General features: G+C 38.8%; 1 protein-coding gene across 10 annotated transcripts; it reads right to left on the bottom strand.

Annotated features, from left to right (window-relative positions):
* Positions 1-44046: 44046 nt before the first annotated feature.
* Tank (TRAF family member associated NFKB activator) lies at positions 44047-116029 on the bottom strand. Of its 10 annotated transcripts, none has more exons than XM_021226583.2 (9): positions 115897-116029; positions 83686-83833; positions 70838-70946; positions 69071-69189; positions 67552-67635; positions 54163-54233; positions 53498-53613; positions 47964-48517; positions 44047-44862 (listed from the first exon to the last, which is right to left on the bottom strand). In XM_021226583.2, the coding sequence occupies exons 2-9, from the start codon at positions 83782-83784 to the stop codon at positions 44686-44688; spliced, it is 1329 nt and encodes a 442-aa protein (XP_021082242.1). In that variant the 5' UTR covers positions 83785-83833; positions 115897-116029; the 3' UTR covers positions 44047-44685. The 10 variants fall into 10 exon arrangements, with proteins under 10 accessions (XP_021082242.1, XP_021082241.1, XP_040601376.1 ...); XM_021226582.2 differs by lacking the exon at positions 115897-116029 and adding an exon at positions 103170-103320; XM_040745442.1 differs by lacking the exon at positions 115897-116029 and adding an exon at positions 101298-101468.
* Between the last annotated feature and the right edge of the window lie 28150 nt (positions 116030-144179).

Raw genomic sequence — 144179 nt, 5'->3', positions numbered from 1 at the left:
ACCAAAGAAGTCAGTACAGAGGAGAGGTAACCACAAGGCAGAATGTAGATTAATAAAAACAGGTTAACTTAAGTTTTAAGAGCTAACTTGGAAAGAGCGTAAGCTAAGGGCAACCTTTCATAATTAATAATAAGTCTCCATGTCATTATTCGCAGGCTGGTGGTCTCACAAAGGAGAATTTGATTACAACTTATCAGCATGAGGGTTACATAACAATGTGCTAAGTGTCTGAAAATGGTGCTCTAGCAAAACTCCAAAGGCATTCTTAGCCTTTAACGAGGTATTTTAAACAAAATTGTCTCTGTTAGGTAATATTAATTGGGTCTTAAAATGAGAGTACAGTTGCTTCTACTTCTTTGATATTTAGACTAAATTCACCATAGATCTTTTCTAATCTTTACATTAGTTTCCTCTATTTGTGTTTTTAAATATAATTGTCGTGAATTTTATAAACAAAGCAGTAACCTTAACTGTAACAAGTCTTTCTCTGTCCCACAAGCCAGATCCCAAATAATGACATGGAGACTTGTTAATTATGGAAGCCCAGCCTTAGCTTAGGCTTGTCCCACTACTCCTCACAATTTAAATTAACCTGTTGCTATTAATCTACATTTCATCATGATTACCTTTTTACCTTTCCTTCTTTATCATGTTCGATTGCTTCCATGTCTCATCAGCACCTTGATGGTGTAATTTGTCCACCCAGATTCCTCATCTTCTTCCTCCCTCTGCCTGGAAGTCCCACCTATTTCTCCTACCTAGTTATTGGACATTCAGCCTTTTATTATACCTATCACAGCAACACATCTTCACACAGTGTGCAAATATTTCACAACACAACATTTTAAAATATTAGTGTTACATATAGATGTCCTAAGAGTTGGACGAATATGGGTGCATTTCTGGAGAGTTAATTTTTGCTCACAGAAATGACAAAAATCCATTGCAGATCAATGGTATCTCTTAAATGTCAGCAATTCACTGAAATGGTTTGAAAGTAGTAATTCTGAGACTACAAAAACAATCAACAAGGAACTTAATGAAAGAGAGATCACTTTTTCTTACAGATAACTTGTCACTTTGTTTTAAAGCATAATAGAGTCATTAAAGCTTAACAAGAGCGATCATGTTGTTTATCATTCTAACTAAAATATTTAAAAATAGTGTTAACATACAACTCAAAATGAAACATGCATATTTGCATGAATTTTTTTTTTTTGGTCAGGATTTCTCTTTGTAGACCTGGCTGTCCTAGAACTCTCTGTATAGACCAGGCTGGGCAGGACTTGACCTGTTTCTGTTTCCTGAATGCTGGGATTGAAGATGTACACCACCATGCCTGGCTATGAAGTAAGCTTGTGAGATGAGAATACAAAGGTCTTGCTGGCATTTTGATGCTAACCATGATGTGTGTGTGGTTGCATGTGTGTGTGCATATTATTAGTAATAGATACTGTGCGGTTGCTTCTCTAGTGACACCATGTGAAAAGATACTTTGGAATTTATATGAAATCAATGCATTGTGATAAAGCATATAAGTAAAAAATAAATAAAAATAAAAATAAGACAGAAAGACCAAAACAAACATTATGAAGCAAGGAACCTCCAAAGACGCTATTGAGGTCATTTACTTTGGCCATCTACTGGTGGGCATGTAGCCCATCCTTAAGAGTAGTTTGTTTCCCAGTGAGACTTCTTTGGAGGAAACCAAATTTTCATTTGCTAGTGGTTACCAACTGGAGCTAGTTTCTGTGTTAGGGATGGGGCCATGTGTCCACTTCTTTCAGCTCTAGGACCCCATGCAGACTCATGAAGGCTCTGTAGCAACTCCTTAATCTCCATCGTGGATTTCCATCCTTCTAATTTTTAAAATATTTCATTTACTTTTATGCATATGGGTGTTTTACTTGCAGTGCCCACATGGGCTTAAAGAGAGTGGTGTATCTTCTAGAGCTGAAGTTACAGATAGTTGTAAACTGTCATTTGGGTGCTGAACCCAGGTCCTCTGGAAGAGCAGCCAGTGCTGTTAATCACCGAGCCATCTCTCCAGACCCTAAAATTCTTAATCTTATCATAACTATCTTTTGGTTCACCAATTTTCCCTTTGGATTATAATCTTACATTTCTGCAAACTCCTTCTCTTCATGGTGTCTGCCCCATTTTACTTGTGAAAATTCATATTGTGTAAATATGCATGGTTCAGATTCACTGTCTTAAGGCATGGCTTCAGTTCCTGCTCCCATCTTTGGAGGAGTTTGGTTCAGGTCTCTTATTTCCACAAGGGAATTAGAAATCTATTTCCTATCCTGGTTGGTTTACATTCTAGCCTTGGCATTGGTACCAGTTTCTCATTGGTGTTTTAACAAATTTCCACAAACAGTAACTAAAAGCCTCCAACATGTATTCTCTTAATAAGAGTGACAATGTCAAAAATGAGCTCTTTGGGCTAAAATCAAGGTACTGGAAGAATGAATCCCCTCTAGATGCCCCCAGAGACAGTCTATTCCTTAACTGCTTCATCCCCTGGGGTAGCCAGACATTTTTGGCTATAGTCACATGACTCCAATATGCTTTTTTGTCACATTGCATTCTTTCCAGTCTCCTTCCTCCCACATAATCCAGGATGCTTTTATCTCAAGAACTCAAACTCAGTCATGTCTGGAAAGTCCATTTGCAATAAGAGGTAATTTGTTCAGATTCTTGGGATTAGAACATGAACTTCTTCTGGAAGGGAGGAATGCTTTGACCTTACAGTCTTACCGCTATGGCTGGAAATTCCCTCTTCTCTTATAGCATCTCAACCTTTCTCCACCTTCCTCTTCAAGCACAGCTTTATATTCAATCTAATTTTTAACTAGAAACTTTCATGATTTTACATTATAGGTGAGAAGAGAGGCAAATGGAAGGTTTTTACTCACTTTAATAGCATGTCATCAGCCTAACAATTTTATAAGAAACTATCATGAAAAAAACTGTAAACAGACCTAGAGTCCCAGCTATGAGGAAGTTGAGACAAGAGGATCATTTGAGTACAGATGTTTGAGGCCATCTTGATTAACATGGGGAAATCTTGTTTCATGAAAATAAAAGCTATAAATTTATTTTCATTTCAAATAGAGGAATTTGAACACTTCAAAGTTGTGAAAAGTAAAATATATAATATAATTTTGCATAAGTAATACATTTATTCTCATTTGTTTAGGATAGCTTCCCTTTTTATAAAATTCTTCCTAGAACTCTGACTAAGGGCAGTTAGAATTGTAGCAGGAAACACACATATTCAAAAGATACCATTAGGAGACAGTTTAATGAGGACTTTGTCAAGATGTGTGGGCAGACTTAAGGCCATTCAGCAAGATAAGAAGCTAACAGGAAGCCCTCAAGTTAACAAAAAATCTTATGCAAAAATAGGGTTTTCTCTGTCTTGTTATTTCTTATGCCTAGTGTCATATTCAGGTAAAATGATTAATGAATTTGGAGACGTGTATCATTTTATATAGAAATTTTAATTAGAAGGAATGAATGGAATGAAGAAAAACACTGTGAACATATATTGAGCCATTTTGTCTAGAAAAAAACAATCTCCTGAATTCTCCTTCAGGTTCTCTGGTCACATACACGAAGAACTAAAGCCTTTAACTTTTATTTTCTTCCTTGGAAAGATTCATGTCACTGCATTTAAAAGTCAGTTTAATGACAAAATAAAGTAGGAAGCTAGCTTTCCTGGGTAGTTCTTTCTTTCCTCAAGAAAATTCTGTGGTTCCCTGTTATCTATCATATAAAACACATCTTTCAGAGATGCTTTCTTACATAACCTTAATGCCATTCTCGTGTTATTTTTTTCTTTCTCTCTACCTTGACTTCTCCATCAATATTGCATGCTAATTCCAGTTTCATGCTCCTAGCTGGTATGTCTCCTTGCTTTCTCTTTGTCATTTTATATCTGTCACTCTCCTCTTCGATCTTGTTCAAAACATCTTAAATCCTCCCTTGTCTAATCATATCCCATCTAAGATATTTGCCTCAAGTAGTGATTTTTTTAACTAGCCCTTTGATCTGGTGAAGAGGTCAAAAGATGAAGGAACTAGAGCTAAGAAAACACCTACTACAGCCATGCAGTGCACTGTGTGGTTTCATACTGTTGACATGTGTTCATTATAGTACACAAGGTTATGGGCCAGAGAGTTTGCAGATACTCTCAAAACTAAAAGTTGGCAAAACTGGGCTTCAACCCAAAGCCCACCTGCATACTCTCTGAGTCATGTATTGCCTCATGTACATCCACAAAGATGGCTGCTGCGGGAAGAATTTCTATTTAACTCTGGAAAAAAATTTATTTATGTTTGAGTCAACAGTGTCAGAAATTGAATAAATATGTGCCAGTTGTAGAAATCTGAGTATTCTATAAATGATTGAGATGCTTTGCCAGGTTGTGGTGGCGCACGCCTTTAATCCCAGCACTCAGGAGGTAGAGGCAAGTGGCTCTCTGTGAATTCGAAGCCAGCCTGGTCTACAAATTGAGTTCCAGGACAAGCTTCAAACCTACACAGAGAAACTCTGTCTCAGAAAACAAAACAAACAAAAGATGTTTGCTTTTTAGTAAGACAGCACAAAGCACCACAAAAAGCAAGGAAACCCTGTTTTGAATTTTGATGAAATAGTGGCTATAGGTGTAGGATGCCTTTTCCAACTCAGTAACTAAATGCAAATCACTTAGAATATAAACAAATACTACTTTTTCCTTTCAACCCATTAATTTCCTGGGACATGTACTTAATACTGTTAGTTAACTGTAATTAATCAGAAAAATCATTTTGCCTCATGAAGGACTAACTTTTGGGTAAATAGTGTCTCATGAGTTAGGATTGGAGATGGGTGCCCAACCCTTGCTATATGGAAGCAGGGGGATCAGAAAGTCAAGGTCAAGGCCTTGGGCATGTACCAAGTTTGAGGTCAGTGTGGGCCACCTATTGAGCTTCAGGCCAGTCTAAGCTGTAGTGAAGGACCTTATCTGGAAAGAAAAAGGCTGGGAATTCCACTCAGTGGTAGAATGCTTGCCTAGCATGGGTGAAACCTTGGTTTGAACACACACACACACACACACACAAATCCAATAACACCTCATGTAATCACCCTTATCAAAGAATTCCATCCCATATTAATAAAATGTAAAGAAAAGTAATAAAATTTGAGAAAATTGGTTCCCATAAAATATCTATATTTAATAAAGATTATATTCATAATAAACATTCAGTTAAGCTTTTCCTTAAACTAGACTGGTATTGATCATTTCGCTTGTCTTACGTTATGACTGTGTCAACAGTACCTTTACTATATCTAGCCTCTTTATCGTCTTCCTTATTCCGTAGTTTCAATTTGCGTGAACGGTTTTCAGAGTCTTCTGTGCAGTTGAAGCTTTTGGCAGAACCTTTGGATTTAGCCCAGTTCCTTATCATCCTAGTCTAGGTGATAAAAGAATTACCTGGGAATTGGCATATGACTCCTATGTTTAACCTAATCCATTCTTGAGTTAAACTACATTGTCTTCCTTTGAGGTAAACCTGACTGGCGTTTCTTTTTTTTTTTTTTTTTTTTTTTTTTTTGGTTTTTCGAGACAGGGTTTCTCTGTGGCTTTGGAGGCTATCCTGGAACTCGCTCTGTAGACCAGGCTGTGGAGTTTCTCTTAAAAGTAAGAATTGGGGCTGGCCAAATGGCTCAAGAGTTCAAAGTGCACACCCCTTTTTCGGAGGACTGGGATTTGTCTCCAGAGTCCCAGGCCTGGCAGCTTGTTACCTGTAACTCCAGCTCCAGAGACTCCAGTGCGGCCTTCTGAACCCCTCAGGCACATACACGCACAAGTGCACTCCCATACACACAGTCAAATACAAAAACATAGAGAGTTAGTAGTTCTTTAAACTCTTTGTAAAACGGGCTATGTAAATTCCCTTTCTTAAACTAGGCAAATGAACCTCTTGTTTTTTTGTTTTTTTTTAAATAAACAGCCCAACAGAATTTAACCTTTTACTTCTGAACTCTTAACTGGCACTGTAAAACAAATTCTCAGTTGAGTCGGGTAGAGTTGAATGCATTAGCTTGAGTCCAGAATTAAAGTGTGTTACGTAACCACAGTTTACAAGAGAAAATGTAGTCTTCCACATCAAAGATCTTTCCAAAGCAGAGCAATACTTAAAGTACCATTTCATATTTATTTTCTCAATAAATAATGTGCTGCGGACTGTCTTCATAGACCAAGTCATATCTTCTGAGGGTAATAAACTAAAATTGCTTCAAATTATCATTTATTAGTAAGGTTTGCTAATATACAACTAGAAAAATTAATTAAAATCAAGGAGGCTATTGTAGGCAGTTTTTTTTTTATACCATTCCTTTGGTAAAATCTAACTCTTTCTAAACATCGACTTTTGCCCTCCGTACCTGGTAGTAACGCTTTGCCATGCCTTTTAAGTGCCCCTGTTTTGAACAGTGCTATCACGTCGGGAAAATCTGCAAGTGCGTGCTGTGCATCTTTTAGTCTGCTTTACTAATAACAAAAAAAGAGCCTCCTTGATATCCTCACTCCCTCACCAATGCACATCTTTGCCCCCATGTTTACGCAGTGAGTTCATTAGTGGTTTTTACTTGTCTAGTCTTTGGGGCCATAAAACTAGAGTTTATTATTCTCCAGGTGATGAATTTTCTTATTTACAAATTGCTTGCAGATCATGTGTGGGCAGCATGATTGCTGATCCTGCCTAACGAATACATTTAGTGTTTGATTTTTTTTCTGTTGCTATTTCTAATTTGAAGTGGGTAGACCAAAACCAATTAATTCTATTCCAGTTTTTCAGTATTTTGCTGCATGCCTCTTCTGTCACTACAGATGCTTATGACTCTTAATATATGCCTTTAAATAACATCGATATTAGAAATGTGCTGATATTAAGTTACCCACTCCTGATAACTGTATCTTTCAGGTAAACCAGAACTGCTAATTACTAAAAAAATTTAGGTCACATATTCATAAACTGAATTAATATATCTTCAACAAAACTGCTTATAGCCAGATTTCTGTAATGATAATCACAACCATAGAATGAGGATTTTTTTTCTTTTGGTTTTTTGAGACAGGGTTTCTCTGTATTGATTTGGAGGCTGTCCTGGAACTCTCTCTCTGTAGACCAGGCCGCTCTCGAACTCACAGAGATCTGCCTGCTTCTGCCTCCCGAGTGCTAGGATTAAAAGCGTGCACCACCAACGCCCGGCTAGAATGAGGAATTTTTAAGAACTTTTGAAATCATAGTCCCAAAGATTGCAAATCTAGTAGAATGAAACTTTACCAGAGAAAAGTGAAGTTTTTCTATCTATACATGAAATTATGAAATACGTGGGATAATTTAGATGTCAGTGTTTACAGTTTTTCCTTCTCAGTGTGTAGTCAGTCAAGAGGCGTAAATGGAATTAAAGAAACTTGGATTTGAAAAGGTAATTTATTGAGACTATCATAAGACTCTAGAATTTCTTCCTTTTTTTTCTTCTTGTTTTTTTTTTTTTCTGAGACAGGGTTTTTCTGTGACTTTGAAGGCTGTCCTGGAACTAGCTCTTGTAGACCACACTGGTCTTGAACTCACAGAAACCTGCCTGCTTCTGCCTCCTAAATGCTGGGATTAAAGGCATGTGCCACCACTGCCTGACTAGAATTTCTTGTTATGTTTGTAGATTGGGACTGAGTATTGAGCAACAGAATGAGTAGGAATGAAATGATCAGGTAAATATTTATGCACGTTCATCTTTCCATAGCCAACGTCCTATCACCATAGTATTCTAGTATATGAAAGAAGTAGCACCATTTTTCCTTCATTTAAGAAGTTGTGAAATTGGTTCTACATGATAATATTAGACCAATGGCACTTCAGCAATCCCGTCTTTAACATAAGGACAACAAAGAACCAAAAATGCTGTGACAGAAAATAGGATCAGATACTTGAATAACAGTGTAATGCAAATGATTTAAATATAACTATTTTGAGTGCTCTTTTTCTGGCACCTTGCTAGGCATGTTTCTATACGTTAATCCATTTAACTCCCAGGTCTATGAGTCTTTCACAGATAAAGAAGAAGTAATTTATTCCTGGCTTTTTGGTTTGCTTATTCCTACTACCTATGCTCTAGCAATAACCACAACAATGACTGACACTGAGGATACACATGTTCTCAAAAGAATTCAGGCATCAGATGGGTGCTTGAACTCAAAACTCACTTAGTTCTGACGTTTCTTCACTTTGTCCAACATTGCTGTAACAGGTAATGGAGAGCCTTAAGACTCAGAAAGATGGGACACAAAGCCAGTACAGTAAGCAGAGGAAGCCATGTCCTGATGAAACAGGTAGGCCACATCCATGTCACTCTGTAGAGGGAGATGTGGATGCTATTATGAGTGTAACATTAATTGTACATCCTTACTGTTCCACAACATCTGCGTCATAGTAGAATAATCACCTAGTAACTGAAACACGATAAAGAGCTGACTTTCCCAGGTTTTTTTCAAACAGTTAGTTTAATATTCTCACCTACAGAACGAGCAGAGGTTAGAACATTCTGATTCTATTTCTCTGCAGGACACCAAAAATAGAAGCAGCTTGCATTGAAATAGTTCTGTGACTAAGCCTAGCCTCACTGTTGCATGTTTCTAATTGCATGCATTTCAAGGTTGGAGTTTTTTTAGAAAGCTATTAAAAAGTGGGAAAGTAGGCCCCAAAGTATGACTTAGAGTTTACTTTTAAAAATTCAACTGCTTAAAAATTCATTACTGTTTAAGGCAGTGTTGTTTTCGCTTCTTTTTCATTCCCATTTTTTACCAATACTCATACAGATAAATTACACGCTCATGCGTATGTACTTTAAAATAATGCAACCTGGAGAAAAAGATGCTTAATTAGAGGAAAGAAAGAAAAGAAAAGAAGGAAGAGAGACAGAGACAGAGAGACAGAGGGAGGGAGGAAGGAAGGAAGGAAGGAAGGAAGGAAGGAAGGAAGGAAGGAAGGAAGGAGGGAAGAAAGAGAAAGGAAGGGAGAAAGCTGGGGTGTGATGGGAAAAGAACAGCTGATTGATTATATCTAACTTTACTGTTGTCTTCAGTGACTTCCTTTGATAATTGGTGCTTGAATAAATTCCAGCAGCAAGTTAACACTTAAGCATTTGCTCCAAGGAAATGGGAAGCATGCTTGGTTTTCCTGCTTGTTCAACTGTACATACTTGCACCTTTTCTGTGCTAAGCTTGCTCTCATTGTGGGGTTAAGTAGTGTCTCAAATCAGGTCCCAGATTTCTTACTTAAACCAATCTTTATATTTAATGTGGTAAAATATACATTGCTTACAAGATTTATTATTTTATCTATTTTCAGTATTGCCCATTCTCTATAACCACCCAACTGTAGACTTTTAAAACACCCCTGTTAGAGATGTAGAATTGGGCCATTGCTGCAACTTTTAAAACTTCCACACATCTTTAGTCTTGGTACTCAGGAGGCAGAGGCAGGCTGATCTCTGGTGAGTTCAAGGCCATTCTAGTCCACATAGCAAGTTCCAGGACAGCCAGGACTACACCGTAAGTCCTTGTCTAAAAATATATATATATAACATTAAAAAAAATACTACTTCCATTCTACATTTCTTCGGTGCTTTCCAGGAAAAAAATGCCAAAGGCCTTTGATTTTTAAAAGGCAAACCTTATATTTATCTGCTACCAACAAAAAAATATAGGAAGATGAAGTTAAGAAAAGTGATGAAATTAGGAAACAGATAAGGAGAATTCTAAGGTTGAATAGGATGTATATAGACTCATGGATATTCCAAAGCAGTTGTGTATTGACAAAAAAGTACGTTTAAAACAACCTTTAAAACTAAAAGCCGCCGGGCAGTGGTGGCCCACACCTTTAATCCCAGCATTCGGGAGGCAGAGGCAGGCGGATCTCTGTGAGTTCGAGGCTGGGCTGGACCGACAGCTTCCAGAACAATACAGAGAAACCCTGTCTCGTAAAACCAAAAAAAAAAAAAAAAAAAAAAAAAACCCCTAAAAGCCAGTGCTTACAGCTATGAATTCCTCCAACCTCAAGACGTGAAATAGAGCATGGAGATGAGTTTAGATGATACAGGGGGCTGAAATTTGTGAAAATGTCAATTCTTTGTACATTAATTATTTGTATAGCCAAATATTACCATAGATACTGAGTTTCTGAAACAGCTTTCATATATCTATTCTCATAACATATGTGTAAAATAAAGCCATTCTTTAATTTACTTTTTTTTTTTGGAGGCTGTCGGTCCAGCCCGGCCTCGAAGTCACAGAGATCCACCTGCCTCTGCCTCCCAAGTGCTGTTAATTTACTTTTCAATTGGGCCTGAGAATATCTCAGGTGAAAATGAGAAGATCAGAATCTGTCAGTATTGATGTACATGGAGGTGCCTCCTTTATTATAAGTTGTGAAATGCTCATGAGCTATCTTGGTAAGAGATCTCACATGGGAAGAGAGAACTAAGATACAAGATGGCCAGGGCCATCAGGTTGTATGGGTTCATAAAGTGATCAAGTATAGTTCACTTTAAACAAAGGAAATTGTCAGCCTGTTCAAAGGCAAGTTACTCAAGTGTAGCATTTTACTGCAAATTATTTGATATCTTAAAAGCTATTTCTGGTTATTTCTTTTCAGTCTAAAGTGACTGACAACACTTCTGAATCACTTGTTTCAGGTTGAGTGGCATTTCATTAAAACATCCCAAGCTAAGATCTCTTATTCTTTTATTAAGTTTACATAAAAACTGTTTATAACCATGACCACAGCTTGATTGTATTTAGGTCTTTACATTAACTACTTTTCAAATGTATTGAGAAATCACTTTTATTTTTCAATTACTTATTCAATTCTAAGAGAAATAGTTGTCAGAAATAGGTTTACAGTGGCGAATGGTTGTTTCAATAGGTGTAAAATCAATTTGTAACTTTTATTTAAGAAAAGAGTTCTGCCAAACTATCCACTGTTCCTTTAGTTACTGACTTTTGGAACCAATGGCATACTTAATTCCAAAGGGAAATTTTTGTTCTTAAAAAGCATGACAATGCCTTTTATCACCAAGTCAAACATATTGTGCTGTGCTGACATTTTTCAGAAAATATTTCTTTAAACTTCTTTCTTTATGTCTTATTTTTACCCTGAAATGATTTGGTCATCACTTCAACACAGAATAAATCAATTTCAGGATCAAAGTTCACCGTGGTGAGGCCAATGATCAAGCTTATTTATTGTTGGGGTTAAGAAATAGCAAAAGCTACTGAGGAAACAGATGGGCCAACTAGGCAACTTCATACTGTGGTAAAATAAAGCTCGTGGTTTGGTTTTTTAATTCTTCGCATTTCTCTTCTACACTTCAAAATAAACACTGAAACAGCATTAGCAAGAAGTATGATGGGTAGATATGTGGTTATGTTGGTGTCAACACTCTTTGACTGCAAGAATTAAAAAAAAAGCAAATCAGGTGTTTGAGTTCTTACTTACATCAAACATCGGGATGAACTCGGAGCATGGAAGATTCTGATGTAAATAAGAATCAGAGAGGTATAGTGCTGGAGGGTACTCAGAGCATCACTTAAAGCTACCAACCGCACGGTACAAACGGCCTGAATTTGAAAACAAAACTGTTGCATTGAAGTGTAGCCAACTAGTCAAAAACACATGGTTCCCAGGACCCCGTGAAACGGATATGTTACTTTGGGTCTACCTGAGTAGGGACAAAGATGAGAGAAGCCATTTGAGAGCGGTTCTGCTTTCTGCCTCTTTTGTTCTTGCCAGGGTGCCCATTTTTTAAGTATTCAAACAAAGAACCACAAACCGCCAGTCACACCATAATACCAGCTTGTGTTTACATTTTCAGCTCTCCGGATCGTGATCCTATTGAGTGCACACACAGCGAGTGCTCGTGTACACGCGCCCGTCCGCCATCAGGAGGATTGCAACTGTAAACACAAGCTGGTATTTTGGTGTGATCACGCTAATATGGCGGTTTGTGAGGTCAAGGGGTGGAAGGTGAATTATGGATCCAGAATTTCCTTGCTTTTGTCAGTTTAAGTCAGGCTGCTTACACAGTAGCTGCTTTTCAAACTTGAATAACAGCTATTTTAAAGAAATGAAGATCCGTCTTAAATAATTAGGAGGGCTACAGCGGAGAATTGTCTTCCTGGAATGAGGTAGACGCACCTGCCCTCACAACCTGAAAAATCAGATCATGAAAGACGTGTAGCATACGAGTTTAGAACATAGCCATGAGTTGGTCATAATAAAAAGTCGTGAAAAAAATAACCCACAGTCTCTATGTCTCATCTTTGGTGGCTTGTTATATAAAACCGACCATCATACCCTTAAGGAAGAAAAGTCGGCAAGGTTCAGATGGAACACAGAGTATGTTTTCTCCTTTGCTGTTTGAAAAAGCGATAGTCCGCATCCTTTAGTCACAGGTACATAATATATCCTTAGCCAAGTTGTGCTAGATGAAGTCTTCAAGGTATGCAACTTGAATTTTGAAGCACAGTGGGGGAGCATCTTTAGTGGAGGCAATGTCAGAAATGGTGCCACAACCCATCTACCAAACACCAGAACTGAATCATTGGTACGGAGTTATTGGAGATCAGTTCTGCAAGAACAAAGAACTGCTATCAATTATAGATTGATTGACTTCATGGTCTTAGATCTCCATCCAGATAAGTCAAGTATATATAAGTTATTTTATTCTGTTAGTTTTTGAAAAGGTATATGCTATTTTTTAAACCACCAACTTTAGAAAGACAAATGGAGGCGTCAGAAATGGAGGCACATTTACTGTATTTGTCTCATGGAGACCACCCATGCCTCTTGTGACAACACTAAAATTTCCAGAAGTCCAGATGTTCTAAAAAGTTCAGGTGGCCGTTTAGTCTGTTCTAATTCTAAAGGTATCTGTAAGTATGGAATTTCCAGCTATATACTTCCTCTGATTAGCCACATCTATTTAACAAGATATGATCAACAGCTGACAAATTCCTCCCAATCATGTACTCAAGTTCCTAGGTACTAATACAACAGATACATATCATCCATACAGTGAGGAGAACCCACAAATAAATACTAAGGTAACCAAATAATCCATAATGCAGAAATATTAAGCTATACAAAATAGGGATGTCCCATGATATTTTATTGTGAGAGAAATCACTTATGTGAGAAGCCAAGAAAGCCAAGAACCAAAAGTCTGCACGCTGTTCTCCAGGCTGCAACCAGAACCCAAAGAGAAAGAGTCTCCTCCCCCTATCTCTCTCTCTCTCTCTCTCTCTTTTTTTTTTTTTTTGTTTTTTGTTTTTTGTTTTTACGAGACAGGGTTTCTCTGTATTGTTTTGGAGGCTATCGGTCCAGCCCAGCCTGGAACTCACAGAGATCCGCCTGCCTCTGCCTCCCGAGTGCTGGGATTAAAGGCATGTGCCACCACCGCTGGGCTCCCCCTATCTCTTTTATCCCCCAGATGTTCTCTGTACCTGTGAACACACCCAAACGGGCATGGCCAGTGCTACCAGTATGTAGATCTCTCTCTACAATTCCATAGTAGTTTATTTTAAGCGAAGTCATTTCAAAGCTGTGCTTAAAATTCTTAGCTACATTTACATGAAAGTTGTAGTTCCGACAGCATCACTTCCCTTCTTGGTACTTGATAAAGATGGCAGCCTGACAACATGGGAATGGTGAGGGATGAGGGGGAAAAGTAAGGAGAGGACTATGTTCCAAAGGAATATTAAGACCAAAGTCAGAATTTTCAACTTTCATATGTTGAAACTTCTAACTATTTGGTCTGTAACAGTATCTCTGTTTCCCACTGATTACTGGAATGTAACTTTTTTCTTTAAGAATAAGAAGGGAATTAAGCTTAAAGAATAAAAAATATCACATGAATGAGTAAAAGCAAACCAACCTGGGGCTGGAGAGATGACTCAGCTGTTAAGATCACTGGCTGCTGAACTGTCTCCTTGGAGGCAGTCCCTATGGTGGGACCCCTTACTCAGCCTTGACACAGTGGGGAGGGGCTTGGTCCTACCTCAACTTGGTATGCCAGACTTTGTGGACTCCCCAAGGAAGGCCTTACCCCCTCTGAGGAGTGAATGAGAGATGGGAAGTGAGGAGATGAGGGGGGGAGGCAGGGAGGGAGAGGGAGCTGGGGTTGGTATGTGAAATGAAAAATAATATTTTTAATTAAAAAAAAGATTACTTGCTGCTCATGCAGAGAACCCCAGTTCCTTTCCCATATGATACCTCACAACCATCAGTATCTCCAGTTGCATTGGATCCTGTGTCTTCAGACGTCTGCCAGCCCCAGACATGAACACTGTGCATATACATACATGCAGGCAAACACTTACATACATAAAATTAAATTTAAATCTTTAAAAACTCCTCACTGGATTCTGGTGTTTTTCTGCTTTGAGATTTTTATCTGCCTAGTATTTTCCTTGGAATGTTTTTATACATTAATGTGTGAAATCTGGTCTTATTTTCTATGTGTTTTATTGTAAGATATCTTTTAAATAAAAAATAGAAAATATATAATGTATGTGTATGGGTGTTTTCCCTAAATGTGTGTCTGTGCATCATGTGTGTGAATTTGCCTGAGGAGGCCAGAAGAGGGTGGCAGGTTCCCTGGGACTGGAATTAAAGGATGGTTGTGAGCTACCAAGTGAGTGTCTCAACTCAAACCCAGGTCCTCTGTAGGAGTAGCCAGGGCTCTCAGATACTGAGCTATTTCTTCAAGGCCCCAAAATGTCTTATAGAGAAGATTTGGTTAATTGGCCTGGCTGCTGTTACAGAGGATCTGAGTTCCTTTCCCAGCAGCAGCTCGCAGCTGCCTCCAGCTCCAAGGGATTCAACGCTTTCTTTTGATTTACACACACAGAGAGAGAGAGAGAGAGAGAGAGAGAGAGAGAGAGAGAGAGAGAGAGAGAGAGAGAGAGAGAGAGAGAGAGAGAGAATATTTGAGACTGACATGGTTGAGTGGTGGTAGCACACACCTTTAATCCCAGTGCTCAAGAGGCAGAGTCAGGCAGATCTCTGTGAGTTTGGTCTACAGAGTGAGTTTCAGGATAGCCAGGGCTGTGTAGAGAGATCCTTTGAGATCAGAGAGAGGAAAGAAGAGGGGAGAGGAGAGGGTAGGAGAAAAGAGAAAGGAGAGGAAAGCAGTGGCTGGGAAGACCAGATGAGGGTGTCATGGGTTACAGGCAGTTGTGAACCACCCGATGCCAGTGGTGGGACCTGAACTAGGGTCCCCTGTACTACCAAGAAGTAAGTACTCAGCCCCTGAACCATTTCTCCATCCCCATAAAACTTCTCTGTGGGGGAAATGAATGGCTATCTCTGAGTTTGAATAATTAGAGCTATCGTTAGGTTTTATTCCAGATTACTAGTTACACTTTTCATTTAGAACATAGCAATTTGCTTTACGAATTGATTAATTGCACTTCTTCTGTTGAGAACTTCAGTTTTGGTGGAGTTATACAGTACAAGAGATGCTTACCTTTTTTCTTTGCAGTCTTCATTAGAAGTCAGTTAAGGGAGTTGGGGATTTAACTCAGGAAGGATTGAAGTTCAGTGCCCTGGGTTTCATCCTCAGACCATCTCAAAACAAAACAAAAAAATAGAAGTCAGCTTAAAATGGTCTTTAAAACATATACTGTTTTATACACACACTCTCACACACACATCTATATCTATATAGATATCTATGTCAATATGGATATATGTGTGTGTGTTGGGGGGTGTGCCCATGCATGTAAGAGTCAGGACATAAGTATGGTTATGTGAGGATGACTTGTGGGAGGGAGCCGGTTCCCTCCTTCTCAGATACAACTTCCACAGGTCCTCATGTTTGGCAGTAAGCATTCTTACTCTCTGAGCCATTTTGCTGGCCTTGAACAGTATACATTAGTTGTACAGAAGGTAGGTTACTTTATACATGCACATGGTATATTCCAATGACACTCAACCACCTATGGCTCCGATCTAGTACCCAACTGGTGATCCCCATCTGTCAAGCTGTCTCCCCTTTTCCCAAGTCTTTTTGAAACAGCCTTGAATAAAGCTCCTCACTCAGTCATACAAAATATTTAACAAGAACAGAATAGCACTCTCTTCAAGGAAGACCTCTGTTAAGAGCAGGTTGAGCTTCAGAAAAACCATAGTGGACTTTTTCTTAGGTCTTCGGAATGTCTGCATTGGAGACCAAAACCGTACCTGAAATACAATGAGGGTTTACAAGGAACAAGCAAGTTTAAGCCTGCACAACACTGTGATGGTTTTCTTTGTTTGGAAGGCAATTTCTCTTGACATACTGTTATTTCTTCTTCATAATTTAAAATATTTCTCACGATAAAATACAGGTAAGAAATAATATAGCTAAGTTGTATTCTGTAGACAAGTATACATGAAAGCAAAGCATGGGAAGACATCAGTGATGTCACTTGTAGTAGTTCTCATACTGGAATTAAAAATATGAACAAGGCCGGGCGGTGGTGGTGCACGCCTTTAATCCCAGAACTCGGGAGGCAGAGGCAGGCGGATCTCTGTGAGTTCGAGGCCAGGCTGGACCGATAGTCTCCAAAACAATACAGGGAAACCCTGTCTCGTAAAGGCGTGAGCCACCACCACCCGGTGCCAGTAGTTTTAATAACACAATAAAATTCAAATGAGGAACCTACTGGAAGTCTTTAAAGATGAGAAAGCCACTTACTCAGGTAGAGATGAGTAAAGCTGGTTTTGCAGCTGGCTTTCTCTTGAGTGGATGCAGAAGCACAGCAAATAGCACATGCAGTTCAGGAAAGTCACTTTTAAAAATCCTGACAGTATTAATTGATCTGTTACTAATCTACAAATACACCACCTTCTTACACAGAAGTTACCTGGTAGACTAAGAATTGGGAAAAGGCTAATTTTGGTGAACTTATTACATATATACAAACATTTTACTGAACCAGAGGCAGGCGATTAAATAAAAACAAAGCCACATTACATCATTCTTCATTTCTACCAAAACAGTACAAATTAGTCAGTTTTATTATGTTATGTCTTTGAAAATAGACATTATGTCTTAAACCCCTGCCCCCCACAATGCACACCTTAGCTTTTAAAACTGAATAGTATGGAGTTTGATTAACTGCTTCAGGGGTTGAGATTAGATATTTTAGTTTTTTTGTTTTTTTGTTTTTTGAGACAGGGTTTCTCTGTGGCTTTGGAGGCTGTCCCGGAACTAGCTCTTGTAGACCAGGCTGGCCTCGAACTCACAGAGATCCGCCTGCCTCTGCCTCCCAAGTGCTGGGATTAAAGGCGTGCGCCACCAACGCCCGGCTAGATATTTTAGTTTTTTAAAATTCTTTCAGCTATCACAGATTTTCCCCATTCTTTAAAAAGGTATATAAGAAATAATTTTCAAATGAATATGTGAATAATAAATGTGAAAATAAACCACTCCTTGCCTATTTAAGGTTACTCACAAAATAATAAAAATTATTTGTTTTAAGGTTACGTTGACTTCTTGATAGACCCTCAAGTGCCCCTGTCCCCTGTTCCTTTCCTCCTTCTAGGTTTTTTGGGACTTGAATTCATATCTCTATTTCATTACCTCTAGCACTGAGAATACAGGCACATGCCCTTCTGTCTGTCTTCCTCAAGCCATTTCTGTTGTTGTTTGTTCTTGTTTTTCAAGACAGGGTTTCCCCTCCGTCCTGCCTGGAACTCACAGAGATCTGCCTGCATCCGCCTCCCCAGTGCTGGGATTAAAGGCGTGCGCCACTAAACCCTCTCAGCCTCCAGCCATTTTTAATGATCCTTTAGGCATTTTCTTCTGATCCTTTTGCTTCCTCATCCCCCCCACACGGATGTTTCTCAGCTTACAATAGAGTTGCGTCCCAGTTTACCCACTGTGAGATAATGATACAGGAAGCTGAAAGCACATCCATACGTCTAGTCTACCAGACACAGCTTACCCACAGAGCACACCAGAATTTCAGTTCTCTCTCTTCGCGATCGTGAGACTAACAAGAGCTGCCGCTGGCAGCTGCTGCCCAACACTGCAAGCAGCAATCATGCTGCATGTTGCTAGCCAGAAAAAGCATTCAAATTCAAAATTCAAAGTAGTTTCTACTGAATGTGTAAATAAAAAAATGCAGGTGAAGCCACTGTGAGCTGGGGAACATCTGTATTGCATTGGGCAACTTCACATGCAACTTCCTCTCTGGCAAGCATTGCTTTTTATGTGATATTAGTCTGTTTCTAGGACATCAACCACTCCGACTACATTTACACAATTTGGAAGTTAATGTAGTGTAGCTTTGACTGTTGTGAATTCACAGAACGCACGCTGATTATTTATTATGGTTTCTAAGAGTCACTCTTCAGCCTCCTCACAGAAGGCTGTGGACAAGTTACTCATCAGACTGAAAATATGACTAGATGGTATTTTCCTCAGTTAATAAAGAGGTGCATACATGTTACATAATAAAGCCAGATTTGTTGCATATTCAAAAATCATCTGGAGAAAAATGGTATGGAATAGGAAAAGTTGTTTACATAGGAAGGGGGTAGGAGTGAATCTGTCTTTTCACATAGCAGTACCTTGCAAATTATAGTAATGTGGCTTTGTTAGGAAGCAGAAACACATTTCTAAATTACTAAAGGCCAAGTGCAATGCCTTTGGCATTTGTTATCTATGGTAGTGAAATTCCACAGTCATCTCATCTTGACACATAGGATGCTGAGGTTTGGAAAGCATAACTAGCTGGGTGTGGTAGATAGGGTTATCTGTTTAGTTTTCTGTTCTAAGTCCTTGATGCGTCTTCTGTGCTGTGTGTGTGTGTGTGTGTGTGTGTGTTTTAGTTAGGGTTTCAATTGCAGCAATGAAATACCATGACCAAAAACAAAGTTGGGGAGGAAAGGGTTAATTTGGCTTACACATCCAGATCACAGTCCATCACTGGAAGAAGTCAGGAGAACAACTCAAGCAGGGCTAGAAACTGGAGGCAGGAACTAATTAATGAAGAAGCCATGGAGAGATGCTGCTTACTGACTTGCTTCCCATGGGCTTGCTCAGCCTGCTTTTGTATACAACCCAGGACCTCCAGGCTAGGGCTGGCCCCACCCACAGTGGGCTGGGCCCTCCCCGCACCAATCACTAATTTAAGCAATACCTTACAGCATTTTGCCTTACTTACAGTTATGGAGGCAGTTTCTCAATTAAGGTTCCCTCCTTTCAGACAACTCCAGCTTGTGTCAAGTTGACAAAAACAAAAACCCAGCCACTATATGGAGGATAAATGCATTTTCCATTCTCATTCTTTTAGGGGGGTTCACAAGATTTTCTCAGACCAATATAATGTGGAAGCAAGGAGTATGTGTTCAGTTGAGGCTTAAGAAGTGTATCAAAGCCGGGCATTGATGACATATACCTTTAATCCCAGCACTCGGGAGGCAGAGGCAGGAGGATCTCTGTGAGTTCGAGGCCAGCCTGGTCTACAGAGCGAGTTCCAGGGGAAAAAAAAAAGTGTACCAAGTTGGAGGTCAGGGAGGAAGGGTGATGAAAATACTTTGTATTTGGGGCAGTAGGAAGATTGCCATGAGTTCCTGACTAGCCTGGGCTACAATGTGAGACCATGTATCAGAAAATTAAGGAAGAGAAAGAGGGAGGGAAAGAGGAGGAGGAGGGGAAAGAGGGAGGGAAGAGAAGGAGAGGGCCATGGGGAGAGTCATCTAGTCTCTCCCATCTTCCTGTTCTCCTGATATCCAACGGAACACACAGAAGTGGCTGTCAGCCTGAGAAAAAGAGGTGTAGTCATCCTAACACTGACCTGGAGCTGCAATGGAAGTTCCGTTCTCCTACCAGGACGCTGAAGTCTCTCCGCTGACCCAGAAGTGCATACCACAGGAATAGACGCTTGCCGCTGTGAGCTGGTGAAATGTTGGTAGTTTTTGTTTGGCACTATCACAGCAGTGAGAGTCGAATTAAACACCAGAGTCACATGGCTAAAAAAGATGTGAGACAGGAGATAAAAACCAGGAAGCTGAGTACAATGTAGCCAAGAACTTAGCAGAAAAAAGGAGGGAGTGTTCAGATATGGTTCAGGGATATTAACTAGCAAATTGGGGGAAGGAGGAATATGATTGAATCTCTAGTTTATACTTTAAAAGAGAAACCTAAACAGAGTAAAGGTATGATGAGAATGTGACAACATAAATATACTTAGAATAGATAATTTTTTCTGATCAATCTCCCTTTAGAAATGCTTTTCTGAAGATGGTATAAATGACATTAAGCATAGAAACCTCATAAATTTGATTACGTTAAAAACTTTGTATGACAAAACAGGCATACCAAGGCATAAAAGCTAAGGACATTCTGGAAGGTGCATGTCACAAACAAAATTGACTTTTGTTTTTCCTTTTAAGGAATGCCTAGAGGCTAATAACAAAATATTTGCTCCAAATGAATCAGTAGAGTAAGATAGAAGAGCTACTTCCCAAATGCAGAAAGCCATGGCAGGTCTTAATATGAAGACTTGGTAAACTTCATTAGTAATAAACTTCTACAAATTAAGAGAGCAATGAAATATCATTTCTCACTTAGAATGCAAAAGAATTTTTAAAATATAGTACCAAGTGTATAGGAAATAGTTGAGAGTAAAATTACTATGATCTTCAAAAATTATATTACATTTATTTATTTTAGGGAGCGTGTTGATGCGTGGGTGCATGCGTGCCATGGCATGTGTGTGGAGCGCGAAGACAGCTTGTGGAAACTGGTTCTCCTCTTCCACCAAACTCAAGTCTCAAGGCTTGGTGGTAGGGACCTTTAACATGGCTGTTGAGTCATTTCACTGGCCCAGGATCTTTTTTGATAATACATATTTTAATTTTGAATTAGAAGTAGCATTTCTGGGGCCTGGAGAGATGGCTTAGTGGTTAAGAGCACTGACTGTTCTTCCAGACGTCCTGAGTTCAATTCCCAGCAACCACATGGTGGCTCACAACCACCTTGAATGAGATCTGGTACCCTCTGCTGGCCTGTAGGCAGAAAGATGTATACACAATAAATAAATAAATAAAAAATATTAAAAAAAGAAGTAGCATTTCTGTTTCTTTCCCCTACTCTTCTCCCTATCTATACTTATCTTTTCTTTCTTCCTTTCTCCCTTCCTTCCTTCCTCCCTCCTTCCCTCCTTTCCTCTCTCCCTTACTCTCTCCCTCCCTTCCTTCCTCCTTCCTCCCTCTCTCTCTCTGGTGTTATGAAACATAGTTTTTCTGTGTGGTCCAGGACACTCTTGAATTTCTGGTCCTCTTGCTTCAGTCTTCTGAGTGCTAGGATTATCAGTGTGCACAATCCTAGTCCATGATTGAGATTACAGACATCCTCTAGCACAGAACATAACACTTCAATTTATTAAGGAAGTAATAATGTACCAGATGTAAAATATTCATTGTAAATTCAGTGTAAACAATATTCATTGTAAAAATTGGAAATAACTTAAGTGTTAATCAACAGGAGATTGATCAGTTGGTATGGTGGCATACATTTGAAATTCCAGTTTTTTGGAGGCTGATGTAGGAGCATAATCCAATTTGAGAGCAGCCTTGAGTATATAATAAGTACCTGGACAGTTTGGGCTATAGCAAAATCTTGTTTCAAAACATGACAATGGCAACAACAAAGGGAAAAAATCAACAAAAATCAAACCATTATAGAACATCCATAAAACAAACAAATAAACATCACATTTTTAGTACTATCCATAAAGAATTGTGAAGATTAGGGGCTGTTAAGTGAAAACCTTAATGGATTTGCGGGGAATAGAGTAGGCCTCCTTCCTGTAAGTTGTTGGTTAGGGGGAAGCCACTTAGTTAGGGTTTCTATTGTAGTGATAAGATGCCATGGACAAGGCAATTTATAAAAGAAAGCATTTAATTTGAGGCTTACAGTTCCAGGGGCCTAGAGTCACAGTAGGGAGTACAGAAGCAGGCAGGCAGGCATGGTGCTGAAGTAATGACCGAGAGTTTACTTCTTGATCTACCAGCGTGAGGTGACTGGAAATGGTGAGACTTTTTGAAATGTCAAAGCTTGTTTCTGATGACACAACTCTTCCAACAAGGCCACACTTCCCAAACAGTTTTGCCAAATAGGGACAGAGTATTCAAATATATGATCCTACAGGGGCCATTCTCATTCAAACCACACCCCTCTAAACAAGAAGGTAATTGCAAGGGCTGTTGTCCACTAGAACTAAATGATAAGACTATTGCTAAAGACACTACATGCTATGGTAACAAAACTTAAGGAAATCAGTTGGAACTGGCATAGAAACCCCATATTTGCTGGCTAGCTCTTGTAGTGCTAGAGGATGCTATGCAGACTGCAGGGGGAGAATTATTGTCAAGTTTTACTCACTTTTATACCCTGTATGCTATTCTACCATCTGGCCAGTGAGGAATTGCCCCTTGGTCAGTCAGTCAGTATTGGGGGTAACCAACTACCCTTAACAGGTTTGAGTCCCACTGCAGAGGAGGTAGTTCATGTCTGATACTGTAAATCTGACCCAAACCCTGTGGCTGGGACACTCATAGTCCCTAGTAGGAAAGCAACCATGATCGTTTTGCTAAGTGTACATGATATGCCCATCAAATTTCCATTTAACTAATTATATTTATACCTATAAATTAAAGCTACTATCAGTTTTGGCCAGAAAAAGCTGCTTGGGCAGTGGACAGCAGTAACTGCAAAGACCAATAATTGTTTAAGGTGCTGAAAATAAGGAACTATTGAATGTTCAACCATAGATGGAACTTCTTCATCACTCTCTCAGAGACTCAAGGAACAGTGCAGAAGACAAAGCAGTAAGGATGTAAGGGCTGAAGGAAGGAATGGAATTAGGTTAGAACTCTGTCTTTAAAACACAACATTGTTGTTGAGCTCTTAATCTCACAGTTCTGATTACTGGTACAAGACCTATAAAAAACGAGGCCTGTCAATATCTTGCCATAGGGGAGTAGCTCAAACACTCACCCTCCATCAAGGCAAATAATGGTGTCTAGGAGCAAATAATGGTGAAAGGAGCTCATGAGGCTTAACCCCTCCATGATATTCTCTATGCAGCTAATGGTCACTGAAAAGTGGGAGAGACAATGATTTCAGGGTTGTCTTAGTTGAGATTTCAATGGCCGTGAAGAGACACCAGGACCATAGCAACTCTCATAAAAGAAAACATTTAACTGGGGCCGGCTTACAGTTCAGAGGTTCAGTCCATTATCATCATGACTGGGAACACGATGGCACACAGACTGACATGGGGCTGGCAAAAGTAGCTCAGAGTCCTACACCCTGCAGGCATCAGAAAACCATCTCAGTGTCGAACTGAGGGAAGCTTGATCAAAAGAGACCTCAAAACCCGCCCCCCCCAACAGCGACGCACTTCCTCCAACAAGGCCACACCTACTCCAACAAAGCCACACCTGCCAATTTCGTCACTCCCTTTGGGGGCCATTTCCTTTCAAACCATCATAAGGATGTAATCACTGGTAAAGAGGAAGCCTGTGCTCCTGTAAACAGTTCCTCACCCAGGACTCTGTAGTCAATCTTCATGAAATCACAGGGCCATCAAAAATAAAAGATAAGAAAAGGGAAAGAGAGAAAGGAAGGAAGGAAAATTAAAAGAAAGAAAGGAAAGGAGAAAGAAAGAAAGTGGAGAAAGAAAGAAAGAAAGCAAGCAAGCAAGCTAGATGATGCAGACGAGGGACTAGAGGCAGGAAGAGGAGGTGGTCAGTGGAAGTGTGGTACAGACAGTGAAAGAGTAAGAGTAGTTCCATATCAAGAGACAAAGGAATCTACAAAACTGTGTATTGTTTCATTTTTCCAAGTATGTGAAGTGTCTATTAACAGTTTTGCTAATTAATCTATATTATGTGTACGGGTGTTTTGCCTCCATGTATGTATGTCTCTGTACCACTGTTGTGCTGGTGCCTGCTGGTCCCCTGGGACTGGAGTTATAAACAACTGTGCACTGCTATACGGGTGCGGGGAACTGAACCGAGGTCCTCTGGTGGAAGAGACAGTGTGTTTGCCCTTGAGCCATTTCTCCAGCCCCATGGGTAATTTTTGAAGAATAGGCCACATGTCACCTGTAGTGGTTCATTGCTATTTATGCTAAAAAGGAAAAGATACATGATTGATTTTCATATAACAGAGAGTGGTGTTATCTAGAACTTGGGAGGCTGAGGAAGAACAGTGAGAAGTTCTAGGCCAGGCCAGACCACATAGTCACATAGTGAGGTATTTCCTTTAAAAAAAAAATGGACTGGAGAGATGGCCCAGAGGTTAACAGCACTGGCTGAACCTAGAGGTCCTGAGTTCAATTCCTAGCAACCACATGGTGGCTCACAACCATCTATAATGAGATCTGGTGCCCTCTTCTTCGCAGGCATACATGGAGGCAGAATGTTGTATACATAATAAATAAATAAAAATCTAAAAAAAAGGAAAGAAAGAAAAAGTTTGTTGAGGGGCCAGAGAGATGGCTCAGTGGTTAAGAGCATTGACAGCTGCTTTTCCAGAGGACCTGGGTTTGATTCCTGACACCCACATGGAGGCTCATCACCATCTGTAACTCCCATCCTCCAGGCTCTGATGTCCTCTTCTACCCTCCACAGGCACTGAATACATTTGATGCATGTACATGCAGGAAAAATACCCCTCCACACACAAAATAAAGGTAAAAAATATTTGAATGTTTTTTGTGATTAGGACACATTTATAATCAGAGATAGTAGTAATAAAATACTTGTTTTTGAAAATAAAAATAACTATATAAAAGAAATATCATCCATAAATATGAGAAAAGTCTACAGGCTTCAAAATAGGTCATATCTGTTATTTTCTTTTCTAGGTTCTCATAAATTATTCATGGGAATCCCATATATACTAATTTTTTTGTTCTTTTCTCCTTTTAGAAAATAACAGGTATTATTTATTCACCCAGAATATTCCTTGTAATACCTATTTTCTCAAGTCACATTTCCACAATTAAAAGTTTACTTCTAAAGGAAAATTTATATTGACTAAACAGAATATTTCTATAGCAATAAATCATTTTACCCTAAACTTGAACCGAGTGATTACTTTCAGATTATTTTTAAAAATTAAAGTTCAAAACATGTAAACATAGTTCACTTTAAGTATTTGGAGGTTAAGAAATGGGGAAATTGTTTTTCTTTAAGCAAGGTAGCTCACAAAGGAGTATACTCTGAGTCTTCTATTTCTATATACCAAACTGTAGCTGCAGATACAGAACCAGAGATAAACTTATAACCTACAGAACTCATATAGGAGCTACATGAAGAAAGCCCCATAGCTTTACTTAAGATGATACTTTTTTTTTTTTTTTTTTGGTTTTACGAGACAGGGTTTCTCTGTTTTGGAGGCTGTCAGTCCAGCCTGGCCTCGAACTCACAGAGATCCGCCTGCCTCTGCCTCCCGAGTGCTGGGATTAAAGGCGTGCACCACCAACGCCCGGCTAAGATGATACATTTTTTAAAGTAAATTTTTTTCAAAACAATTTTGCTTGTTTATATGTGTGGAAGTTTTGTCTGCATGTAAGTTGGTGCACCACCTGTGTGCAGTGCCCATGGAAGCCAGAAGAGGGCATTGAAACCCAGGGATTGGAGTTACAGATGGTCGTGAACTGTCCATGGTGCTAGGAATTGAACCCAGACTGCTGAGCCATCTCTCCACCCCTACAACCACATATATGTGTGAGTATGTGCGTGTGTGTTTTATTGCACTGAGGCAGTCATCTTTACTGAAATGGAAACACTGGGTGGTGTGGTGGAGGTGGGTTCTCAGGATCCACCTCTCTCTTCCTCCCTTGTGCTGGGGTTTGCAGGCATGCATAGCCGTGTTCAGTTTTACATGGGTGATAGAGATCCCTTCTCAGGTCTTCATGCCTGCACTGTAAGCTTTCTCACCCACTGAGTCATTCCCCCTTTCTCCCAAGACATGAAATGGGTTCATTATGAAGAGAATATAAACTCTTATGAAAACTTCAGGCCACGAAGAAATTAAATGAGAAACATAATCCTAACCTATATCCTTCCTCTTCAGCCCACCTCCTCCCCAGAGAGATACGTAATTAGAGATATGTAATTAATTGTGGTAAATTACGTAGAATTTACCACTTTAGTCATTTTAATTACACAGTTCAATGCTATTCACACCGTGCGTTTCCAGAACATTTTCATTTCTACAGCTGAGATTTGGCACCTACCGGACAAAGCCTTCCATTCTCCTCTCACCCCCGACCCCTAGAAACTGGCTTATTCTAGATTACTCAGATGAGTCAGAGTGTACAGTATTTATTCTTTTGTGTAAACAGTGTCTCATGTGACCCAGGCTGGCTTCGAGCTCTCTGGGTGGTGAAGGACAACCTTGAATGTCAGATCCTTCTGCCTCCGTGTGCTGAGCATTGGGATCACGCATGTGTGTGTGTGTGTGCCACTCTGCTGACTTTGTGTGGTCCTGGGAATTGAGCTCAAGGCTTCTTATACACAAAGGAAGCATTTTACCAACAAAGCTACATTCTCAACTCCGGATTTATTTATTTGATTTGCTTGTTTTTGAGGCAGTGTCACTATATAGCCCTGGCTGTCCTAGAACTGGCTAGGTAGACCAGGCCAATCTCAAACCCAAGGAGAAGTCCCTGCCCCTGCCCCTGCCCCTGCCCCTGCTGGGATTAAAGGCAAGCGCCACCATAAATGGCCCTCAGTTCCAGCTAATTTTGTTTTTGATTTTTAGAGACAAGGTTTCTCTGTGTAGCTTTGGCTGTTCCGGAACTCTCTCCAGGTAGACCAGGCTGGCCTCCAACTCAGAGATTTGCCCTACTTCCCAAGTGTTGGGACTAAAGGCATGCACCACAATACCCAGCAAGCATAGGCTTTTCAAATATCTGTTAAAGCTTGTAAAAACAATGCTTTATCATGGCAGAAAATTTAAAGTGTGTAAAGATACTTTGTAGTAAAAACACAAGTTCCTCTTCATATAATATTCATTCCCATTGACCATGGGTAAACATTGCTATTATAATTTTGGCCATTTCCCTAAAACTTCTGTAGGCATCCATAAGGCACACACTCACATGCACACGGACACGAACACTCTCTGCTTTTTCTGCCTATTTTACATTATGAGAGATGATGTTATACATACTGTTCTTCACTTAATATATCTTGGGCATTTTTCCATACCAAAACATATGTTCTCAAGTGAATCTTTTTAACTTAGTAAAGCAATTCTGCAATGCAAGAAAGAATAGTCAAGAGTGACAAATTCTGAAAAGCTGCCTAAGAAGACTCTCAGTATTAGATGGAGGAGTGGGTAATTAAAAGATCGTGACAGCGGTAGAAGGAGAGAGAACTTGGTGGGACAGGAATTAATCTCAGGAGCAGACCCTGAACCATAAAAGCATTCAATTGGATTGCGAAGTCTTTTTAAATCAGTTGGCAAAAAATATACCGTTCAAAAACCCCACACAGAAACAATCGATTAACAACTGAAAAGATAATCAAATTCTCACTTGATGTAATAAACCAAAATTAGTGTCAGATTTGTTAAAACATCACTATTACCAATCTTCTCTCTCTCTCTCTCTCTGTGTATGTGTATATATATATGTGTGTGTGTATGTAAATACATAATCACATATATATGGTATTAAAGGCAAGCACCACCACACCTGGCCTTCACACACACACACACACACACACACACACACACACACACACGTAGAGAGGAGAAAATATAAAGTGAATAACCTTTCATGAGGACATTTTCTAAATGTAGAATTCAGGTAGAAATGAAAACTATTGAGAAATTTAAAAATGAAAGAGTTAATAACAAAATATTATAGAATTAGCTTCGAAACATACTTGTTAAATGCATTTCACTACGCTGAATAATGCATAGTGTGATGTGGTTTTCTTACTGTTCTCATATAATAGTTCTCATAATTAAAAATAATAATACCCAGTAGAAAAATGGACGTTGTACAGGAATAATTAAGTTATAGAACAGGGAAGGAAATGATCAAGTTACTTGAAACACTTGGGTTTTCTATTTTAGTTTTTTTTACATAAAGCAGCAAAATGCAAAAGAACATCCTTTTTCCAACTATCAGTTTGCAGAAGGTTAACCCTATGACATCCAGCACTGTTGAAGATATGAATGCATGGACATTCACACATGTATCTGTTTTTGGAAGACTCTTTGGTTTATGTACTGAAGCAGGCAAAATAGAAAAACAATTTAAAAATTTTTTAGAAAATTATATAAGAGAGTTAAATTACAGATATATCTAAATATTTGCTTACAAACAGCTTAGCATAGCCCTATTTACAGCATAGAAAATTCAGATGGGCTGTGTGTATGACAGTGATGGCAGGCCACTTGCCTAGCATGTTCAGGTCCTAGGTCCTCAACACACAGATACATGCACACAACGAAAAGAAAGATAACGTACAACATGGATGAACTTTACTAACCATAGTTTAAAAAAGATATGGTGTGTTTTATTTTATTTCTTTATTTTAAAATTTGTAACTTACATGTAAATATCATACATATTTACGAGGTACCCAAGTAACATTTTGGTATATTTTAAAGCTTTTGTTATTTCTATTAATTTCCGCAATGAATATGTACGACTTTTCTAATAAAAATGTTATAAGAATAAAAAATTTAAACCATGTGACATAGCGATTATGATGTATGCTTTTCCCTCTAGTGACTGGTAGCTTTGTCGGATGTTGGCAGAGCCCCAGCTGAGCATCTAGGCACTTTATTTTTAAAAATGAAACAAATAAAACATCAGATTGATAAGTATAGTTGATTTTGCAAAAAAATTAGCAATCCATCATTTGAAAAAAGTTACAAATATGAAATAAATGGTATTTTAACTTAAGAAATAATGCAAATGGCTGTTATAATGAAAACAATCAAGTAGCTTTAAATTCCTTTATGTAAAGATTAATTAACCCATACCTACCAGGTTATAATTAATAATCTATTTTCATTTTAAACAAAACCTACAAATAAGTAGAATTTTATAATTTAACACTGAACAACAGATTACTTACATATTTATTTAATCTTTTGAGACAATGGCTTATGTAACCTAGGTTGGGCTTGAACCTGATATGAAGGAAGGATGAACCTGAACTCCTGAGTGCTGGGATTACAGATATGTGCTCTTGTGCCAGATTTTGTTTCTTTAAAATGAAAACATCTAAATCTTTTCCTACATTATTATGCTATGGATAGGAAATACAGTGCATGATAAGTAATGACGAATAATCTTATAGGAAATGTTTTATCTGTAATTTCTAAAAAATGCTGACTTGATAATTTAAAACATATACATGTTAAATGTAATACAACGATTGATTCTGTGAACTTAACAAAATATTGAAGTTGTCAAATGCAAAACCTGTAGCAAAAATTACTCACTCTTGGTTATACATCTTCATTTCCCACTTACATTAACAAAATCAATTTTACACAGTTCTCACATGATTAATTAATGGCTTTAAAAATCTCTTAAATAGCAAATATTGTACAGGCTCTCCTGTTGGAGCCTGGTCTTAGACACAAATGGTTTGGCTGTCAGTGTAGTGTCAGCAATAACTTCCATGCCATGTAAACAGAGGTGGTAAATCCCAAACAGTCTGAATTACAAGTGTAACTAGCTCATCAGTCTCCTATGAGCCCGCCTTTCAATCACAGGAAAGCCAGCTCAAAGACCAGGTGCTGTTCCCAGAGGAGAAAACACTGCCCTCCAGTGGCCTCTGTTGGGGAGATGGAGAGAGTCAGGTACCATGACGGCAGGCATTTGTGTGAAATGTGGTGCATTAATCTAGCCTCACTTCTGGCTATATTTCTTTTCTGCAACCAAGCCTAAGGACAAACTCTCCTAAATGAATTCAAATATGCATGTAGTTTCTCCAGTCCTGTAGCTGCATTCACTACCGCTAAGTAAACGCATTGCAGGCTTTTTGACCCCAAAGCTGACCACATAGCTGACTATCACAATTAGATTGTGCTAGCCCCCTATAGTTTCTCACTTCCCAGCTAAGTAAGAAGAGATTTCATCTCGATGTTTCCCTTGTTGGCCAATTTTTTAGCTAAAAGACATTTAAAATTGTACAGCAGGCAGAACCCCAGGGGACTGAACAGTGTTCCAACATCCTTAAAGGCTTCCCATCACTTGAAAAACCAAATTCTCCCTCCTGTTTCTTAAACTAACCAAAGTAGGCAAAAGCAATCGTAAAAGTCTTTGTGTCTAGCATTGGAGCTTTCTCATATTTCACACCATTATATAAATGTCACTCTAACCTATATGTATCACAAATGCTACGCTAAATTAGGGCCAAATTTGCAACCTAGTTTAACTGGGTTTCCTCTTTTTGCAAATGCAGTTTTTGTGTCTGCATTTAGCAATGCATACAAAACTGTCCGCGCAGCTAACTGCTTCGAATTGCTAAATCTGAGGATGGATGTGTAGATCGCTTGTCTTCATGCATGTGCCAAAGCTGTGCTGTTTCTCATCATAGGAATAGTTCCTAATCAAACGGACCTCCACTGTGGTGCAAAATTCATGGACCAGGAAAAGAGTTTTCAAGCCTCCTCCATCCTCTGCACTTCAGTGACCACAGTGGAACTGTAGCACAAGGGTCTTAGGGGCTCATTCCTCACTAACCATGTGATTTAAGCTTGCCCTCCCCCCCCCCCCCGCCGCACAACAAAACAAAGGTGATAATGCTGGTCTCCTAAGGTGGCTATTAAAACGGAATTAGGGAATGTAGGTGAAGTGTCTACCACAGAGAAAGACTTAACCGGGACATTATTTTTGTTCTTCTACTGTCACCTCTTAGGCTAATGGTCTACTATTAAGTTTCCTAGGGGCATGATTTCTCCAAGCTAATCCCCCTTTGTCATATTAAGTAGTGGATCTTCATTTCCTTTACCGTCTGGCAGTGTCATGAGCCCTGCAGATATATTCTTTAAAACAGAAAATCGTGCAGAAGAAAATATTTTTAACACCATATTGTTCAACAATAGCGCCTTTAAATAGGAACTGGTTTTTTTTCTCCCTTTCACTCACACAGAAGGTCGCATCCATTATATATTCACCTGCATTCACAGAGCCCGCAGAAGTTTTGTAGTGGCAAACAGAAGAATTATAACTACCGTGAAGGTAGTATAACAATTAGACATATTTGGTACAGTGCAATGGGTCATATAGTTTCTGTACTTGAGGGTACAGAATGCCAATACCACACCTTTTCTGGTTACTTCTTCTTACAGAATATATTATACTTCAGAAAGGAAACTGGATTGTTGTAGATTAATTCGCTATTCTTTGAGATGATGAAGAACTTGTACATTCTGAAAAGAGACATCTTCTTTTCGCTAGCTGTGAGAATGGCTGTTTACTGAGCCATGGTCCCGTACCAGTACCTCCTCCGTCTTCAGCATCAGAAAGTGATGGCATCTTTCTTTTTTGGATAAAGTCACTGAATGTTGTCTTCATCAATTGTGACATCTCACCAACAATGTCACCGTGATGCTTGATGTTAAACAACATAGACCCTTTTCTATTCAAAATGACCTTTTTTTTTTTTGTGGCAGGGCCTCGCTATGTAGCCCAGGCTGGCCTGGAGCTTTGGTTCCTCTGGCCTCTGTCTCTCCAGTAATGGCATCATGGGTGCATGCTGCCACAGCCATCCCCAAACGGGTTTTTATAACTTAGAGTCAAAAGGTTTATCATTTGCAACACCAAGATATACTGGTGAACTGCCTGAGATAATGATCTGAATTCTTTCAGCTGAAGCATGTTAAGTATGATTTGAGACAAGCCAATGGAAGTACAAGTAGACGGTGCTACACTGAAGTCTATGTACAGACATGTTTACATGTCCTTAAACGTGAAGGATACCAGGTAACAGCTCAGTGGCAGACACAGGGCATGTGTGAAGCCATAATTTCAATCCCCAACACCTGCCCCCCCCAAAAGGGAGGGAGAGAGGGAGTAACTTCACTATGGCTAATCTAAATTACTGCCAAAATCTGATAATTAAGCCTATGAATTTATGATAAACATTCTGAATTTTAAAAAGTGTAACATAATTGCAACATCAAAACAATCTAAAGTCAGACACTTTTTCTGTATATAATTATATTATCATAATTCTCTACCTTGACAGATGACAATTTTAGAACATTCTAAATACAACTTCTAGTATATGCACTAAAATAAAATGTAACAGATAGACAACTCACCATAATATAAGTAACACATTCAAATTTAGTAATTTATTTTCCAGGTGGAAACCAGGCTTCTTGGAAGACTTCACACTATGCCAAATGGTCTGATTTCACCATAGAGGTAGGCACAAGGGGACTAAATTTACCTCTGTGTAATTTTTGTTAACTACATTTTACATGCAAATGTATATACAGCCATGCTAATGAAGTTATAGAGAAAGTTGGCAATCCCATTTTTCTGTTTTATTCAAAAGCAACTTTTCAATGACTTTCTCGCTTTTTAAACCTTTCTTCATTTAATCGCAAGAAAACTGAAAAGCCTAACAATGCCTTCAAATTGGATCACAAGTTAAGAAAACCATTATCTATGCATAAAATTTAAGCTTGGTAATATCATTTTCTTCCTATACATTTTAGTTTTCTGGACATACAATGCTTCAGCTGAGATCAGAGAAAGGTAATCAGATCTAAAACCCTGCAATGGACGGGTTCAGAGACTGATTCCCTTCAGAGGGGAAAAAAAAGGTCTGGGTCCCACATTGCTTTCAACACTTAGTTCATCATCATCCCAAATAATTTTCTAGAAAACGTAAACAAGTGTATTTAAATTTTACATGAGTATTCCTATTAAAACATTAGCATCTAAGCTCAAAGCCTATATTAGCAATGAAAGTGTACAGTATCCTTTCGGTCGGATAACCCAAAAATTTGTCTCAGAATAGAAGTGTCCATAGAATGTAAGAAGGAAAATCTTTGTGAACTAAAGACACAGTTCATTTGCAACAAAATAGAGCGCGGAAGCACAGGTGCTCAAAGGAGAGAAAGGAACGATGGTCTCAAGGCTGCTTTGCATGCTACAGTCAGGTAAGGACACAATCTCACCCTTTCACAGCCAGAAAAACGGAGAAAGATAAAACTTTCTCTCCTATCAACCTAAGGGCAATCAGGATTTTGACCTGAGTTCTAAACTTCCAGAACTTTGGTAACACCAAAGACCCAGAACCTTCCAGCAACAAGAAGACCTTCAGCCATGGAAGTGTTAGAAGCCACAAGATACTGGCGTGTGGTTCTGGGGTGTAGTTCTTGGCTCGCATACCTGAGACCCTGGGTGCAATTGCTAGTAGTGGGGACACAGTCACAGAGACATCTGTTGGTCATTCCACTCTCACACCAGGAGAGACAGTCAGAATGAAGAAAGAGCATGAAGTGAAGACTAAGTAATGGGGGAAGCCTGCTGAGGGGCTTAGGTTGCAGACCTACTTCTAGTAGTAACTACTGATTCATTTCATCAGGGAAAACAATGTACTGTGTGTGTGTGTGTGTGTGTGTGTGAGAGAGAGAGAGAGAGAGAGAGAGAGAGAGAGAGAGAGAGAGAGAGAGAGAGAGAGAGAGAGAGAGGAGGAGGAGGAGAGAATTGCATTGGGGTGGAGTGGGGGAACAGGGGTGATACAAAATTTAACAAATTGGATTTTTAAGAAACATTGAGTGTTATGTTTATACTTGCTGGGCAACATAACCCGGAAACCTTGCTGAATTGCTGCAAACTGCTGTGAGAAGCATTCAAACGGCACTGCTGTCAATGGGAGGAAGAGACAGACAGAAATCAAGGGAGGCAAGCAGTCCCCCGGACGTGAAGTTTGTTCCCACTGCAAGCTGTAGGGGAAGAAGCTAACACCAGGAACAAAATGTCACTTCACACCGGTGCAGAAAGCCCTTGCTTTGGGGTCACTGTGTATGCGAAGAACGGTCAGTGGGAAGGACTTAATGTCCCTCCTTCCCTCAGATCAAAGGTATAAGGTCTTTTTCAAAGTTATTTTTAAACTTCTGGCTTTAGAGCCCATTGTGTTCCACGAAGCAGGCAAAACTCGAGCGACAACAAAGACTTGATATTGAGCAGAGAAGGCAATAAAGAGACGGCCCTCTCCAGAGGGTAATTAATCCTTAGTCATTCATCTTAGAAGTCCCAGTTACAGGGAAGGTTAATGTGCAGGTAACTCTCTCTATTTTCTTTAAAATTTTTAAACATTTTTTTTGCAGAATGTTATACTATTAATTGCCAATTTGCATATGTGTGCAGCTGCTGTTTTGGCTCTGAACTCAATCCGATAAGCTAGCTGGAGGTATCGCAGAGCACTTGGCAGCTTTCCTATTTGAAAAGAAAGCCTCTCCCACTGCAGAACAGCTGATCGTCTATCAGCGATAGACCCTGATGGCGTGAATTACAATTACACTACTTTTCACACTAAATCTGGGTGATAGCTACTTGGAAAGAAGTTTCATCATTTTTTACCACAAACTGGAAAAAGAATTACATGGTCATGCTGTGCTTTTAAAGGCAGTTTGGTTCACTTTTGTCTGTTTAACACCTAATTCCAAGAAGTCCATAGGCATCCAGAGATCTCAATGGCGCGTAATGAATTCACTGTTTAGATAGGAGATTTAAAAAATCTACCTCAAATTACATTTATTAACAAGGCGACCAGGAAGTGTTAAAGTTGTTAGACGCTTCATTTATTAAATAATTTGTGGGTATTTTCAGTTGTCATATCTAGAGTCATGGGGTTTGCTTAATTTTTTTTTAATTAGCAATCCAAAACAATGCTTCCGCGATTTAACAATTCATCACACAATCTCGGGCTCATCAGTTCAGCTGTTAATATTAGATAATTCGGATAGTTATTTTGATCTGTTTATAAATGACTTGGGTTGCATTGTGCTGTGAGGAACACTGTGGCGGCCCAGGCAGATCCTGGGCTTTCCTGTCTTGCCAAAGACAGCTGAGCGCCTCCCAGACAATGATTTGGTGTGCTCAGTTTGGTGAACCAGGGCGAGGGGCAGGGATGCAGTGATAACTTGGTTTCCCATGGTTTAGTTTACTTCATTATCAATGTACATTTCCTTCTCTTTGGAAAGCTACGGGAGGCTCTCGCTCTAAGAGTGTATTTTATTAGACCCCGACATCTCTCTCATTTTCTGGGACTTTAGAAAAAAAAACTGACTTTTCCTCCTGCAAAAACTCACTAACCTCAGAATCCGTGACAGTCCCGAGGCCCCCTTGCCTCACCCCCCTTGGCTCTCTCCCTCCCATCTTGACATTCAAATGAAAATTAAAAGTTAAACCCACCTCAAGCGGCGGGCGGAAGTGGAGCACACTGATCCTGACGTAGTTAACCTAAGAGGAAAATAGATCTGGTTTTTCTTTTTTTAGTCGCTAGCTTTATTAGGTTTCTCACTCTCACAGATTATCCGAAGACTACCCATTGATTGATCGCCCGTAGAGCTGCATTTGGTGTAAAGAAAAAACTCACAGCTTTATTGGCTCCCAGGAGACAAAACAAACAGAACAAGATATTCATATTAATGCAAACAATGCAACAAATGAGGGAAAGAATCGCCGTGCAGAAAGAAGCCTGGCGTCGGCCAGGCTATAAGGGCCCGGGCACCTCGGCTCCAGCCCAGGTCCTTGGCCTCTTGAGTTTCACCCACTGAAGGGTGGCAGGCCTAGAAGCAGTCCCCAGGTCAGGCCTCAGGAAGGCCTACCGGGCCCTCAACCCTGCAGTGACAGACTGCATAGGACCTTGGGCCTCCTTCTTGGCTTCCTGCTTTCTTCTTCACAGCCCAGTTCCTCAGCCTCAGCCTTGCTTTCCAGCAGGGTCAGAAGTGAGAATCAAGGAGGTTCCGGGTGTTCCTCCCAACCACCTGAAGCCCAGGAAAGAGCAGGGAAGATGCCAAGAGCTCTGGAAGGCTGTGTTGGGGGTACACCCTTCTCAAGGCTCGCTTTCCTGTGGGGGAGAGTATTTAAAGTCGTACGGAAACAACTCTGGAGCTTTGTCTGATCAAAAGGACTAGTGTGTACAGCACATCTGTATGGGAGAGGTCTGGGCTGTCTGGTGAAGATGCAGATTGAACACCGATTTCCCCAGACCCTCAGGGAAGACTATCTTTTCTTTTTTCTTTTCTGTTTTTTCGAGACAGGGTTTCTCTGTATTGTTTTGGAGGCTGTCCTGGAACTCGCTCTGTAGACCAGGCTGGCCGAGAACTCACAAAGATCCGCCTGCCTCTGCCTCCCGAGTGCTGGGATTAAATGCCTGTGCCACCAATGCCCGGCTAGGGAAGACTATCTTAAGACCTGGTTGAAGGTCTTTATAACCCATGTGATGTTAAAAACAAAACAAAAAACAGAGTTGCCAAATAGTGTGGAGCATACTTGCCCTAAAAAAAAATTCAAATTTCATTGAGCAGCCTGTATTTTTATTGACTAAATCTGCACAACTCCTTGGCTGAAGAAGCCATCCTGGTAGGCATCAAGGGTTGTTCTCGGATGCAATCCTGACACTGTTTTTTTTTTTTTTTTTCCAGCTCTTTCCTTTGAAAAGTAGTGGCCTCTATGGCATAGCTGTCCAAGTAGAGAGGATGATGGCAGCTCTGATGGACAGCTTGGAGAGAGCAGAGTCATTGGCGCCTCTTTATAAAGAAAGGGACCAGGATCCCTTGCCCTTCCGGGGTTGTGGGTTCTCACCACATCTGTGGCCATCACAACAGAGCCCTGGCTGGCATTGTGTGTGATTTTCTAACCCTTTGCATGGAGCACTATTGTCTTTTAGTGTTTGTTGTGAAGGAACACAAAGTTGGGGCTTGGAAACCTTAAAAGAAGAGCAGCAGAGGAAAACCTGTTTTGAAAGTTATCAAAGGTTCTAATCTAGAAATAAACCTCATTTAGAAAGGCTTTCAAAATGCCCTTAGTAAATCTTCATGGAAAAGGATGTCAAACGCAGTGAGGCTCCTGTGTGTGTGAGTGTGTGTGTGTGTGAGTGTGTGTGTGTGTGTGTGTGTGTGTGTGTGTGTGTTGCTGTAGGGAGGAAGGGAGGAAGCCTTCTGCTTGCTACTTACATTTCTTTCCCAGCCCTTGGTTACAGAGAGCTTTCTCAAGCAAGCTTTGTCACCCTTCTGGCTTCTTTGGATTCCCAGTGAGCTAGCCTGCCTTTTAAGCCAATTGCTTGAAGTTGTATGAATACACCCACACAGGATGCCCCTTTCTCACTGACACTTAATGCTATTTAACAACTCCAAATGGAGAAACTATTTGTCTAATGAGATCTGTTTTCAGAGATTATTCGCCAACACCCAGGGAAGATAATGTAAGGCAGAGACCTCCCCCTGAGCTGCAGGGCCATCACAGACAAGGAGGGCCAACTGGAGCCAAGTGCAACCTTTAGCTGGAGAGCACATTTGGATTCAGAATGTGCCTACTTCGAGCTCATACTGCTTTGCTTCCTTGTTCTTCCTTAAGTTTCCGAGTTCAGAAGTTAGCACTGTGGCTTCGGAGTTATGGTGTGGGTTAGCTGAGCGTTTTAGAGGCATACATTTAGAAGACACCCAAGCCTTTGTATGTTCTGTTCTTCCTGAAGCATCTCGAATGGCAAAAGTTCCTTCCAATACTTTCTCTTTTCTCATCCGAGCCAGCCTGAGAAATACTCAGTGCTCAGCAATGAAGGTGCCTCTTCTTCCCACAGAGATGTCCTGAGGTACTTGTAGGGTGGTGGCTAACTCGCAATACCTGGCCAGCCAACTTCACTCTTCTGCCAGGCTCCCCACCCTGCTCTGTACACTTAGCTTAATTGCTAGTGTCTTTGAAACAGAAGCCTTTGGGATAGATTTAACTTCTTTATGAAGCCCAGAATGAAGTCCGGAGGGAAAGTACACTTTGTGCATGTTTGTGTGAGTACACATGAGAGGGATTTTATAGAAAAGGCACAGCTTGATGGTCTAGAGAGCCTTGGTTGAGTTCTAGCTGATTCAAGTGCTTAGAGAGACTCCTTTATTCTCTTTGGGTATAGTGTTGTCCCCCACCCCCAACCCAACACCAAGAAAATCGAATTGGGCCATCTTATAGGTGTTGTTAATGTGAAAACAGCTGTACTTTGAATTGAGTAATAACATCTTTTAGATACTCTTTCCAAACAAAACATATCAGTATACCAGTAAGTTAGTTTTTCAGTGTATTTATTATAGAGCCCTAAATAAGAAAGGACACACAATCCAGGTTATCTAGGTTTTCTAGATGGCAAGGGGGCATATTCAAATGGAGGTGTGTGTGTGTGTCTGTGTGTGTGTGTGTGTGTGTGTGTGTGTGTGTGTGTGTGTTCTTGAGCGCACAGGGTACTGGTTACCTATGAAGGGTGAAGTGCCAAGTCTCTGCAGAGGTGTGATTGACTTAAAGACTTCTGCCTTTCACAGATAGACATGTCCCAGATCTCACCTCCATCCTAGTTTTGATCTGAGGCCAGTGGAAGAAGACTATAATGCAACAAGAGCTAAAGCTAGGTAGTAAATGGACATGGCACCATTATTCTGAACATTTGGGCATCTTGAAGTGTATGAATCCATCTAAGAGGTATTTTGAGGCTGGAGGCAGTAGGCAGTAAGTACTGTTTGTTGCAGGTAGTCGCAGATGTGAGCTGGAATGCCAGCCCTTGCACACAACGGTATCAGTGGTGTTAGGTGATGTCTCTTGATTTGAGGCCTTTCTTGAACAATAATCTCCAACAGTCTTTCCCTAAACAGACTTCATTCACATTCTGAATCTGGTTTTTGTCTCACACATACTAAATTTTACAAAACAGAAAGAAACAATAGAGCTTATTAGGAAAAACTTGTCTTGAATAGTAAATGAAGCATAATGGAAATAGGCACATGTTTTAGCACAGTTCCCCCCTTTCTTACCAATCGAACATTTACATCTTTTTCAGTGCTGTGATTTTCCCCTTAAGTCTTAAGCTGGCACCACACACTTGCAGCAAATGAGACTTAACATCATTTGTATCTACAGAGAGAAAAATCTTTGTAAGACTGCATCCCAAGTACAGGGCCTTCCAAAAAGAGTTTTCTGCACTCACCCCTACCCTGTATTAGTCATTCTGGCTGTAGCATTCTAAGAACCTACAGGACAAACTCTCTTTGAAGACTGCAAATCAGCTGTCAGTGATAAGTGGTTTTAAAGTATGGCTTGCTCGCTAAGACCTGTAAATTCCAAGATACACCTGACTATATGCTTTGTTATTAAAAGATATGCCCCAGGTGGAGGCATCTTCGAAACCAATATATTCTCTTTATAACTGGTGTCAAATTGATGTATATATTAAAAAAATCTTGGAAAATGATCTCAAAAAGGAAGTAACAGCCCAATGAGCCATATGTTCAGGGAAGCTATCGGGTTTCCATTGGGACCAAATTTCACTTCACCTTTTTGTCCTTATGTGCAAATAAAAACTTATCTGTAAATATGCCATTCAAACAGCCATACAAATTTGTGAGATCTGGGGGCTGAGAGGAAACTACCCTAGGTCCATAAAACCCAAGCCCATGGAAGGTAAATAATTTTGTTGGCTATTTGATATGCATAAGGCAACAGGGAAATTGAACTACATACATTTACACTTTCAAATGCAATGCTTCTATAGAACTAGTTAACGAAGAAAAGGCTGATAAATAGTTAATAAATAAATTTTGATGTCGATCGAACCGCTGAGCCTAGTTTTACATTAATGAATGTAATTTTTCCCCTTGCTGTTAGATGGATTGCTATTTTAACAGATTCACGGATTTTTCCAAATGCAGGCTAACAGTATAGCACTGAAAAGTCTGTGATGGGCTAAGGGCAGAGGTCTGTTTCATGGTTTTCCAGAGGAGAAACCAAAAGTATTTTTACTTACTAACACTTTATAACACTGTATAACTCTTTTTTTAAAGGATTTTCAATTTTAAAACTTTTCAACATTTTAGTTGATCCTAATAGTTTTGCATTCATTAATTCTTTGGTATGCCTCGGCGTACTCTAAAGGGAAAAATGACTTACATTAAGCACTTGTGTAGCTTTCCATATACTAGAAAAACACCAAGATTCACTCAAACCACTTGATTTTATATTTATGTACTTTTATTATAAGACGTTCCAACTGAAGGGGAAAGGCAATAATATAAACGAAACCTTGTGTATGCAATAAACCTCTGCGCAATTATTTGCATCAGGATATGTCAGGGTAAAAGTTAGTAGAAAAATAAAGTTATACTGCGTGGATTATCTTGTAGCGGCTTTACTTTCACTTACCATCTATGGTTAGAGGAAAGTTTTATCATGTTAATTTAGGCACCTGGTTTGCAAACCAGCAAGGTGTCTTAGGAGACTGCCTTCCAGTTCAGCTCTTTGTTTCTGGGTTCCGCCTAAGCCACTTGAGCCACAGGGACGTCAATGTGTTTATTCTAAGACCAGTTGATGAAAAGGTAGTTTAAGTGTTTTTCTGCTCAACCATCAGTTCTGCGGGTCAAGGGGACCGTTATGAAACCTCCGCGGGGTTCCCAGCTGGCCTCAACAGGTATGGCTGATTTCAGCCTGGACTCAGTTTATGGTGGATTCTAAGAGCTGCTATTTATGCCCAGATTCTCACAGGCCAGAATACGGGGCCAACCGATCAAGGAAGGATTTCATGTCCAGGCCCCCGTCAGCTGGTGCCAGGGGTCGATGGGGGTGGGGGTTGCCGCCTTTGAAAGGTTGCATCATACCCACTACGGTTCTAGGTGGTTCTCTCCGGGGTATATGGCGCAGAAACCCCTTTAGCCTAGTCTTGGGGTCAGGAGGTCAGGTCTTGGAGGTACAACTAATCGCAAGGCTCTCTCCGGCTTATTAAAGCGCACGCTCTCAGGGCTGGGATGCGAGGGTCACAGCCTGCAGCCTTTGGGGGCCTTGACCTAGCCAACAGCTCAGGCGAGCGGGACGCGGCAGCTCGCACCAGGGTTGGAAGCCTATAGGGTGAAGGTTCAGCTCCGGCTGGGGAACCGGAGGGGAAGGAGGCGGGAGGGGTGCGGCCGCCCTGGGTCTGGCTTAGCTTTTCTGGCTCTTTCTTGCGCCCAGGGGTGTCCCTGGGTCGCGGGCCTTACTCCGGCCCCCTCGCCATCCCGCGCGTCCGCTCCCCCGCAGGCCGGCCCTGCAGGAGCGCACCGCGAACTTGGGTCCCCGGCGCCCCATGCGGGCTGCGCTCGGCCGTCCAACCCGGGTGAGGCTCGCCAGCGGCGGGGAGGACGCGCGGGAAAGCCAGGGAGCGGGAAGCAGGCGGCGGCGGGCCCGCTGGAAAGGAGGGAGCGCCGCAGGCGGGAGGACGACGCGCGGAGGAGGGAGCGGGAGGAAGGAGGGAGCGCGGCAGGCAGGCGGAGGGAGGGCTGATTAGCATGCAGCAGCGCTCGCGCGCCCGGCTCCATTGTTTTAACACCTCCCCTCTCCTCCGCGCCAATCTGTCACCGTTCAGCAGGCGAACGCTGCTGCCTCAAATGCTGCTCTTCTCAAATGAGACGGATAATTAGTTGCCCCGCACGAATGCCGCACTCTTCTCACCCCTGATTGCTATCACCTTCTTGCTCCTGGCAGTTTTGACACCTCGTAATCAGCCTGCTGCTTTTCTCTTTTCTTCCCGACTTCTGCTTCCCTCCCCCCTTCCTTCCTAGTTGATTTATTTATTTATTATTATCATTTTAAATGCAATCTCAGTGCCTATTTGGACGAGTGTTCCGCCGAGTTAACCTTGCGTATACGTGTGTGCCTATATATGCATATGTAAACTAGGGTGTGTGTGTGTGTGTGTGTGTGTGTGTGTGTGTGTGTGTGTGAGCGCGCGCTCGTGAGCAGGGGGCGGGCTGGCAGTTTTGCGGGAAACACTGCTTCCACGCGGAGAGAATTTTCTCCTAAAGATATTTTTGGGACGGGAGGAGTTGGGGAGAGGGACGGGAGGGAAGAGTTGGGGAGACCTCAATTAATGCTTTAAAGATCTCTTAGAAATTAACAAACTGGGGAGTCTCGGAATCTGCTGTCAGAAGCGTGTTTTCCCCTCTCTCCTCTAACAAGCACTGACAGTCTAATTACTGTAGCTACAAGCAGCTGTCGAGGCAGCAGCCCGGGAGAGAAGGCGCCACGGGATGAGCGCTCACCGCCGGCCCCTGCGTCCAGCCGAACCCGCCGAACCGCGGCCCGACTCCGGAGGATGCAGAGAAGAGCGAGGCGGGCACCCGGCAGCCCCGCCAGTGCCGCCAGCCCAAGGCAGGCCTGCGAGCCAGCCAGCAGACTCCCTTATTGTTTCATATTTATAAAGTCTTTACCTTGAAGGTTAAAAGATGTGAAGAAGAAAGGAGGGGACTGGTGGGGGGGAGTGGGAAGAAAAATCTTTTAAGCTTCCATCCATCCCTTTCTACCTCCTCAAGCTCTCCCTCCCCCGGTGTTGGTAAAATAACCACGCAACCCGGGGCTGAGGGGGCGGGGTGAACCAGGCTGGAGTGTAAGAAAGCAGATGTCCCCGCTGGCAGCAGCCTCAGCCTCCGGGGAAAGCTGCACCGGGGGGGCCATCCCGAGGACGTTCACCTCCCACTTCTCAGGCTTCCCGCTCACAACTGCCTCGCCTCGGCAGGGGTGGTTTTTTTTTTTTTCTTTCTTCTTCTCTTTTTTTCAGACTCAGCGTTTTGAGCACGTAGCTTTCTTACCTGGGAGCTGTTCTTACCCGGCCAGGCTTAGCAGAAGCCTAGTGGCATCCCGGGCACCAGCTCCGTGATAAGACTGAGGCACAGACCTGGCCGGTGTCCATTCTACCTTCCAAGCTGCGGCTCCTGCCAACCTCTGCAGAGCAGGGCAGAAGCCCCCTCTCTGGCGGCCCAATAGGGTCTCCGCCTTAATAAACTGTAGCTTAGGTTCAGCTGGAATCTTAAATTCCCATCTCTTACTAAAGTGGTGTCGAAAGGATTGCCAGAGAAGGGGTAGTGGACCACTCTGAATCACTTTCTGGGCGCTAAGAACCACTTACAGAGGTTCTTTTGGTTGTCAGCAAGCCAGGGAGATGTCAACTGTGTGAGAGGAGAGGAAAAAGAAAAGAATTCCTTCCTGAGAGGCAGTGGGGCAGTGGGGTATATCCTGACTGGGAAGTTTTGATGAGGTGTGTGTGTGTGTGTGTGTGTGTGTGTGTGTATGTGTGTGTGTGGTGAGGCTAGGACTGAGGGTAGAGGGAAGAGAGGAAAGTCTTTGGATAATTGTCTAGGCATTTCTATTCAGCCCGGTGGCAATAGAAAAGATGTACATGCCTCAGAACCCTTCACAGTGAATACCTAATAACCACTATGTCACCTTCGTGAGGAAGATGTCAATGTGATGTGCTTGGCACCTTGAGAAGTCGAGGTACCACTCTCATTCTTCCACTGGGTACAGAGGCCTGCTCAAATTCCCCCACGCTAAATCCTCCAGTATGACACATTGCTCAAGGACAGTACATGGAAGCCGTGTCTCTCTCAACCATTTTTAAAAATTGGGAATGGTGGGTGGTAGGAGAAGCCCAAATGGCAAGAATCATGAAGAAAGAAGGGAAATCTCATTTTGAACAGCTTTGCAGCACTGCATACTTGGTACTTTCTGACGTCCTGAGACCAGCGGCCATCAATCAGGATACTAACAAATTTGAACATTTCTAATCTAAATTAATAAATATGGATTCTCCTCTCAGGCTTTTGCATTTGTTCTCAATAAAAGGAAAAAATTAGAATGCTTAGTTTGAAAGATGATTTTAAAATTTAAAGTGACCTATTAATGTGTAATAAATGATGAGACATGAATTTTATGAACATTCCCCAAATGTCACATATTTATTTACCTCAGAAAAGAGAACACTTTTAATGATCACAACATAAATTTTAATATCTAACTCATTTAATCATGCATCTATACACATAGTAAAAATTGAAACCATGTGTATTATTTAAAAAAAAGACCTAAAATGTTTAAATAATTTTCATCGGGCAACTAATGTCTGATTTTGAATTTACTTAGGTGATTATATTGTCTGCAAATTATATTAGGTATTTTAAAAGAACATTATAGCATAAATAATTTAAAAATTCAAGTGAAATCTTATACACAATACCCTATAAACATTTGGCATTACCAAATTTAATAGATCTCATGAGTCAAACAATAATCATAGATATCTGAGACATAAATTATGATTATGTAACTCTAAGTCACATCCATAATTTTCAATTATTATAATAACAGTGTAAACATGAATATAATGAATTAATTTTACAGAAAATGATCTCAAAAGCTAAAGTAACAAGTTTAGAAAAAAATTCAAATAGTTGTGACACTGAATTTCTTTTATAAACCATCTTAAATTTAGCTTACAAGCAAGCATTCTCTGGCATTACAAATCCAGAATCATCAGAGAACGTGATATGTCTGTTTTCAAATGTGACTCAAGTCTCCCCATTAAAGTGTGAATTAAGATGCCGGAGGAAATCCTCCCTGGATGTAATGGACGGTGGGAAAAGCTCTTGACAGAATTCACACACTTGAGCTTTAAGGCATTCCGAGTCTGTGCCAGTTAGTACCACTAAGTCAGTGTCTTGGTTAAGAAAGGGCTTCCAAAAGGGCTGCAGGAAACAAACAAAAACATCTTTAGTTATTTGTATTTAAAATCAACTTGCATCGAATTTCAAATCCAAATATTTGAATGATTTTTCTATTAGCGTATATCTGAAATTGTCTATCTAATGTTAAGGCAGATTTCTTTTTCAGAGTGGGCACAACTGAATCTTGTACTCCTGAATTTTATCTTTACGTGTTTAAAAATACTGTAGTTTAACACCAACAGTCATTAATATTCAGTTATCTCAATGGCAATAATTTTGAAACAATGGCCAGTACTTTAGACTTTATGAAGCTCTGTATTTCCTACTTCACAACAGGAACCTTAAATTGTAATAATACATGTACGAGCACACTTTTATTAAAGGCAACCCAAAACACAAGTAAACAAATCACACAGAATCAGCATTCTGATTGTTTCAGAAAAGTTTCCTTTAAACTACTATACAAATTTCATTTGTCAGTTTAAAAAGAATTCAAATATTAAATCACTCAACAATATTTAACCTGAGATATGTTCTCTTGATTGCTTTCTTTGCCTGTTTTATAGTTTGGCCTCATTCTTTCTTGCAGATGAATAAAATCAATAGCTGCTCAATGAAAGAACTATGGAAAGTTGCAATTAAATAGAATCAGCTCCAGTGTACTTATTAGCAAATAAAAACTTGCAAATACCCTTTTAAGAAGTCTAGAATAATACTACATAAGAACTAATTTAACAGTAGCTACTTAAAAATGATGTTGACAAAATATCTAACTTTTCTGAACTGTATAAGCCAGATTATTAAAAACTTATTCTTACCCTGACACAGGTAAATTACCCCGATATAGCTAAGTTAAGAGTCTCCTCATAAAACCATTTAAAGAGATTCCTTTGTGCTCCAATTACTAATGTTTTTAATGAAACACAGCTTAGTTTGGTGCCTGACAGTGTTTATGCCTTTAACTTCATTTTAGTTAGCTAAGTATTTACATAAACAGTATTGTTAATTGAAGTATCTGGGTTTCAAGGCATCACTGTCTAATAGTGAGCACTGCAGGACAGCTGTGTACAACAGTTTTAATATATAAATTCTGTTTAGGTAGCAGACGAGACACATTAAAGAGTTCTTACAGACACCTTAAAATGTAGACTCAATTTATTTTCATGGGAAGTGATTGTTGCCACAAAACCAAAAATATTTAAAATAAATGTCATAAAATTTGGGGCAAAGTACTTTTTTGTTGAAAAATTTCCCTGATGACAGAAAAGCAGTAATAATTATAAATGGAAATTAGTTAAGAGTTAATTATATTCAAATGTTACTGGCTGTAGCTTAATGAAAAAGTAAAAAACACTCTAATGCAAAACTTTCGTGGCTAGTAATGAAATGATTACTTTAAAGGTATTTTTTAATTAAGATTTATAAAACAGAAAGAAATAAGCTTAAAAGTGAACCAATCCCTAAATTTGGTAAGCCAATCTTCCACTGACAATTTACTTTTCAAATCTGACAGTAGCTTTTGGTTCAGATTTGATCTGTTCTTGGAATTTAATTGGAACCTCGATTACTGACTCAGCAAAAGTAAAAAAAGAAAATCACACAGAACAAAAATAAGCTGATATAGATTTTAGTCTCTGCTATGAAAGCTGAAGTGAAAAATATATAATTGGTAGTGATGTCTAATATAAAGTAAAAACAAAGTATGCAACCAAAGCTCCCTTTCTTACTATCTGTGGACCACTCAAGAATTGTACCCATGAGCTTCGTCAATACCAAAGAGTAATGTTCAAAATGACTCATTTAACTAAATATTTTTGCAAACTACAACTGTAACGTGGCCTTTAAACCGGACCAATTTCTTTGCTTTTTCTGGCACAATATCAATTATCTAACCTTATGCCCCATGCCTTGTGACAGCTCAACACCAATTCTCTTGCATTTTTAAAGCTGAATACTTTTCTATCAAGTTGTAATCACATACCAGCTGTTTCCCTTGCTGCAATATAGAGAGCAAATGTACAATGCAGGGTGCCATCTACTGAAACATGAATGCACAGACTGCCTAGGAAAAGAACAAGCCAGAGATCTAATGGAGGGAGAGTAACAAGCATTAGAACTGATGCAGTTCACAGCTCCACAGGGACTCCCCCAGCAATAAATGAAATTGTTTAATTGTTTCATTTGGTAACAACTATAGCTGAGTCCATGATGTGAAATAAGGTACAGGTTAGAACACAGAGAGTTAATAATTAAGACCTGTCAGAACCCCTAGTTTTACCTACTACTGAAATGTACTCCAGTCTGACTGTTCCTTACTTACACACTATTTAAAGGCCTTTAGCTGCTAAGAACACTTAAAGCCAAAGGAATTTTTCTATATGAAAGAATATCAAATGTTTCAAAGTTCTAATGAGGATTTTTACCCCACAAGCTTCTATTTATTTTCATTTGTCTTCAGGAAGTAAACAAAATTTATTTTTCTCCCTAACAAAAAAATCTTTCTGTGAAAAAACCGTGAATCTGAAAGACAGGAGGGTAGGATTAGACTCATGGGTTATGAAGTCTTCATGCTTCTCAAACAGTAAATAGACATTGATTAACTAATAATGTGAATCATTTCAAATTAACTCATTATTTGAAAAAAATGTGTAAGAGGTCTGTTTAGCGTCAGGTTAGCAACCACATAAACCTTAAAGAACTACGTATTACCGTAACTGAGAATGTAACAAGTAGGCTGAATGACAGTTTATTTTTAATATTTGGTGCAATTATCTACTTATAGAAAATTACACATTGTTATGTGTACATGTACAAGTTTTTAATGTTTGTTTCACATTATCAAATTTAATAAACCATCCACTAGAACACTGATATAAACAAGCTGTGACTGAAGGACTAAGCATGTAAAGCCATGCCATAATCACAACAGATCTTTATCATACTCATATTCAAAATTCATGTCCTTTATAACAGAACTTATATATTTTACTGAAAGCCTCAACTATGGATAGTCATTAATTTAAAGTGGATGTCTGGTAACTTAAAAGAGATTCGTATCTGTGCATGTATGATAAAATGTGTGTTCACACATAATAAAATATTTGTTAATGCAAAACAGTTACCTGCTGTGGTCCTCGGACAGCTTTTCCTGGGGAATCCAGTGAGGGAAGAGGGGCATCAGGCGGGTCCTGAAGTGGGAATGTATTTACATAGAACACATTATGGTCTCCAGCTGGCAAACACGGAGCTCTAAGATTTGAGGGTTTTGTTTTGTCAGTTATTTTAAGGTTTTGTGTAGCTGAAGCTATGGGGTCAATTCCCCGAATTTCAAATAAAGTTTCTTCTGTTTTACCAAAGTTTCCTGGGTTTTCTCTGACTTCCATATTAAATTTGTCCTGGCACACTGCCTCAGATGTGGCAGGGGTACGGATGTTCGGGGTCTCTGGAGTACTATGTAAGAAAGTAGAGTCACTGTCCATAGGTGGAAACTTGACATTGAACTTAGAAAGTGATTCCAAAGAGGTGTCTTCCTCATCTCGGCCCAGTCCTCTTGGTGTAACAACAGATGCGATACACGACGAACCTCTGTTTATATCATCATTAGCCTGGGGCTTAAACAGCGCCTCTTGTTTTTCTGGTTTATCAGTACACTGTATAGGCACAGAGCACTGTGTGTCTGCAGGGAAAAGGATACAAAAGGGAAACAGTCACACTCAAATCATTGAAAAAAATAGTTGAAACAGTTTTAGACAGAGGATTATTGTTTTTCTATTGGTTTATATACCAACAGAAGACAACTGGTATTTTATGCTTGCTCCCATCTTCCACGAGGATAATAGCAGTCTTCTGCAGGTGAACCAAACAGCAAACAGACTGCAAGTTAATTGCTTTGTCTTCTCCTAGGTTTTCTACTATAAGCTTTGCATATTGTTCTCGGTTACACTGCTTTACACTTAGAAAAATGCTAGTAGCTTATATGTTTACTTTGTAACAGAAGCCACAATTGTAAGTTTAAATATATATGTACATGAATATGAATAACTAGAGCAGTTATTATTTACCACCCGAATTAAGTTAATTCATCTCCCCTAATGTGTCATTAGGTATAACTCTAGTCAGTTTAGTCACTGTCTACACTCAGTGGTGTCAGAATCAGGAAAAAAGAAAACAGTGTAGGCAAAAGAGGTTGACATCTTGGAATGCACTTTAAGGAATTACATGTGAATATGGCTGGATGTGGTATTGCACACCTTTAGTCCCAGCACTTGGAAGGCAGAGGCAAGTGGATCTCTGAATTCCAGGCCAGCCTGATCTACATAGCAAGTTCAAGGACAGCCAGGGCTATATGGTAAGACCCTGCCTCAAAAAAAAAAAAGAAAGAAAACTAAAAGGATGTGCATGTGTGTATGTATCATTTTTGCATGTTTAGAAAGGCTCTTTTAACTGACAAGCAGATGTGAGGCGGGCACCAGAGCTCATTCATCATGAAGCTGTTAGAGAACAAGATCTCTAGGCTATAGTCAGACGCTGGCAAGGAGAACTTCTGAGGAGTCAGTTAGAGTGACAGGGATCACAGCAAATTAAATGGAGTTATGAGCTGTTAAGGAAAGACAAGAAGTCAGCAAATGTTGGCAGTATAGGAGGAGGCTAGTAAAACAAAAAATGCAGACTTATGGATTCAGAAAACACTAGAGTATAGAGCTGAAGAGATGGCTCAGGGCTAAGAGGACACAGGCCCTTCCAGAATACCAGAGTCCAGTTCCCAGAACTCACACTGGTGGCCCACAACCACCTATAGCTCGTTCCAGGGGATCCTATATCTCTGGCCTTCACAGGTACCCACATTCATGCACATACCCACACACCCATGGTTAAAATTAGGTCTTAAAAAAAGCCAACCAAAGCTACGGTGTAACAAAGGGCTAGAAAGAGCTATATTTCACAGTACCAAAGCAAACCAAAACACACCCAACAATTATCAAAGCACAGTCCTTGTTTATGATCCTGAGATACTAGAAAAAACAAAATTAGGTTCCACAATGCCACTTCAAGAAGTCAGTATGTTTGCAGTGTATTTGGTGGCTTATTTTTGTTTTTGGGATGGGGTCTCATGAAGCTCAGGCTGGCCTGTAATTTCCAAAGTAGGTGAGGTTAGCAACGGACTCCTGACCCTCCTGATTCCACCACCCAAGGACTAGAATTACAAGTGTGCAGTACTAGGCGTGCAGCAATGCATTTTATTCAATGGATTAATAGTCATTAGTGAGGTCATAAGAGTACAGGGTATATACAGCACTTTCCATAGTCTGTTTATGTTAGTAGCATTCAACAAATGCCAATTTCTTTATATTCTTTTGATCTTTAGGGTCTTATGACACTTAACTGTTGCCACAGCACATTCCAACACAAAAAGCCTTCTGTTTGGATATGGGGTGTAGTACAAGGCCTTCACCTTCTTTAGTTCATTCTGTAGCATTACATACACACCTCCATATCTCCCCCTTCCTCTCCCTCAAGCTGCCTCATTATGGCACCAGGTTCACCCCGAAACTCTCAGTCTCCAGCCTCGGTCTTGCTAGTGCTGTGGCTCCAGGCTTTACCACATGTAGCTCTTTGCTACTCTTACTTGTCCTTTCCACCTTGACCTAGACACTGACTCTGGATGGCTCTCCCATGATGGTTAGGTGCTCTCAGGACTGAATACCCTTATATTTACAAATAGACTTTCCTTCCCCCATCAAAGTGGATTCTATCACACCTGAAACCATGTTCTGCTCCCTGTTCACCCAGACATCCCACCTACTGCCTGGCACACATATGATAATGTATTCTTTTCCTCCCAGGCTCTAGAATTATAGTCCACACTTACTAGATATTCTGGCTGTGACTAGAAACAGTACAGTAACTGGGACCAAACTCAATTGTTTTGCAGGATTTCTTTGACCTCTGAGATTGACAAAGTCCATTTACTCTCAAGTTGTCACTTTCTTGGTAGTAGACTTGAGGATGGCAGGAAATGCTAGGAAACAGGACTAAAGCTCTGCAATACCTGAGAAGGAATAGCTTCTCAACTCATTTTCAGGAGAACAAGGTAAATGCTTTAGAATCTGCAGCTGCTGCTAATGGCAACGACTATTAACACTGATAGCACTTCCATGTGCCATGCACTAACTGTGGTATGTACATTAATTCACTTAATACTCAAAGTAATGCCAACTCAGGCACTATTATTATCTCTAATTTACATGTGAAGGAATGGATATGGAGAGGTTAACTCCATGGCTACTTCTAAGGCTGTGCATCTAGGGAAGCTAAATCTGGCACTAAAGCCCAGGTAGTCAACTCCAGAGTGTTGTCAGAGCCATTATGTTAAACTGAACGCACTGCCTTCTACACGGAGGGGATCGAGCTGGCAGAACTGTGGTTGGAGTGACTTTCTTAACAGTTGACCTAATCCCCCTTCAAGCAAACAGGGAAACATCAGTCAGCTGTAAGAAGTAGTTCAGTATCTTCTTTTGGAATAGCTAGCGGGTATAGGGCTTAGCTACATTAATGTAATTTGAGTTAATCTGTACATGTGGTAAGAGTAAGAATCTAAGATTCCGACAACTACTAGAAGTCTGAGCTTAGATAAAACCAAAGTCCATGAAACACTTGTCACCCCAGTACCTCACTGAGACACAAGCCAGAGAGCATGCAGCTTTTACAATTTGTTTCAATAACACTTAGTTTTCTAAGGAAATTGAGTAAAATGAAAAACAATTAGATTTCCAAATTTACATATAGGCTGTTTAGACTGCTTTGCCAAATTATCATGAATACTGACAAAAGAGCTGATGGTTGTCTATATGCTAACCCTATATTCTTCTTGTCTAATAGCCAATGAAAGAGAACCCTGCTTTTAGACTAGTAACTCTCCCCTAGGAAATGTTTGCTTAAACATACAGTTCTACCTTTATCCTTTCTCAGGGCTCCTGCCCCGAGTGAATGACCAGAAGAGACATGGTAACGACACATGTATCTGGAAACCCTGCACAGGTGTAAGTTTCTAAACTGTGTCTTCATTCTTTCCCCTAATATATAGTAGTAGATAGTATAGAGCTGTACTGTCAGGGCATAATATTTAACATCTTGTGTTTTGTTTGGACCAAGCAAAGCTTTACTCAATTTAATACAGATCTAAAACATCTCAAGAGTAATGTTCTACCTATTTGTGACACAGTTAATATAAGACATAAGAATAATGTTAAGCAGCTTCCGTGAGGAAGAAATTGAAGTTAAACACTCAGTGTTCAGGTTGACAGATACATACTAAGAGTTAGACTTATGCAATTTAAAAATGGTCAAAGTATTAAATAATTGATAATGGGTTATGTTCTCTGCATAACAAAGAGTGTATCACTATTACAATGTTTTGATAAGATGCTGATGTTCAAAGAGCATGCTTCTGAATTCTAGACACACACAGCTAGCCTATTTTAAGTGAAACTGCTTATTTCTACTATCTTCAGTCTCTGTGGAAGAACAATTGCTCATGAACATTACAAAAATTAAGATGGAGAAATTAAGAGTTCTTTATGAGAAAATTGGAAAATAGGAAGTGGGGACATAAAAATTATAACTATATACAAAGGTTGCTTTTCTTCCCCCTCACCATTTATTGGAAATAAATGCTGGTAGTGGCAAAAAGAGAACTTACATTATCAATGACTTTAAATGCTATGATGTGAGGACCATAGAAAAATCAGGATCTTCAATTAAGGATATGCTAGTCATCATTGTTGCAACATCTCCCAGAGTGTAAACTGTAAGTCATATTGCTAGAGAACTGCCTGTAGAATATCCCAAATCATAGATAAAAAGAAACTCTATCATTCTAAATGATCATTTGACTATCCTTTTGTTTATTGAAGTGTCTGGATGCTAGACTTAATTTCTGTACACACCACACACACACACACACACACACACACACACACACACACACACACACGGGGGGGCATGTGGCTCAGGTTTACAGTTCTAACTCACTGTTAGGTGGATTGCTGCAAGTTTAAGGACAGCCCACTTGACATGGCAAGTTCCATGCCAGCCAGACAGCAGGCTGAGACCCTACCATAATAAAAACAAAAACTTAACATGTGTGCAAAACAGATGTTCCTATGTGGTATTTTATACTCAATTTTTATTTTGTGCTGCCAAGAGAACTGGTTCTAAGTAAATGTGCACTCCACATTTTTATTCTTGAACCAGCTTATCAGAAACTATAACTAGTGTTTAATGACATATCAGGCAGAATTTATTATAAACAAATGTGATGTTATAATTTTAGTTAGCTCATATATAGTAGTGTTGCTTTAAGGTTACTTACTGACAAGTGAGTTAATGTTTAATATGAACCCCAATAAAAATATAGAGATGTATCCTATATTTTCAAGATGGTACTTCTCACTAATGTGATTGGTAGATTATTCAATTAAATCTATATAGCACCATATACAATGAAAACAGTGAAAAAGCAAGAATTCTATAATGTACAGCATAGAATTAATATATTTGGTCAACCATAAGGGGCAAAATGCATAGGCATTTGGAAGTATTTTTACATTAAAAATTAAATCAATTTCAACCAGTATAAAGATAAATTAAATCTTACCAATTGCAATATCTGGTATATTAAGTTTGCTTAAGTGGTCTTTCTGTGCCTTTGCTAGTAAGCATATCCTATGAAATTCTTCCTTAAGGTCCCAGAAAGTCTTCTCTATATTATCCCTAAAAACAAATCAATATTTTTAAATGTAAGGTTATAACTTCAAATGATTTTTTTATTGTAATTAAATATATACAGCATACTTTTTATGGACCACAGAAATATAGAGAAGCTAAATGTTAAAAATAAAATTTAAATTTGTAGAAAATGTCATAAGATAATCCTAATATTTAAAAAAGTAAACACAAAGCAAATGATAAAAGGTCTAGTTCATAAATGCACTGTGTGTTAGTGTATCTACTTATCCATATGTCATACTGATATTCTTTGTAAACATCACAAATAGAGTATTAATTACTCTTCACTCTGGTTCATATCAGGATTCATGCATGTCATTGTATGGCCACAATACAGGGCTTGTTGAAACAGGGGACTCTTGGAGAATTTGGCTTTTTAGATCTAGTTTAGTTTGTAATTACGTGATTTTCACAAGCAGGTCCACTCCAGTGATTAAAAGTCAACTATTCTTTTACAACTGTTAAAAAATTTAAAATATACAAAATACTGCATATTTGTAAGTCTCAAGTTGGCACAGAAAGATCTAGAACCACCTTTCGTGATGTATAGGGAGGCTGAGGTCCTTTGAGGGATCTTTTCCAGAAGAGACTTCTTGTCTTCTCACCTGAAGATGAAAAGAAATGACCACACTGTACATGCTTCCAAATTAAAAGGAGAAACACAGTACAACGTCCACCTAATGAAAACCAATCACATCAATGAGTGTGTGCTCTCTCTCACACACACTACAAGCAATTTCATACACCTAAAAATACAGTAGATCTTTTTTTTCTCTGAGATCAAGGAAAATGAAAATAAAAAATATTTTCAGTAATTTTCTTGATTACTGTCTCTAGTAATGGTAATTAAATAATTTTTTCACATTCAGATAATCAAAATGATTACTCTGATCACCAAGCACCTCTATACCTAGAAATTTAGGAGCAAAATGTTTCTGACACTTTTGTCCTTTGATATTCACTAATAATGGCCTATATATGTAAATCAATGCCTTTGCCTTTTGTTGTAGTTTTTAATTTTTTTTATAAATTTAAATTAGAAACAAGCTTGCTTCACATGTCAATCCCAGGTCCCTCTCACTGGCCTCCTCCCCTCCTCCCCACCAGGCCCCCCAGTCCCCTACTCAATCCCTACTCCGTTCCCCAGAGAGGGTGAGGCCCTCCACGGGGGATCTCCAGAGTCTCTCATTTCATCCAAGCCAGGGCCAAGGTCCTCCCCCAAGAGTTCAGGCTGAGAAAGCATCCCTCATTGTGGGATAAAGTCCATTTGTGTTCCAGGGATAAATACTGATCTACTACCCAAGACCCCACAGATTGCCTAGGCCTCCTGACTGACACCCACATTCAGGGGGTCTGGATTAATTCCATGCTGTCCACCCAGTCATCAGTCTGGGGTCCAAGAGCTCTCCCTTGTTCAGGTCAACTGTTTTCTGTGAGTTTCACCAGTATGGTCTTGACCCCTTTGCTCATCAGTCCTCCCTCTCTGTCACTGGATTCTAGGAGTTTAGTTCAGTTGGTATAGATTTTTTAAAATAAGAAATGAAACTGTAACATGAGAAGTAACCAAACTACAGTTCCTGCTTGTTTAATAAGCATCTAAAAGGCTTATAGAGATAATGTATTATGTATTTGGGCTGCTTGGATACAAGTCCTTGCCTTTCACTCCCACCTTGTGGCCTATACTGGAATTACACATATTCTGACACTGAAAATTGATATCCACAGAACATATTATGGTCATGTATTCTATAGCTCAGTTAAAAATACACAAAACCTCATATATGGTAAGCTCTTTGTGCTTTCTGAAGCCATAAGGCAACAAGTTCTGAAATATGAATAAGTCCTAATATTATATACTCATAAATTATAATTTAGCCCAAACTGTATAATTCTTAAATTCAAATTCAAGCCATTTTTAGACTTTTGGGTGCATGCAGGAACAACTGGCAGGGGTCTGTTCCCTCTCTGCCATCTGGGTCCTGGGAAATGGATGCATGTTTAGCAGTGAGTGCGTGTGCTCACTGGGCCATCTTGCCAGCCCAATCTTGAGTACCTTTTGGTTTTATTCAATTAGTGTCACTGCTAGCTATTAGGGATATATTCACTTTTATTATTTTTGGTTATGTGTATCCGTGGACATAAGTGCAGGTGTCCGTGGAGGCCAGGTGCCCCAGAGCCCCTGAAGAGGAGTTAGTGCTTGTAACAGCTGAGCCATCTCTTCAGCCCTCATACCAAAACTTGCATGGTATTATCAAATGTACAATAACAAAGTCAAAGGAGACATACACTATAACAAAATGCTTGATCATTTAATATTAAATTATAAAAAGGGACTATAATGAATGGAACAACTTCCTTTTAAAAATTGCCATTACAAAGTACAGTAGTTATTTTACTAGGAACTAAAAAGAACCCAAAATGGCCAGGCATTAGTGGCATACACGTTTAATCCCAGCTCTCGGGAGGCAGAGGCAGGTGGATCTATGTGAGTTCAAGGCCAGCCTGGTCTACAGAGTGAGTTCCGGGACAGGCTCCAAAGCTACACAGAGAAACCCTGTCTCAAAAAAACCAAAACCAAAAAACAAACAAACAAACAAACAAAAAACAAAACAAAACCAAAAAAAAAATAAAACCAAAAACAATATGTAACCTAAAACCAAAAATAAGTTACAGAAAGTGGTAATGGCAATATCCTATTTTCCAAACCCTGATTTTTATATAACTAAGAGTGACTGTTTCTGGGGCAAAAGATTATTAAAAACCAACTGGGACTGACAGGGAAGGGGTGAAAGAAAAGGTAATAAAAGAATTATAGGGGGCTGGAGAGATGGCTCAGCGGTTAAGAGCACTGACTGTTCTTCCAGAGATCCTGAGTTCAATTCCCAGCAACCACATGGTGGCTCACAACCACCTTGAATGAGATCTGGTGTCCTCCCCTGGCATGCAGGCAGAAGACTGTATACACAATAAATAAATATATAAATAAATAAAAAAAAGAATTATAAAATTTTGTTTAGTTTAGAAAATTATTGGTGCCAACCTTCCCTGATGTCTAGATTTGATAACATGAAAAAAAAATCATTGGGTATACTGGCAGGGGCAAAGGGGGACTCAGGTAACTCAGGGATTTCTACTACATATCTAAAAATTAAAATCTTTTAGTTTAGGATAAAAAATACAGCTTTCCTAGTTTTGTTATTATTGTTAAAGAAAAAGTCTTGCCATATCAAGCAGTACCCTGCAGTTTCTACCATTCATACTACATCTGTTAATATGTGGCAAGTGAACATCTTTCCCCTTGAAGAGGGCCTGGAACTCACTGTTTAGGCTGTGAGCTCATCCTGTGTTAGCCTCCAGCTAACACAGCTGTGTGCTGCCACCTCCATCCCTCATCTGAAAACTTCAGAATCCCTAGCATGCAATGAAGAATTTGAAAAAGGAACCTTAACATTAACTGGAAGATAAAAACACATGTGGTTGCTGAAGATGTTCTGAGACAGAGTAAAGTTAGAATGAGCACAACATGTTAATACCATTTCCCACTCAAACAACATGACACAGCTTTCTGGAGACAATCATCTATTTTTGAAAGGATTTAGGACTAATGTAGTCGATGGAAACTTAAACACTTTCTTCAACACAGACTTTCTTTTTAATGTTTTCCCCCCTCCTGCCTCCCTCTCTCTCTGATGTGGTCGCCTTATGTACCTTAGGTTGTCTCACCTCCCAACTACAGGATTGTGTGTGTGTGTGTGTGTGTGTGTTTGTATGTACCAGCACATCTTGCCTTCATGTTATCCTCTTTAATGATGGCTATTGTTTGCTGTATATACTAAAGAGGAACTTAAACTAGAAAGATATAACTTGTATTTTTCCTTTCAGTCTCAAATATTACTTAGTGGATTTTCCACTACAGGAAGCTGAAATTATCTTAATTTCAAGTAAGAAAGCAAGATAAATATGAACACTTAAAGAGATTTTATGTGTCAAGTCATTCAACACATGAATTTATTTTGAGGCATAAAAAACACAACAGTGTGAACTATTTCAAGTTCTATGCAACTAGTGTGTGTAGCTAGTGAAGTGAATGCTAAAGGAAGACTTACATGTCATATTCACTCTCCATAGAGATAAACCCTCATACTGAACCCATTAAGACAAACCCATCTGAAAGCTGAAGATGGGAAATGGCCCTGAAATGTCCTTGTGTGTGGACCTGGACAACCTTAGTGTTAACCTATTAGTTTTTCATAGGTGGGTATCATATAAAAACATACATGTCAGAGCCAGAGTATTTGGTGATACTTAAAAGAGGAAAAAGAAAACATCAGCTACTCTTCCATCAGTCCAAAATCCAGTTTATTCTTCATACAGAGACAGTGGAAAATTGGGCATGTAGCTCAATGATAGAGCAATTGTCTAGCATGCCCAAGACCTGAGTTGTGTCCCTAACACTGTAAAAAAGACAAAAAGGTAATTAAAAATGTTTTTGTGTTGTGTTTCAGAAAGTACTAGATATCATCCCTCTAAGAAAGGAATGGACTTTAGCTGGGATCCTTATGTGCAAAAATAATGCTTACTTTCAGGTGCTTGGGCAACTTAGTGGAGTCAATACTAATTCTTATCATTTCTGAATTATGTTCAAGAAGACTTTTCTTTTAAAACAGAAAGAAGAGAACTACTTTTTTTTTTTTTTTAAGAAAGGGTTTCTCTGTGTAGTCCTGGCTGTCCTGTAACTTGCTCTGTAGACCAGGCTGGCCTTGAACTCACAGAGATTTACCTGTCTCTGTTTCCTGAGTGCTGAGATTAAAGGCATGAACTGCCATGCCTGGCCTTTTTAAAGAGAAAGGCCAACTAGGAATTGGCTATGTAGACCAAGGTGGTCTTCAATTCCCAGCCAGGGTCCCTTCTACCTTAGCATTCTGAGTACAGGTCCATGGTAGAGATCTACTTTCACTTTGAGCAATGTAAATTAAGAAACACACCTAGGGCAGAGAAAGGGTTGATAAAGGATGGTAAACTATGAGACTATAAATGTGAGCTGGGTATAACTCAGCATGGATAATGGAAACACAAATAGTGGAAAAAGAAACAGAAAACAAGGCACTTTCAATAGATTTTTTAGAATTTAAAGAATTAAATATTAAAAGACCAACTGAGGCTGGATATTTCCATGATCTTCAGACATAGTGGAACAAAATTCATGCCAATGTCAAGTATCAGATTTAACTGAACTAAGGAGAAAGCAAAACAAGGGAATTAAGACCCAGAAAATAGAACCAGAAAAAAAAATGCAGAAAGAAATGAGATAAGCATAAAAATAGAGGAATTGTAATTGATCTGCACCAATTTATGTACATGTAAAATCTATGGCTCTTTCACCCTCATTAACATTCCTGAAAATACAGCATATAAGAGGAGCAAAATACTAGGAGCTTGGTCTGTTGTACACGAGACAGTGTGCTAGGCAAACCCACTGCCAGTGTGGGAACAATTCCAGGGCAAAATGGGATTCATCCCAGTGTTCTGAAGGAAATGGCAAGAAAATAAACAATATAAAAATAAAACTAAACACCCTAATTACTTCCAAGTTCTTTACAGGGTTCTGGTTTAATATAAATCCACCAAAATATCTATCAATTCAATGTTACCATAAAAAATACTTTTAAGAAGTTAAAAATAACTTCATCTGTGTATAACTATTATGACTTCAAATCTACTAACATCACTTTGAAGATTAATACTTTTCTATTACCTCATATATATATATACCTTTCTGAATTGATTTTGTTTAGAAACATTTTATTATTTTATGTGTATGGGTGTTTTGTTTTGCCTATATGTGTGTCTGTGTACTACATCCATGCCTGGTGCCTTTGGAGGCAGGAAGAGAGCGAGCACTGGATCTCTTGGGACTACAATTACAAGTGAGTTGTGAACTGCCATGGGAGTGCTGGGGATCAAACCCAGTTCTCTGGAAGAGCAGCAGCCTGTGCACAGTCATCTCCCCAGCCCTGTAATTCCCCTTCTTAAGGAGTATAAATTTGTTCCTGGCAGTGAATTCTCATGCAAAATATAAACTATGAACTTAGTAACCACTAAGTGAGAGATTTCTCACTCTCCCAGGTGCTCCCTTTAAATCACACTGATCTGGGGAAACCCTTTAGCTGTAATTTAATATACATGGTACCGTGATGATCAATCTTCGGTATCAATTTGACTGGATTTAGAATCACCATGGAAACACAACTCTGGATGTGTCGATGAGGGTATTTCCAGAAAAGTCCCAGGAAGAGATCAGAACAGAGTACCAGCTTTCATCGCTCCTGTGACCTGAATGCAGATGCAGTGTGACTGGCACAGATAGGCATGTGGTGCACATGCGGGCAAAACAGGCACGCGCACACGATAAGAGCCTATATTATGAGTTTCAAAGACATGCCTCCATTATTCTGTGAATTAAGTTTAAAAAATGTGAAATGATTTTAATTATGTAGATGCAGAAGAAATAAAAAACCCAGAGTTGATGCTTTAGTCTACTGTCAATGGAAAATGCAGATTAGATGTTAATATCCCCACATTTCTAGTTTCTTTTTTTTATTTGGACAATTAAAAACTTTGACATAATAAAAGATGCCAACTCTTTTGTTAGCAATAATATTCATTTTTACATTTTACATTTAATAAGATCATGCTCAAAAAACAAAATAAAAAATCTTTAGAAATTTACAAGGAATATGGAAATATGACAACTGGCAAAGAAAAGAATCTTTCTGTGTGAGTCTGCTGTCATAACATAGCCTAGTAAAGCAGGAGAGTTCAGAGTATAATGCATTAGGTACAAAGGAAAATGTAGGTGAACCTCCAAATTTTATCAACATCATTGAAGGGTTTACAAAGCCTTAAAAATGTCAAAAACCACATTAGGAAAAGTGCTGGAGATCCTGTGGTTAAACACAGCCAAGTGACTTTTTACTATTCATTTCTGATCCACAATGCTCTCTTTTAAAAAATTGAATACATTAATTTATATATTGTGGGTGGTGAGACTGGTGCATGCATGCCAGGGCAATCCTTTCCTTTCACTTAAGTGGGTCTCCAGGATCAAACTCAGGTCATCATATTTGGTAGAAGTATCTTTACCCATTGAGCCACCTTGCTGTCCCATTATATACATTCCTAAATCCAGGACTTCATACGCTAAGCATGTACTCTACCACACCCCTAGTCTCCACACTTCTACTAGATTACAGTTAAAAAAATCAGCATGTGCTATGGTGGATACAGAGAAGTAGCTGGAAATAATTTGTAAGTATCATTTAATATGTAAAAATTATCCAATATATGTGAAAAAGAACAATGAGAAAACATTGTGACCTTTATGCATTCTTAAAGTTGATGAAATGCTAGAATATTCTTAGTAGTTCTCTTACTGAGAAAAAGGTAAAAGTGATTTTCTAACAGGAAATTACAATCTGTTATAACCCGTAGTCTCAACATAGACTTCAGGACCCCTGTGAATCCAAGATCCTTTCAAGATATCTGCAATTGGAGAGAGATGTCTGTCACAGGCCTTGAGCATCCTTGTACATGTCAACAAGACAAGGCTCTGACTTTTCTTTATTCATGCATTTTTAAGGACCATGTTTACAGACAGCCAACTTGAAAGACTAGATAGTTTTCCAAAGATCCAGCTGAACTGGAGCATGTTACAAAGTGCATGGACACCCTAAGCTAAATGTTCTTTTCCATTAACATGATCACAGGCATCCATCTGGGTTCTCCTATGTGTACCTCCTTCTGCCCAGATAAGAACAAGGAAAATATATTCTTGCTGCTTGCTATTTTACATCTACAAAAGACATTTTTTCTCTGACATGGTCTGTTTTCTTTTGGTATCTGCAAAATGATGAATGAATAGACTTACACAATGCTATCTATTAGCTAAACTAGTCTCACAACAGCATTGAGATGGTATTTGCAGTGTTTACTGTATTGGCATTTATACTGATGGTACAAAAGCAACTGTGATTGAAACTGCTGTTATCTTGAAGTACAAGGGTTGTCTTGGGGAAAAACTTGTGTAATGTCTGAGTTGCAAGCTGAACTAGTCACTTTTTTAATAGAATGCTATTTTCACTTCAAAGAATGAATGACATGCAGGCTATGGTTATTCAGACATTTTCTCAAAAGCAAATGAAGCTAGCCTGTCACTTTAAGGAAAACAAGTGACAAGACTTGTTGCCAATAATAAAATTTAAGCTTTCAAGTGAGAATTAAACTTTGGAAAAGTTGTACCTGTTATAGTAAGCTTGACAGCTGCTCAATAGTTAAAGGCTTTTGTAGTGAGCTTGACGATTATATTAAATTTGATTTTTAAATATTACCTAACAAGTCAACACTTGGAAGATCTATAATCTACACAATCCAGTAAACTCATAATCTCCAAATGGCTAGCTCATTATGTTATAAAACAATATGAGTAAAAAGACTGTCTAAATGTAAGACAGATCACTGGGTTTTAAGCAGGTGAGAAGGTCACTGATGTGGCTTCAGATGGTTAAGAAATTGGGCCAGTGAGATGGCTTTGCAGGTAAAGGGCACCTGTCACCAAGCCTGACTACTAGAGTTTGATCCAGACTCCTCCTGCATGTTATTCTCTGACCCCCAGATGTGCACAATTCAATGTGTGCAAACACACATGCCAACAAAATTTTAAAAAGGAACTGCCTCTTACCAAGTATTGGTATATTATAAAGAGCAATACTGACAACTGTTAAAAGCTTTCCTTTTCCAACCATGATGTGTACATGAGGCTGGATTCTTAGCATAGAATTTAAAGAAGAAAATATATAACAAAACCAAAATATAACAAATTGAATGTAGGTGTATTCTATAACAATGAAAAATAATACATTTAAATTAGATGTGAAAAGCTTTTAGGATGACAGATTTTAACACAACAGTAAGAGAAACTAGATTGCTTTGCAGGGGGAGGGGGTGGCTGTTTGTTACCTACTGAGGTTGTGAGAGAAAATAGCCTTTTCATACTTTAGCATGAGAAACCAAGACTGGAAATAATATGCCAATTCCATTTTGCAGGCTTTACAATTACAAAGGGGGAGAGGACGACGTGAAAAAGGGACAGTTTGGGGACATAAAGGGGGAAAAGACATTCACACTAAACATACTCAAATTTGCTTGAATGTTAGAGAAGATGCCGATGCCACTTCTCATTTTCTTTTTCAAAAAATTGTGTGTGTGTGTGTGTGTGTGTGTGTGTGTACACACATAGCTGCATGTATGTATTATACTAATTTAGATTTAAGGAACTTATTAAAAAGTTTATGTATCAACATTTTTCTTAGAATTTGCGATAGTTAATTCTGTAATTCTGGAAAAACTTTGAACATTAATGACTGAATAAAAATAAAACTGGTTCTACCCTTAGAATGGCACATTTATTTACACTGTAAAGGCAAGGACTCTCTAACATGTTACACATAAAAAAAAAAAAACCTCACATTTTCTTCAGTTTGCTATAAGTCCCAAGTTGACATGTACCACTGTTTACCAACGATAGCTACCACTTCTGTGTAATAAAAGAGGGAAAGACAAAGGTGAGTATTAACAAGTCACAGGGATAATTTTTCCCCCAAGGCAGGGTTTCTCTACGTAACCTTGGCTGTCCTGGAACTCACTCTGTAGACCAGGCTGGCCTCGAACTCACAGAAATCTGTCTGCCTCTGCCTCCTTGAGTGCTGGGATTAAAGGTGTGCAACCACCATTGCCTGGCTGACAATATTTTTAATATTTGAGTAACTGTCAGTTTTATTGCAATCTCTTCTTTTAGAAAATGTATGTATCGTACTATGCTTAGACAAAACAAATCAGCTCAACTTTGTGACTGGTGATTAATTTCTTGTTAAAAAGTCTGAATTTTAAGTTTTGTTGAAATGATAAATAGTATGTCTGCCATCTAGCTATCTGTATGTTATGCTCTCTAGATACAATACGGACTATAAAACATAGCAACTGAAATAAAAAATGCAGTTCAACAGAAAATAATTTCTAAAGTATCGAAGGAAGGTATGGGGCCCAACACTTAGATAGATATCCGTAAGTTGGAAATCAACCAGAAGTCTAGAGTATGTAAATGCATACAATGCAAGCATGAAGATGCCACCCATAGCCTAGACCTGTCAATATAAGATTCTATAAACTACAGAAGGCCAGAAAGCTTAATGGTGTTCAACTTTACACAGACTACTAAAACTGCCCAACATAAAAACTGAAGGAATATGTGCTGATTGGTTTTTGTCAATTTGATACCAACTAGAGTCCCTGAGGGGAGGGAATCTAGATCGAGGACCTGCCTCCATCAGATTGGCTATAGGCAGGCCTATGGTGTTTTCATAGTGATTGATGTGGGTGGTGACATCCCTGGGCAGGGGATCCTGGGTTGTATAAAAAAAGCATACTGAGCAAGCCATGGAGAGCAAGCCAATAAGCGATGTTCCTCCATGGTCTCTGCTTTAGTTCCTTACTCCTGGTTCCTGCCTGGAGTTCCTGTTCTGTAAGATGTAGCTGCTTTTGGTTGTGGTTACCATGGCAAAAGAAAGCAAACTAATAGAGAAATGGTACCAGGACCACAGGGTACTGCTGTGACAGACCTGACCATGTTATTTTTGCTAGAATTGTGGTAGCATTTGAAACTCTAAGCTGGAAAAACTACTGAATACTCACAGCTTAAAAGGAACCCGAGTTCAATGTATGGGGGATGGGGGGAGGGAGGAACAGGGTGCATTTTCACATCATTTGATTTCTTATAAGTTTTTCAATTTTTAAAACTGCTTATAAAAATCAGTAATAACATGTAACTTTTTTGTTTTTAGTTCTCTAAGCATTGCCTATTAACATTCTCTTAAATGTCTATATTCATGTTATAGTTTTTCATATTCTTAAGATCAGAGGCCATGGTATTTCTTCCTTCTGAGCGTAATCACAGCATTCAGAAACTGAACTCCATTGATGGGGAGACTAACCCTGTCCCTTTCCCCATACCGTTGGCACTTTGCTTTATAGACTGTAGCCTACAATGCCTGAGATACTTTAAAGGAGAGCGTGCTGCGGAAGTGAAGGTGTATGACTAGTGACTAGGTCACAGGAGGCACTTTGCACTCTACTCTTGGATTCCTTACTTGGAGGAAAGTTAGCTGCCAGGCTATGAGTAGACACCCATATGGCAAAGCCTCCTGCCAAAAGTTATGTGAGTGAGCCATCTTAGAAGTGTGTCTTCCAACAAGTGAAGCCTTCAGCCTGCAACCCTTGCCTACTCCTGATTTCAACACATGAAAAATCGTGAGCCACAACCATCCAGCTAAGTCACTCCTGAGCTTCTGACACACAGAAATTGAGAAAATAACTCGTTTTTATGCTGTTAAGTTTTTAGTAAGTTTAGGGTAACTAGTTATATGACAGAGATTATAAAAGATATGTAACTACTGTGGTGAACAAGAGGTAAAACCTAGTTATTAAATTAAATTAGGCACACTCTTTCAACTCTAAGTAGAATACTGTTATCTAATGATAGAACCTTGTTGTGATCTAAACAGAGTTTTCACTAGAAGAAATAATAATGGCTAAGAAATACCTCAAAAGTACTTGTCATCCTTGGCAATTAGGGAAATGTAAATTAAAATTACTTTGAGATTTCATCTTCCCCAGTCAGAACGGCTAAGATCAACAAAAGTTGTAGAGAAAGGAGAACCCATTCACTGTTGACAGGAATTGGTACAGCCATTCCAGAAACTAGCATGGAGAATCCTCAAAGAACTAAAAATAAACCTACCATAAGATCTGCTATACTACTCCTTGGCACATACCCAAAGGACCTAACATCACAGATACTTGCTCAGGTATATTCATAGCCACCCTATTCACAAAAGCCAGAAAACGGAAACAACCTAAATAACCTTCAACAAAAGCATGGTACATATACACTACGGAATACTGTTTATCTGTAAGACAAATGAAATCATGAAAATCTCAAGTAAATGAAATGACCTAGAAAAGATTATATATACTGAGTAAGATAACACATACCCAGAAAGACAATGTGTTCCTGCTCATCTTTGGCTCCTAGCTCCAAAACCTGAGAAGGGTGTATACAACATGGAGTAACCACAGGAACCAGAAAGTACAAAGGAGTCATTTTGTGTCAGGGAGGCAGTGGGTAGCAGAATGCAGGCGATATGAAATGGCAAGGAGTAACAGGGAGCGGGGCCCCAACTGGGACGAAGGGAGCTGGTCAATACAGAGGGAGGAGGAACAGGAACAAATACCACTAAGATTGTTTGAGAAAGCATCAAGGAATCGTAACATCTACCTAAAATTATACACAGTACATAAGTATATAAGCATACACACATACATGTTATTCATACATACTAAAGGAAGTTAAGCCATTTGGGCTGACAACGCTCCCCTCAAGAACCACACACTAACAAAACCCCCAGAACCAGCTATAAGAAGCCCTACTTTTGAAAGGCTGGTCAGGACAGTTCAAGTGACTCCCCAAACAATATAGATGAAGCCCTCGGTTCTCTCTCAGGAGTTGAAGGTAGGTTGGAGACACATCACACTTAGGACTCAGGACCTGAATGATTAAAGCTGGATCTGACCTGAAAGTCTCTTTCCTGTGGTCTTACTTCCCTGGTTCTAGAATATACAAGATTCCAAGGGAGGAAGCAATTAAACAGCTGTAATACCCATGAACCATGACAATTACCAGAATGGCAAGATGCACATAGAGGTGTAATAATGGTACTCACATGTCAGTGACAACCAACAGTTGTATAATAGGACTTAGTCCTCTCAACAGGAGGGAAAGCATGCCTGGTACTGGAAACCTGGCCAGCTTCCTGGGGCTAATGAGGTCATGCACCTTAGAAAAGAATCCACTATCACTACTTCCTCGGACCAGAATAGTTCCTTACTACATTCTAAATCTTATCCTTATACCCACAGATAAGTGTAGGTACCATCGCAAATCAAAGAAGCTTCTCTCTACAGCACATGGAAACCATCACAGCAAATCACAACATAATGGGGAGCCCAGGCCTGATGGATACCTCCACATCACTGTTACTGCATCTATGGAGAACATAATGGAAGAGGGGGTGGAAAAATTGTAAAAACCAGAATAGCAGGGAGTGAGCTGTGAAACAACTCTTCTAGAAATGGCTGCACAAATAAGATCAGAATAATGGCAGTATCAATGTACATCTTAACTTTAGAAGGAAACTGTGTAGGGTCCCACCCCTAGACAAAGAACTAGAGGTAACTATATGACTGATGAGAGAGGGATCACTAGCCTCTAAGCTCTGTTCCTGGTTGTTCAACTCAGAATGGTAAGCTCTGAAACCATATACACACAAAAAATAAAAATAGGTTCAGCATGTTGTGTATGTATGTACATAAACATACATATGTGTATGTATATACATATTATATGTATACATATATATAGTGTATAATAGTAATCAAGGAAGATAGAAGCTAGCAACTTGAGAAAGGGGGCTCATGAGAGTGGTTAAAGGGAGGACAGCTAAGAGGAACTGAAGGGGGGAAAAGGAGGGCAAAGTGATGTAATTCATTTCACTTAGAAACACTTTGAAAAAATTATGAATATAAAAAAAGAATAGATATCTTGTTTATGTATTCAGTGTTCATTAGCCCTTTGAATTGAGATACATAAGAGAAATTTAAAATACAGCCTAATTTTATTTCTATTAAATGGTTATAGCAAAAGAAAATGAAATTCATGAGCTATTCAAAGAATTAAAATATGGATATCACATATGCCTCTTATATTAACAAGGATAATGACAATAAATAACTGAATTTATGTTTACTCCTTACCCAAAGCTTATTTCTTTGGGCCTTTTCCTTGGTCTGTCCACAGATACAGTATAGTTGGTGCAGTATTAATTCTTTGGAAATAAGCTAGCCAAACAAAGGAAGTTGATGAAAAAAGTAGAAAACGATTTAAATCTAGGATCATTTGTCTTACCATCTACCTCAGTTTAAAGTTTTATTGCTTTGTTAAAACTTGCACTTCATTAAATGCTCATGATACGAAGGGATGGGGAATCACTAGGGAGCCTGGAGAGATGGCTCAGCAGAGTGCGCATGTGCAATCACAAGGTCTGGAGGTCTGATGCTAGGACTCAAGTAACAAGCAGAGTGCTATGTCCACCTGCAACCCTAACAGCAAGGGAGGTGGAAGTAGGCCCACTGGGTCTTTCTGGCTTCCAGTCTAGTAGAAAGTGTAAGCCCCAGATTCAGGGAAAGACTCCTGTCTCTGGAGTTGGGGAGATGGTTCAGTGGTTAAGATCATTTGTTGCTCTTTCAGAGGACCCAAGTTTGATACCCAGAACCTACATAGTGGTTCACAACCATCCTTAACTCCAGCTCAGGGGATCCGATGATCTCTTCTGACTTCCATGGGTGCCAGACATGCATGTGGTATATATGAAGGCATGCAGGCAAAACATTCACACACATGAAACACACAACCTTAATGGTGGCAGAGGGTAACAGGGAAGGATACCTAGTATTCTCTTCTAGCTGTTGTGTGTGTGTAATAGGCACATGTATCCATACACACAAAGAGCATACTAACATGCAGACATACACAAATCTTTAAAAAAAACACTAGGAAATATGAAGCTTAAGCTTTATTTTAAATATAAGTAATTCTATTTAGGAGGATATGTCATATTTACAGATACAGAACTTTGTTTAGAATTTAGTGGTAAGGGACTGGAGAGAAATGGCTCATCAGTAAATAGTATGTACTACTCTTACCAAACCTGAGTTTGGTTCCTAGCACCTACTTCATATAGCTCACAACTGTAACTCCAGAGCAAGGAGATCCATGGGTATCTACATACATGTGCATATATCCACATACAGATACCCACACAAACATAATTAAAAATAATAAAATAGAGGCTAGAGAGAGATATCTCAGTGGTTAAGAGCACTACTGCTTTTACAGTGAACCTGGGTTTAGTTCCCAGCACCCAAAAGGTGGCTCACAACAATCTGTAATTAGTTTCAAGAGATCTGATATCTCTTCTGACCTCTAAAGGCACTGCACGGATATGGTGCACATATACATACACATAAAATTAATTAATTTTTTTTCTTAAAAATTTCAGGGGCAGGTCACTGCCTAAGAAAGATGAAACAAAGAAGATCTATTGTATATCAGCATTTAATGTTGGTTTCTGCATAAGCAAGTTAGGAAAAAACCAACTATCTACTTTCTTCCCATGGTCTACCCACTCAAATTGTTAGAGCACATAGCCTAACTAACTTAAGAATGTCTGTGTAGCCTAACTAACTTAAGAATGAGTCTGACAGTACTTCCTACCTTTGACTGCTTATTTCTCAGTGTTCCTAGTTTCATTTTATCATGTGGTTCATCAAGAGTCAAATTAGTCTTCCTTCTTTCACTGTCTTCAAGCAAAGGTACATAGCCATAACTGTTATCTGCAAGAAAAAACAGTTGTACATCAGTAGAAAGCCCTGGAAAGGTAATTATAATAAAAATGAGACCAGGCATAGTGGCACATGCCTTTAATCCCAGTCCTAGGAAGGCAGAGGCAGGTGGATCTCTGTGAGTTTGAGGCCAGCCTGGTCTACAAAGTGAGTTCCAGGACAATCAGAGCTACACAGTGAGACCTTGTCTCAAAAAACCTACAACCAAGCAACAACAATGAAAAACCAACTAACCAACCAACCAAAAATAATCAAACAAAAACAAATCTCAATAATTTTTAAAAGAATAAATTATAAGCTCTAGTTTTATAATATTCAATGTTTGTGTAATATTTACCTTGGCAAGTTGCCCATTTAGAGTTTTTCCTTCCCACTAAACACTTATTTTCCCACGAGTCAATGGTAAAATATACAGAATTCAGAAGAGTAGGATTAATTATCAACAGTTACACTTTTAGGCCTTTCTTTTTTTGAGGAGGTTTATGGTGCCCGAGAAGCACTAGCTAATGTCCCACCATAGCTACACTCCCAAGCCAATTAAACTTTAATACATCAAATACATTATGCATTTCTTGTTTAAGATAATTATACTTGAAAAAAAACTCTTGCTTATAGAAAACTAGAAAATGCAGCTACGACAAAAAGAAGCTGGAGGCTGAAGAGATAGTTCAGTGGTTAAGAGCACTGTCGCTCTTCTAGAGGACATGAGTTTGGTTACTAGAACCCCCATGGTGGCTCATGACCATCTACCAGTTCCAGGAGATCCAACACCCTCTTCTTGGTGCCTTGGTGGGTGCAAGGCACACACACTTGTGATATAGATACATAAACAGGCAAAACAGCCATAAATAAATAAAAAGTTATTAAAATTATTAAAAAACAAAAAAGCTGTCTAATTTTTATCACTTGTGAACTACTCCCATTAACACTGTGGTTTATATTTTGTTTTTCTTTTCTACATATAACTCAAACAATGTTTTCCTATACACATTACATATAGTTTTGTATTGTACTTTCTTTACTTTGCTGAACATGAACATATTCCTGTTGGTAAGTTAACAACTATTCTCACTGCTTTTCTTGGCTATACAGTTGTTCACTGTAACTTACCTTTTGGACATTGTACTTTTTGGATTATTTACTGGCTTATTCAAAGGGCACGTAAAGGGAGAGATGCACAGGGCAAGGAATATGGAAAGGCACAGAGCATCTACAACCTTGCTGGGCACAGTACATGATCAGCTGTCTGGAAGCTCAGATGCTTCTTCTGATTTTTCATCTCTAGAAATCTACTGTGATGACACAGTGTATACACATCTTCTAGCACTTACACAAATTATCTTAGATACTCTGGGGCTTCTATTTTCATCTCAAAGGCACAAACTTTTTAAAAAGCTTTTTGCTATTCGTTGGCAAAGTGCCTTCAAGGAAGTTTTATCAATTAGGGTTTCAGCCTATAGAATTTATGAGTGCCCACTTCCCCATACCCTATAAGTTTCAATTAAATAAACATAATATATAACTGTACTATGTTTCTTGCATCAGAACTAATAAAAAAATAGAAAAACTCAAAATTTATCTTTTCTCTAAAGAGTTTCCAGAAATACATTTTAAAAAGACGAAAGGAAGACAGAAATACCTCGACAAGAATCCCCAAGTAGTAGCTGTGATTTTAGCTTGTCAATAAGAGTTTGTTGAAATGACAGCTGTTCTTGTTGCTCGCGTATTCTTTGTTCATAGGTCTCGGTCTAAAGACAAAGAAACCACAGTTAGCTTGATACTCACGGAGAGACTGTTTCCTATCTATTGATAAACACAGGGGCTGCCTGAATCCCAGGTAACCAAAAAATCTACTCACCAGTTACTGACTGGCTCCAGGGATTTACTTGTGATCATTATCATATCAGTGACTTAAAACAAGTAGAATATAACTTTAAAAAATGATCTTATTTAAAGATTTCAGTCAAGAGTTTTCTTGGTCTTTCAGTAAAGACAAATATAATAATGTGAAATTCAATACTTGTAAATAAGAAAAAAGCATTAATGGTTAAGCAGATGCTGCATTAAAGTTATACTTTAAAAATACATATCAGACTTAAAACAAACTTTTAAGTCTTTAAAATAAACACCAAAATTAATGTTTAGAGTACAAAACCACAAAAGAAGTAGCTAGAAGTAAATATAATAAAAATCAAAGGAATGAATATAAATTCTAAAAGTATGGTAGTCACAAATAGGAACACCAGGGTTAATTTTATTATACAAAAATATTATTTATAGATTTTAAGTGTTATAATCCCCTTATATTTTACCTACCTTGCTATCTTATTATATTGGCAGTGAAAACAACAACGAAAATGACATATGGAATGGAAAATGACATTAGGAATATAGAGATATAGATGTGCCAACCTTCAAGAAAAATCTGAAACTGTTGTATCACAATTACCTAATTAGTGCCTTCTTAAAAGCTATCCTAAGAAAGCATAATATGAAAGTCTTTGCTGTTTTCTACCATTGGAGGAATAAATGACTAAATATAAATTTCTTAAAATATGAAAAGGGTCCTAATAATTATAGCAACCTTAGGTATACACTAGATGTTTGATTTTTTTATTGACTAAATCAAAAGTTCACAATTATTGAAGTTATATTATTTTCAGATCCCAAGTAAGCCTAAAGTTCTTTATAAATAAAGATCTGTTTCATAAGTCTCAAATACAAATTTAAGAAATTAAAGAAAAATAACACACTCAAATAAAAGATGGACTTTTATATACTGGACACTTCAAACATGAATAACTGACAGGTCAGGTAAGTAATCCTACTGGCATGTATGTCAGCTTTGTACGTTGTGTGGGGGTAGTCTTACAAAACTTGATATTCCCTCACAGAACTTCACAAATGATGCTAAATATATGCTGATTATTATAAGCAGAAGAACCAATGATGAGCCTTATAGATTTTAAGCCCCAGATACCGAACCCTAGACATTCAAGTCTAATACAGAGCCAAGCTTCTTATTCTTACCTACATAGACATCCAAGCTGCTGGAATGAGTGTAGTAAACTGACTACGAAAATGATACGAACATTACAGTTAATTTATAACACCTTAAAACTATCTGGGCTACATACTCTTCCTGGGGTGGAAGAATCAGCAATATGTTAAGGTCTTCCCTATATAATTTATGCATTTAAAACATTTTTATTTCAAAGAACTAAAAATTCTTCATAAATATCAATAAGTAATTTCAATAATTACCTTGTTTTTCACTATATCTCAATGGGTATATAAATCCTACTGCTGTTCAGTGAGCAAGTAACACGATTCTTAAAAAAACTAGCAAATTAGAGATAGGCTGAGAATAAATATTTAAATTATTCAAGTCTCAGCCAGTTCTTCATCTATTATGCTCTCTCCCCAATTTTAATGAAGAAACCAAAGGACCATGTATGTTCATTTGGAACCAACTCAGAACACTTCTGCTAATTAATTTTCATCTTCTTCTCTCTAGCTTAAAGACACACTTCAGCACATCTGCTTATAACATTATAATAAATAATGTATTGAATAGCTGGGAAAGTTAATATATCAATGGCTATTTCACAGAGAAGTCGTGAACTATTTCTTAAATCAGATGATATTGTATTTTAAAGCCAAATCTACTAAAAGTGTGGCCAGACAAATAGTAGAGCATATCCTGTACTTTTCATCGAGTTATGGTAGTTACAGTATTCTAGTCAGTCTATATGTCTGATGGGCAGAGACTATTTGCTACTGTAATCCCTAATATCACACAGTGTCTGGCATATACTGAGACGTTCTGTATGTATTAACTGAGTAACAAGCTAATTAAATTGTTAATGAACTATCTCAGAAACAGATATGCCTTCAAAAATGACCTGAAGGAATGGAGGGATAATGACCTGACTTTTGATGCTTGAAAATTAAGTAAAACAAGTTGACTTACATTTTAAATAATCAAATGATTATGAATAAATAAATAGCATTAAATCTTTCTAAAAGATCAGAAAATCAATGCACAGTCACAGTATTTAAAAATATACAATCACAAAGCAAGTAGATTCCAGTACTATCAAAGACCCTGCAAACAGAAAACTCACTAACAACCACATTGAAAATGTACAACAGTAATGTCTTGTCAACACTTCTGTACAGAGCACAGACATGACAGCTAAAACAGACAGAAGAGAAGATGCTTTTGACAGCCAGTGTGTGTGAAGGATTCTTTGAGTCAGATGGCAGCAACAAGTTACCAACTAGGAGATCTGCATGACAACTAACCATCCATCTGTACCAAACACCATCTGGCCAAGATGACTCTGGCTTCTATGTACTTGACACTCCTTCTAATTCCAAAGACTAGTAAAACAAGTGGTCGATTAGAATTTTAGAAGTAAACAGGTATACAGATATGTCATAAAGGGTTGTGTATTCCTTCCTAGTGTTCAGCAGCAAAACAACATGATGGAGATCAAATGTGTAATAATATATGTCATCAATTTTTCAAAAAGGGTTATTCAAGTATCACTAATGTAGCAAAACCTCATCTTAAGAATTATTCTGATGCTGGAGAGCTGGCTCAGTAGTTACGAGCAAAGCTGCTTTTGCTGAGGAGTTGGGTAAGGTTCCTAGCATTCACATGGCAGTTCACAACCATCTGCATCATTAGTTTTGGGGAAATCCAATGCCCTCTTATGGTCTCCACAGGCATCAGGCATGCGTATGGTACATAGGCATATACTCAGGCAAAGCATCAATATACATGAAAAAACAAAACATTAAATAAGAAAGACTTGTTCTTTTATTAATGAAAAATTTCAGCCTGTCCTCTTCAAAACTAAGATATCATATTTCCAATCATTTTGGACATACAGCTGTTCAAGTTTTCATAAGTTTCATAAATATTAAGATAGAGTTCTGTTAATTGAATTTTCCCTACTGCAGACATTGGATGCTCTAACTTTTCATATTTCCCAAGACATTTACTTCCTATATTGGAAGAAAACTTTAAATGCCCTTAAGCCATCTGTAATTATTTTACATTGGTCAAATATGACTTCTCCTCATCTTCAAAAATTAAGCTCAATAGTCTGAAAAAGTACTATGACTTTCTTCTAATGATTTTTACTAGGGAATTAATATGAGTAGAGTGGATAAAACAGTCTCAATTAAAAAAGATTTTACATTGCTCTAAGATTAATAGATAGAAAAGCTTTATTGAAGGCTCTACTTGGATAAAAAAATCTCTCAACAGGGGATGCCACAGTTCATGAAGGAAAATGAAGATTACTTACACCAATATACAGCAGTTTAGACAAAAGCTAATACTTTATACACAATCTGTTTTTAAAATCTATCATACAACTTTAGTAAACAGTATGAATTTTACTCCTTTTTTTAGCATTCAAGATCATAGAGCTTGGCTTTCATGTAGCTCTTTTTTTCAACCATTTTTTGTGTACTATTTTAATAAACTCCCTATCCTATCACCCACTAGATAGTAGGACTTATCTAGGATATATTGAGTTAGACAGGTCAGATTATCAATTTGGCTATCTATAGCTAGTATTGTCATTCATTTCTCAGTATGGTAAGTGGTAAACTATGAAAAACTATTTTAAAGTTTCGGTTACAGAGTGGGGAGTGTTCCTACCAGGAGCTGGAAGTGCAGACCCTCCTGGCCACTTTGAATTTGATACCCTTAAGCCATCAAGCTAAGAAAGGACTAACAGTGTTAGGTAGGTGACTGATTCAGATGATCAAGGGGGAAATTGGATTGCTTCCCCACAATGGAAGTAAGAGAGATTATGTCTGGAGTGTAGGAGATCCTTTAGGGTGTCTTTTGGTGCTACCCATGTCTGTGATGAAAGTCAATGGGAATCTACAACAGCCCCTTTGGGAATGAAAGTATAGGTCACTCCTTCAGGAAAAGAGCCAAGACTTGCTGAAGTGTTTGCCAAGGATGGAGGAAATACAGAATGGGTAGTAGAGGAGGAGAGGAACATAGTTATAAATAGCAGCTAAGGCCATGTGACCAGTTGTAGAATGAGGATTATAGTTGAAATGAGTGGCTCTGTCATATTTTTACAAAGAATGCATTTGTACAGATATTTGTTTCTTTTACTCAGTTTTTCAATTATGTTATTGTTACATCAATTAAGAGAATTTCAATGGCTATCATATTTAAGTTTGAGATACTAAAAGAATGTCCCTCAAGGGACATTGCCACCTATTCTAAATGTATAATGTATTTGTGGTTCTATGAGGGACAGTTATATCATGTTAGGTATAATTATGACATGGTTATTGTTTTTTTCATTTGGGAATTAATCATGACATAAGGAGATACAATTGTATGTCAAGCTGACAAGTAGGCTTGTGATAGCTATTCTGAGTTGTCAACTTGACTGCATCTATAAGTAACTAAACACAGAAATGGAAGGGCACATCTATGAGTGATCGGTGCTTAATTCACAGTGGGAAGATTCACTTTTAGGTGGGAAGACACACCTTCAATCCAGTCAGTTCTTTGGGTGGGAAGATCCACTTCTAACTCTGGGCCACACCATTGCTGGAAGTCTATTTAAGGACATGAAAGAAGTGTTGCAATTTGCCTGCTTGCTCTCACCTCTCTAACAAGTCCATTCCATCACAGACATTAGAGTCTACTTCTTTGGGACGCCAGTGCACACTGAAAATTAGCCAAGACATCTAGCCTTGTGAACTGAACAACTACTGGATTCTTGGACATTCTGTTCATAGGCAGCCTTTGCTGGATTAGCTGGACCAAAGCCTGTAAGTCATTCTATGTATTTATTTTATAAGCTCTGCTATGCTAGAGAACAATGAATAATATATTTTATACAATCCAATTTTGCCCTCCATCCCACATGCACTAAGATCTTGGCTTCTATCAGAAATAAAAATAGGCCAGATATGGTGGTTGAGACTTTAACCCCAACTTGGGGAGGCAAATCTCTGTGAGTTCAAGATCAGTCTGGTCTATATAAAGAGTTCTGGGACAGCCAGGGCTACTTAGTGAGACCCCCATCTCAAAAATAAATAAGCAAATAAAAATAATTTTTACTGGAGTGATAGAAAGAAATGGCAAATATAAAATCCTGTTAAACATTAACCTCTTTTCAAGCAAAGTATCTCCATATTATTTAGAATTGTGGAAGCTGTACCACTAAAGTCTCCACTAGGGGAATGGGTTTGGGTCACTATACAGTGATCTGCAGGGGCAATGTTTTGTGGAGCTGTCAGGGTAGAGGATCCACTCAGACTCCAGACTGGTAAAGTGACCAGTGTGTAACTTTAGCCTGGGATAATCGAAGGTATGTCATCCAAACCAGAAGATCTGTAGACAGAAAAATGGTACAGGATTGCCTAGAGCCTTGAGGGTCCAACCTCCACCCTTGGGTGTCAGAAGAGAAATGGACTCAAAGATTCCCATGCCTCATGAGTTAGCCTTTGCACTGCTAGGGTTTTAGATTTAATCAGAACCTGTTATCCCTTTTCTTTACCATTGTTCCCTTTTAGAATGGGAATGTCTATCCTATACTTGCTTTATCATTGAACATTCTTAAATTTGTATTTAATGTATACAGTTGTTTTGCCTGCCATGCATTTCTGTGTATCTTGAGCACACAGTGTCATGAAGTGCCAGAAGAAGGCACTGGATCCTCTAGAACTGGGCAAACGGAAGGTGAGCTGCCATGTGGGTGCTGGGAGCTAACTGGAAGAACTTAGTTACTAACCCACATCTCCAGCTCCCTATCATCATTACATTTTTAAGTATATTGTAGGAGAAACTGCGTCCAGCCTTCCCAAGCTGCAGTCACCGTGTCCCTGGTGCCCAGGACAGCCCACATGTGTGCAGGTATTTCCTCCCTGAGCTGAACCGCCAAGCCCACCTCAATCCCCAGAGTTGCTGACAGAGAGTCACCTAACCCAGAGACACCAATAAGAAAAGGACATACAGCAGAGTCAGCTGCCTGAGCCATTTATGTTGAGGAAGTTAATGGGCCATGACAGGTTCTCTGAGGAATGGGATGAAGGCCTTTAAAAGGGCTTTAAACACAGTTCAGTTCGTCTGCCCTTCAGTAACTTCAGACAAGTGAGGACTTGTGTTTATCCCTCGTGGAGGATGCAATTAATAGGAGCTACCTTCAAAATGGTCACTGGGTCCTTACAAGATACTTAGAGATGTCTAAAAGTTTTGACAAGACATTTCTGAGGACTGAAATCTGGTAGGAAAATATGCAGATATTTTGAATTGTATGCAACAGAAAATTATTTTATGGCTCAGAACTGACAATGTCTATAGAAGAAGTAAGATTTAAAGCAGATACCATCAGCAGTAATTTTAATGCCAGTAGCTTCAATAGGAAAAACAGAATAAAATTTTTTATCTACTCTACATAGAGAATGTGTAGAGTGTTAAATAATAAGGTTATTTACATCTTAAGTGATCTTAAATGAAAATACTTTTTTGTTATAAAGCTTTCAGTGCTCTTAACTACATATATGCTTAACATTTAACAGAAGTAGTTTAAAATATGTTTTTATTTTATATTTGTGAATATTTCGACTTCATGTATGTATGTGTACCATAAGCATGTCTGGAACCTGCAGAGGCCAGAGAGGGTATCAGATCCCCTGAAATTGGAGCTATAGAAGCTGTAAGTTGCTATGTGGGTTCTGGGAACTGAACCTAGGCCCCCTGCAAGAGCAATAAATGTTCTTAACTCCTGAGCTGTCTCTTCAGTCCCTGTAATAGTACTTCTTATATTTAAATCCTGAAACAGGGTCTCTAGCCTAGGTTGTCATAAACCCACTATGTACCCAAGGATAACCTAGAACTGATCCCTGGTCTTTACCACCCGACAGCTGAGATCACAGGCATGCACCACCACACCTTGTTATGAAGTGCCAGGGACTGAACCCAGGACCTTGTGTACCTATGATAGAAAAACTATTCTACCACCTAAGCTACATCTCCAGCCCATGAAGGAATTCTGTAAAAAGTAGTACCCATAACAAAGTTCTTTTGTGCTCCAGATGAGTTAGCACTGGCCATTATGAAATACTGCTTATTGTTGTATATTAGTTACCAGAGAGCATTGCAGAGTCCCTGTGATAAAAAAGAAACATGGCCAAATTTAGTCTTATTTGTGGTCTTTAAGCTTCTTGCTTAACAAATTGGATGATTTTAAATATCACGCATCAGTTACTTTTCTTATCAGTATAAAGAAAAAACAACTTATAAAATAGTACCTGAACAATTTTTTTTAATTAAGAAGACTGTTTCCTTTCTATGGAAGCCTGTTAATTTTTCTTTAACCAACCCTGAGCAAGAATAGTCAACTTTTACTTCCCTTATTTCTTTTCAACAAAGAGATTTCTATCTTCTGATCATATAATGAAAAGAATCTTGGGACATGGAATAGAGGCTCACGGTAGAACATGTTCTATAAGTTAGTATTTATGATTTATAGATGGCAATCAACTTACAAAATTCAAATGTCTTGTTTTATTCCTGATACTTCTGGAAAGATGATCAAGAGAATTTACTAAAATCTTTCTTGAATATATTCAGTTTCTCACACAAAAACAGCAGAAATCAGTGACAGGCAACTTGGTATGAGTAATAAAATGATTAAATATTTAATTTCACATTTTATGGAATACTGTAGTATTTAAATCTCTGTATACAACATCATCACAGCCAAATGATGTGCAAAGACTGCTCATTATCGCCCATATCTCCTCTCATTCTTCCTTTTTGAAATACAGTGTTTTAGCGGGCCACATGGCCATTATGCTAGAGAATAACTCAGTCGCCTTACTATTAGGTGTGACTGTATCACCAAAATTGATGTTCCTTCTCCACTAGGAAGAGAACCAATTCCAATACACCACACTATGTTAGGATGGTAGTAGCACAAAGGCAAGAAAAATGCCCCAAAATGCCCTATCCTGAATGTAACTTTAGCAGCCACAAACTTGGTTGCTGTAGATCACTGGTTTGTCCACATCTTACAACTTATTTTGGGTTCATCTTTACATATTTGATGCTTTCGTGTGGGAATGTAGGCCTGAAACTTCCTAGCCTCTCATCTTGTAAATGTCTCTCAACAGGTCAAATCTGTTAAGTGCAGCATTAGAAAGGGCAGTTGGGTTCATTCAATTTTCTGGATCATTGGTTCTATTTTTTCTCTTACTCTGTAATCATTACTTAAGACACCACCTTTTATCAAATCAAGGCCCCCTCTTTGTAGAGGAGCCCCAATTTGCATTTCTAAGTGCAACTTTATTTTAAAGACCCATTTTCAGCTGCTTGCTGAGAATCTTCCCTAGCTCATCTGCTACTACTTAAGTTCAATAGCTAAGCAAATAAAACAACGAACTCCTTTACCAGTATCAACAGAAATATAGTATTTTGTATTTCTGAGGACACATCTTCCATCTTCAAACCACCAAGACTGAAAATCCTGGATATGGTAGACCATTTTTAAGACCCCAAGTTTGACTTCAAAGCTTTTGCTCTTATCTCATTATTGAAGTTAGAAAACACGTGTCACTTTATTGCTATAGATTCTAAATGAGCTTGTTTTATCTAAAAATAATTTAATATCACATCTTAAAGTATATAGAAGACAGAAAATTAGTGAGTTAGACTTGGTAATTTATAGAACAAATGATTACATAAGAAAATCTCCAAAATGCCAAAACATATATGTTAGCAACAGCCTTGTTTGAGAAACACATTTTGCATCTAAAAGAATGACCCTTGGCATGTTAAGTCAGAGGAAAATGAACTGCACAACAGATATTTCCACCTTAAGGGTCTGGGAATGTGCTATTTCTTAAGACATAAAGTTTGTTCTGCTCCCATATATTTTTCTAGCTATACTTCTCTAGTCTTTGTTTCCCCTAATGATCTATTAAACAAAGCACTGTATTTCCTTACAAACATGGTTTAATGATTGTAGTATCTTTATAGACAATTGCCTCTAATAAAAATCTCAGTACTGGGGACACTCTGAATCCTTCAAGCTTTTTGCAAGCTCTTTGGGTTCCCTTGCTCCTCCACTGCTAAAAATTCACATTGTAGACTCTATGTCTTGTTTCATGGACTGAGCTCTGCTACCCACAGTACATATGTATTTTCCCCAAAAACTGTCACAGGAAAAGGTAAGTTTAAAAAGATAATAAGCAAAGTCAGATATGAAATCCAATGCCAGAATGGTTGATTATACTACAGATGATGTAATGGCTAATAAACCTCAATTTTATCAGCTGACATATCACTTCAAAATGAAGACAACTATATTGTTTTCCAAGGATACAAACACCTCCAATGAACCTCTGCAATACTGCATAAATCCACAAGATTGAACAATGAAGTAGAATATGGAACAACAAAAGGACAAATCCTATCATTTTCATATCTGGACCATCAACTTGTATGAAACACAAGGCATTTAGTTATATCACTGTCTCTTTCAAAACTGTTATTATTTAATGTTTGGTTATTCTCTCATATTCAACAGCTTCTCTAAATCCCATTAGTCTTACCATGTCTTTAGGAAGTGCTCTACTTCCTCAACCCATACTAGCCATCTACTTTTATGACTTGAGGGGGATCCTAGCCATCAATATGTGCTAACATACAGTCTTTTCACTCTTACAGATAACCTTAGCCATCAACCGCCTTCTTGTTCTTAGTAGCTGCTTTGTAGTTTTTACAGAAGCCCTGTCTTGAAAAACCAAACAAAAAAGCCAAAAAAAAAAAAAAAAAAAAAAAAAGAGAGAGAGAGAGAAAGAAAGGGAAAAATTTTAGGTCTTTTAAAAATTCATCCATAATTGCTTTGAATTCTTAAAATAATTGCTATTCATTGCTAAACCAAGGTACAATAAATGTACATACTTACTATCCAATATATGTTAGTAAAGGTTTAATACATTACACGGTTATTTATACATTAATGCACATACTGGAATTGATAATGCATGACTATATGATTGCCATATTTTTATATAACTTGCACTTAGAATGTATGTAACATGTCTTCAGTATGTTTGCTGAGCTCTTTGTCAGTGTTAAGACTTTTCTAAAGCATTTAATTCTTCAGTAACGTTTGACTGAATAGAGATACAATACATATTACTTAGTCATATTCCTCATCATGGTGCTGTTACCATAATACCTCATCCTTTTTTTTTTTTTAAAGATTTATTTATTTATTATGAACACAACACCCTGCCCCCATGTATGTCTACACACCAGCAGAGGGCACCAGGTCTCATTACAGATGGTTGTGAGCCACCATGTGCTTGCTGGGAATTGAACTCATGACCTCTGGAAGAGCAGTCAGTGCTCTTAACCTCTGAGCCATCTCTCCAGCCCCAATACCTCATCATTCTTAATGGAGTCATAGGACCACATTGTAGGACATGCAAAGTACCAAGCACTCCCTCACTTCTTGTTTTACACAGACACACAGATAACAGACACATGCATGCGCATGTGTGATTCATGTCTCCTAGCTTACTATTCTCATCCTAATCTTAGCCCATATGTGAACTCATATTTTGCTGACCTGACTCACAAAGAAAGAATTAGATGCCTCTTCTCTGGGTCACATACTATCTGCTTGCTCTTTTCTGTAATGCCCCAAAATAGTCAGATAATAGCCAGTGAGCCTCTTCTGTTTTTTAAATTATATATGAAATAACCATTCTATTTATTACCCATTTGAACTTTTAAAAGTTCCTAAAGACATAAATAGTGTTTTACTTATTTTAGTATTCTCAAAACTTCACCATCTTCTTCCCTAGTTCCAAGATACCCTAGAACACAAATAGAACTACTAAGTCTCTTAATGATCCTAATTGTAAAGTAGGACGAATAAAATTTGGGTGTTTTTGTTAACTTAAATATTTTTGAAGGGCCTATCATACCATGCTTGCCTTCCTTCTAGCTACTTAAAATGAGATGACTAGAGTCTTCAGTTATTCAATAACAGTATTCTTTTGCAAACTGAGAAAAGATTCACTAAGAATAAAGATGGCTTTTGTAGAATTCAGGGAGGTAATATAGAAATGTTTAAAAGCAGCTGACCACCTAGAAAGGAAGAAACCTTGTGACAAACTGTATTTATTAAAAGAACAAAGGGCTTCACGGCTAGCATATTTCTTTTTATTTCAAAATTTTAGAGTAATATTTTTCTTCATATATATCCGTATGTGCATATGGAGGCCTCAGGTAGATGCTCAAGAGTTCTTTAGTCACTTTCCACCTTATTCTTTGAGGCAGGGTCTCTCAACTGAACCTGAGAGCTTGCCAGCATGTCTAGTATGATTATCTGACTTTCAAGAGTTGGAATTACAGGCAGATCACTATGCCCACCCAGTATCTACATGGATTCTGGGCATCAAATCTGGCCCTCAGGCTTTCATGGCAAGTGCTTTAAACCACTGAGCCACCTTTCCAGCTTCTCAAGGCAATTATTAAGCAGAGAAATCAATGTAAGGCCCCCCCACCTCCAACTAACAGTGGAGGAATTAGCTAACATTCCTCCTAGTAGATCATTTGGCTGACATTTTCATAAAGGCCTACTTGCAAAATTGGTCCTTTTATATTTGGGAAACTGGATTTTAAAAACATTCCTAGGTGGTTAAGACTGTAACTGCTGAGTCAGCTTATTTAGGCAGCATAATAACATTTATGATAGATCTACTTTCCCCAAGTTTGGACTTTTGGTTGACACAGTGTATTATGAAGCTAGCTCTGAATTCAAAAATAACAACAAAACCCAAATAGCTGTGAATCTTAAGTGGAATTTCTTATGTTTTTTGCACACATGTGACAGACAGAACTTGTGAAGCTGAGGAAATGCACATGGGAAGACTGAACACAGATTCCTCCAGACCCTTTCTCAAGTCTTTTTCTATGAATTCTCTGGCTATGAACTTATGCCACATCACTATAAAAGCATTATCTTCTATTCTGTTTTAACTGTCATAAAGAACGGAAGATGATAAACTAATGAATTAGTTTCAGGATACGTTAAGATTTGAGTCTTCCTGTTACCCAAATGACAGTCTGAAAACATGCACAGAAACAATGCAAACTGAGAAACAGTGATAAAACAACTTTATAGCTATTCTTTTCATATATAAAATAGTGACATTTAAAAGTTATATATGGAGAAAGAATATTCTATCTTACTTCATCATAATAGTTTTAAAATGAATCCAAACAACCTTTCACACAGGACACAAAAATGTTTTTAAAAGGTAACAAATAAAAATCTCAATGTTCCTTCATTATTACACTCTTGTGTTTTAGTAATTATAGTTCTTTAAATAATTTCCAATAATCTAACATTCTCAATTCTCATCCTCAATTTGCCATAAAAACAATCAATTTTCGTATCCCAAACCACACACCTTTTGCTGCAGCTCTCTCACTGCTGAGTCTCTATCCATACACGCTTGTCGGAAGGCTTCATATGCTCTATTGAGTTGCTCCCCAATGTTTTTGTCCATTCCTCCTTGTCCTGTAGCATCACTATACAGGATGGTATGAATGCCAGCTCTGGAAAATAGCACAACAACTTAGATATTAAAGCTAGATACAGTTTTAAAATGCTTCCTAAAAAGAGCCCTATAAACATAGCATTAGGTGATATCAAGGTTTACAAAAATATAAAAGCTTTACCTGAAATCATGACATAAAATATGAAATCTATGATGGTAAGTAAAATATTCTTTACTAATATTAGCTTCTAAATCATGGTCCAGTTCATAAAAAGCCTGTAAATATCTATAATAAAAATGGAGAAATATAAGAGCATTTAATTATTAATACTTTAATACAGAAATGTACAGCATGATTAGTAATGTGGGAAGGGACTTCTTTTGACTAAATGGATTGTTACTTCTACTTATAAGGTGAATTCTTGCTACACTGAATTAGAGCAAAACTAAATAGATAATAAATGTTTGTGGATGGAGTTCACACTGTTGTTATCACAGAGCAATTAAAATGTGTGAAAATGCTCTTATTTTAGAACACAATCTAGGGAGCGCTGCTGTTGGATTGTACATTAAACAAGAAAGCTCACATCCCTTCAGTCTCAGCTCTACTACCTATTAGTTCCCTAACTCGCCTGCTGCTTCTGAACTGCAGATGATTTTCTTGAGGAAGGTGGTTTGGTTTTATCATCTCAGTTTGCCTAACATCTCTAATACATTCCTTGGCACTGAGCAGAGAGCTCCTTAATGATTCTGACTCTTCCTGTGAAATTATAAAAAATACAACCCAAACCTTTCTTTTAGGATTTTCTAAAAGTCACAAAAGAGACACAACTCTCTATTGGTTTTCAAGGACAGCAGGCATTTTTGGGGGGAGGGTGGAATCTTTACAGTCTCGAAATTTAAAAACACTTATTTTATGCATGTCTGTGTGCATGTGTTCACACAAGGTGTCACAGTACATATGTATAGATTAGAGGACAACCTGCAGGAGTCTGTTCTCTTTTTCCACTATGTGGGTTCTGGGGATTGAATATTTAATCATTATATTTAAATATAACTCACATAAAACAAAATCTAACATTTTCAAGTACATGCTAGGGCATTTTACTATGTGGTGCAACTGGTACAATTCTGTGAAATTTTTTAACCTTTTTTAAAATTTAAATTAGGAACAAGCTTGCTTCACATGTCAATCCCAGCTTCCTCTCACTCCCCTCCTTCCCCAGGCCCCCAACCCCCAATTTTGTGAATTTTTATCCTTGACTGAACCTATTAAAAGTTAACATCAATTCCCAACCTCTCCCTCTCCTAGCAAATAACTGGTCTGTTGGCGTTTTGTAATATTTTATATAGATGAAATAACAAAGGCTGGGGATATAGGTCAGTGGTAGAGTGCTAATCTAACATGTTCAAGACCCTAGCTTAACCCATAATTATCATATAGATAAATAAATGAGTGTAATATACAATACAAGGTCTTACTGTTTGGCTTCTTTCACATAAGATATTAATTCTGAGGTTCAACCATGTTGAAGAATATAACAGTAAATTTGTTTTTTATACAGGTGAATATATTCCAAATATTGTATATTCACTGCATGGATATACAACATTTTGTTTATTCATTTCTCAGTTGCTGGATATTCGGATTCTTTCTACTTTTAGGCTACCATGAATAAAGCTACTATGAACATTTGTATATACATTAGAAATTTTAAAAATTATTATTTTATGTTTACAGGTGTTTTTTCTGCATGTATATTTGTATACTACATATATGCTCAGTGCCCAGAGGCCAGAAGAGGGCATCAAATCCCCTAGAGCTCAAATTACAGATGGTTGTGAACCAGCATGTGGGTGCTGTGAATAGAACCTAGGTCCTCTGGAAGTGCAGTTAGTGCTCTTAACTAATGAGCAGCCATTATGCTCCAGCCCCCTATGGAGGGGAATTTCTAGGTTAAATGATAATCCTATGTTTAACTTTTGGGGGATTGCCACATTGCTTCCATAATGGCTGTGCAATTTTTCATTTCCGCTAACAATGCACAAACGTTCCATTTTTCTACATCCTCACAACACTTTTTATAGTCGATTTAAAAAAAAGTAGTTCGTCATGACATCTATGAACCACAACAATGACCAGCATAGCAATAATGGTACTCATGTGTTGGAACTAACCAACAATTGTCTAACCTAACCAGCTTCCCTAGGTTGGTGAGGTCATGGATCTTAGAAAAGAACCTCCTACCACCACTTTACTAGACCAGCATAATTCATAACTACATTCTAAATATTATCCTTATACTCACAGTTAACTGTAGGTCCCACCCTCATCAGAGAAGCTTCAGCAAATGGAAACCATCACAGAAAATCACAAGTACACACAATACAGAGATAAACAGATGGTTGGAGATCCCTGGTGGGTATATGTACAACACAACTCCTAGGCCTAAGGCTCAAAGAACATCTTGAAAGATGGTGCAGAAAGATGGGAAAAGCCAGATGACTAGGAGGTCTGCTGTGAAGCTGCGCTTCCTAGAAATGGCTGCCTAAACTAAGATCTGAACAACAGCATCAATAGACATGTTTATGTAGAAGGGGAAAATCTCCAAGGGGTGGTATGGGGGGTGTACAACCCCCTAGGCAAAGAATTATAAGCAATTAATGATTGCTGAGAAACTGGGGAGAGTCAATATACATATCTAGTCAACCCAAATAGGAAGCCTGGGACAGACCAAAATATGGATATCATCAAGATTCTTCAACTTAGTAAATCTTTGAGTTTTACTGTGGTTACATACAGGAATATGGGTGAGGGGTTACTTAAAGGAATAGAAATTATTCAATGACACCAGAGCCTATCCCAGCAGGGGTGACAACTCACAAAACCTAGAAACCTAGCGCATACTGTACAGTCTATAGGCAGCTCAACAGGTGGAAGGTATTCCTTCCAGGTGGCTCAGCTAGTCTGTGAGAGAGCCACGCAAACACCATGACAGGCTCCTAATAACCTGCTTAATAAACTAGGCCTCAGCTCCAGCTTCCTGAAACAATACAAGCAGTTTCTAAGAAAGCCAATCATTCAACAATGTCCCTGACAACAAGGATGAGGGGGACTGTATGTACTAAGCCTGAGCCAGTCCCCTGAAGTATCTCAAAGCAATGATCAAATAGGAACAGATCCTGGAAATTGTCCAAATGTCCAAAGATGGAAGAATTGTCACCCTAGCCATTCAGAATGCACTGATGTAACTGCCACTTGCTTAGGCCAATCATAGATGGAAAACATAACAGTCTCCCAAACACCCCTTGGCTCTGCTCAAAAGGAGCCTGCATGCACCCCTCAGGCTCGTCACCATTTTGTACAGGTGAACAGTCCAGCACAGTTGATTCCTTCTTCTTCCAGATTGCTTAGCTGGTCCCTGCTTCTTCTAGGCTGTTAGGGTTGTCAGAGTCCTTTTTGAAGCTTGGCTAGTCTAAAAGAGACTTAAGCAGTCTACTATTTATACAATCTTGGAAAGAGAGGGACTAGAGAATCTGGACAGTTTCAGGGACTTTCTGTATCTATTTTGAGTTGTTTTCTTCCTGTCATAATGGAGCTTCTTTGCAGGATGGAGTGTCTGACCTCCCCTTACAAATCCTGTTTTTTCATCTCCTTGTAAATATCTGTTCTAAATAACCTGTTGCTTTATTTTCTTTTATAGTCTATGCCTTAACAAGTTTCCTCAGAAGTGACAGTTAAGTTATCCAATACTAAGTGGTCAGCCTTGAAATCATAAACACACAAACACAACAAAAATAGACTTAGTAGGTTGTGTATTTGTGCATTCACACAGATATATGTAACAATAATAAAAGTAAAATAGGCCATCAATTTAAGAGAAAATGAGGGAGGAACATGGGAAAGGAGGGCATGGGAGGGACTGGAGGGAAGGTAAAGGGTTAGTGATATAACTATATTTTAATTAAAAATATTTTTAAAAAATGGATGGTACATTAGCCTGATTAAAAAGTATAGTTGTTCTATTGGGTATGAAGCAGTATCAAATTGTAGTTTTGGTTTTCCTTTCCCTTATGTTTAATGATAACAAACATTCTTCCATGTGCTTTTTGGCCACTTACCTTTGGAAAGAATTTCCATTCAAATCCTTTGCCTATCTTCGACAAACCTTATTTTCCTTTATAAGCTAACACAGAACAGTGGAACAACCAACAAACAAAGTGATCACAGTGTATAGCTTATGATCTTGGTGCTTTTATAGCATCCTGGGTTTTTCACATGCATGAGGAGGAACCCTGGGGTTCTGCTCTGCATCTGGGGCTTCCTGTTTTGTGTTTCCTCTTCTCTTCTGGAGATGAGCAAAGACTGCTTATGAGAGGAATGATCTCAGGCAGAAACTATCATTGAAGAAAAAAAAATCTCCATTCTTTTTTTTTAACAGTGTTCTTTGGCACATGGCATTTTAAACCTGAATGAATTTTAGTCTACCTATAGCTTTCTTCTGCGGCTTGGAATTTCTTTTGGTGCCATATCTAAAGAACTGTTGCCTAATCAAGAACATGCACATTTTTACCTGCTTCCTTAGAAGTGTTTTTATAATGTTCTTTGATACATAAAAGTTAATTTTATATATAAGATGGAGTCCTTGAACTGGGACTCTATCAGGTTTAACACTTTGTTCTATTACTGGCTAATCCTTAATTATTGGTCACTAAATCTTTGGTGACCCAAGTTTCTTTCTCATCAGTACAAAAATGGTGTTTGGATGAGATTTCTAAGTAACTTCCTATTCTACAGTTCTTTACTCTGAGTGAAAAAAACTTATGTCTACTCCATCAAAAAGGCATATTGTTTTTAATCTAAATGCTACATTAAAAATACCCTATATTTTTTCATATCCAAGCAAATCATGTGGCATTTTCAACACTCTAGGTCATTGAATGAGACCACATGAATGTTATTAAGAGGAGCTGCTAAGTAAACTCCACATGGGCACACACTACTCCCTGAAGTAAGAACATATGCTGAGGAATTAACTTTTGGTTGATACAAATAAGTAAATGTTACATTTTATTCAACCAAGAAGGGAAATGTGTGTTAGATTAGTGACATGGACCAGAGAGGAAAAGGAAGGTCTCTGGGGGTAGTTACATGCCAATCATATTTTGGTGTGCTTTTTGAAAAAAATATTATTCTCTAGGAAATTACTTTCTATTTGGAGTAAACATGCTCAAATTCAAACCTCATGACCAATCTTCTCTTTTCTTAAGTTATAAGTTCTTCTAGTTTTTAGTAGGTATTGATGAGTGGACTGTATTCTGGACATGGACAAATGGCTGTAACTATAAAAAAGTTGTCTTTTTCATTTATCTCAATTTTCATCTGAATGGAATGTTGTGGTTGAAGTCTCCCAGAAAAGGTAGGACAAGAACGAAGCAGCTCAGGTCCTTGACACTGAAGTTGCTAGATCAGGTTTGGAGATCCCATACTTCAATTGTTTTAAGAAGAAGAAACTACTGTTCTGTAGGTTTCTAAAAGAGATGAGCTATATCCAATTCAGGATAATATTCAAGACACGTTCAGTGCTGAACACATAGTATATGATGCTTTTTTCTAGGGAGACAAATAATCATGGAGTTTACCTTTTTCCTCCATTAAAACTTATAATTTAGTGAGGTAGACATATAAGAAAATAATCAACCTAAAAAGGTAACTAAATGTTAGATAAAAGGTATGATCATATTTTGATAGCAAATTAAATATTTTCAAGACTTTTGGAGTTTTGTGCATTTTTGTGTTAGAAAAGAAGAACGAGTTGCCAAAGAAATAAGATAAAGGTTCAAGCAGAAGGAAAAATCAAATCAGAATTGTTAAAACTTCATATAGGATATGACAAAATGGGTCCTAAATGATGAGAAGGACTTCAGAAGCACAGAATTAAAGCAGCAGCATTCACTCAGAAACAGTGAAGGTACAAAGAGGCTGTATTTGGTAACTGGAGTATTCTATTTATGGAAGTCTAGTATGCATCGAGTTTGAGAGAGGGAGATTCTAGATATGATAGAGTCAAGTCTTCACACACTATTCATAAAGAGTATGATTACAGTGGTACCTTCTGGGACTACAAAGTGCATAAATTGTATAAACTTCAAACATACTCAGGTATGATCAGACTGCAGTAAGCACTAAATATCACTAAAAACCCAGGCTTTATCCTGTTGAACCACGGGTATAATAAGGGTTTTCAAGCAGGGCACAGACATATTTTTACAAGGAGGACAAACAAAGGAGATTGGCCATGTACAGACTATTCACTGCATCAACTATACCCAACGAGTACCCAAGAACAAGGCCGCTGCTGCTGTTTGAAAGTAGCTCATACACTTCAATGCTTAGTCTTACCAACTGGTTCTCTTTTGGAAGGAAGCGGAACCCTGAGGAAATAGAATCTTGGTGGGTGTGGGCCTCGGAGTTTGATAGTCTGGCCCCATTTTGTTGTGCTCTCTCTGCTTCCTCACTGGATTAGTGTGTCCAGGGGTCTGACACTTCTGCCACCAGCCCTTACAGACCTTACCATACAGCTGTATCCATTTTAAACTACAAGCCCAAACAAGCCACTGCCCTCTTAAGTTGCTTCTTGTCAAGCATTTTGGTATGGTGGTACCATACCAAATCCAGCTTAAGAGGATGAGGCAGGAGGACTGCCACATGCTTGAAGCCCAGCCTGGGAGATTATATACATATATAATTTCCAGACCAGCTGGTACTATATAATAATACCAACCCCCCAACCAAGCAAGCAAATAAACTGAATAATCAAACAAACAAACAAAAAGTTTGTCATATGAAACATAAAGACGTCACAGTCATCAGGGACATTTCTGAAGTGTCTTCAGCAGCATTATGTGCCTCCTAAACTGTACAGGAAACCTCCTTAACTGTTAGTTCCACCATTCATTGTAAGATAGCTGAAGAACTGATTTCATAAAGCACAGAAATAACCCTGCACTCTGATTTAGAGTTACCACCAAAGTTCCTATAAACCAAAAGAGATAGGCCTACTTACTTATCTATAAGATGCTAGAAGGAAATCTAGGAAATGAATAAAACTTGCATTGTAACATAATTCTATGATTTTCTAAAAAGAGATTATTAACAAAATAGGTAGCAATGCAGGCCTGTTAATCTTTACACACTTAAACAACATGAAAAATAAATCTCTGGCAGAATGCTTGAGCACATGACTCATTTTATTTTTTACGTGCGTGTGTGCAGGTGGCCATGTTCAGACTGGAGGTAAACGTTGTCTGTCTGCTTGACTGCTCTCTACTTTCTTCCCTTGACACTGAACTATTTCAGCCTGTTAGCGCTAACAATGCTCCTAAAGGGAAGTGTGGCTGGCCTGCTTCCACGAGTGCAGGAGACCTCGTGTAGGTCCTGGTGCTTGCTCAACAAGTACTCTTACCCACTGAGCCGTCTCCTTAGCCCTTGAGCACACTTCTTTTAAAAATATCTTTCTATTCCATCTAGTTATGACCATAAATTATAACTAAGTTTTTTTTCAAAAGTAGTGCTTTGTATCTTGAGAAGTTAGTGTGACAGGCTGTGGTGGAATACACCTTTAATCCCAGCACTCAGGAAGCAGAGATAGGCAGATCTCTGTGAGTTCCAGGACAGCCTGGGTTACAGAAAAACCTTTCTCAAAAAACCAAGCCAAAAAACCAAACCAAAACAAAAAAACAAAAAGCCCAAAACATGAAAACTTTGAAAAACATTTTTCAGTAATCTTTTAAAAGATCCTCCAAACATAGGACAGCAATATAAGAAATGTCATAAGCTGTACAAGATTAAGAAAGGAAAACAAGTACTTAAAATCTTAGGAGTCAGCAGATAAGCCTCCTTTTCCAGGATCCTGAGTCACTGACTGCAGCAGAACAAAGGGGATATATAAAGAGAGCGAGCTCTTCTGTAGAAAGAGTGAAATTTCAGGAAATAGAGCTTCTCTCAAAAAGGTCCATTTTCCCTTTAAATCACAAGTTTATAACTGCTGAGCAGCATTTAGCCTTGAGAATATCACATCGATAAATAGTAAGAGGCAAAGGCCTCATAATTATAAAGCCATAACCTGCATGCTCTTAACCACTGGCATAGCTCTTCATACCTCACTGTTTAATTTCCCTGAGGACACCACGAGGCTGTTGGGCAAATGGTTGCAAGTCACAACTTGTTTTATTAGAAGCAACTGTGAGAATTCCAATGAGAAAGTAAATAAGGTTTCAGGGCTCTCCAAATCTCTATTTCCATTCATTCCCAAGATGTTTAGGATGTGACTTTAAATGTATAATGTACTTTTAAATCTAGATTCAATATTTTTATGCTGTGTAACATACTCTCATTACAACTTTGAATATTCCTGATAAGCCTCATCTGCCCCAAATCCTTGAGTAGCCAGAGAATTTTCCAGGTCTCCATCTATGCACAATTACCCAACTTTTTACCCTTTAGGGTTACATCAGCTTTTCTTAAATATGAAGATTCAGAGCTAATACATTTTAGCATTTTGTGCCATACTACTGTCGTGAAGTGAGAGTTGACTATCTTCTAAACCAATCCCATTTATATCTGAAAAAAGTTACATGATATAAAAGTGATTACCAACAAGGTTAGATTACAGTGTACATAAAACATACTGTCTGAGAGAGTTTGCATGTCTAGATATCTCTCTATGGACCTTTCTGTGACCCTCATTCTCCTGCCCATTTAAAAATGTTTGGGATATGGTTATGATATAGGCTATTTCTGGGTAATACATTAGAATCATTAAACAACACAATCAGCAAATTGTGAATAAGACTTCTTAGATGATAGTTCTGTGTAAGGGGAAATGTGACACATTTTAAGTCACTGTTTGAATCATGTCATAGCTGGGATAATACTGTAAAACACTACATAGACATACACCAGTGGAGGAAGATGGATTTCATAAAATGTACCTCTATACCATGATCTGCTTTCTGAACCGTTACTGAATAAGACAGAATATGGAAGTAAAACAGCATTTTGATGGTTTGGCTGATGGCTCAGAACAGCAGCACTTTTCTGACCTTGGTTCTATGAAACCATCATGTTTCATTTTATTGGCATTCTTGTGGAGAAGGTTGAGTGTGACGTCAGTGCTTTTCACCAAGCAACAATGATTCCTTTTACTTGGTGTTTCCCTTACCAATAATAATCATTCCAAATCCAACTAAAATTTCAAAGTTTCTGTAGGTAATTGAGGACATGCTCCCAAAGGCATGCCTTTAAAAATCTAAGATATACAGGCACAAATTCCATCCTGCTTGATTTGCATCACAACAATGAAGGAAGTAAAAAGTAGACCTCGAAACCTAAGACAATGGCACAAGAAATGTCAGGCAGCACAACTGTTTCCTATTCCTCATGGGCCACCACAAGGACTAGAGTGGACATGTATTTGCCAGATGATTCCTATAAATCACCAGTCTCACTAGGTTTCTGCAGCAGGAATCCATGTATTCTGGTACCCTGTTACTTCAAAAGGGTATATAAGTTACCTAAGGTCACAGAATTAGAAAATGAAAGAACTGAATAAACTCAGGTTTCTGATGTGAAAACACAATCGTTACTTTGCTCTTAATTTAGTTTGGCTGTCCTGGAACTCATCTGTAGACCAGGCTGACCTTGAACTCAGAAATCTACCTGGCTCTGTTTCCTGGGTGCTGGGATTAAGGGCATGCACCACCACCACCTGGCCTCATTTAGTCTTTATTTTATCAAAGCAATACATATTTATATCCTACTGAGTCAAACAGCTCTACAAGGTTTAAAACGACAACAGTTCTCTGCTTTTCTTCCACATCTACTTCATCTTGGCAACAACTCTTTTTGTCTGATTATCATTTTCTATCTCTGTATCTCTAAATAATATGCAATAATGTCACAATGATTTTTCATTTTGTCTTCCCAGCATGCAAAATGAGAATTCTGTCTTTAAATACTCCCTACTTACTCTCCCCAATTTTCCTATTTTTGTTAGATTAGCATTCAGCACTTACTGTATTTTATTATAATACTATTTATTACTGAACTATATGAAATTCTATGGTTGCTTTCATTTCCTGAAAAACTTTCCTTAAAAAAACTTACTTTTTGGGGGGTTGGAGGGCTAGTGGGGAGTAGGGGAGGGAGAGGGAGCTGGGATTGACATGTGAAGCAAACTTACTTTTAATTCATTTTACTTCCTATTACTGTATCAAAATTCCTCAATTTTTTTTCTTTTGTCCTCAGTTTTCTGAAACTTACATCCATCACAAATTGAGACTTGATAAATTCATTTAATCTAGTTTTTGAATTTTCTTGATTTTTTTTTGTTTGGTTTTTTTTTTTTCCGAGACAAAGGTTTCTTTGTATTGTTTTGGAGGCTGTCCTGGAACTTGCTCTTTAGACCAGGCTGGCCTCGAGCTCACATAGATCTGCATGCCTCTGTCTCCCAAGTCGTCAATTTTCTTATTTTTGCATTCTTTTCTGAGACTCCTAATATATGGATACTATTCTTTTTTCTCTCTGGTTTTGGGCTTTGGTTTGTTTGTTTTGAGACTGGGTCTCACTATGTATGTAGCTCTTGCTGGTCCAAGAACTTACCATGTAGACAGCTGGTGTCAAATTCAGAGATCCGACTGCCTTTGCCTCCTGAGTTCTGAGATTAATGGCATATGCCACAATGCCTGGCCTACCCCTCCCCCACCTCACTGCACCCCCTCCCCTGCATTTTTTAAAAAATCTTTCCTGTTTTGTCTTCCTAGAAGACAGGGTCTTGTTATATTGCTCAGGCTGGCCTCGAGGCTCAGATTTGCATCACCTTTCTTTAGCTTCCCAGGCTTCTAGCCTTTTAAGATACTTTTCTTACTTGCAGACACAATAATACAGTCTGCTTTCTCTGGAGCCAGTATTATGCTGCTGAAAGAATCAGGCAATCCTGGATACAGAGTAAAAACCAAGAGAAAGTAGTGGAGCTTTAGAAACTTGTTAAGACTTGGGGGATACAGGCGCTAAACAATTTTGTACCTCCCATATCCCAGTTCAACCAGACCAGCTGAAAAATCCTGGGCTTAATGGCAAAAACTCTAGCATATCCACCCTAAAGTAGTAAGTAATTCTTTAAAGTCTACTTTGCTCTTTTGTGAGAGAGAGAGAGAGAGGAGAGAGAGAGAGAGAGAGAGAGAGAGAGAGAGAGAGAGAGAGAGAGAGAGAGAGAGAGAGAGAGAGAGAGAGAGAGAGAGAGAGAGAGAGAGAAGTGTGGGAGAGTTAGAGGTGGGGAAGGCCCCCAGCTGGGTTTCCCCAGCTGCTGAGACTATTGAACTTCTGGGTAAATGTTCTCTTAGGGCTCACACTTGTGGTGAGAGGCCAATTCAAGCCTAAGGCAGTTTCAGGATGGGGAAAGGAAATCACCTGAAAAACATCAACCTCTTCTCCTGTGCCCTAGAGCAGAAGGGCACCTGTCTTCCCCAACCCCTTCTGGGTATGGATAATAAGAATTCACATTCTATTTCAGAAACGTTGCCACCTGAGCAGGGTAAAAGGTGAATATATGAAAGAAACAGTTTATTCTCTCAGCATCAGGAGCAAAACCCAGAAAAATCTGTCAATAAGGGTACACACACATACATGACAGTCTCTACTCTTAGTCTTGGATGAGTTAGCAGACCTTTCAGGACACTCTTGTTTTCCTTACTCAAAAGAAAATGGTAGGCAGAGTTAAGAGTTAGTTCCAGGGCAGCTAGAGCTATACAGAGACACCCTGTTTTGAAAAGAAAAAGAAAAGAAAATGTTAGAGAACTGTCATTCCTAATATTAACGATCATTTGGCACTTCCGGAACTATATGAGAGGCAATCAACCAATTTCACAAATGACAGTTTGCATTTCTAGTCTTACTTTTCATGTCATAAACTTTGGTTGTGGATATAAATTCCAGTTCTTTTTTTAAAATTGATTTATTTATTATGTATACAGTGTTCTGCCTACATGCCAGAAGAGGGCACCAGGTCTCACTACAGATGGTTGTGAGCCACCATGTGGATGCTGGGAATTGAACTCAGGACCTCTGGAAGAGCAGTCAGTGCTCTTAACCTCTGAGCCATCTCTCCAGCCCTGGTTATGGATATAGTTATAGCATGCCACACTAAACAATTTCTATGTTCCAATTACGCAGCTAATAGGAAAGAAATTTTATTATATTATAGTTCCAGCAGTGTCAGAAATTTTTGTTCTGCATTTTTTCTATCATCTGATTAACAAAAATTATCAGGATAAACAAAATGGGACAATTGGTAAGCTGAACCAAAGAACTCCTGAGTAACACTTTGCTGTATGTCAGAACCTGGTGAAAAATGTATCTTCCAAGAAGGAAATATTTTATAGGACCACACCCCTGAGTTTCAGTTTTGCTTCCTTGTTTTTTCCATAGTACATGGGGATATATTCTAAAAATTGTGCTAGGGGATTTTTTTTTTTTTTGGTTTTTCGAGATGTGCTAGGGGATTTTGTCACCATGTAAACACCATACTGTTTACTTAGACAAACCAAAATAATATAGCCTATTACATATCCAGGCTGTACGGCATAGCTATCACTGTATATATGGTTCCTCTGACCATCCGGAATATGACTGTACTTTATTCTCCCAGACTCCTTACCAAACGCCAGGGGCTCAAGGATACAATTAGAGAATAGAACATCAGAAGAAAATCTGGGCATGTGATTTTCTATCTCTGAGCTAAATATAATTATGGCACTACTCAGTAAGTGGTGCTCAGGCACATGAATGATTATTCTGTTGTGGGTTTTGTAGGGGGAAAGTGAGAAAGAGAAGGGGGGGGGGGGGAGAAGAGAGACAGAGAGACAGAAACACTCCCCATGTGGTCTAAACTGGTTTTCGGTTTGTCATTCTCCTGTCTCAGCCTGCTAAGTGGTGGGATTACAGGCAATGTGCCATCATGACATACTTCCCAAGTAATGTTTAAGGGGTCTCAGTAGAAGCCATGTTAGAATCTAGAGAGAGAGAAGTGAGGACATGAAATTTCATATGTTCATACTAGTCTGTGCTCATAAGTCAAATAAGTCAGGGACATTCATAGATAAAAAAATACAGAGAATGTTTATATTCAGCATGTCATGTGTAGAGGATAAGTATAACTATGTGGGGAAGCACACCACAAAGTATTATCTACAATTTGTGAGATTTTATCTGAAAGAAATAACTTTTTTCTTTTAATTAATTAATTTCCAACTTAATCAAAGTTTTCCCTCCCTCCCATTCCATCCGCCAAACCCCGCCCCCCACCACTCCTCTCCCTTCCCTTCAGAAAAGGACAGGCCTCCCATGTGTATTAGCTAGCCAAGGTATATCAAGCTACAGTAAGATTTGATACCTCCTCTATTAAGGCTAGACAAGGCAAAGGACAGGGAACCAAAAGCAGGTATCTCCCACTGTTAGGAGTCTCACAAGAAGACCAGCTACACAACCATAGCATACTGCAGAGGGCCCGGCCAGTCCCGTGCAAAGTCTCTGGCTGGCAGCTGAATCTCTGTGAGTTCCTATGAGCCCAGGTTAGTTGCTTCTGTGGGTTGAAAGGAATAATGTTAAAATGCTGAGAAATGTCAGTATCAAAACTGAGAAACATTTCTAGTTTAGGTAAAGCAAATATATAAGGTCATGAAATTACGATATAGAAAATGGTATGTAGTAAATAGCCATTAACAGTAAACTATTTAGCCTAGCATGATAGTATATGACTTTAATCCCAGCACTTGGGAGGCAAACACAGGTGGATCTCTGAGAGTTCAAAACCAGTCTGGTTTACAGAGTGAGTTCCAGGTCAGAGAAACCCTGTCTCAAACAAACAAACAAAAATGACCTATTTAGTCATCTTATAGTAATAGCTGATTTGCTGACAGACTCATGTAATTTAAAGTAACAGGTCTGTCATACTGAAAAGATGGAAGTCTTTGATTTCCATCTTTATAGCAAGTAAGTCTGCAGCAAAATTACTTAACTATATGTGGTTTGTTGCTCAATAAACAATTTCCCATACTTCATTCTACAGCAAATATTTCAAGGACTCATACTTTTAACTTGCTGAGTAACCCGTAAAATACATTTCTTATTAGTTTTCTTAGTCTAATCAATGTCAAGCAATTCCCTACTTCAATGACTTAAAAGTTAGATTTTATTTTCACTGTTAACACACTTTTGTGTGTATGTGAAGAAAAATACTGGTGGTAAATAAAAGTTATTATATAGTACTGACACTTAAAACTATTTACATTCAACACATATTATATATCATTAGCATTATGGAGACTTTATCTTTGAAAGAAGAAAAGTCAAGTTACTGTCCAGGATATTTTTCTGTGAGAAAATTAGCATTATTCCCCAAATTTCTTTCCCTTAAAAATACGAAACAAAAATCCAAACAGTCCCTATAAAACTACTGCTGTTATGAAACTTGTGGTATAGGTTTGTAATCCTAGCTAGCAGGAAGGTTGAGGTAGGAGGATCTTTGTTTTGCCTTTTTAAATGGTTTTTCGAGACAGGGTTTCTCTGCGTAGCTTTGTAGACCAGGATGGCCTTGAACTCACAGAGCGCTGGGATTAAAGGCATGCACCACTGCCACCACCACCACCACCACCACCACTGCCAGGCAAGGTAGGAGGATCTTAAGTTTAAGACCTGCCTAGCCTACAGTGTGAGATCAAGGCCAGAACTTACAACAAAAACTCCTGGAATAATCCCCAATAAATGAAAGGATTTCAATCATAACAAAAGCAACGGACTGATTTACTAATCCTGGTCAAACAACACTGCACACAAAACAAAAAATGAAGTAGGTAGAAGAATGTTATTGGGCAAAACACATTGCTTTTTTAATCCCCTTCTTCAATTCTGCTATAAAACAAAAAGTGTTGCTTCTTCTGCACGGGCAAATTCTATACCCTGAAGGAAACTATCAGCTTCACTAGATTGTCTTTAGCTTCCCCCATTTTGCTGGGAAACTTCTTATTTTAATGATAATTACACACTGTCGTTGTGCTGTAGCCAGATCACACAGGCAGTTTCAAAGGAAATAGGTGAGAAAATACATACTATTTAATGTGGTGTGAAAAGCACCAGGACAGTTCAGGGTAAAGGTAGTGTGTTGCATATGCATGGAGCAGACCTTTCCGCACTGATTACAAGACAACCATCATACAAAAGCTGTCCTAGTTAGGGTTTCTACTGCTGCGATAAAACATCATGACCAGAAACAACTTGAGGAGGAAAGGGTTTAATTCTACATCATGACAGTCTATCATCAAAGGTCAGGACAGGAACTCAAGCAGGGATGCAGAGGCCATGGAGGAGAGCTGCTTACTAGCTTGCTCCTCATGGCTTCCTCAGCCTGCTTTCATATAGCACCAACCCAGAGGTGGCACTACCCACAATGGGCTGTGCCTTCCTACATTAATCACTAACCTAAAAATGCACCATAAGCTTGCCCACAGGCCTCAGTGATGGCATTTTCTCAACTGATATTTCTTCTTCCCAAATGACTCCAGCTTGTTTAAACCACATAAAAAGTCAAGTGAAGTAGTATGCAACCTATATCCTAACATTCCTATGGTGAAATGGAGGCAGACAGCTAACATGGAGAAATATGTCTTAGCAGAAACAAGTGACCCTACCCTAACAAAGCAGAAGGTGAAAACAATCCTGAAGGCAGTCACTTCTGACTTCCAAACATACCATGGCATACACATATTCGTTAGAGCCCCCTCTGCCGCTGCCCCCCCACACATGCAAATGCAAACTCAAGCTAAAATGAAATCTTAAAAAATGACCTTTAAGGGTTTACAATAAATATTATTTAAAATCATACTCATAAACAAAGGTAAACTGCAAAAAAATCACTTGCTTATACAAAACTACTATTCTCATGATTATAGTTATTTATCTTTTGTTTCTAACATTTTAAAGGCATAAATATTATTGGATGATTTTCAACTCACTTGTGTTCAGTTATGTCAAATGATGCTTGTGCTTTTATCTTCTGTCTTAGTTACTGTTCTATTACCGTGAAGAGATACCTTTTTAAAGACAACTTACTTAAAACAAAAGCATTTAATTGGGGCTTGCTCACAGGTTCAGAGGGTGACTCCATGGCCATCACGGCTTCTGGAAGCAGTAGCTGAGAGCTTTAGGCAGCAAGGCAGACAGACAGGGAGATTGTGAGCCTTTTGAAACCACAAAGCCCATCCCCACTGACACACCTCCTAGTTCTGTCTAAACGGTTTGCCACACCGGGGACTAAGCATGTAAAAGCATGAGCCTGTGGAGGTTAGTTCAGTGAACCCACATTTCCTTTAGAACGTATACTGCCATTTTTCCTCTGCTTGCTGTGATGAATTTCAGTAAGCAAAAACATGAACCTGTGGAGGTTAGTTCACTGAATCCACATTTCCTTTAGAACTTATACTGCCATTTTTCCTCTGCTTGCTGTGATGAATTTCAGTAAGCAAAGGAAAAGAGCAAAGAGGTAAGAAAAGTATCTTTCAAAATCAAGATTATGAACTATATTCAGAAAGGGATACCAGGGCTACCTTTAGGGTGGATGGTTAATGCAGTCCTTTGAAGTAGGTGTAATATTTGGCCGATGCCCCAATAAACTGAGGGGTGTTAGAAAGGCAAGAGTACGTGGTTCTAAGCAACTGAAAAATATGCCTTTCAGACCTTTTTCCAATTCCTAATCTTTAAAAAGATTACAACAAAAACAAAACTCATAAACCTGTGATTGACAGAATACACATAGCATAAAACTGATCTTGGTAAACTTTCCTTTTTTTTTTTTTAACAGGGTTTCGCATATATAGACCTGGCTGGCCTTGAATTTGCTATGTAGACCAAACTGACCCTGAACTCAACAGAGATCCTGTCTCTGCCGTCCAGTACAAGAATTAAAGGTGTGTGCCACCATGCCTAGCATTTCTTTTTCTTTTCAGACAAGGTCTCAGGTGTCCCAATACCCCTACCTTACAAAATACATTTTCAGTCAGTTGGAAAAAACTGATTTATTTATTTATTTTTTACATTTATTGCTCTGTGTGTGTGAGAGTCAGAGGACAGTGGGGAGTTGGTTCTCTCCCTCTACCATGCTGGTCCTAAGGACAGAACTCAGATGCCAGGCTTTGTGGCAGGCACCTTTACTTGCTAAACCATCTCAACCACTTAAAAACTGATTGGAAGAATTATTTTGGGGGGAAAAATGGCTATCCACTTGTTTGTAGTTTGGTTTCTGTTGTTATGATAAATACTATGACCAAAAGCAACTTGAGGACAAGGGGTGTTATTTCACTGTACAACTCCTAGTTCATAATCCATCACGGGAGAGGGGGTTGGGGAATTGGGTTGGGGCAGGACCTCAAGCAGGAAGCTGGGGCAAAGATTCTGGAGGGGCCCTGCTTACCAGCTTGTTTCCCCTGGTTTGCTCAGCTTGCTTTCTTATGAAGTTCTGACCCCCCGGACCAGAGATGACAGTGCTCAGACGTCCCACATGAACCAGCCATCAAGAAAATGGCACACAGACATGTCCACAGGCCAATCTGAAGGAGGCAGTGTCTCAAATAAGAATCTCTCTTCCCAGCTATGTCTAGGTTTTCATCGTTAACAAAAACTATGATACCTACGTATGAGAAAAATTATCTACAGTGTGAAGAATAATTTTAGATGTTTAAATAAGTAAAGTACTAAAAAGAGATAACAAAGAAAATGATTCCAATAATTTGTGAAAGGACAATAATCGAGATTTTACAAAACATAGGCATTTAAAGCCAAATGACAATAGTTTTTTTTTTTAAGTATCTGGCACATATCATGAAGGGTTACTTTATCTGTGTCTTCCTGAGTGCTATGATTAAAAGCATGGGAGCAGGGCGTTGGTGACACAAGCCTTTAATCCCAGCACTAGGAAAGCAGAGACAGGTGGATGGATCTCTCTGAGTTCCAGGCCAGCCTTATCTACAGACCAAGTTCCAGGACAGCCTCCAAAACAATACAGAGAAACCCTGTCTTGAAAACCAAAGAAAACCAAACCAAAAACCAAAACAACAACAACAAACATAGGTCACCATGCTTGGCAACAACAGTATCTCTTAAAACAAACAAACAAAAAACAAAAAACAAACTTGAGAAAAATGAACAAAGTAAACAATGGTACATCTAGAGGAATGTCATGGTGACAATACATGTACATATTTTACCTATTACACATTTTTTAAAAGTCTAAAACAGCAGGTCACAGAACAGTATGCATGATCTTATTTTCACAGGGGAGTAAAATACAAGATTATACGCCTTTAAGAGATGTGGAAGGCTTTGTCCTACATGGCTGGAAATGATTTAGTGGGGTTTCACATTCTACTGTTTTACTGGAGGGTTCACCGTCCCTCTCAAGGCGGACAAAATAACTTTTCGCAAGAAAGTAGTGCTTGTTTTTCTGCTCCTAGTCGGCAAACTGCGGGGCATTGTTTTCCCCTCCAATTCGCATCACGTCACTTTCCTATGATAACTTCTCAAAAGCATCTACGAGAGAAAAGACACCCAGACAGCCTAACAACGAGAGAGCCCAGTCCTTTGGGATACAGCATCTTCCCCCCGCCCCCCGTTCCCATTTCTTAACAATCCCAGCGTGTGTGCGTGTGCGTGTGTGTGTAACTTGTTGCCTGCCAGTTTACACCGCGGTGGGGGGACTGTCTGAATGACTAGTGTGTACAGGGGTGGCTACTTCTGCTCTTTGCACCTCAAGGCACCCATTCTCCGGGACCCGTGGGGAAGTTACCCAACTTCTCATTGACAAGACTCTGATGACACTCCATAGGAAAGCCGAGGAGGGAATTGTGCAATTCCCGGGATAAACAGAAAGAACCTAGAAAAAGTGTTCGAGAGCATAAGCGCGGGAGCAGCCGCCTCCGGCAAGTCAGCCTGACTCCCACAGCCAAGTCCGGGACTCCGGGGTCCCCCGCGCTCCGACACCACAGGCCGTGTCGCCGCACTCGTTTCCCGCCCCTGGAAGCAGCGATGAGAGCGGCGGTCCCCCGGCCGCGGCGAGGGATCGTCGTCGCGCAGCCGCGGTCACGGGCCGGGAAAGCCCCGCAGGGTCAGCCTCGGGGGCAGGACCTGCGCTTTCGCTCGCTCCAAACCACACCGCCAACTCGCTGTGGCCGCGGCCCCGCTTCTCCCAGGCGACCTCGCGGCAGCGCGTCCCTCCCGCTCACACACCCCAGTCATGCGTCCTAGGGCTCGGCCGACCCGGACACCAAAACTCTCAGTTTTTACTCACAGTTGAGGGTTTCCGCGGCGCTCTCCAACGCCACAGGTCGCGGGTGCCGGGCCGAATGACTACAGCCGGAAGTTGCTTTCCGTTCCAGTTCAGAGGGCAGCGTCTGCGCGCCGAGTCATTAACGCTTCACCTTCCATCCGCAGGGCCAAGGCCCCGCCCCGCGGCCCGCCTCCTGCGAAGGCCCCGCCCACGAAACCACGCCCCTTCCAAGCTCCACCCCAGCCGGGGCCACATAGGAAAGACATCTGATAGCTAGGGAACCCTATATTATTATATTTAAAGGACGTTTCAGTGTCTTAGCTACAATTTTGAGCAAACCATAAATAACTTCTAATATCACCCTATATGTACGTTAGAGAACCACTCAGAAAAACTTGAGATATTGTGAAATTCCTGTTTAGAGGAGGTAAGGAAAGGCCCAGGAATCTGCATTTTTCCACGGGAGCGTTAGGTGACTGTAATTAAGTGAATCAAATATTCCCTTAATTACGTGTATTGAGAAATACTACACATACACATCATTTCGGTGCTTTCCCCATTAGTAATATTTTCCAAAGAATGTACTTGCTAAACAAAACTCAACTGTTGGTAAAAGAGAGTAGAAATTTATTTTAACGTTTTCTATGGATTGAAAGTTCCTCATTGTTCTATTTCCAGACTTGCTCGAATGGCCTAAGAGAGGCATCTCGGGTGAACACAGTGAGAAAAACATCTTTTCTCTGTTAGAACAAGAGGCTCGGGTTCTGATTGCTCCAGTTTTTCTCTACCTCTGGCACTCACACGTGTTTTATTTAGGTCAGTAAGTCCAAGGTTCAAACACTCGTCAAGTTCCAGCGGTGAGCTTGAGTGTTTGGGGTAACTTTTAAAAGTCAAAACCTAGTTTAAAAGAATTTTAAAACTCACATCAGCTGTGGCGGCTTGCACAGGACCTGCCCCAAATCAAGCCAATCAGCATTCTAGTACAGAAGCAGCAGGGTTCACAGACCTGTGTCCCCAACTGAGGGTCTCTGGGCAGTGGATTGTGGGAGAGATGGGGACAGTTTTCTTCGCATGACCCTTTGTGCATGAATATATGCAGGCAACATAAACTGGACTTGGTGGTCACTTGAACAAAACAAAGGACATAAACATCAAGTGATTTTGTTTTTGTGATAGGTAATCACCTTAAATGTGATACAGCACTGCTTACATTAAATGCTTTGCTTTTTCTAGAGCAGGCTTAGGCACATAACAAAATAGACAGGAAGGTCTAGAAATTTCTAATATGCCCCTCATCTTCACATATATAAGCTTGAAAAGGTGAATATCCTCAGTGTTGAGCCTGAAATACTTCTATAAGCAACAATATGCTAGTTTTTATTGGGGGAAAATAAATTACCAACTCCTTAAGGTAAATGCAACAGATAGGAGGGATGGTAAGCATATATGTGTTTTGTTAGGAAACTGCCAAACTACTTGTACTCCACCAATGACAAAAGGAAGTTTCTGTCCAGGCCAGCCCTTGCCAGCATTTAGTGTTCTCAGTGTTCTAGAGTCTGGTCGTTCTAATAGGGAATGATGTCTGATTGCTTTAATTGATGGATTCTGAGGGAGGAAAAGTAGCTGTGGCCTTGTGACTTTCTTCACATATGCTTACTTGTTATTCTGTTGTTTATTAAACATAGTCTTGCCCTGTCACTGTGGATGGCCAGGAAAACCCTATATGACCAGGCTGCCTTGAACTCACAGACATCTGCTTGCTTCTGTTTCCTTGGTACTAGAATTAAAGGCATCAGCCACCATGGCCACCTGATAATGTCAGAAATTCCAAATTTTAATGAAGTCTAGTTCATTCATCATTGATTTTGAGTATATTTGAAGCTGCTTTAGGATTCTTTATGAAATTAATAATATATTCAGAACACAAAGCTGAATGCATAGGCAGTTTGAAATATACATGTGCTACAAAATTTGAATAAAGAAAAAATACGCATTTCTTAAATATATATTTTTCTTTTTCCATTCCCATTATGCTTAGTCTTGAAAAGAAATGTTTGTACATGTGAAATGAGCATGGATACTCATAGAATTATTTAAAATAGATGATTTTTTAAAAATCAAAGCAGTGACATATATTTTCTTCCTGTAATGATTATGATTTTCACCAGAATTGACATATAGTATAAAAATACAGTGTTGTGAGCATGCAAAGGTAGAATGAAACTAGATCCATATCTCTCACCTGCATAAAAATTAACTTCAAAAGAACCAAAGACTTTAACGTAAGACCTGAAACTCTAAAACTGTTAGAGAAAAATGTAGGGGGGAGATACTTTTAGATGTAGACATAAGCAAGAACTTTCAACAGGACTCAAGTTGCTTGGGAAATAAGGCTAACAAATGACAAGTGGGACCTCATGTTAAATAAGTGAAGAGATAGCCTAAAGAATGGGATAAAGTCTTTGCTTGCTGTACATTTGATAGTGGATTAATATCTAGAATATACAAAGAACTCAGTAAATTAAACAGGGAAACAGCCCAATCAATAAATAAGCCAATGAAATGGACAGTGCTCAAAGGATGAAATACAAATGGCCAGCAAACATATAAAAATGTTAAATGTCACCAAATTTCAGAAATAAAAATTATAACTATGTTGACATTCCATCTTACCCTAGTCAGCATAGCAGCTTTTATTTAAGCAAATAAAAACAAAATGCTTGCTGGCAAGAACTGGGCAAAAGGGAACCATTATACACTGTTGGTAGGAACGTGAATTAGTTCAGTCATGAAGGAAGTCAAAAATGGAGGTTTCTCAGAAAATCAAAAGTAGATATGACCCAGCTACAACATTCCTGGTTATTTACCTGAAGGACTCCAGGTTGACTTATCATAGAGACATTTGCATGCCAATATTGATCGTCGCACTATTATTCACAATATCTGTTATGGAAACAAACAAGGTATCCAACAACAAAGAAATTTATAAAATAAATGTATTTTTTAGTTTTAGCTTTCATTTTTAGTTCCTAGATTTAAAATAAATACAAAAAACCACACACACACACACAAAACACAAAAGTAGAAGTGAAACTATCTAGGGGAACAAAAGGGACAATGGGAGAGGGATGGGAAAGGAAGATGGAAGGGTGTGTGGAGAAATATGCTCAATGTACAATATACGCTTCACGAAAACTTTAAAAGCCATACTGAACTTACATTGGTAGAATTATTTTTGTGTGTGTATGTATATGCAAGTATACATGTATTTCTAATGTGTGTCCTTATGCATGATCACATGCAAACGTTGTTGAACACTCTATATCCAAGTTTGTAAAACCAATAATGAGAGGGAATGAGTAGACAGAGCTAGAAGTTTAAGTCTCTGTTGGAGCTCACTTTTTATATATGATTTCTATTTTAAAAGACCAATAATAATTTTTACTTAGCCAGGATTCTTTTCATAGTGAAAAGTAGACAGTCTGTGTAAGAGTCTCACTTCAGTCCAGCATCCGTAGTACCAAAGATGGTGAAAATCAGTTTCAAGCCAAAGAGTTAGCTGTTAACTGTACATGTCTATATGGTCTTCCAATTCAAGATCTATGGTGAAGAGCCAGTAACAGCCAGACAGAAACTGAGAACCAAGGAGCTTCCATACATCCAACTAGAAAGGGCCACACTAGGCTTCAAATGAGTAAATTCAAGCCAGTATTCAGGAGGCAGAGGCAGGCAAATTTTTTGTGAATTCAAGGCCAGCTTGGTCTATATAGTGGATTCTAGGCTAGGCAGAGCTACATAGTGAGATCCTATCTCCAAAAAAAAAAAAAAAAAACCAAAACAAAATGCAAATGAGTAAACACAAAACAAAGCATGCCTTTGAGAAGATTATGCTGCATAAAGAAAACACAAAACTGAACATTTTGGAAACTGATTTATAAAAATAGCAAATAATAAGAATTTTCCCCCAATTTTTGCACATATATACATATATACACACACATATACACTCTGTTCTCTATGTCACAGTCTGTCCCCACTGCCACTCTTTGTTCAAACTACTATCAATTCATAATTATCATAAAGACCTTACAACTATTCTCACACTTTCTCTTGTCAAACTCTAATGTTGACATGTCCCCAGACATTTTATCACCTAGAGTCACTCTATGTCATCTCATCACATTAATATAAAATCCAAACTATAAACCAGGAATAAGTATTATTTTCATATCTCTAGATAGTATCCCAGCACTCAGGGGGTGAAGGTGGGAGGATCAGGAATTCAAAGTCAACCTTTCACACGGAGAGTTTGAACCTACCTGAGCTACATGAAGCTTTATCTCAAAAGAAAAAAGAAAATTTCCTAATTTGGGGCCTATTTGTAGAATGCTGGCATCACATATGTGGAACCTTGTGTTGTTTTATTGCAGCATTGCACAAACCATGTGTGGCAGTGCACATCTGTAATCCTAACACTCAGGAGTTAGAGGCAGGAGGATAAAAGGTTCAAGGTCATCTTCAGATACAAGTTCTAGTTCAGCCTGAGTACCTACCTCTCAAGGAAAAACATAAAGACCTCAAGACAAAATGAGACCCTTGGAAGTATCAAGAGAATAAAAAGAAGAGCCAGTGATACACACTTGTAATCTCTGGTGGAGGTAGGGGTCAAATGGGCTACAAAAGTCTATCTATCTATCTATCTATCTATCTATCTATCTATCTATCTATCTATCTATCTCATCTATCTACCTGTCAATCATCTATCTAGCCATGTATCTATCATCTACCTACCTATCTATTTATCTATCTTCTTATCTATCATCTGTTTTGATATATATAGATATACCAAAGGACAAGTGTCATACTATCTGCTAGCAATTATTAAGATTAATGGCAGTTTAGTGGCTGGGCAGATATCTCAGTGGTAGTGGCTGGACAGATGGTTCAGTGGTTAAGAACACTGGTCGCTTTCCCAGGGTACCACATGGTGGTTCACAACAATCTGTAAGGTGATTTTTAGAAGTCTGTAACTCTACTTTCAGGGGATTTGATGCCATTTTCTGGCCTCCAAGGACTCAGACACACACATGGTGTGTAGACAATCATTTACACAAAACAGAAATATTTGAAAAGAGATTAGCTACCATTTTGCTTTGAAAACCAACTGAAAATGCAGAAGAAAAATTGTCAACTAAGAATTCTATATCCCAGCATGTGGGAGGCAGAGGCAGGTGGATCTCTATGAGTTTGAGGCTAGGCTGATCTACAAAACAAGTTCCAAGACAGCCAGGGCTGTAACACAAAGAAACCCTGTCTTTAAAAAACAAAACAACAAACAAAAATAACAACAAAAAGGAATTCTATATCCAGCAAAACTATCCCTCAAAAATTAAAAATAATAAAGACACTTTGACATTATATAAAAACTGAAAGAATTTGTCACTAGTAGACTTGCCTTAAAGAGTGGTAAAGGAAGTAATGGAAGATGGAGCTTTTGAAAGCCCACTAGAGTTGAAACCATGTAAAGAAACAACAAATTTTAGTATAATCAATCAACTACATGAACACAAATTCCAGCATGAATTGATATTTTTTATAATTTCTCTTTTTTATTTTCTATATGAGCATGCAATATATAAAGCTAACTTTCAAGAAGTTCATGGATGTTACTAAAACTAAGCCTAAAACCATTTAAAAATGTAATCTCCACGTGACCCCCAAAGAAAACATCTTTAAAAGAACATAAGAGAAAAATGAGAAGGGGATAAAATGATGTAATGCAAAAAAATCAGTTAAGCACAGAACATGGAAGTAAGGAAAGGAACAATGGCTTAACAAGGGTGTGCAGAAGCCTTCGCTAGTTAAGGAGATGCTGTCTGGAAACCAAATTTGCAAGGATGACTCAAGTAGAGCATGAAGAGGCTTCTCTTGAGAAGAGGGACTCCTGCAGTCAGGTGGTGACCATGCTTACCAAGCTAAAGCTAGTTACTGGGTCAGGCAGCTGACAACAAAGTATCCCAGAAAGCCTCCAGCTTGCATTCACAGAAAAGTTCCCTATGGAAAGTGACAATGATGTCAGAACATCTCCAGTGCAAGCAAGAAGCTGTTGAGAAGGATGCTGAGCCAGTCCAGCTACCGATGAGGCGAATCAGAATAGCATCTAAGAACATAAAGGCAGTTCTTCAATACTAAGGAGGAAATGTCTTATGCCATCATGCTGTGAGTTTGACTTTGCATTTTTACTTCTAAAGTTAAGTTAGAATGACTTGAACTAACATATGAGTTCCCCTGACAAGAAGCTCAGTGGCTGAATTTTGGAAATACTTCTTAAAACAGACTGTGTATTTATTGAAGTTTAAAGTTGCTTTATTTAACTTGACGTTAAAGCAGATTAAAAGATGGCTTGCTTTTTCTCTTGAACTTTTAATATCAAAAGCCACATTGTATAAACTGATACTCAACCAAATATTTGGTAACATTTAAATTCATAAATAGACTTTCTATTGTGAATGCATGGAAATGATTAATGTTCCTTTAAAGATTTTTTCTTTCACTAAGCAAATATTTAAATTTTATGATAAGAATGCTGATAGGTAATACCTAAATTTTTCTTTTCCAGTAATTCAGAGATGTTATTTTTATTTATTGTGGCAAATTCCTCAGTGAAAACTAGTAAATAGTATCAGATCTGAGTAGATTCAGCCTCTTGCCTTGTTATGGGTTGATAGGATTTCTTTGTTGTCTGTATTCTTGATTAAGTGCCATTGGTATATTTATTTAACTTGGATAGTCATTAGCAAGTTCACTTGTATGTTGGAGCATTTCCAAATACAATGTCACTTGAATTGTTGTAAGTGGTTATGCATAAAGCTGTGCCACTGTAAAGAATATAATGTGATGTGGGATGTCCTTCATTATGCTACAAATATGTGTTGTTTTTATTGGTTGATGTATAAAACTGTTTTGTTTTGGCCTATGACAGGGCCGAATATAGATAGGAAATCTAAACAGGGATAGAGAGAGAGAGAGAGAGAGAGAGAGAGAAAGATACAGAGACACAGAGAGGGAGAGGAAGAGGAAGAGGAAGGAAGGAAGGAAGGAAGGAAGGAAAGAAGGAAGGGAGGAGGCAGATCCAAAAGGCACCATATAGTCGCTGGGGAAAATGTGAGGTAACAAGCCATGAGTTTTGTAGCAAAATTTAGAATAATAGATATGGATTAATGTAATTGTGAAAGTTAGTCAAAAATATGCCCGAGACATTGGCCAAGCAATTATAACTCTGAGTGGTTATTTGAGAACTGGCAGGTCGGACAGAAAACATCCAACTACAATAATGTTCGTAGACATTTACTTGTATGTTCGTTGAACATTTTTTCCCCAAGTGACATAATTTTTCCATCTACTGTTAAGCCTGGATATTTCTACTTTGCTTGGCCTTTTAAAAAAGAAATAGGATATAAGAAATACATGCATCAGGTAGTAAATAGCAGAAGCCCTTTCTTATTAATAATTACATTAAAAGTAGATAGAGGGCAATCAAATGGTCAAACTACATGCTGCCTAGAAAAGACTGATTTCATATGAAAAGATGCAAATAGATAGTGAAAGATGTGGATGGGAGAGTTGGGTCAGCGCATAGAGAATTTGTCATGCAAGCATGAGAATTCAAGTTTGAATGCCCAGAACGGTGCAAAGCCAGATGCTGTAGCACGTGTCTGTAATCCCAGCATCTTTACAAGAAGATGGGAGACAGAGATAGAATCCCTGGGAGCTTGGCCATCAAGTAACCTGGTGTACACGGTGGGAAAGAAAAGTAAACCACACCAAGGGCACCTTTCTCAAAGACAAGGTGAGAACCACTAGCATTTGAGGGTGACCTCTGACCTCCACAGGTGTGCCATGATATGCACACACATGAATTCATAAATAGAAATACTTACACACACAAACACACACATTGTTTACAAAACATACAGACAACATAATAATAATAAAAGATGAAAATATTTTTGCACACAATAACCAAAAGAGAGATGGGTAACTGCACTAGTAGACAGACTATGCTTTAAGTAAAAAACAAAAAACAAAACCCTCCTATAGGAGACAAACCATAAAATTATATATCACCAAGAAGAATCATTCACTAAGAAGATATAATAATAATGCACATTAAATAACAAAAAAGGCCCTAAAGCCAGTGAACATTTACAGAATTGAAAACAGAAATAGACTACAATAATCATTGGAGACTTCATTGTGCCACATTTGATGATGAGTAGGAAAACAGACTAGAGAGAGGAAAGACAACTTGGAACACTACTGTATGTCAACCAGGCCAAACAATGTAAACAGCGCTGTGCCAACAGGAAGCGAAGCACACACTCTCAGCAAGTGGACAAGGACTCTTCTCTAGGACAGACCCAAAGATGCCTGCTCCAATGTCTCAAAGTATTTCAGAAGACTGAAGTCATTTGAAACATCTTCTCCAACAAGGATGGAATGAAGATGCAAGTCAAGTAATCCAAGGAAAACTGGAAAACACATACATCTGTGAAAACCCATTCGTTCTTAAGTCACGAATGAGTCCAAAAGGAAATCACAAAAGAAGTAGATTTTGTTAGAGATTAATGAAAGTAAAAATTGCAACACACGAAAGCTTATACAGTAAAAAAATAGTGCTTGGTGAGACCTCAATTGCAATTAACATCCACATTAAGAAAGCAAACCAGGGCTGGTGGGGTATAAAGATACTCACCAACAGGCCAGACCTCCTAAGCTCAGTCCTGAACACGAACAAGGTGGAAGGAAAAAACCAGACTCCCTCACGTTGCCTCTGATCATCACACAGTAACTATGTAAGTGTGATAAAAAAAGAAAAGAAGGCAAGAAAACTAAGGGTGCGGAGCTCGCTCTGCCATAGGGCACTTCCTTACAAGCATGGGGACCTGAATCTCATCTCCAAGACCCAGGTAAGCAAGTAAGTGGGGCACGGTGGTGGGGCTTTTATAAGTCCATTGATGGGGAATCAAAGATAAGTGGGATAAGGTAAGACCCTGTATACTTCAAAGAACTAGAAAAAGAAAAAAAGCAAATTATCAGGGGAAAGGGATTAACAAAGATGAGAGGAGAGATGAGAAAATAAATAATAAACTATTTTAAGGACTCAATAAAATAAAAAGATCTAGATTAGTTATAATCATGCTAATATAGATATCAATAACAGAGGACATTGACTTGAAGGGACGAAGCAAGATGATATACAGGAATTTACAGTTCCTGCTTCATTTTTTTCTAAATCCAAAATTGTTCTAAAATAATCAGATGGACTTAAATTGCTTTATGATTAAACGGAAAATAAAACTGCAGTTAAAAACTGTAAGGTAATTGCATACTGAGCTTGTGTAAGGTCCTGGGGTCAATCTTCAGCATTCCCCATGTCCACCCCATGCCCACCTCCAAAGCCAAACTAAAATAGCCCTCCGAATACTATAAAATTATGCTAATGTGGAAGTGATCACTAAAAAAGGTTACAGAAATGGTAAAAAAAGTGTTGGATAATATCATGTTTGTCAATACATTTTAAAAAATTATCAGGAGAATTGTTTTAAAAATAATTGTTTTCAAAAGCCTGCACAGGCTCAAGCCAAACTCCGAGCACTGAGAGGAGGAAGTGGACACCAGCTTCCACTCCTAACCTAGAAGCTATTCATAGCTGACATCCAAGGCAAAAGAAATACCAGTATTCTACAATGGGGAATCACTGGGTTTATTAATTGCACTTTCCCACATGCCCCATGTCCAGGAGTGTCTGCTTAACACAAAACAAACTCAATGGTATTTTTGTATCATTTCTGCTTTGTTTGGATTTTTTTGTTTGTTTGTTTTATTAGTATTTTGCTTGCATATTTTGATTTCCATTTGTGTGTGTGTTTCTTGGGTTTTTGTTTTTGTTTGTTTGAGGGAGAGAGAGAGGGAGAGAGAGGGAGAGGGAGAGAGAGACAGAGAGAGAGAGACAGAGAGAGACAGAGAGACAGACAGAGAGAGAGAGAGAGAGAGAGAGAGAGAGAGAGAGAGAGAGAGAGAGAACACAGGCACAGGTTGGGTGAATAGAGAAGTGGAGAGGATCTGGGAAGGACTGGGGGAGGGGAAACCATGCTCGAACTACATTGTATGAAAAGTGTTTTCAACAAAAGATTACTTTTCAAAAAAATTGTCTTCAAACAAAACCTAAATGGTGTGGGGAAAAAAGACAGCACTGAATTTGCAAATATCAAAGGCAATAGAAGACATTGGAAAAGGTTGTAAAGAATGACTTGCAAGAAGGAATGCCAAGGTCTATGTTTTGGACTTATTCCTTAAACGTTTCAAGGAACAGACCATGTTCACGAAACTCTTGTTAGAATATGGAGCGTTTGGCATTTTTTTTTCTCACTTCACTTTCTGAAAGTAAACTTTAGTGTAGAAACTCATCACTGATAGGTTCCGCAAAATGAAAATATAGATGAATTTGTCTTATGAATATGAATGTGGAAATTCTCAGTAAATCACAAACATTTGCTTTCCAGTCTGTATTTTCTTAATGTAAACTAGATACAAGATAATCAATTTGGACACACATTTTGCATACCCTCTTTGGATGTGACTATCAAAAGCTGTTTGCAGGAAGCATATGAACAGCTGCTTTGTTTATAGATCTGGTTGCTCTGCCTGGATAGGGATCCTTGGCTTACAACAACATTGTTTTCATTCTTTTCTGTTAGTTTGAGCTGTGAACTGAATTGTGAAGCCAAAATGATAGAAGAGAGACGTCTAAGCATGTGGATTGAGGAGAAAAAGGAAATGCGTAGGCTTGGTTTGGTTTGATCAACCAATTTATTATTTTAATCTGAGAAATAACAAAATACAGTTTCTAATTATAAATCAGCTCGGTCACAGAAACACAGCAGCGACCTGATTTCTGCTAAGTCTTTTTCAAAAGCAGATCACTGCCTCATTAGAAATGTTAAAATCAGACAGTTGTCTCTAATGTTACCAAAGACACTGAGTATTATTTAACATTTGTATTTTTTATTACGTACACCCTTAATAAGGCAGGATATATTTTTTTAATGATAAAGCATTTCCCTCAAGCCAACCCACTAGGGAAATTCCCCTGAGATCAGAAATACAACAGTTGACTGCTTTCTCCTCTGTTATGAAGCCCTGATCCAGAAACTCTAGTTGGTGTGGTGAGAAAACAAGGAGGAAACATGTCCAAGTATTCTTTTTCATCTAGAAATCACATGTGAGTTATGTAATTTAGAAAAAATAAGAGAACGCTAAATGACTAGATAAAATTATGAAATCAAGATGCTACCAGTAGTTAAAACACACCTGAAAGAAGATTCTCACAGGCTAATTCCCCGATTGTGCACACAAAGGAGACAAAGCAAACTGACTTGGAAAAGATTCAACTATTTATATCTACAATGTGTAATGCAAAGAACCCCACATGTTTACTGAAGCCTCAATACATAGCAAGAGAGGATGTTCACAGACAGGAAGGTTTTAAACTGCATGGACAATCATGCAGTTAGCGCACACATTTTTCTAAAATTCCAACCAGATCTTTTCTCCCCAGGGGAATTTAAGTGATTTGTTTTGAGTCATCCTGGTAGTCATAATCACAAATGTTTAAGAGAAATAATTGGGCATTGCTCTAGAACCCCGTTGGCTTCGGGGCATACATCTAGACGCAATGGGTTCGCATACAGTTCCACGTCCCTCAGAGGCAGATTAGTATGCTAGCTATGTCCTTACACATGCAGCTGTTTTCCTAGGGGGACCAAAGAGATGGTAGTGGAGACAGTTTCCAGAAATGACATGATCATTCTGTGACTTGGATGAAGTCATTTTCTCTTTTCCCCATCCTACTGCAGCTTGGGTAAAACATCCCAAACATAGCTTGAATATCCTGAGAGGGCAGGGCAGTGGTGGTAAAAAGTCAGGGAAAATGAACTGATATTATATTAGTTTATATTTAAGTCTTGTCTAATTCTGAAAATATTGGATCATTTGGCAGACACTGATTGTCTAAAAACTACTAATATGACAATACTGATAACAGTTCTTGATATTTAATCTAGGATTATCCCTAAGAAAATATTATATAATCTTTAATATTAATTGTGGTGATGAAAATAAAAGGGTTTGTTGGTAACAAAGTAAGACTTGATTACTATAATTAGAATTCTTTATAAGGCTAATAATTGATGTCATAAAATATTCATTATCATGTATTTCTTATGAGACTAAAAGTAAATTAATGTTTGAATAGACACATTTGGTCATGCTAAAATTGATTTTTTAAAAAGTATAAGCAAAAAGTATGACTACATATACTTTTAATTTACTTTCAACTTAGTAAGCTAACTTAGGTCAAATATCTCTCAGTCTTATAAAAAGAATTGCTTCTTGAGAAGACTTACATATCAGGTACAAACTTTTACAATTCACTTCAATTAAAGACATAAAAAATTCTATCTTAAAACTTAGGGGAAAAGAAAAAGGGTCACAGTGCTTTAAATTTTCCTTGAGTCTTGGCTTTTTTAAAGGCCAGATTTCTAACCGTGACAGTGATGACAGAGGCATCTGTGTCTGGAGCTGCTTAGCTGGCTGGTACAGGAGTGGAACAGATCTTGCCATACTTAAGGCACCCCAACCACCTTGCTATGCTAAGGATGAATAGGAATTAGGAAGATTTCATTACCTCGTTTCCAGGTTACACGACTCCCTTCATAGACTACTTTTCTTTAAAGATGTAGGCAGGTACACATTCTGGAAGCTGTTTTCACAGGCTCTGCAACGCTGCTCAAACTGTCCTGAGCTCTCCCTTGTGTTGAACTGGGGACTTCCACTGAAAAATCCCCTGCTTTGAAGACTTCCTTATTTGTAGCCATCAACAGCCAATCATGGCAAGATATTGAAATGAAGCAAAAACTACCAGAAAATATTCTGAAACCACCCGTGACTATAACTCTGACTTCCTTTTGAAGCAATGATATTTTACCTGAATAGTTAAGGCATTAAAAAAATCTAGAAGTTACAAACATGAATTTTTTGGAAGAAGTATTTTCCATGTAAAAAAGTTTTAGAAGTAAGCTTATTTGAAAATGCCGTTTTAGTCTTTGAGTCACATTTGACCCAAAACCATTGTATTTATAAGTAACAGGCAAAACCCAAATTTGAGTATAATTTTTGTTGCTTTCTGACTTACAGAGGCCACTTGAATGAAACCTAGTGAAGAAATAAGGCACAGCTTCAGATTCCAGAGTTTGGCTATAGATACTGGTAAGAAAGGTGAAGCAGAGAAGACTTCTCAGACAGAATTTCTAGTTTGAGACATAAGTCACTGTTTACATAGATGAGCATACATCCCAGCACACCAGGGGAGTGGTTTCTCTCAGGCCACATGGAACTAAACTACTAGTTTTACGTGCAAACAGAAGGCGGCAGTATTTGGACATTTTTCTTTGTTATAAAATGTTAGAGCTGGAAATTTAGACAGCTTCTGTTCCATTTCCCTTTTCTTACAGATGAGTAAACAGGGGAGGTACATATTCCATGTCACAAAGTTAGAAGCAACAGTCCCTCCAAGTGACCTGAATCCAGGTGCAACGTCATGTTTGCTGTATTATGGTCTCCCGTGGCAAGTCCAGAAGCTGGAACAAGGTTGGATCCAGTGGGATGTGGCCCTGCTGAGTTAGGAAGTCTGTGGAGGCATTCCCCAGAATTCCAGTTAATAGAAACTAAAATTTACCCTTTCTGATTTGTAGTCTAGTGTCTTTGCTACTTTAAAGCACTACCATCTCATTACATATTACAAACATACTGGAGGTAATGTTGCTTATGGTGGAATTATTCTCTAAAATATATATCTTCAGTTTCTAACGTGCCGATTAAGAGTGTGCTTAAAACTGTTCTATTTACCTGTATAATACACAGTGAAGCATTTCTTTCAGCAGTATGTCCTTATAACAATCTTACTGATGAAATATCAAAGGTTAAACATGCTTTTGTCCAACGGAAAACTAAAATCTAACAGTGTAAATACAACAAAGCAAAATGCCAAAAATTTGAGATAGTATTGGTGTGAGGAAATTAAGAATTTACAGTTGTGAAGCAAGCTTTTAAAGGTATAGCTTTTTGGAAAAGTGATGCTTCCATATTGACTTGGAAATAATACCCCCCCCCAGTTTTTGTTCTCTCCATCCTGTGCCCCCTCCCTCTATTATTAACTTTGACCATTGAGTTTGGCTGAGACCCAAACTTCTGGAAACTGGCTATTCCTGGGATGTTGGCCTCAACCAGGTGGAGCATTGAGAGAGATTTCCGAGACTGGTATAGAAGCTAAATTGAAACACTTTTCGAAGAAGTAATGTACGAGTGTGTGAAATTATATGCCTATGACACCATTGACTCTTGGCAAGGTAACTGAATATTTTGGCTTGTTGTCCTTATGTCCTTTGTTGGATGTCTTTTGTTCATTCCTGCCCCCTATTCTGTCTTTTTATCCTCTCAGAGAAATTCCAGTAGGAAAGGAAGGAACATGTGGGCATAGGTGGTAGGGAAAATGGGTGTCAAGCCCAAGTTAGGGGTGTGGGGGGAAACTTAGGTTCCAGTTCAGACAAACGGCCAGAATGTTGACTAACCAATAAAAGCAGCAGCACCATGGGGTAGGATGGTTCTCAAATGTAAGTCTGTGAGGAAGGTCTCCCCATGAAGAATCCATGATAGCTGTTCTTTTCCCTCTACCTCTGAGATAGGAAAAGGCAAGTTCTGTTAGCTGCTAAGATTGGGTTCTGTTAATTACTAACTAAGATTGGGTTCTGCTAACTGCTAAGATTGGGTTCTGTTAACCACTAACATTCGGTTCTGTGAATCGTTAAGATTCTATCCTGTTAGCTGCTAAGATTCAGGGAGAATCCAATACCTGTGAATCCGGCCAAGAAGTTGGTTGGATAGCTATGTGGCACGGACTAGATGTTTAATTCAGAAACTTCACTTAGGCTATATTATACCAGCACCTGGGAGATGGATGCTCCTGGTATGGGGTTTCTGGGAGTAGAAACATTTCCCTGGCTCTACTTGTTGATAGGCAAAAGCTCTAAGATTTTGTTGGTCTACCACTATAGCAGGACTGATTCTGGGATGTAAATTATCATTAAAAAAAAAAAAACCTTACTTCCCAACTTCTATAAACGATGTGTAGAGGAGAGTAGATGGTCATGTGAGTTTACAACTTAATACAAATTTATACCAAATATTTCTTTCTTAGTGGTGATACTTACATTTGGTATAGAAGGGACTCTAGCTGGTCCAAGCATGGCAAGCATGACTCTGGCAGGCCTTGCCCTTCCCTCCATTCCCTCTGCCTTATTAAAAACCATTAGGTTATATTCCGAAAGCTAGCCATCAAGGCCTACTCCCTTATTTGGCCACTTCCCCTTCCTGAGGCTGACTACCAAGGTTGAGCAATCAGAAGGCCCCTTTGGCTCACCTAATCAACATGTCCAATTAAAATTAAACACCTCATCCTCACATGGGTTTCCCCTTTTACCTTTATAAACTCCCATTTTCCCGTGTGCTATGCCTGTCTCCTGTCTATTTAGATGCAGTCCTTTGTCATCCGCACCTCCATTCCCCCCTACCTGAACAAACATTCCTGTCTCCTTCCCCTCCTCCTCATCCTGTAGCTCCTATTTTTTTTCTCTTACCTGCCCTTTTTCTTTCTGAGGCAAATAAATCTCCGTTGAGCTGAGAATTTGATCTTGGGGTGTCCCAAGCCAATACGTCCTTTCAGAGTCCACATTCAGTAGAATTTGGGGCTAGTGTGAATGATGGTGAATATGGGGAGGGTAGCTAGGTAGGGAACTAACTTTACTTGTTACAATTCTTCAATATATATATATATACATATATATATATATATATATATATATATTCTTTGGAAGTTTCATGCTTGTATGTCCTTGTAACAAGCCATTAGCCTGTTTCATGTCTCCAGTCCTACTAAAGCCTTTCTTCCTCCTAAGAAGCCCATCTCCTAGCTTCAAGTCTTTGCTCTGTGTGTGTGTCTCACTAAGGCCACCTGTATGAGCATGGGTGTGAAATTCTTTACTGAAGCACAGGCAACTTGTCAGTAGCTGCATCACTAAAGAAAGTGACATACATTCCTCTGGCCACCACTAACTGCCAATAGTCCCTCAGCAAGGGATAGGGTCTCATTAGCCCTCCCCTCTTTCATAATGAAATGTTGGCAAGCCAAACCTTGTGTTAGCCTTCTGCAGGTAATCGCAGCTCCAGTGAATTCCTGAATGTACCAATGTGTCACATCCAGAAGACCCTTTCTCAGCGCTTTCCTCCAACCTCCTGCTCTTACAGTCCTTCTGCCCTCTTCTGAGACATTCCATGAACTTTTGGTAATAGGAAGGGGTGTTGTAATTCTTATATTTAAGCTGTAATCCAATTTAATGAAAATGCGGAAATATTAAGCTACACAAAATAGGGATGCCCTATGATGTTTTATTGAGGGAGAAATCACTTATATAAGAAGCCAAGAAAGCTGAGAACCAAAGGTCTGCATTCTGCTCTCCAGGATGCAACCAGAACCCAAAGAGAAAGAGTCTCCTCCCCCTAGCTCTTTTATCCCCTATTTACCTGCTAGCACAGCCAAACGGGCATAGTCAGCGCTACGGGTACGTAGATCTCTCCCTACAATGATTGGCCTTATATCAATTTGTTTAATAAACATGTATTACCTATTTCTTGAATGCAGGTTATCAGGCTTTGGAAGTGCCTCAGTTGTCTCATCAGACTGAGTTCATGAGCTTAAGAATGCACACAAATGACAATTTTTCGACTCATTGAGAAAGATGAAAACAGGATGTGTTAGTCACTTTTTTGTCATTGTGACAAAACATCTGAGAACATGGGTTGAGGGAGGAAGGATTTCTGTACATTCATGATTTCAGAGGTTTCAGTCCATGGTTACTTGGTTCTACTGCTCCTGGGTGCTTGTATGGTAAGGTAAAATATCATTGCAGAGAGTCTGCAATGTCACATAGGAAGTAGAGTGATACCAAAAAGAGTCAGGCAGGGACAAGGTACATCTTTTAAGGGCACAGAGTGACTTATTTTTTCCAAGCAGGCTCACCTCTTAACAATGCACCACTAAGTACGAATTCATCAGTAGGTTAATCTGCTGAGGAAATTAAAACCCTTATAATCCAATCACTTTTCAAATGCTCACCATCTGTCAATCAAGCTCCTAACACAGGTCTTTTGTGGGGGAACATGGAGGCTACTGCAGAATAAAATAGTGCTTTGTGGCCAAAGAGGCAGTTTGTAGACAGCAGCCACTCATGAAGCATAGACTCTGAAGAAGTGAGACAGTAAGGCTCAAAAATTTATCCCACATTTTTCTATAATCTCAACTAACTTATTGTCACTTTTCTGTTAAACTTATGGATTTTGCTTGTTCTCATTTTTTAAGTAGATTTAAAAACAAAACTTCATTTGCCTTTTAATATTATAGAAGAGTACTTACAGTTTTGATGACAGACAGACATGATGATAATATTCTTGGCACTTCTTAAAATAAGGTTTTTGAGGCACACAAACTGAGCAGCTAAAAGGTACTTTAGGCTTACTATTTTGAGAATGGCAATAAAAGTAGGGTCTTAGGCTCCCTAGTGTTTTGCCATCCTCATTTATTTGACAACTAGTGTTATTGGCTATCCAAAGGGAAAAAAATGCTGTAACATATATTTAACCAAAGACTGATGAAATCAAAATCTAGAAATAGCTGAACAAACTAGTAACCAACAGATTTGGACATGAAGTTTAATAGGAACAATTACAGTTTCTAGTTACTGATCTCTACCATCCTACATATAGAAACAAAAGGAAAAAGTTGCTTGTGCCTAGGAAGTTTTGATGAGATTCAATTTTGGAGCAGTCATACAAGATTGAGTTTTACGCAAGAAGTCATGTGGAGGGATAGGCGGGGCTGGCAGGCAGAGAGAAAAGGGGAGTCAATGAGTCAGTGGGGAGCATTTGTGTGAGAGGGTGGGGGGTGGAGGGTGGAGGGTGGGGGACATGGAGGAAAGCAGAATGGACAGTATGCAGATTAGATGAGGTAAGCAAATCTCAGGGCAGCACATAGATTCATAGAAATGGGTTAATTTAAGTTTAAAAAAAAGCTAGCTAGAAACAAGCCTAAGGTAAACAAGCCTGAGCATTCATCAGTAATAATGAGCCTCCACGTCATGAACTGAGAGCTGATTGTCCAAGAAAGCTGGCTACTCTAATCTCTATCCACGAGTTTGGTCTTGGGATGGGCATGTGATCAAGGTACAGTTGGATAAGGAAGGGAATGATGAGGAGAAAGGAGGGTAATTCAGAAAGAGTGCTCTTGTTGAGAACTGGGGGAGCAAATTAGGCTCACAGTCTCCTCTCAAATGCCAGTTTAGGCAAAGTAAACTGTCTTGGAGGGTGCAATGTCACTACTTGAGGGAAATGGTAACATACATTTTGATTTCTCTGATTTATTTGTTCAGCTGTTTTGTTGTTGTTGTTGTTTTTCATTTTGGATCTGTTATAGAGTACAAGATGAACTGCTTGTGATTTCATTGAAAATCTGTAAGTTGACAGACTCCTATCAGGAAATGAGGCATTTTATTCTAGAAGGGTCCATCTCAAGCATTAAATGGCTTTATTTTGTATCAATATGCATAATATCTTAAGCAGAGGTAGAAATGTATATACAGTATGACAAACATAATTTTACATTTGTGTACAAAATATTGTAAACAGAAATAGGAACATACACAATATAACAAATATAATTTTGAGTTTGTATTAATATACAAATTATCTTAGACAGGAAAACAATATAGTTTTACATGTGGATCAATATACCAGAATCTATACCAATGTAAATTGTCTAAAACTAATAGTTTTACTAAAACTAAAATAGTTTACAAGTAGATACACTAATCTATCTTATTATCCTATCCTATCTATTCCCCTTTTTTCTGTACTAAATGAGATTCCTGAGTCTAATTATTATTATTCCACTCCAACCCTATAATAATTTATAACCAACTCCGAGAGAAAAACTAGAAACCACCCATCTCATTAGTTGGGAGAGGGGGCATCATTTTCTTAGAATTACTTCCAACTGTCTTGCTGTCAATGATATCTCCATGCAATCCTGTAAAAAACTAAAACAATGGTTAAGTCTTAAGAAGACTAGCTGTAACATTTTTAGTCAGTCACTGAGTAGTGGGTAAGGCTTATGTGAAGTTCTGGCTAGAGTGTTGTAAGGAGCTGTACCATCTCAGCTAGCCACCTTAGAATTGTCTTGAGTAGTTTTCAGTCCAAAGCCAATCTCAGAGTGATGTTTATCAGCTTGATGGCATCATTATGAACCAGGTAGAATCATTATTATGGGGCCCTATCTTCTTTATGGAGACATCAGAGATCGCTGTTAGGAGACTTTATTGTTCACTGAGGAAAACTTAAACATTATTAATATAAAAATGGAAAGTTTAAATTTTAAGATAGACATTTATCAAAGAAAGGTACTAAAGAGTGAAAAGTAGTTATGGGGAGAAACAGAATTTCAGGGAGATAACAGAGTTTTGACAGTAATAGTCCTTACATTTTTGGTTTTCTTCTGTTCTACACCAGGCAGTTCTTCTGATATGAGACAGAAACTCTGAATTTTTCTTTTAACAACATGTTTGGATTCAGAGAAGGAGAGAGCCACGCTCCAACTCTAAAGCCAGCTTTAATTTTTAATTGATTTGGGACTACCACTTTCCTGAGAAATAAAAAGATATAGATGTTTCAATTTTTTACCCTGCAGAGAATATTGGTACCATAAAGCAGATTTTTCTTTGCTTGGTAATTTTTTTCTGGATAGCATTCCCTTCTTCTTTAGACATCTAGATGTCCAAGGTCTTTTGATTTCTTGAAGGTGGGTATCTCTATTTTCCTGTAAACACAAACAAAAACCAGAACCCATTTGTTTGTTGAATTTTCCTTTTGACATGTCACATCAGTTGATGAAGTATCACTTCTCTATATTAAAAAGTCTTTCCTGTTCAAACTGAATCTTTATTAATCTTGATGATATCCACAGCTCTTCCTCTCCTGTGGAAACAAAAGGAAAACCCCTTCCCCAACATAACACATATCCTGGTTTCCATTCTGAAGTCAACACATCTTTAAAATACTCAGGCTGGTTTAACTCAGTAGCTATTTCTTCTATCCAATGTTTTTCTGCAGTTGTTGTTCCTTTCTCATTAGCATTAAGAAAATTCAAGGTTAATAAGGCATGTTGCAATCTATCTCTGACGGAGGCTCTTAGTTCCCCCTACTTGTTTATTAAGCATTTCTTTTAAAGTGCAATTAGATCTTTCTACAACTTCTTGTCCTGTAGGATTGCATGGTATACCTGTAATATGTTTTGTATTATAATATGCAAAAAACTGTTTCATTTTACTAGAGACATATGCTGGAGCATTGTCAGTCTTAATTTGTACAGGTATTGCCATGACTGTTATGACTTCTAATAGGTATGTAATTACAGAATTTGCCTTTTCAGAATGCAGAATCATTGCCCATTGAAATCCTGAAAACTTGTCTATTGAATGGTGTATGTATTTTCATTTTGTAAATTCTGTAAAATGAAATACATCCATTTGCCAAATTTCATTTCTTCGCATATCTTTAGGGTTACCTCCTGAAGGTAAAGGAGTTTGGCTATAGAAGGAACAAGTAGGACATTTTAAAAAGTGATTTCATTGGCTTACTGCCAAGTGATGAAAAAATCATTTTAAGCTTTTATTATTGATAGGATTTTTTATGAAATTCTGAGGCTTCTAGCACACGTCCTACCAATAGCTGATCAATTTCATCATTACCTTGGGCTAGAGGACCTGACAGAGCTATATGGGATATGATGAGTGTTATATATGGGATGATTCCTAGTCCTGATTATTCCATATAATTGTATAAATAATGAAGTTAATTCTGCTTTACCAGGAATAAATTTGGCAGTTTCAATATATGAAACAACTCTTTCTGCATATTGAGAATCACTTAAGCACATTGAGAGGTTCCATAAAAATCTGCCAGTACCCTAAGAATGACATACAATTCTGACTTTTGTACAGAATTGTAAGGACTTTGAGCCACTCTACTTAAATTTTCTAACTTATAAACTGTCTTTTATGATTTATTTGCATCAGTATAGAATGTAGGGCCTCCAGAAATTGATGTTCTCTGTACAATGGGTGGAAGGACCCAGCTGGTTCTTTTTATAAATTTAATTCTCTCACTTTAGGGATAACTGTTGTCAATCTTTCCCAAAAATTTAGTGCCAAGAAGTCACACCCTAAGGCTGGTACCCCAAGGCTATTGGTGGAATGAGTTCCCACAACATAGGTTCTAAGGAAAAAAAAATCACAAGTTACTGTTACTCCAGAAAGGTTCAAGTAGAGCTAAATGCACAGAGCAATTTGTGTAGTTCATGCTCCTTCTCTGGGTAACCTGGCTAAATTCATTCATTTCAAAGAAGAAACCAGCCAGGAAAAGGCAAATTTATTTTCCCAATATCAAACAGCTGGCTGATGGTGTTGACAGATTTGTAGGGGCATTAAGGATCTAAGCTCCCAAGTGCCTGACCATTTGTGACTTCGCAATCTAAAAGATGCTGAGAGCTGCCCATACACATGGAACATACATGCAACACACACACACACACACATACACATACACATACACACTACAAATAATAATACTCTTGTTAGTAGTATTGCTAATACTATTAATAGCAAATTTAAAGGAAGATCCTTTAAAGCATCAAAATATCTCCAATTCTTTACACATTTGAGGGTTTAAGTAAACACTTAAAAATCTGTTCTTCTACAACAAAGATCTCCTCCACCCCCTGACATCAGTCAGCATCCAACTAGGAGATGGAAACCAGTTGGTAATTTGAATGGGAAATTTTAACATGGCACATTATGGCAGGTGGTACTCTCCAGAGAGATGACAATAACACATTTATCCAGAGTCTCTGAGAGAGTATCTATACAAAAAACAAATGTGGAGAAGAGAGCTTCTCCCCAAGACTAAGGTCCATGCTGCACTGAAGAAGATGTATTTCTAGGTCAACAGGTCCCAGGAAGTATGCTTTGCTTTCACATCAGGAATGGTCTACATGTGCTGGGTAAACAGTGGTCATTTCCCACGTGCAGATGAGCTGAATCTGGTAAGTAGACTTTAGGAATACCTCTGAGGTTCACTGGAAAGTTGTCAACAGGCACAGTGCTGAAATTTTCACAAGAAGCCTCCCATATAGAGACACTACACCTTGGGATAAATGCCACCAGGCAAACCCCACATGTCCAGGCAACAGCCATGAGATAGGAAAAAGAAACAAATGGAAAATAGGAGAAAAAGAAAGAAAACCTTCATCCCATTTCTAGTCTCTGCAGCTCCCATACTGAAAAGGATTAAACTCCAGATCGCTGCAAAGAAGAAGCATTTGAGAGGGCTCAGTGGCTAAGAGCACCGGCTACTCTTCCAGAGGCCCGGGTTCAATTCCCAGCACCCACATAGCAGCTCACAACTGTCTGTGATCTTGGCACCCTTGCACAGACATACATGCAGGCAAAAATGTCAGTACATATAAAAATAAATAAATTAAGAAAAATAAAAAGCATTTCAACGTTTCAGTCCCACCCACACCCCATTTTAAGAGCAAACAGTAGAAGATGGGTTTGGAGCAATAGGACTGTTGGAAGGTTTTTGATGACTGGTAGAGGTTGGAGTCTCCCCATGGCCTGTCAGCGTATCTCAATCCACAACATGGGGATCCCTCCCCTCTAGCAGAACTTCTTGCCTCTACCTGCCCTTATCTGGAGAATGTCCCTGGGCCTAGAGGACTGACCTTATCTGAAAGCTATCTCAAAACCAGATGCCTGATTTATTTTTAGCTTGACTCGTGACAGATTTCTGTTAAGAAGACTTGTGCTAGTAGCCTTATGATAGGAGTGTGCCACTTAATGCAAATTAGGGTTGGTCCCGAGGCTCCCTAACCCTATATATTTCTTATACTTTGGAATGAAGTTGAGCTGATTTATGGAAGTCTATCTCTCGGAGGGCTATCCCTGTTCAAACTTATGAGCAACATACCAAGCTTTCTGTCACTGCTTCTGCCTCTTCCCCCTCTTGGACTGATGGCCAACAGGCTAAGAGGGAAAGAGGACCACCACAGAAGATAATACATATTTAGCTGGCACACTTTTGTATAGAGGGGGATTAGTTTTTACTACACCCTGCTATGCCAGCATTTAACAATAGTACTTATTTAAGTATATTAGCTATATTAGTTGAAGTTGGAGAAACAAACATCAACTGTATTTTTTTCAGGTATAGTCCCACTAAAGTCTGTTGCTTCCCAAATCATCATGGTGTGATGTCTGAAATAGGTTAGCTCTTATTTTGTATATAAGAAAAAAATCTTGCTTGTATTGCTGTACACATCTGTAGTCTATTCAGAGTCTGGCTATGTGGGTAGATAGAACAAGATAGTTTGCTGCATGGACATGTTTTCTTAAGGAATTACTGCAGACCATGTGGTTGGACCAGTTTAAGGTGTAGGCTCTGAGTCTTTTGTAATTCTTCCAGGGAGTTCCAACAGTCTGGGAAACAGATAAATGGTGATGCTTTTGCGGGCTAGGCTGGACATGGAACTCATGAAAGATATATTGAAGGTCTTTTATGGTTTCTTTCCAGAGAAAGTCTGACACAAGGGGTTTTGCTAAGCATTCCCTTCCTTCTGGTTTTTTGTTTTCTTCATTTTTAAATAATGACCTAATTCTGATCTACTGTGTTCCTGATTTGGCACAGTCACCACACCTTCACAGCCCGTGTTCCTGAACTATTTGTGCACTACACTTGAATTCAATGAATGTTCTCAACCCTGAATGCACAATCTGAGCCTGATTTCTGCTCCTCCCTTGCTTGAGTTCTGTTACCCATGGCCTCGCCTTTACTTAACCATGTGATTCCACTGCCTCCCCTCAGCAGGAAGGACTCTACCTCTGCTTCCACAGCTCGCCTACCTGTAAAGAGTCCAGAAGTCAAGTTTTTTATAGTTAAAAGCCTTCATGTGCTTTGTTTTCTTTACTGCCACTGATGCCAATTTTAAAGTGTAGTTAATACTCAATTTTGCCTCCTCTATCAAGTTATTTCCTTCTAGTTTTAGATTTCATATTTATTTATTTGTGTGCATGTGTGGAGGCGTGTGCCCCATGACTGTGTCTTTGGATCCCTTGTAGTTGAAGTTACATGTGGTTTGAGTGGGTGCTGGGAAGCAAACACTGGTCTTGCAGAAGGGCAGCAAATGGTCTTAACAACTAGGCCGCCTCTCCATCCTGGGCAACGCTAACTCTTAAAGGATGGCAGCATTAAGTCCTGACAGAGATTCAGGATCTGGCTCCTTCTCTAGGTACTCATTTTGTATTGGTTGCTCATATATGCAGCCCACCCTGTATAAAACTGTCTGTGGCAACTTGATGGAGATGTGAGGTTCACATTCCAGAAAACCTGAAAAAATATGCTCCCCCTTTTTTGTCTCAGAGTTTGACATTTCTTCAATAGACAGGAGAGAGGATTGCCATAACTTGGATATACCAGGACCTATGGATATGGACCTGTGGGTAGCAAAAGGAAGAGGGATGGGACAAATAGACAGGGAGAGGGAACTCCTGGGACACCCGGCTGTCCACGGTACAAAGCATTCACAACATAAGGTTGAGGCATTCACAATGTATGGTTGATGTTCAAGCTCGGTGCTGTGGCTTGGATCTTGAATAATGTGTGCTGTGTCTCCTCACCCCACCCTACCCTGCATAAACCCACACATTAAGAAGCTGCTTAGCTTCCAGCTTGGCACAAGCAGAAAGGCGAGTGGGATTTGGGATGTATGGCCAATGGGTTAGTGTGGGAGACCGGAAGACCTTGACCTTTTCCTCTTTCTTTTGCTTCATGGATGTGAGGTGGCAGTTTTGCTTTTGCCACATGAACCGGACCGATGTGCTGTCCCGGCTGTCAGCATTTACAATACTACCCCAGTTGGTTGCTATATGCAAACTCTGTGACATCTTATGTCTTCTAAAGACATAAAAGTCTGTCTGGTGAGGTGACAGAACCAGTTCCACAAGGCTGTCCTGTACGTGTGCTCTCCGGAATGCATGTGTGTACCCGTGTACACACAATAAAGTAAGCAAAATAAAAATAAAGTTGTGAAACAACAAACTGCAAAGCTTACAGCCCACAAAACTGCTCTGCTGTAGCACAAATAAATGCTGCATAAATGAATGTGAAAATTGTATCAAATATTTAATTAGAAATGTTTTATGTATATTTGAGTATTTCTAGATATCCTGTTTTTATTAGAAATTAGGATTAGGGGAAGCACAAATTCAAAGTGTCTGCCTATCTATTTTTAGAACTACAAATAAAATACTGTGTTGTCATCATATTTAAATTTCCAGTAGCAAACACACTCAGAACTATAAATTGGGAGTAAGACTCGGGAGGCCTGGAGATGCCCTGTGACCTCCCGTTAGTGATTAACTGCTGTTGGAGCTGATGGCAGTGTGGGTGAAGGTGAAGATGGGTGTTAATTAGATTGCCTTGAAATGGAGCAGCTCCACAAAAGACTAATCTTGGAAACGGTGGAGATTCTTTTCATTACCTTAACACCTAGTTTGCAAATTTCAATGAAAGAAAGGGGCAGGAAGCTAACTTACATTGTGTACCTCTTCCAGGCTGGGCTACTTTCATAATCATTCTGTAAATTTGATATTTTTCAGGTGACAAGGGGGGGCCCAGAGACGAGTAAGTTGGCTACAGTAAATTGTAGCTATATTAGATGTCAGTTGTGTTAGTCAAGGCTCTTCAGGGGAGCAGAACCAATAGAATGAATGTATCTTACAAAGGAGACTTGTTAGACAGGCTTACATGACAGTGACCATCTGCCTGACACTGGCTCTGAAAGTGTGTATGATCCTGAGAGTGGCGGATTTTCAGTTCACACTGGAAGACTGAAGAATCTAGGTTCTACTATCAGTGGAAGGTGCCAGAGTAGCAGCAATGGGGCAGATGTACTCACAGGAAGTATGAAAATGGCAGGTGAACCCAGCTCTTCTTTTTCCTCAGTCCTTTCTGTATTTGGGTGGCTACAGGAAGGTGCTGTCTGCCTTGGGGCAGGGTCATGTCCCATCCAATGTTGACCACCCCCCACCTCCTTCAGTTAAGCCTCTCAGGAAATGCCTTCACAGACTGTCCCAGGGACTTGTCTCTTAGTAGACCCAGATCCAATCAAGTTGACAACAAAAGTTAACTACCAAGTCAGGTTTATCTGTCTGGGGGTCTGTGGTCTTCATATGTATGCTATGTTGCTCAGAGCAAATGAGATTTTAGCATCCTTGCTTATATCCATTCTACACAAAAAGATGGATGACAATTATTTAAGAATGGACAAATGAATATTTTTTGTTTGTTTTGGTTTTTGGTTTTTTGAGACAAGGCTACACAGAGAAACCTCTCTGTAGCCCTAGCTGTCCTGGAACTAGCTCTTGTAGACCAGGTTGGCTTCAAACTCACAGAGGTCCACCTGTCTCTACCTCCCAAGTGCTGGGATTATAGGCGTGCCCCACCAACACCCGACTACAAATGAATATTTTTAACACACACACACACACACACACACACACACACACACACACACACACACCAAAATCCAAGCCAAAATAAAAGCTCCACAAATGAACAAATAAAATACATATGAAACACATTTTAGGTAGATATTTATCTTATGTCATGGCAGTGGGCCATGCTCCCTGTTTCTCCTCATTTCTCACCATCTTCTCTGTCTATGTGATCTTTAGGTATGTACATCTTGCAACACACTAGTTCTTTCCGTGTGTAGCTGAGGAGCCAAATGCTGGTCCAACTGCCTTTTGGCTTCAACTCTTGACCTAGCAGTCTTAGAAGTTTAGGCAGAGGGCTAGATTATTTGAATTCTGAAGATGGCCAACAGAATTTCAGTGAGATTCATTGTGTTTGACCCTGTTTAAGTCCAGTTATGTAGAACTGGAATAAAACTTGGTTCTGTTGAGGCTTAGAAAAAAAAATAACTCAAAATACGGCTTCTGGGAAAACTGCAGAGGTTGGCAGCTTGCTTTCTGCTTCAGACAAGCAGTATTAATAGAACACATTTCTAATTAAAAGAGGAAATTTTCTAGATTGGTTTACATGATTGTGATGGTTTAGATGAGAGTGCCCCCCCCCATGGGCTCATATGCTTGAACTTGGCACTGAATTGGTGTAATTGTTTGGGAACAATTAGCTGGTATGGCCTTGGAGGAGGTCTGTCACTGAGGGTGGGCTTTGAGATTTCAAAAGACGTGTACAATTTCCAGTGCTCTCTCTGTTCCCTGTTATGGATCAAGATGTGAACGCTCAGCTATTCCTTTGCTCTGCCATCATGGACTCTAACCCTTAAACTGTTAGCCAAATCAAAGGCTTTCTTTTATAAGTTGCCTTGGTCCTGGTGTTTTATCACAGTGAAAAAGTAACCAAGACAATGAACGAAGGCTGAACAGTCCCACAATGGCTGTAGGCCTGAGAACTACAGGAATCCAATAACTTTTCAGTTCTAGAACTGGCAGTCTCGGAATAAAAAAAGAAGCAGTGGTACATAGTTGGTGATAATTAGCCTTCAGCGGCTGAAGACTCTGGTTAAGTGGGCCCTGGAGGCAGTAGCCAAAAAAATCACCTATGAAGTAAGAGTTGAGTAGAGATGGTTGACTTTTGTTCCATTCTGGAACCCCCAACCTACTGAAGAGTGCTGTTCACATTTACACAAACATTCTCCACTTTGTTCCCTTACCTACCTGCCAATCATCTCTGGAAACACTCTCACAGGTACTCCTAGAACTTGCCTTGTGAATTTCTAGTTATCCTTCACCTTTGCCAGGTTAGCTAGTACTATTCAGTTTCACAGCCACCTTCTGCCTCTCTCCTCAGAGATTTGGCCATAAAAGCATCCCCCTCTCCATCTTCCTTGAAGGTGGGTCATAAGTCATTTACTGCCCAGGTGCTCTGCTTTCTTCACAAAGGGAAAGAATGTTGGAGCGACAGGCCAAGGAAAATGTGAACAAAGGTGTTTCTGAGCACTCTGTACCTGGTTATTTCCTTTCCATCAGACCTTTTGTTCTTTAATCTTATTTCTGCACAACTGCATAAAGAAGAAATGTTTTGGGTTTTTTTTTTTTTTGCCTGCTCCTCCTTTCTGAAGCGTATGTCACACAAAACTTATTAAATAAATTTGCATACTTTTCCCTTGTTAATCTGCCTTCTGCTGTAGAGCTGTCGGCCACGATCCTGTGATGGATGGGAAGCATAATCACTCTATCTCTGTAGCTCTCATGTCTAAGTTAGATTCATTCAGGCTTAACTCTCAGAGTTAACACTGTAGGTTCCTGAGACTGCATTTCTGAATGTTCTAAGGGACTGAAGTACAACAGATCATTCCTGAGTGTTTATTCTGGGGACTCTTATCCCTATAACACACTTAGCATTAATTGAACCATTAAAGCAGCCCTTAAAGGGAAATCTGGTAGAAATTCTACAAAATGGATGTTTGAACATCAATCTCTAAAATGAAAGTTGTGGGTTTGGATAGTCTGAGCTACAAAAAGTGCTAAAACAATTTTATAAAATATCACTGATTAAAGGATTGATGAGTTGAAGATGGGACAGTGACCAAGGGAATGTTTGCTGGTGTAGAAAGCTGAATGGACATGTGATACTCATAGGTCATGCTTTTATTACTGAGCATCGTGGGAACAGTCATTATTTTCAGTAAGAGCTAGCTAAATGGAAACTATAACTCAGTTATTAATATTGAAATTAACTCACAAATTACTTTGGGAACTCCCTCTTCTAATTTAATCCTCCATTGACTTCCTCTTTCTTTAGTTGTTATATTAGAGAAACAGTGGTGATGGTGCTAATGTTCATGATTTATTAGACACACATGTGTCCTACGTATTGCATTAGACACTTGTATAAATTAACACAGGCACAAAGCATATTAACAGAACCTATTGTGTCTACATGCTACCTACTTTGATATTTTACTCCATATACTGAAGGAACTATGCTGTTTCCAGAGACACTGACATCATTATTACTGAATTTCCCTGGAGCTGTAGTAGTGCATGGCAGATGCTAGAGTTACTGTTAAGCAGAGAAATACAAGCCATGCTCTCTTCAGCAGACTGTGCACTGAAGAAATAAATAATAGGGGCAGTTTTGGCAGGGCCTGAGCTAGCTCCTTTGTTTGCAAGTATGTCAAAAAGCACACAAAAAAAGGAAACGATTTTGTATTCAGAGATCATTGGCTATATTGAATGCTCAGGCAGGCATTTTTGATAGGGTGAAAAAAATCAATCAAGGAGCTTTCATGACAGACATATTGCAGATTTTTTTCTTCCAATAAGGGAATGCATACTCCCTTCCAGGTGTTACATCAACAAAGGAGCAGATCTGGTGGGCACAGTTCTGGCTGATTATTAGCTGCCACTCAACCTTTGCCTCAGCTTTTGTGTTATATACATTTTGAGCAGCATTTTATGGTATTCCTGATATAAGGCATAGCACTGCCTGTTAAATAAAGGATGGAAAGCATTTCATGTTGAGGTTTTCTGTTTTGTATGTTTACAGCTAATAGGTAGAAGAGGGAAAAGAAAATCTTTTCCTAACTAGAAACTCTAAAAAGAATAGCAACAACTAAATATACCTTCAATTTTGATAGGTTCAGTTAGTGGCCTGTGCACTGCAGAAGAAATTTTACTATGAATTCTAAGGTTGGGCCACAAGGTCTGTAGGTTTTCAGGGAAAGAAAGTAAAGGTACTTTCTGGAAAGTGGATTACTTAGGTTTCACTTGACCGATAGTGAATAACTGACAGGTGCAAATATTTGAGGCCAGTAGTAGAGAGAAGAGAGAGTACTATGTGTATTCTAGACCAACAGGTGTTTTTAGGTCTTGCTAGTAAGTGACTGGATATTAGTGGGAAGAAAATGGGACATGCACTTATTTTAAAATATTACTATGTTATTATATGCTCAATCAGAAATCAACGTAAACAGAACCAGTCACCATCATCCATTGTTTCACAGTGCCAAGACTTGTCAGCCCAGGCTGTAGCTAGAGTTCCCAAGTCACATTCTCTTTCTTCAGCTTAAATTATACAAGTGTGTGTGTGTGTGTGTGTGTGTGTGTGTGTGCGCGCGCGCGCGTGTGTGTTTTCTAGACAGGGCTTCTTTGTGTAGCTTTGGCTGTCCTGGAACTTGTTCTGTAGACCAGTCTGGCCTCCAACTCAGAGATCTGACTGCCTCTACCTCTCAAGTGCTGGGATTAAAGGTGCATTGCTAACACCCCACCTGGCTCACAGATATATTTTTTGGAAAAAAAAATAAAGGAGAAGGATTAGTTTATAACCTTACAACTCTGACCTTTTCTCCTTCAGCTTTTGCCAAATAAATGAAATATTTAGCCTCAATCATGCCATTTTGTGTTCTATATTTTTGTTAATCTTCCATAATAATCATTTATAATAACTGAAAAATAGTCGTTGAGTCATACTACATTTTAACAGCCTTCCCATTGTTGAATTATTTTTAGTCCATTGTCCTTTTAAAAAAAAGATAACCGAAGTGCATTATCAAGATGTATTTGGTCTTTTTTATTAAAAAATGTCTTTCTGTCTTATTTTTCCTTTTAATGAGCAATCTATGCTTACATTCTACATTCTAAAATTTGTAAGGCTAGCATAACTGTTGGAATTGTATTAGGCAGTCTTTCAGTGAACAGTACTAAAACCCTAGGAATCACAGAGGTTGTTTATCTCTTGACTCCACCCTCAGATACTCTAATCAGGTTGATCGGGGGTGTGGGAGAGGCACTCTTATATTGAGGAACTGAGACCCGTGTAAGTAAAATACTTTCTAGGAAAATATAGCCTATCTCAATGACTAGCGGGGGTTAGCCATAGAATGCTGGAGGTCTGCATTCAGATGAAGATAAAAAAGCAGCTGGTATCATCCCAGGATTCTTGTAAATGTAAGCTTAAAGTCTAGTTTGGTTTTATTCCCATGCTAGCCAGACAGTGGAAAGAATGCTAAGACAGAGAGAATGAAGATAATATCTAGTTCTGAGCTGGTAGGCAGAAAGGAGAGGAGGCCCGCCTCCATGTGTGTATGGTGATGAGGGTCACAAGGAAGAAGCTGTAGGGAGGACTTGGAGCTCATGAAGCTCATGTGATCTCACGGATCACGTGGTGGTTTCAATAACAGCCAACAATATGTAACAGCCAACAATAAGATCTAAAGGCTTACATTTTTGCTGTCAGAATAAAATATCTGTATGCTCATCACACTTCCCCACAGAGCAGCAGAGAGTAAAAGTGTGATTAGAATTCAGTATGCTTGTATATACCATTCTCCTAGTTGAGAGTGTCCATCATGAAATCCAAAGTATTTGTCAAACTGTTCTTTTTCCCTTTATTTCTCAAAATAAGCAGTGAGTGGGCAGAAATCATTTCTATTTTATAATCACAGAGAAAGGAATGCTGGAAAGGGAAGTTCTTTGCTTGTAGTCTTACATCAGCTAATTGAGCTCTTTTATGGAATTCTTAAAGGGCTGAGGTCATGCATTTTCTTAGCCTTTGTAAATGTTATGGTGGGATTAGCACTGCTGGGAGACAATTTTCTGTGGGCCTCTGACATTTCTGCATGCCTTAGGAACAGAGGTATGATCTGGTATTGCTGGAAGTGTTTTCAAAGTGGCTTGTACAGCAAACAAAGTTTGAAGGTAGAGTTAAGAGTCTCAAGAATCTAAAACAAGCATGCTTGCTGTACCATAGAAAAGACTAGAACTCTTGAAGTTCAGCAATACTATCTTGAAATGCAGCCCACTGCATGTGCAACCATACATGGGGATGTTTTTACAGGCCCCATAGGACTCAAGGACAGGAAAGAGCTGACCAAACAAACATACCTACACAAACCATGCTACTCACACAGCTTCCTGGCCATCAGCTACAAAATTTGTTGCCTTTGACCCAAGACATCATCCGTCAGCAACATCCATGAACTTGTGGCAAGCTAACTTATTAATCAGCCCAATTAAATGCTAGAGCCCATTATTTGGATTGAAAACTGGAGTTTAATTGGAATTTGTGGAATAGAAGTGTGGTCAAATAATGGCTTGTGGAAGAAATAAGAGAAGCCAAATAGTCCCTAGGATAGGAAAAGAACCTTTTTTGCTTTGAGTAGAATAATTGTTAACAAAGATAATGAATCTTCCTTGGTATTTCCAATTATTGAGTTGGAATTACAAACTCATGTCAACAAGAATTATTATATTGTAGTAAAAATAGCGGACATAAATTATTGTACGGTATTACTTCCTTTTATTTCTCTACAGAGGTTTGAATTTTACGTAGGAAATGGGGACAGAGTCAGCCTGGCCTGTTATGCTCACCTCTGGCATGTCTTAGGCCTAAGTCACTGTGGTCTCCTTGATTCAGGCAGCCCAGATGCTTCTGCGATGATCTTGGTTATGAGCACCTCAGGTGAGGCGCTACTCAGGGAGAGAGGTACAAATCTTACATTCCTCACTTTTGTTTCCATGTTAGAGAGAATCTTTTCTATCGTTAGGTCTCTTTTTCAATCATCACCACAGAATAATACCTTTGAGGAACTCATAATGTTTGGAAAACAAAGCCAGGAAGGAAAATCTCTGAAGCAAAAGAGTCCAAAATGACTGAATTTTCATTTTTAAGCAGTGTCTCATGTTGCACAGGTTGGCCTCAAACGTTCTACATAGCCAAGGATGACCTTCAACCTCTGATCTTCCCACCCAGTGGTTTGCAGAAGTGCACCACCATGCTGTATATGCCTCTTATTCTGGAAAGGGACTAAAGTGAAAAAAATAATTTGAGAACAAAGCACAATTTATCATTTCAATAACAAATACGATTTCATTGTGTTGTGTGCCTTGTTCTTTATGTTCTCTTTGAATCTTTTCCACTGAATAAAAATAGGTGACCATTTTCAGAGTGCTGCACAAAACATTTTAAGGTTACATGTTCCAGGATAGTAGCTTGGAGTGGAGTGAGGAAAAAAATTAAAGTACCTGCAAAGAGCAAGCAAAACAAAAGGATGCCTACAGACTTTATGCTTGTGCCTTCTTTCTTTGTTTTCTTTCCACTAGCAGTCCCCTTCCCTGCATCAGGCTCTCAAGGTAAAATCAACCAGCAAATGCTTGCTTAACCACCACTTTCGCATTCCAAGACTATGTAAATGACAATAAAACCCTGGCAGCATGTGCAGATTCTCTTGCATACTCGATTCAGAAAAGAAAATATGGTCTGTCTTGACTCTCACTGCTGTCAAGTGTTTAAATTGTCCTTCCAGCATATATTTAAAACACATTGTCATTGCAATGTTACCAAACAGTGAGCAAGTCAATGTATCTGAGACCACACAATGATTGACATTTTATAAGTCAAACAGAGAGATACGGAACCTCACTCTGTGACTGCTGTTTCCAGCTCTGAGGACTGCTGGTACAGTTTTTGACAGTGTGGAGAGATGTGCAATGTTGGTTCATAACCACAAGCTGTGGAGTCAGAAGGTAGCCTTAACTTGGTGGCTTGGCACACGTTGCTTTCTGAAATGGGAGCGCAGTAAGGCTAAGAACAACAATGTCACCAACACATTTTCATGCAGTGTTCTTTTTGCTGTGAACGTGTGTGTGGTGTGCATGGGGAGTGTGTTCTGATTTTTATAATTCCCTGGCTTTTAAACCTTATTTAGAAAAGCGGGGCATCTCTTAGATACATAATTAGGTGGGGACACTTACAGGTTACAAGCAATGCTAGGGGAAGCCAAAGAACCTCTGTGTTCAGTGTCACACATGGGTGAGCAAGGTTCTTGCCCTTAATTAAAATCCTTTACCAAGGCTTGTTTGTTTGCTTACAAATCATCAACTTCATCTAAGATTCAAATTGAAAAAAAATTAAATTTGCACCTAAAATAAAAAGGACAGACTGCTCTTAGAATTATGTTCTATTCGAATTGCTGCCCCATTCATGTCTCAAATGAATTAGGGTGGGACATTTTCCTCATAACTAGATTGTGAGTCACTATAGAAAGCAAAAAGTATATTTTTCATCTATGTTTCATAAGTATAGTTCAGCACCCCTCAAAATAGGTGTTGATAACCTTTTTATGAAATGAGAAGAATGAATGCATGTCAACAGTTTAATAAATGTTTCAGGTTCCCTGGGTCTTGTTTTCAGAGGTTACTCTTTCTATTGACATATTTTCAGCTCTAATGATTATATCTCATCTTACACATCTTCCCCCCACCTAATTAATTCTACCATAGTTCACAAATCCTCATAAAATAGTAAGGTTATTCACCAAAGAGTGTTTCCTGACCCTCATTCCCTTAATAAGAATCCATGGCAATGATTTTTAACTTCCCCCAAGAGTTGTTATCTATATTTCCTATGGTTTAGATGGAGAAAGAAGAGGACAACACGATCAATGAAATGAAAGCTTTTGCATAATTAAGGGAAAAGCACCTTTTTGCCTGGCACGACTTCAAACTTCTTTCCCACCAGCTGCTAAGTCATTTTCATATCCCTGGCTGCTTTCTCCAAGCACAAACACACCTGTTCTCCCAGCTCAGCATCCATTTTACGCTGGCGCCTTGTGAGCAGGAGATGGGAGTGGGTTTGACTTGCATCAGAGAGCTGAATAATCATCTTGATTCTGCAATGGCAGCGGTCCACTTTGGCAGAGGTAGGCAGCTGAGTACTGGCCAACTTCAGAATTTTCCTCCTGAGACTTAGAGCAGGACAGGCCACTTAGCGAGCCATTTGTGGGATCACCACACATTTGCATTTCTTCCCTGGTCCACTTACTGCTGTATTAATCTGTAAAACTGCCTCGGGCCTGCTTGGGCCTTGTGCGACAGCCAGAGTTTAGGGTTGCGTGGCTAGATCACAACCAACCAGTCGTGTGCTTTTAAGTTCATCGTAGATGACATTGTCAACAGATTGGGCGACTGGTAGCCAACATGACAACTCTGGCCCTGGCACTTAAGGAAGAAACTTGATCGAATGTAGAAAGTCTGCACAGGGCACACATGAATGTGAGAAAAACAAAGGCAAGTAGCATAGCTTAAGATGAAGGGAGGCCAATGTCAGAGTAATTGGCGTACTGACTGGCAGTATTTGGCAAAAGTAAGGGCTAGTCACTCTCCTGCTGGGCTTTTAGGCTTCCGTTAGGTGGAGATGAATATTCAATGCAAAGGTTTTAGTATGGACTCTCCTTAATATGCCTCCCTAGGAGTGACTGACTCATTTTTTTCTTTAAATGGAAGTAGCTTGTAGTCTCTACACCAAGCTGATTACAATGGTTTCCAAAATAATGGTGTCATTCTGAGGATTTCTTTCCATTGTTCTAATCTGTATTCCTTCCATCTGGCTAGTACATCACTCATCTTAATTAGTAAAATGCCATGCTGTCTGGGTCTCCTTTGCCAGCAAGTCATTCAGTTCTGAAATAACTTCTTCACCTCAGTCATATAGTTTAGTATTTGTAACAGGAAAACAGTAACCTAGCACATTCTTCCCTTAACAGGGAAAAAACCGAAATCATCTACAGCAAAGCTAATTAAGTGGAGTTTAACATTAGCTTTAATTTAAATCACCTCTCCTGAGACTTCCTAGCATGTACCCGGGGTGTCATGAAATATGAAGCCACACTCCCTCTCAATTAGCATCCATTTATTTGGGAACAACACCAAGCAGCAATCAACAGGCACAACCTGTTCTTTTTCTCTCATAGTCTGCCCAGCAGCAGCCTGCTCATTGGATGGCTTCAGAAGCAGTGGCTTTCTCTCTCTCTCTGTGACTGCGTTAATCCAAACTGGTCAAGGTAAAGTTCCTTCCTAGGCATTTCCCCTGTCAAGTCTAAGGTGCATTTCTCAGGCCGCAGAAACATTTTACATTAAAGGGAAGGATAAGCCACCCTTGAAGTAAAATGGCTTTGACCAGAGGTGACTGTACCCAGAAAGCAAGCTGGTAGTGGATGATGTGAGGCATGGCCTGAGCCGTTTTTATCTCTGCTGTAATATTTCTACCTCCAAACCCTCTCAGTGTCCTTTGTTGGTTGGCCAGTGCGCCTGCCTCTGAGCCTTCCTGGTCTCCCTCCTCCATTGCTTTGAATTGCTGGTACCTAACTGATAACTGTACTCCACTTAGCCATCCCAGGGAAACATATAAATCATAGGTGGAACTTTTAATACTGCGTTTCCCTATTTTCATTTCACAAACATTAAGCACCAATAGAGAACAATTTTTTGTTTCGTTTTGTTTTTAAATTGATAATTTAAAACGCAATGTTTCTCGTATACAACATGGTATCTTGGAGCATATGCACACGGAGTAGTTAAACCTAGGTAATTAACAAACGTGTCACCTCAGACAGTTATTTTTGCAATAAGAATACTTAACACCCCTTATATTTGCATTTTTAAGGACATATAGTAACACAGAATCATTAACTATAGTTACCATACTTGTGTTTATTCCTCTCAATTCTGCTTCCATAACTTCCAATCAATTTCTTGCCTTTCTCCAAATACTTCAGCCTCTTGTAGTCACCATTCTACTCTCTATTTCTGTAAAGTCATTTTTTTCTTTTAGATTTCATAAATGAGATCCATGGGTATTTGTTTATCTGAGATTATCTTAATTTTCTCATCATTAGTGTTGTCTAGATGTATTCATTACAAAAGGCAGGATTTCATTCATTGTGCCTTGAAGAGTGTGGCATATAAATATTTTCTTTATTAATTTTTTAATAGACAATGGAGTTGATATCTTTATCTTGGCTATTGTGAACTGTGTTGTAACAAATATGGGTGTGCAGGCGTCTCGTCTGTGTACCTTCTGCATTTGCTTTAGTGTAGATCCATTGGGACTCTGGATCATATGATCGTTCTATTTGAAATGTTTTGAGAAATCACTGTAAAGACTGCACTTTTACCTTCCCACCGACAGCATGTCTTTGCTTTCTCTTCCTATTCTTTGTCAACTATAAAGAGCAGTGTTTTTTAAACAAAGAAAATAGCCGATAATCCATCAACTTATGTGCAACAAGTCCTAGAGGGCCAGCAATCCAACTGTGCAGATCATTTCCAAATGACAGAAGCAACTCACTTTCTACTGTTGGGGTAAGGTCATCTTGGCAAATTCAGCTCAAATGCAGAAACCCCAGCCCCCCCCCGTTTTTTCTTATTATGCACACCAGATCTAGACTTTTAATAAATAATAAATGAGGGAGATGGGAAAGAGAAAATATTCAAAGGAAATATCAACAACACTAAGCACCTTCCAGGTTCCATCTGCTGCACTGCGGAAAGTTCAAAGAAGAGTACTTAAAAATTTAAATAACACTTTCACAGAAAGAGCTTCCCCATCTCTACGCTTCTCTCTCTTTACAGCATTCTTTTAGGATGAACACTTGAGATAGGTATTATCATCTGTGTATTACAAACAAAAGCACCTCAGCAAGGAATTTAGTAATGAAACAAACTCAGATTCATCCAGGGCAGGGACAGGAATGTATACCATATGCTGTGGCTATGGAACTCTCTCATTATGCTATAAACTAAAGATCTCAGAGAATCTAGAATTTAAAGATTGTCTTAGTCAAGGTTTCTATTGCTGTGAAGAGACACCATGATCATGACAATTCTTATGAACGAAAACATTAAATTGAGATGGTGGCTTATAGTTTCAGAGGTTTAGTCCATGGCAGCATTCAGGCAGACATGGTGCTGGCAAGAGCTGAGGATTCTACATCTTTGATCCTCAGGAAAGAGGAAGTGGTCTGAGACACTGGGTGGAATCTTGAGCATAGGAGACCTCAAACCAGCCCCTATAGTGGCACATTTCCTCCAACAAGGCCACACCTTGTTAGTGTCACTCCATTTAGGGGGCATTTTCGTTCAAACCACCACAATGATCTAATGAGTGCTGACCATAACCTTGTAGAAAATGATCAGGTCCTGTGTCTAAGGGTATGCTGGCTATATGTACAGTAGTATGTGTTTTTTTGTTAGTGCCTTAATAAATATCCTTTGTTTTAGTGAAAATACTTACAGGTTTTCCTCTAGTACACGTGGAACCCTTTGATCAAAATATGTTCATCATAGCCAGTCCATTCTCATACATGTGTGTACATACATATATGTATGTACACATATATATATATATGCATGCATGTGTCTTTGCTCTTACATGTGTATATGTGTGTATACATTTAGGTTTGAACTTTTTGATAAGCTGGTCAAATTGGAAGGCAAATTAGTTATTAGAACAAACTTGAACAATATGCAGTAGTGAGATCCAGTCAGAGACAAGTATGGGGTCAAGTTCTGTTAGCTTTTGGTGCTCTCCCTGAAGTCTGAGTCATCTTCTGCTAGTGAGAACTACTCCCAGTGGAGTATTTTTGAGAGGTGATATTGGAGAGGAAACTTAAAGCCGCTGTAATACTGTATTTGTATATTTATGTGTCCTTAGTCTCAGTGTTACAAAGTCAAACAGTGTCTTTTACATATAACAACATTAGGTTCTTGAGAACAGTGGCTTTTAAACTTTCTGATCTCAGGATACCTTTAAATTTTGTTTCATTTTTTAAATTTACAAACTGCTTGGCTGTGTATCTCAGGTTAGCCTTGAGCTCACAGTCACTAAGGAATGACTATACTGCCTCATCTCTCAAGTTGCTGGGATCATGGGCATGCGTCATCAACCTTGTTACCCTATTGTTCTTGACAATGGCTGAGGAGCCCTCCAAGTCTGTGATTTATGTTTTATGTTAATATTTACCATGGTAGAAATTACAGAAACTTAAGAAGATTTATTAATTTATTGAAAAATAACATGTAAGAGGTTTATTGACATAGTAATGTAATTATATAGTATACAACCATATATATTTTTACTTTTAAAAACAAAAAACTAATATGGAGAGTGGCATCATTTTACATCTTTGCAACGTTCCTTAATGTCTGGCTCACTAGAAGACAGCTGGATTCTTGCGTCTGTTCCTGCATTCAATCTGTTGTGAAATGTTGTTTTGGTTGAAGTGTATATTTTTAAAATCCAGCCTCACACAGCTATGCGGTTGGAAAAGGGAGGGCCTCACATTCCTTCTGAGAACCCTCTGTCATAGAGTTGCTTCTGGCTCAATGTGCATATATTGTAACTCCAGGAAAAGTGAAAGATATTCACAAGATGATCTTGATCATCTCCACATATATTACTTTCAAGTGGTTTTCTTCCTTTGTTGTTACGGACATGCACTGGGTTAAACTCACCTAGCACCCAAACTTAAAACATGACTTCTGGAAGCCTATTTGTATCTGTGTAAATTTCAGTGACTTTTACATGGAAAAGTTCTCAGAACATGGAAAATGTAGCAGGTGGTAGAAATTTACACACCAAGATTCATGTTTTCACTTTCTTTTCTACAACTGATTCCCAGGTACTCAGGAGACCTTCTTCTGATGACAGACTGTGTCAGCTATGTCAATAACACACCTCAGCAGGTCCAAAGTAGTCTCCTCAGCAATTACTCAACCTTTTCTACGCAGTCCTCCGATGAAATCGAATGGATAAATCTCTCCAGAGCTGGACAACCAACACTATGAGCTATCTTCTATGTTCCAGTCACAGTTTGGCTGTGGGGAACAGAGTGCAGGTCAGAATCTCTTTTTGTAGGTGATTTTTTCTTTTTAAGGCTTTGTACCCCTGGCTGGCCTGGAACTCACAGAGAACTTCCTAAGTGCTGGGCTCCATAGGTGAATTGTTGAGAAGATAGTGCATCTATAAATCTTATGTAATTAAAATCATAGTCTGTTTCTGATGTTTCATTTGACATGATACTCTCAAGTTTCATCCATATTTTCCCCTTTTTAAGATTGACTGAGTGATATGCCATTGTGTGCATAATATATATACAATATATATATGGATAATATAAATATTATCCATTTCTTTTGCTGACCCATGGGTACACATTTGCTTCTGTCCCCTGGATGTTGTGAATGCCACTATGAACACAGCCTATGAATTTCTCCTTAAAATTACTTTTAATTCTTCCAGATACCCATACTGAGAACTGAGGATTCTTGGTTCATATGGTAGTTCTATTTTTAATTTTTAAAGGAACTGCTATAGAAGTGGCACCATTTTATAATCCCACCACCCCATCGGAGTGCAAAAAGCTTCTCATTTCTCCACATTCCCACTAGCGCATTATCTTACCCCTCCCTTCCCCCATTGCTCTAATGGATGAGGCAATAGTTCATTGTGGTTTTGATTTGCATGTCACTGAAGATCTGATATTGAGCATCATTTGTATATCTCCTTAGGAAGAAATCTATCCAAATCCCTTGTCCTCTTTCTTTTGATGACATCCATTCCCACCTCGTGGGAGGTATCCCTGCATTGGTTCAGAACATTTCTTAAGTTGTAGTCTTATTTGCCCTGTCCTGTGGGTTTTTATAAATCCTTTTATGACTGGCTTTTTGGAAGTTCAGTTCACGAAGAAATCTTAGACTATGAAAAAAAAAAACCAGTAACAGATTTTAAACTATTATCTTCCTACTTACTGACTTTAAAAGTAAGGAATTTCCGAGTTTAAGATTCTTTTTCCAGGGAGATCCTTTCAAATCAATATATGAGTTCAATAAAGGGATGTCTTAGTTACATCCATTTCCACCCTTCTCTGCCCCACTTAACTTCCAT

Source organism: Mesocricetus auratus, unplaced genomic scaffold (genome assembly GCF_017639785.1).
Source record: "Mesocricetus auratus isolate SY011 unplaced genomic scaffold, BCM_Maur_2.0 Super-Scaffold_100004, whole genome shotgun sequence".
Classification (NCBI taxonomy): domain Eukaryota; kingdom Metazoa; phylum Chordata; class Mammalia; order Rodentia; family Cricetidae; genus Mesocricetus; species Mesocricetus auratus.
The sequence above is the reverse complement of the archived record's forward strand: the minus strand, read 5'-3'. Positions and strand labels throughout refer to the sequence as shown.

Coding starts and splice junctions, on each gene's coding strand:
- Tank (XM_021226583.2), bottom strand. CDS start 83,784: ATGGACAAAAACATTGGGGAGCAACTCAATAGAGCATATGAAGCCTTC. Junction 70,947..83,685: donor TGAGAGAGCTGCAGCAAAAG/GTGTGTGGTTTG, acceptor CTTTGTCTTTAG/ACCGAGACCTATGAACAAAG. Junction 69,190..70,837: donor ACTTGGGGATTCTTGTCGAG/GTATTTCTGTCT, acceptor TTTTTCTTGCAG/ATAACAGTTATGGCTATGTA.